Source organism: Ischnura elegans, chromosome 7 (genome assembly GCF_921293095.1).
Source record: "Ischnura elegans chromosome 7, ioIscEleg1.1, whole genome shotgun sequence".
Classification (NCBI taxonomy): domain Eukaryota; kingdom Metazoa; phylum Arthropoda; class Insecta; order Odonata; family Coenagrionidae; genus Ischnura; species Ischnura elegans.
In genome coordinates, this window is record NC_060252.1 from 81880643 (window position 1) to 82024821 (window position 144179).

A 144179-nucleotide genomic window follows, 5' to 3' on the forward strand; every position below is an offset into this window, starting at 1 on the left:
CTCCTCCCTTTGCCTTTAAATGGAATTGAGGTTGGTAGCACTCGTGCACATCCAACCAGATGATCGGGCGCTGCTCTTCCGCCAGGCGTCGCTTCCCCGGATCGGTAATGTTATCCTGACTGGTTACATTAAATCTCTCCACGATCGCCCCTGCTTCATTTCGGAAGCCGGAGAAAGTCACCTTCTGTCCAACCACTTCAATTTTCTTGTTCTGATGTCGGAATACACAACAGTACTCCGCGTTAAAAAGTACCGTGAGCACAAAATCTGTGCCCCGATGAGGGATGTAGATGATGTAAGTATCCGAATCTGACTGCCTCTCCACCACGAGCTCAGTACCCTCAAGGTAAGCCTCGGGATGTCTATGCAGAGCGGCTGTTCTGGTGTTCATGGTGACGACGAATGAGCTCGCATCCTCCTGTACTCGCTTATATATGGTAGGTTCCCCACACCACTTGAACCTTGATTGGTTCGTCGACTTCGTGGGGGTGGGTTGGGCGGAACCTCCCGTCCCACTTTAACCTTGACGAGTTCGTCGATTTTGTGGGGGTGGGTTGGGCGGAGAGTCTAGACGTTCAAGGTCACGGGGGAGTGGGATGAGTGGGGTCAATGACTCCCCCAGAATGCCCATTTCTCACCTACTGAAGGGTTTTTGAGCCTCGGGAAGCTTGTGAGCTAGCTGGGGCTAGACTCCCAACTGACCAAATGGCGAACGTTAAAATGCCAATCTTTCGCTGAGTTTCAACGACGTTTTGAGTGCATAGAGCATGGAGTTCACACTCCGCACGGAAAATATCATTGCTAGGAAAGACTTTTGCCAACAACATTAGCATCGGCTGCTCAGCAATTGCCGCCAAATCCTAATCACTACAACACGCTCTCTTTCGACTCCATTCTTTTTGAAAGTCTATCATTTTGGGCTTTTCACCGTAGTACGATGTAAATGCTTATCTCCTTTCAGGGAACTGGTACGCACCAAATAACTTATTCTTAGGATTTATTGATGCCTTTATTCGGGCGAGGTTGAGACTAAAAAGTCCTTTCTTCCGCTTAACACCTTACAGGGTAGTTTCATTTGTTTGATATTTTATGTGGTATAAGCGTAGCCTACGTTATTCATATATATTCATGTATATAACGTAGGCTACGGTATAAGATTCGGAGGGAAGAACCACCGAGGCCTCAGGACAGTAGACAGTAGGCTTACCTTAGGTAGATGCATAAAAATTAAAGCAAATGTAAAAAGGCAACAATAATATTTATTGGGAATTAGCACAGTCTCTTATAAGAATAACATAAATTAGCAAACAAATCAGTGCAGTATAAAATATTTCTTCAAAGAATTTCTTCATAGACTCCTGCATAAAAAGAGTGGAAAAACATGCAATTAGTTAACTTCATTTAAATTGTTTCAGATATGAAAGGAGAAGACAAATTTAGAAAATGCAAAAACGTTATGCGAAATGGTAAGACTTAACGAGTTTTAAACAACATAATCTTGGCATAAATATTTCTAATTAATATGTAACAGTATACATTGTAGCACCCTCAAGAGGGTGGCTGCTAGTATGAGTCACCTAGTGGGCTTCAAGATGATAAACTTATCTCAGATGATGACTTATCGCAGTTAATGTTGTACCTCAATAGATATACAAGATTTGTATATTTTTTTATAATATTTCTTGGAGTTTTACATTGACCTAAACTCCAAGAAATATTATAACATGTATTAAACAAGGTCAAGAATAGAAGAGGAAAAAAAAATAATAATTATACAAGATTTGAAAAAGAATTAGTCCAATTACGCATTTCTGACCATATTTAAAGACGTTAGACACAAAAATTTGAAGTCCGTCGCTTTCCGCAGCTTTAAGTTTTGAATTATTCCTAAAGTTGAAACTCTGAAGTAATGGAAGATGATACTGTATTTGGTAATGTTTTTCCTACAATTGGGTAACCAATGCATGATAGCTCTGCGTGGGAATTAAATCCTCATCACCTAATGAGTCTTCATAGTTACCATGGAAATCAAGAAAAAAAACGATGACAGCATTTTACTCATTCTTTACCTCAAGCACAGCGGATGTAATACGATTTTTACTTACGAGAAGTAAGCCTAAAACGAACGCAAACCCGATATTATCATAAAATTTTGATATTTGGCGGGTTTTTCAAGGTGCATAATGGGCACTACCTGCATTAAATATGAATTATTTTAACACAAAAATTGGATTTTCAGAGAATAATTAACCAATCCAAAGTAGTAAAAAGTGTTTGCGTTACATTACCCCACTCCGAGTAATTACATCTTACATTACCCAACTCCGAGTAATTGAGGAACGTCCGCAGTTTTTATTTTTTTTGCGGGAGAATCGATTTAACCAGTTTAACAATGTTTACATTTTCTGACGTCAAATGAAGTATTCTGCATAGATAATAATTCCTGTCGATATCTCAAAGGTACGTCGAGTAGAGCGGAAATTATGGAAAAAGTACCATTTTGTCGACAATTTTCGCAACAATGAACCTAAAAAGGAGTATTGGAGTAAAAACCAAACGTCCGTCCAGAAAAAGTACGAAATGTCCGCCTTTTCAATTTTCCCAGGAGGATCTATACAACCAGTTTGAAAAAGTATACGTTTTCTTACGTCAAATAAAATGCCTCATGTTCTTACAAAGTTTAAAGGAATTCGGTCAGCTCTAAGTGGATGTGTTAATAAAAAAAAATTAAATTTCGGTTACATTCAAGGATTTTATAATTTTTATCTCGGTAACCAGTCGTAGCACAAGCAGAAATCTTACCTAAATACAGTGGAGGACATTGAATGCATGTATAATAATTCTTTCCGTGGTCGATATCACAAAATTACGCTGAGGCCAGCAGAAATTACGGAAAAAAAATAAAAAAAATCCGTTAAATCTATATTCGGACTTTTTTTCTCGCAACAATGTACGTAAAAAAACACTAAAAATCATAGGAATTTGTGGTGTGAGTCACCCTTCCCACTGTATATGTAAGGGAGGACACTTAAAGGGTCCGAGAGAGATTATCAAACACATTGGCTTTATTCCTTCCAGCAGTCGTAGGTCCTCTGCATCTCAGGAATACAGTACGGCAGTTGTTCAGTAGTAGAAGGTGATTTTGATATGGCCATACGGAGTAAAAACCAAAGGAACAATGGCAGAAAATATGAATGCGGATAGAAATATAAAGAAGTTATCAAGCAAAAAGTATAAACCTAGAAGAGAAATTGAAAGTGATCAATGGCTTTGAAAATCAAGAGTGTCAAAGCGATATTGCACGTTAGTTTAACTTCATGACGTCGACAGTCAACGCACTACCTATTATTCTGATTCAGGGCCGGTTCTAGACATTTTTCTAGCGTAAACGAACAATATTCCGCCCCCCCTCAAAAATAACCCGTGAGTTAGCAGGAATTCTCTCTGAAAATTTTAAAATAAATACAAATACTTTAAGAGTAAGGGTCGTAACTTAAATATTAGCGTGAACTAATGAAGTGCTTAATCTTAAATACTGAATGTGATATTTTTTGGACCTGAATACCAGCGCTTAAGCGCCCTCCTTTGCTTGGCTCCCAACGTGCCGCGTCCTTTGCTTACCGCCTCAACCGGCCCTGATCTGAATAAAGACGAAGTTAAAACGTCAGTGACATCAGCTACACCAACTTCAGCCAAGCGATCACCACGTATGCGAAGTTCATTGCTGTGAAAAAATGAAGAGACTTCTAATTACATGGATTTATCATAAACGGTCAAATGATGTTCCTCTATCACAGGCAGTTATTTGTGCAAATTCTGCGGCTTCATTTGAATATATTAAATAAGATGGGAGTGGTGATTGCTCCGAGACATTTAGTGGAAGCTCCGGTTGGTTCCAGAATTTTAAACGGCCAGCTGTTTATTCAAAGCCTCATTAGTTGTTCTTATAAATGACATGAAAAGTAGATACAATTTACTCATCCAAATTTGTTAAAGGCTTACAATCAGTGTATGGGATAGGTGGACGCAGTTGATGAAGATATTGATAAATATTGAGATGAAAAGAAATAGTATTCCAGCCTACTGTTGTTCCGCTTTGAATTGGCGCAAAAAAATCTTGAAAATCGCATGAAATAAGAAAGATAAAGCAAGTGGATATCCTAGAATCTCGTCACAGTGAGGAATATCGCTATTTTAAAAAACTATGATATTCCGTCTAATCCTGGAAGGGAAGAAATATCATCTCAAAGGCACAACCATTCATCCTTGATTCATCCCATGACCTCATACTTTGTCACACGATAATCATTCCAAACTTGCTCCACCCAATGCAACTAAAATACCACTTGCTAATGCTATGGTGCACTTTTAAAATAATTTTCAACGCTCATCATGGATCTAAAAAAAGGAAAAAGTTCATTCAAAAGTAATCGTGATTTTCTAACATAGAAAAATAGTTTTTTGGTTTGAATCTCGTCCTAAGCAAATATTTTTAGAAAGGATTGTTGTATCATACAAGAATTCATACAATAAAAAGTGCATGATCGCCGAATTTTATATAGTTTAGTCTCCACTTCGGGACAAGGTCTTCATGACAAGAGTATGGTTCCACGGCCAAATTTTCTTCAAGGCAAGATAATATGAGTACTTGAGAGACAACTGGTTTCCTATGCGGTTGTTCTCCTCATTAGGAAATATACCCAGGGCCGGATCAAATGGGGGGCCTGATGGGCCTGGGCCCTTGGCCACCCTCCAAGAATAAGCCCTGCACCAGTATAGAGATAAATCTCACAAAAACGGAAAAAAGAAAAAAGCATCATGTATGAAGGGATTCGAAGAGAAGAGGGTTTTTTTGTTATATGTAATCGTCAACGTGGCATCATCTCTGAATTTGTCGCACGAAAATCAAGGAAAGTGCCTGGATTGTAATACATTAGTTACATTTGTATACAGTGATGGATCCAGGATAGGGTTAGGGAGGGGTGGGGGGTGGCTATTTAGGGGGCAACCTCCCAGCAGTAGTAGTGGTGCAAACAAAAAAAGTTATGCCTTGGACTCTTGACTGTCATTAGATGCATAATGAGCTGGCTTGCATAAGGGCCTGGCTGAGTGCTGTCAAGAGGTTAAATTGATCTATTAACTAATAATTGTTTAATTATCAAATCAGAGGATACAGAGACCGATGGGTTGCCTATATTCCGGCGTCCAGGAGCTTCCTCTACAGCCATAGCGTTGTCTTTCCAAAATCAAGGATGCTCACTGCCATTGATGCAGCAAGGGGGGTTTTGAGGGATAAAACCCCCCCAAAGCTCAGAGAAATATTTAAATTAAATCCATTTTACTTTATTACATTAAAATTATTTATAGAATAGTGTAAGGATATATATATAATATCCTTCAGAAAGCTGTAAAACTCACTATTCATCCTATAATTTTTCTTGGGAGGGCCCACGCACTTCCCGCTTATTCCATACCCCCAGACACCCCAGTATTAGTTTTGCCTTAAACCCAGTGGCGGCTCGTGAGTCAAATGCTGGGGGGGGGCACTCCACCGGCGGGTCATAATTTTTTAATATTTCGTGTATTTTATTAAGTTTTTACGGCAATCTAGGAATTAAATTTTGTGATGCCATATGTTCCGTTTTTTTCAACAAAAATACCTAGTTTTCCTAATAAAGCTTGATTAATAACTACTTAATGCAGAAGACTCTCGGTCATACGGATCGGCTTAGTCCGGACTCTAGATCATACTGATCAATGATCTTGAAGAATAAAAATATATTTGCTGCGATATTTTGCAAATACAAACGAAAATACGTAACTTTAGGTTTTAGCGCCTACATTCTTCGTGCGGATATGCCCGCATTGCACTTCTGTTGTTCGTTTTGCAATCATAATGCGTTATTTGTCAAATCTATACAATATTTGCAATGATTTAGGTAGCAATTTGTAACACCTGAGGAGGGGGGGGGGGTGTCACTGACTTCCACTAGGCAACAAACACTACGAGAATGCACGCGCTTTGCTATGGCAGATGTAGGCTTTGATTGCGGACGCCAGATTATACACCCGCCGCACAGTGGGCTGAAATCGAAAAAAGCTGGCCAAAAATCATATCTTCCATATTTTTATAATTAGCTCGACGAAATTTTTCCTACTATTCATATTTGGGTTATATAACATGAATATAAAGACTTTTTGCCGAAAAATTGTTCCTGGGAAATTTTTTAAACAAATTCGCGGAGACGAAAAAAAAGCAAAAATCGACTATTTGGACGGCCTCAGTTAAGAGGGAACTTTTAATTGAAATTAATAGTTAGGAATAAAAAAGTAAGTAGTTTACCATGAAATTTAATAATTTAAATAACAATGTTCATACAAAATACATAAATTATTTTTTTAAACATTATTAATGATTTAGTCAACTAATTTTGCGTTAACACTTTGAAAGGACACACATAAGAAATCACCTAGCAAAAAATTTATACCATAAACCAAAATGCCACATAAAATTATTTATGAACCATAATATATAAACATAAATATATAAAACATAAGAAAACATTAGGGATAAATTTACCAGCCCACTACCAGTTTTCATCGGATTCCCAGCCGTCACTGTCCTCATCAGAAGTTGGCTCCTCTAATACAAGTAAGTTTCGTATATCGATTGAAACATTTCTTTTAGCATATGTACCTACATACATAACTATTGGATATTAGATAATCCGAAGTAAGGAGGAGCCTTCGGAAAAGATCTCCCATTTCTTCTAAGCGCAAAATTTTTCGCGTGTGGTGCGCTCCGAATCTTTTGATATCTTTGTGGACAGATTCCAAAGCCCTCCTAAGAAAATTGGCCAATTGGAAGCACTGCTACCTTGGTAAGTGATGCTGCATGAAACTGCACTTTGTGCACCGTGGGAGGCATGTAGTATCACGGATACATATCCACAAAAAGGGATGCAGTTTCTGAGCAGTACTCGCTGAAATTGGCGTAATCTATCTCAAGTCCAAATGTCAGAGCTTTTAAAATAAAGGCAAACCTTGAGATGAGTTCCTCGCTAATGCCTATTTAAAAAGGAAAAAAAGTCCTCACCAAATCCTTCTTCCAAAAATTTTTAAATATTCATAACAAATTTTGGAATTAATAAATAAAAATCTATATAATATGATTTTTTGATGGTAAACATACCGGTAATTTCTGATGTTAGCTTAGGTTCAGAAAATACGTCGGGCTGTGTTCCCATCATTAGTCGTGCCTTGACCATGCTTTGACAAGGAGTCTCAAGAAGAGATTCATGCATATCTGTTGGGAGCGGTATATCCTTCTCTAAACAACATCGAAATTTTACTACAAACCTGACACTGGTTCTCTTGCATTCTTTCCATATCTGGATATACCCATTGAAAACGTATTTATCCATGACATTCTTCAACATTTCCTTTGTCTTCTCGTCTTTCAACAATTTTAACTTATCTGAAAGATATTGAAGGGCAATTCACGTTTTGAAGACAGCGAATTTCCACTTTCATTAACAATAACGTCATGTATTTCTTTGCAGGTTACTTTCATGCGCTCCATTTTCTCTCATCCGAAATATTAACAATCTAAATCACCGCGTAAGGAATGCGAAATTAGAACATATTTCCCTTAACAATACACACGATCACAGAGATATTTTACTTGGAAAACGTACCTTTTTATCGTTCCGAGATATCCTTCACTAGTGGTACTTAGTTCGGCCTCAACGCTGAAATGTCACGATATAGGGAAAAAAATCCTCGCTCTTCGCTTCCATAGCACAGGCACGCACATTCTTTCGCACTCACGAAGACAAAATGACTAATTTTCTCGGTAAAATTGTGGAAGAGAATAGTTTTCAACCAATTGGAGAGAAGCATTTGTGGAAAACCCCGTGCGAAGGGAAGCGATCCTCAACAGTGCAATAACTCTTTCATAGATCGAGGCAATAAAGCAATAAGCGGCATTTCTACAAAGGGACAGTTATGAAACGAGTACAGAACTTCTTTAACGCCAGATAAGAATCATAACACGGTGGTTGGGTTTTCGGGTACAATAGGGATTAACGTGGTCGGCAGGGTAGTGCCCGCCGCCACTGTGCGGGCGGCGCTCCGCCACACGTGTGCCCTTTCCAGTGTCTGAGCTGATGGGAGTTATAAAAGGTCTAGAAGAGTACGGATAGCAGAATATGCAAGTGTGTAGTGTTAAGAACTGGGCTTTCCAAGAATTAATACATAATTATTTGCAGCCGCCCGCTTCCCGGGACAAGAATCTGACTTGCCGGCGCAATCGTTGAGTCCAAAGACTTATGAAGGAAATCGTAATGTGCCCTTGGAAAAATTGGAACAATAAGACTAATATGGCATGCTAAATGTATACAGAGTATATAAGAGTAGAAGACAACTCTAATTTCGCCTCACTTTTGGCGAATTATCGTCGACTACAGCTAAGTCTGAACAAAGGTTAGCATCTAACCACCGCGTCGGGCGGTTGGACATTCATGCACGTAACTTGATGGGAGAGGCGGGGTGGCAGATTGGGGCAGGATTTTTCAATTGATAACTAAAGTTGACACTTCATTTTATAACGTGGTGCTAAACACTTTGTGAAGCAAAGTGAAAAACATCAAGTTTTTCTCTACATTATGCTAAGAATACGTGAAAAATAGGACATTTTAATTGTTTAAATAAAACTTATAAATATTATCGCTAGAATTAAAACTTTCACTACAATGGATTCTAAAAATGTCAATTTCTATTATGTAATGATTTAAATTTAGGCATTTTTAAACATAACGCAACAGTAGAAAAAAACTTCCGTCAATTTTTTCAAAAAATGGGGAAAAAATTTTGCGATCATTTTTCATTAAATTGACAGATGTCTCCTGCTTTAAAAAAATTAGTTATAAATAAAATTATTTCAGTAATGTGGTCACTGATCATTCTATAAGTTGAAAATATATTAGTTTATTCCAAATTAAAAAGTGAAAAAAATCATTTTTGGCCAGCTTTTTTCGATTTCAGCCCACTGTGCGCCGGGCGGCGCAGCGATGTCAACTCACTCGTCGCTCTGCGCATTCTCGGACGACGTCCCAAGACTTCCATGAGACAAAACGTTAGACGCGTCATAGCACCAGCGGCCCCCACCACTACAACTCTCCATATAACTGCAAGGGGATGGATTGGGACGTTCTGGCCTGCGCCCCACGGCTACAAATACGAACTTCTCGCGCAATTTATTTTCGTGAGTAGGGTGAAAAAAAGCGTCCTGCAGCACCTGCCATTTTTAATTACGCTCCGCCATCTTTAATTACGCTATCACGTGACTTTTTAATCGACCGTCACTTGTTTTATTGATCGTCATTTGTTTCCCTTTCATCTTCTTTATCGTTATTCACCTATTTCTATTTTCTCTGACATAATTTACTTTTACGCTTCTCATTTTGTTTTCTCTCGTCGTTTGTTTTACCAATAGCAAATGATTTTCGATCGTCATTTGTTTCCCTTTCATCTTCTTTATCGATATTCACCTATTTCTATTTTCTCTGACGTAATTTACTTTTACGCTTCTCATTTGTTTTCTCTCGTCGTTTGTTTTACCAATAGCAAATGATTTTCGATCGTCATTTGTTTCCCTTTCATCTTCTTTATCGATATTCACCTATTTCTATTTTCTCTGACGTAATTTACTTTTTACGCTTCTCATTTTGTTTTCTCTCGTCGTTTGTTTTACCAATAGCAAATGATTTTCGATCGTCATTTGTTTCCCTTTCGTTTTCTTTATCGTTATTCACCTATTTCTATTTTCTCTGACATAATTTACTTTTTACGCTTCTCATTTTGTTTTCTCTCGTCGTTTGTTTTTCCTAATATAAGATTTTCGATCGTCATCTTCTTTTCCCAAGCTGCTTCCCCCACTCCAACCCCGCCACCCTCTCCCTCCCCTTATCCGCTAGAGGTTCTGGGTTCGATAGGAAAGAGTTCGACAAATGAAAGGCAAAGAGGTGGTAGATATTTTTTATTTATTTCATGTATGCATGTTTACAAACATTTTATAAATTTCAATTATCGATAATATTATCCATTCGGGAAACTATAGTTTTCAAGTCATTTGCTATGCTCGATAAATCTGAAGGGTAATTCTTGGGACATGGGATACCAAAGAGATTGAGATCATTTCTTCCAGCCCTCACCATAGTGTTATTAAATTCACTGTATTCGTAAACATCTTTCTCTCTAAAAAAGTAGAGGATCCCATTAGTATGTCTAAATGCAGATTGTATACCTGTAGGTATCTGTGGCATTAATTTCTTGTGACGAGCTTGACTCTTCGGTCTAAAAGTGCACTCATCCATTTCAACAATGAATTCCCCACTATGAAATATTAGTGTGCGGGCAGAGTATGTATTAACAATTGCTTGAATTCTAGCGTTTCTAGGAAGGCCGGCGGATATAATATTCATAGGACGACCTTCAACTAGCTCCATTGTTGGATAATTAACCATGTATATCAGGCCCTTGATAAATATTACAATTTCTCCACTAGGCCTGCGATAAAGAGCATCAAAACCATTGAAATCTTGCTCAGGTAAAAATGGTAACCAATCTGTGATAAGCTGAGGGCCAACGATGTCTATTTTTTCAGTCACTTCCATATCCACATACCAAAACCATTTTTCATGAAATAAATACAGCAAATTATTGATTATGAGTAACTGGCGTACATTATCAAGTTCACACAAAGTCGGACGGTGAGTATTATTTTTTGCAACATTCGGTTCTGCTCTGAATCTATCCTCCGGATATTCAGGTGCTCCCTCAGCATCATCATCGTTCCCCTGAACTGGATCATCTTCCTTCTGAGGTTCCAAGGGTGGTCCATAGAGAAATTGAGCTGCTAGTATATCATCTTCATGTAGTGTCAGACGGTAATCATAATGGTTATAATACGCAAACATCAGAGAATTCTCATAATTCGAATGTGTAATTCCTAGAGTGTGACCAATTTCATGGAGAAGAACGGCGAGCAAACTGACTTGAAATTCAGGAAGTTCAGGATGATCCATTCCTAAGTACCACATTTCATCTTGATCGATGTGGATTTCTAGTGGAATATCTCGACTTGATGGTAATTGTGCATGAGCTAATTTTCCACCAATCCCATCCAAAGGCGAAGAACAAAAATGTCTATTTAAATATTGTTTATGATTGTACCGTGTATTCATTATGAAGATATCCGGATGTTTAGGATCATGCTCGAACTTTAAATTAGCTGCTTGACTCCAAATTTCAAACGCTTTCCGAGCTAACTCCATGTACGTCGAGTTCACAAATCCATAATGCCATTTTATTATACCTTTATTCCATTTGTAATGGTATACAGAAAACGCAGGATCATCAACAACTCCGCAGCGTGGTCTATTGGTTAAATTCAGAGTCATTTCATTCAATTCCCCATCTTTTGTAATGTTATAGTATTCTTGAAAAATTTCCAAAGCCTCTTTCAATTCCGTATGGTCAATGCTAGTAATTTCATTTTCGGTCACGTTCAAATATCCATACTGTCGAAGATATTCTGCTACGCAATACGTTTTATTGGTGTGGGTATTTTCACTGGATAACACCTTTTGTACAGCAAGCTCAGTTAAGAGCAAAAAGATATAGACTGCTCTCATTTCAGTGTGAAGCGTAGCACGTGAGGGAATGAAATGAGATTCACAATTTAATACGAACTGAATTTATACACTTTTCAACGATGAGGGAGGGGGAAGGCCTCATCATAAGTCCGTTTACGTGATTCTTCTCTTATCCTATAATCACCCCAGGCTAATGTCGTGATACCATCTCTACATATATAGCGTTTATCATCGTTTGCACTCAAGGCTACTTTATTTATTTTTAGAGTGTACATTTCATGTTTATTAGATCGTAAAATGTACATCTGTCGATACTCTACGGAATTATCGAGTAAACACTTTTCGTAATGTTCGAAATTAATAGATTTTCGAATGACGGGCTTGGCAATACCTTTAGCCTTCTTCACTTCTTTAGCATTTTCCATACGATAGGAGTAAAGTTTGCTTCTCAAGCCGACAAAATTCGTCATAATGTCACCATTACATTCATCCTTCATCTTACCAACCACTTTTTTATTAAAATTTGAGAAACACTTGTGATCACAGGGATATGCAGATGTATCGTACAGTTCTAAGTTTTCTTTCATGTCTTCGTATATGTCATTAGTCTCAACATCAATAATCATACCATCTGTATCCATTTGATTGAGCGATATCTTATTCCCATACTTCACTTTAAGATGACCGTAAAAAAAATCGTACATTAGGGTTTTGCTTAGATCCAAAACTGCTTGTCCTGCATAAATTGGCTTCACCATTTTAATCGTTGACATTCTACTGTGAACAGCCACCAAATTTTCAGAAAATATAGTTCTATCTAAAAATCTCGAACTGGAGATCAATTTATTCAGTCTTTTTTCGTTACACACCAATTCAAGGTTAATTCTTCTCCTTAAATTCTCCATCAGCTTACCAAATACACTATTTACCATAAGTTTGAAGAAATCCCTGTCAAAATCATTTTTTGCCAACTTCCGTTTTTCGGTATTAATGTTTATGTAAGGATCTAACCATCTCGATTGATCAAACTCGATCACTCGTCGAATTCTATTCAGCTTCAGACCATATCTAAGGGCTTGTTTTAAATTAACATAATGAATTACATATTTTTCTTTTGGCTCAAGTGTTGTCAATAATTTTCTGAATTTACCAGTAGGAGGTATTTTATTTTCTGGACAAAATGGAAGATCCGAGTGAGTTTCATGTATATTATCGGGATAATCTAAATCAACCTCGAGAAAATATCCTTTAGGATTGTCATCTGAAATATTCAAATTAAACTCTCGAATTTCCTCTTCACTAAGCCATTTAAAACTACCACGAGGAAGAGGTTGAGACATTGCCCACCCATAGAGATTGTTAGCATCCAAATACAAAAGGTATCTATTAGGAATTGACGCATCATATTCCCTCATATATTTATTATTTGCCTTACTGTACCTCTTACAGCATTGACTAATACCTCCTCGTATTCCATTTTCTGTCATCAGCAGCATATCGTAATCAGTCATCAACTCGAGAGTCACCCCTGTATGCTTTAACATAGCATCAAACGCTAACCCCGGTGATGTATAATACCATGCAGGGTCAAGCTTATACGTTTCCATGCAAACATCCCGAAAATTTTCAAAAATATCGGATAAAATCGTAACATCTGTTTTCAGGTATAAGTCGGAGTATTCACCGAGAGTCTGGCAATTGAATTCAAACCAAATTTTTTGAGCAAATTCATAATCGTCATCGCTTACTGTTTCTCCATTAATATGACTATAAAATTTCTCCTTCGGTGGTAAACATTTTTCCTCTAACTTTTCCCAACTGTCAACATATTCGTATGGAAAAATTCCTTTCCTCGTAACAAGGTTCAACTTATCTCCATAAACTCGTTTTGTATGAATAAATTTCTCTCGGGGGAGATTGTCAGCTAATTTTGATAGGGTCGAAGCCATAAATCGAAAGGTATCCACAAATCTAATGCTGAAATTGTTACCGATACTTTTGCTAAAAGATATATACTTTTCCTCAGAATTCGCTATGCAATTAATTTCTTTATTATCGTAACCTAAATTTGGTACAATAAAATGAGCATTTAACCGCTTAGGTTATGAAAAAATACAGGGAGAAATTTGGGCATTTTAAACTTTAAATTACATTGTGAATGTAAAGCTGCTCTAAACTTTCCAGTCAAGTGACAATGATCTTGAACGCGGTCAGCACCCAATTCTTCTCCACAAAGATGACAATACTTAGCGGATTCAAATGCCTGTTTTTCTTCTTGTGTTAACGCAATCATCTGTACCGTATTTTGATACATATTTTGTACTAGTTCGGCTACCTCTTTGATCCAATTCATAAAAACTTTCGCAGCATCTCTCCCTCGATAAGAAATTGGTTCAAATTTTAGATTATTTGTACAAATTAGTAAAAAACAAAAAGACATTATTTCATGTTTTTCTATTGCACACGAATAAGAATGCTCATCATTCGAGCAACAATGTTGAACCTTCGGAAGTATTGACTCAAAATCGGCTACAACTATGGCAGGGACACGCATTGCACGACCAACATTTTTAAATTTCAACAATTTTTCATCATCTCCCGGCATAATTATTTTAGAAGGAGCATTTTTCATACAATCTAAACGATGTATTTCGAGTTTTTCATGCGTATGAAAATGACAGAAGCAGCGTTTGCAAACGTATATATAATTATGATTTTTCGTAATTTGTGAATGAAGCAATTTATTAAACGATTTAATCCAACAATAATGTGATTTATTTTCTTTAACTAGATAAAGTAAATCTCTATGATCAGATAGTTCTTCATCCACAACTTTTAAAGGATACACGTTATTTTTCTCATCTATACCGAAAACATTAATAGAAATATTATTTTTTATTTCAAATTTACTAATATCTCTCAAAATAACCGGATATTTAATGCAATTCCAATCATACTTTGTTTCAAAATTTTTATCCTTAATATATTTTATAACTCTAGAGCATGAATATCTAGGTGCTGTTTCTGCCATGTATTTGGAATAAATCGCATATTTAAAGCAGTATATATCATTATTCTTAACATTTATTACTGATTTGGTATCATAAATTCTCTTTGGGAGTTCGATGAAAGTGGATCCGCCCAGAGGACGATATTTATTTATTCGTAATTCTAAACCTGAAATTTCACGTAAAGTCCACCCTGATCCCTTTGCTTGATGTTCGGATTTTTCTTTTAGTAATTTAGCAAACAGATGCTCTACAATTTCATCTACATTGTCAGTCTCAAATATTCTAACATTTTCCGTTTTAAACCATCTTTCATCCGTAAGTTCCTCTTTAGAAAAATTACACTTGACCAAAACATTGATTTTTACCGGAGAAGATTCCAATACATATTTAATTTTCTCAATGACCAGTAACCTGATATTATTCAGAAATGTGATTAAATCACTTCCCTCATCCAACCCACTAACCCAGTAAGTCTTTAATCTATTTTTCGCTGCCGATTGAAATTCAACCATTCCCTTTACATTTCCTGCTCCAACTTGTCGTAAAACATGTCTTCTATGAACCTCACTACTCTCATGAGAGACTTTGTTACGAAAATATGTGTAACAAATTTCACATAGTTTATCTTCTATTGTATTAGCTCCAACACTAACATGTCTTTGGTGTACTTCACTAGCTTCATGTGTAAGTCTATCTCTAAAATAAGTGTAACAAACTTCACAAAGTTTATCTTCTATCGCATTAGTTCCAACACTACCTTGTAAAACATGTCTTTGGTGTACCTCACTAGCTTCATGTGCAAGTCTATCTCTAAAATAAGTGTAACAAATTTCACAAAGTTTATATTCTTCCGGATTAACTCCAACACTATTCTGTAAAACATGTCTTTGATGAACGTCACTAGCTTCATGAGCAAGTCTATCTCTAAAATAAGTGAAACAAATGTCACAAAAAGTGTCCATGTTCTCAATGAATGTTATGTACACTGATGCTTCGCAATACCTAATCTTCTTATTCACTGCTAGATAATAAGCTACTTACCGTTATATATAAACCAGAGCTCCGACCAGCAGGACGTAACAAGCAGGAAACCGGGGAAAGTGTTTTCTATTTATAATATTCTCTCAAGAAAAACTTATTCCTTCTCCAAATTATTTCTTTTATTTTAAAAAGGTTTTTTTTACAACACAGTGATGTGAATAATCTGTAATTAAAGAAAGATCAAAATTTAAGTAAATATAATTAAACACAAAAACCTAATTTAAAAAACAAAATTAAATAATATTAAATCATAGATACCTTTTAATCTTCCAAGGACAAACGCTCTCCGTCCCAGGTGAGCGTGAGAGGCTCCCCCTCCCCCCGGTTCACAGCATCCACCGCTTCCCTGTTGAAAACCTTTAAGTATCTTTTAGGGAGGAAGAGCCTCCCTCGCTGACCAGCACCCTCAATCATTGCCGAAACCCCATCCCCATACCTAGTTTCAACCACCCATAGATATGTTATGGTATATCTAAAACCTACAACAAGGTTTTCTTTTTTTAGGAAGGGAGGGAGTTCCTTGTTCACCTTCTGAATTTTCCTTCTCAAGTTCTCCATCTAGAAAGAAAATACATGTTAAGTATTAGGGAAATAATCGTATATAACGTTAAATATATACATGTGAGGAAGAAAACTAAGCCCCACTTACTGCGTTCGGTTTTGGATACTATATATTGGATCGCCTCTGATGTACTCTACCGCCGATCGAATTGAAGTGGTGAATTTGGAGGAAGATGCGAGCTCTTATATACCTAAAAGAGGGGTAATACTTTCGAATCACTTAGGGGAAATAACTGGGAGTAGGTCGTAATCATCCAAGGAGAACTGCACTAAGTGAGAGGATGACCTTCCAGTACCGAAGCATGAAGCAAGAGGTCTGAAAATGTCCTTGAGAGCTGCACGTGGTATTTATCCTTTCATCATCACTGCGGTGAACCACTGAGGCGGATATGGTAATCACAAGATGAATCAGCATTCATCAAGAGTGTTGGAAATTCCCTCAAGGGACGCACGTGTGGGTAATCTTTACCAAAGCCGAAGCTTGAGAAATGTTTTTTTTCGAGTAACACGACCTCGGCACGTGCGTGTTAGATGGTCACGGGGACGTGGGTGGGGCAGCGTAGTTTCTAAGTAAGAGGCTGACCTCGGCACGTGCGTGTTAGATGGTCACGGGGACGTGGGTGGGGCAGCGTAGTTTCTAAGTAAGAGGCTGACCTCGGCACGTGCGTGTTAGATGGTCACGGGGACGTGGGTGGGGCAGCGTAGTTTCTAAGTAAGAGGCTGACCTCGGCACGTGTGCGCTTAATAGCGGAGGAATTAGGGGATGATGTAATACCACTTGATATTCCAGAATTCCTAAAATTTTCCCTATTTCCGGTACCAACAGGTTCACTGGGGAAAACCTAAAATGGCGCCCTCGATGGTCTTTGAACCCCTTTACCCACCCTACTTGCGACACTATCCATATATATATAAATCGGGCGAAAATTCATTACAAAAATCATGAACAGCCTTTTAGCACAGCCGGTGGGTTCTCTAACCCTTTGGAAAGAGATAGAGGAATTCATATTCAAATTAAAAGAAAAAGCAGACGAAGAATTTAAAAAAATCCTCCAAGAGGCGGAAATAAGTCCGGATCCGAGTGCTTTGCACAATGTCTGTGATCAATATGAAGCATTTTATGAGAGAGAAGTCTTTCAAAAATTAACTGAAGATTCGTTAAAGTCAACTATAATAGAAAGGCTGCGTTATTTAAACAAAGATGTTTATGATTATTACATGAGAATTTACAATTGGTGTGATTATTATTAAGCGATTAGTCACCATTATACACTCATATAGCGTCTCCCTGTTCACTCGCAGCACAAACGGCTTTGATAGATTAAAAGACGCATTCCCTATCCTAACTCACACGCCGAAATCCAGTATCCGCCGCTATATACCTTGTTGGATATCTCAGGCAGGAGACCGAGCACAACAAACGGCTGTTTAATTACCTATTAAGAAATATGAGTCAGCAAAGGAATTACAAACTTAAATATAAGAAACTTACAGAAAACGCGCGTGATTTATACAAGGGTTCTACTAATGCTGCTGGTTTTGACCTTCGAAGCGCATATGACTACACCATTTCACCAGGAAGTCGTCTGTTAGTAAAAACAGATCTCCAAATTGAGCTGCCATGGGGGTGCTATGGGAGGATTGCCCCGAGATCTGGTCTGGCCTTAAAATATGGAATAGATATTTCAGGGGGAGTACTGGATTTCGATTTTCGCGGAAATGTGTCAATTATAATTTGTAATAATAGTAGCGTCGTCTTTAAAATAAATGCTGGTGACAGAATCGCACAATTAATTTGTGAACAAATATTAAATCCTGATTTGGAAGAAGTGGATTATATGAATGAAACTGAGAGAGGATGTAAGGGATTCGGTTCGAGTGGAGAGAATTGAAAGAGTAGCCGCTAATTGTATGAAATTAAATTATTTGAATAATAATGTATAATATGATGTTTTTAAAAAATTAAAAAAATTATTTAAAAAAATTTATCTCTACTTTTTTTTTACCTAAAAAAATCTTTCAACCATAGAGAATACTAATTAAGAGAAATATTAAAGAAATTGTGAAATATCTAGAATTTCCCCGTCTTCATTGAAAATGAACACTGTCCCGAACCCAAACGCCTGAGGACTCCCTACGTACAATGCAATTGCACTCGGCATGTCCGTTACGAACCAAACCACTCCCCATGAACGCCCCGTCCCCGTGGGATCGAAATACGAGCCTGGGGGTAAACCGTATTGTTCAGCGGTAGCCGACAATTGTTCAGCGCTCAAAGGTGGTAGATTGTCCGCAACTGATAATAACAGTAAAACTGCATACGTACAATTATTTGTAGGAGTTCCATCATGTATCTGGATCTCAAACGGTGGCATATCCAATAAGGCGGGGTCTTCATTCAAAACATTGTCCAATTCCTCCATTAAAATTTCAAAATCGAGATGAAGCAAATAGGTTTGTAATTCATCCAGCGACTCCTCTCCCATCTCTTCACTCGGGAATCTGTTTTCGCTATTTTCCAAAGGAATTCTGGAATGATCTAGTGGGACCATTTTAATAAATTGGTTGAGGATGGGATGGGTTAGAAGCACACACACACAACTTCACTTAAGAGCGGTACACGGACTAACAAGGGTCGTTTTAAGCGCCGTTTTTATGAATTTATACACAAGAGGTATATATATCCACTAACAATAAACACCACTTCACTTGCCAGCGAGACACGTAATAATGAGGCTCGTATTGAGTGCAGTTACTTCTAAGACGGGAGTGTTGGAATTGGCCGCGACTGATCTTGACACAAATAGCGTATTGTGGGTCACCTTTCAAAGAAATGCAAAGCTAGCAGTTGGTGGTAAAAAACTCCAATTTAAAAACCCACTTGAATGCGAGTCAACTTCATTCGAAAATGGTATGATACCTCATGCAGAAATTCTTCCAATCTTGGAGGCTGTGGTTGACGGTGCTACAGCGTTGTACGCATTCAGCGAGGTCGAGTGTAATTTCTTCTCCGAATTAACAAAACGCACTTTCATATGTTTGGAAAAAGAACTTAATTGTCCGGCGCCGGAATTATGTTCTTTTGAGACAATAGGATGTTTAAATCCTTGCCATAAGTTACGTAATAGTACTTGTGCGTTAAGAAATGCTTACTCACTCGCAAAGTGGATGCGATACAATCTTCTGAGTAATGACGTCAACGCCTGTCACCATTCTGATGCATGCATTTCCAGCGCACTTCCTACATAATGGGTGGGGATGGAATATCAGCGAAAACAAGGTTAAGAAAGGATGGAAAGTTATGCACCTATAAATGGACTGAATCGTTCCTTCACAGCAATATACGATCATCATGTATTCTCTGCAGACGCTGTGTATCAGAACAGTCAGAGGTTGGAGTGGTACAGGCAGAGAGGCGGATCTAATAGAAATTGCCGAGTTATTAAGAAACTACTATCCGCATCTGTTTAAAGAGTTGATGCGGACAGATATTGATAAAGGTGTACAAGAAATGAACCCGTCAGCGCTGACACATTTCAGCTACTTGTTAGCCAGAGGAAAAACAGTTGCAAATATAATTTTCCGAAGAGATTTTACTCTCTCGGAATACTTTGGGATAAGAGATTTAAGATATTTTGATGGACAAATTGTGATAATGCTAAGGGGAAGAACACCGATACACATAAAGTTCAAGCATTTTGTTAAAAACAAAAGGAATGGCCGACGTGAATTACTCTGCCCTATGTGTTTTTATCCAGTGCTAGATAAATGCAAAGATATAACAAGTTTTGTTAAAAGTTATTCTGCAGATACTTTTAGTGTTGTTGAAAAAAGTATTTTAGTTAGAGATCCAGTCAAAATAGTATCGTGTTTAAGTAGTTGGTGTGAAAACTGCTGTATAAGATCGCTGTTTTCTGACATACATCCAGTCGATTATTGTATACCCAGTTGTGGAACAGAGGAGGTAACTGATTTTATGTATGTCAACGATGTCAAGATAATTGAATCGAGGTTAAAGAGATTCAATTATAAAAGTTATTTTAACGACCATTCAGTATTTAAAAGACTGAAAATGTTCCCGTACATGCTGACGGATAGTGAAGATAGTGATTGAGAAAACAGTAAAAATAATTGTGAAATCTTTTGAGATATAGTGAAGATCATTGTTAAATTTTTTTTTTAAAATCTATTGATCATCTCTGTTGTTGTAAAAAAAATATTTATAATTATTGTAATCTATTAATTGCTTTTTTGTATTGTTAAATTCTTTTAAATCTATTGATCATCTCTGTTGTACCAATATTTATAATTATTGTAATCTATTAATTGCTTTGATTTTTTGTAATATACTAATTGTTTTTTGTTTTTTTTTTCAAAAAATATATTTTTTATAACAGTAAATCTATTGGTTCTGTTTAATAACTAATGATACCATATTGTGAAAAAAAAACATTGATATATTTTCTAACAATATATATATTTATTATCCTCTATTAATGTTTTCATATCATAAAAATTAATAATAAATGAAAATAAATTTGATATAAGTGTTTTTTTAAATTCAAGCAATCCATTACAGCGGATAACATTTATAATTAAATGAATCTACTATAATAAAGCATTTAAGTAGGTCCCGTCAACGTGGTGAGAGTGTTTAGATGTCTTTGAAATGGAAACATCCATTCACGTGCATTTGTGCTGGTCCGTCTGGTTGTGGGAAAACAAATTTTGTTTTGCGATTCCTAAAAAATTTACCGCATTTAGTTGAAGGGAATATATCCAAGATAATATGGTGTTCTACACCAAATAGTCAACCATTAATTAAAGGCGTAAATTTTTTAAACGAACTCCCCGAAAGTTTCATCAACCCACAAAAGACACCAACTTTATATATAATTGATGATTTAATGCATGACTCTTTTAACAACAATAAGGTTAGCGAATTATTTACAAAGGGATCGCATCATTGCAATATTTCGATAATTTTAATAAGTCAAAATATTTTCTATCGTTCCCCATTTTCACGCACGATATCTCTTAACGCAAAATATATTGTTTGCTTCAGAAATATCCGAGATCGATCACAATTTAGATATTTAGCGAGTCAAGTCTATCCTCAAGATTCTAAAGCTCTCAGTGAGGTATATATGCAGGTTACCTCAAAACCTTACACTTATTTACTCTTAGACTTTGCTCAGGAAACTGACGATCGGTTGAGATTCAGAACTCATATCTTTCCTGAAGAGATCACTGAAGTTTACACCCCATTAAAGCTTATGGAAGAAAAAACTTTGTAAAACAAAAAAAATTCGTAAATATGAGAAAAAATAAATTGGAAAGATTAAAGCGAAATAAAGGTGTCTTGAAGGAATTAAGTCGAGCTAGTCCACAAAGAAGAAGGAAGATAATTGAAGCAGGAAATTCAGACCTCATTAAAACATTAAGCGAGTGTTGTAAAAATATTATTAATGGTAACGTTAATATAAGCCCGAAGTCTAAGAAGAAATTGACCAGATTTAAGAAGGCTATTAGAGAAATAGCTTGCTATAAAGTACCCCTGAAAAAAAGCGGAGATTATTGAGTCAAAAAGGGGGATTTTTACCAGTCTTATTGGGTTCTCTGCTTAGTGGTTTAATAGGTAGTTTCATTAAATAATTAATATGAGTTTTCAAAAGTTCCTGTTGGTGAATCCGGACGATATCGTGAAATCCGAAAATTTAACTGAGCAATTATCTAAATTAGACAAGGAAATGCATTCTGTTTTACTACGAAAGGACTTAGAGGATTCACAGAAATGGCATCACTATAGGAGAATTTTAGATGCGTACCTAGAAAATGTTTCAGAGAGTAAACGTGACGATTTTTTACCTCCACTTGATTTAGTAAACGTTCTTTCTCCTCCAAAAAGCAATGATTTTAATGGGAAATCGAAGGAAGGTAAGCAAAAAAAAAAAAAGCTGGAGTCTGTTAAAAGAGGAAAACGAGTGTTTAATATTCCTAGTGATGGGGTTATTAGTAAATTAGGCAATGGAAATAATAATACTCCGAATTTGGATAAAGAAATGCGGAGGATTTTAGACCGTAAAGACATCCCAGACTCTCTGAAATGGCAATACTATAAGAGATTACTTAATTCGTATTTAGAAAACAATTCGAAATCTAAGGATAGCATTCCTCTCGCGGATCTTAAGACGGTTAGAACTCCAGAGGAAAGAATTAATACACCCAAGGCTGAAAAAATCAACGATTTAAAGAATAAAGGAAGAAACATATTGAAAAATTATACAGAAATTGAAGACCGATGGGGAAAAAGCCAAGAAAGAGGGGAGGAGAAGATGGAGGAGATATTGAACGAACTGGAAGAAAAACTTCGGGACGAAGAGGTGGAAAAGAAAGACGTGGGAATAAAACACGAATTAGACGAATTATCACAAGAGGAACAAATGGACTTTACGGATCTAGAAGTATCACCAGCAGCTCCGAGGAGAGGAAGTCGAAAACGAGTAAAAAAGGTACCATATTCACCGTCAACTCCGAGGAAGAAGAAGAAAAGGGCTGTATCACTAGACAACAAAGAAGGAAAGAAAATAACAATGTCCCCGAAAACTCCAAGGAAGACATCAGACGACGAAGGAGATCGTCGAAAACAGGAGAGAAAAAAAAAACACCTCCATCAAACCCCAAGAAAAAAAGGAAGAAAGGAATTACGGAGAGAGAGATTCCATGGTTGAGTCATCCTTAAGCAAAATCTTTTTCGACCCTTCCAATCCAGCTAGTTTTTCGACTAGAGATGCTCTATGGGCTGCATCGGGAAAAAAATTCTCAAAGGAAAACGTACAAAAATGGTTAGAGTCACAAGATAGCTATACACTTCACAAACCGATTAGAAAAAGATTTCGTAGAAATCATTACGAAGTGTCATACATCGATGAAACTTGGCAGTGTGATCTAAATGATATGAGATCTCTGAAAAAATATAATAATGGCTATCAATATCTTCTTACGGTGATAGACCTCTTTTCAAAATATGCATGGGCTAAACCCTTAAAAAATAAGAAACCTGAAAGTGTGATACATGCTTTTCGCTCGATTTTTAACAAACGAAAACCATTGAAAATTCAAAGTGACAAAGGTGGTGAATTTGTTAACATTAAATTCAAAAAATTTCTCGACGAGCGAGGAGTTAAATTCTTTTCCACAAATAATCCCGACATAAAAGCCTCCATTGTGGAAAGGTTTAACAGAACGTTGAAAAGTAAAATGTATAAATATTTTACAAAAAATAACACTTATAATTACGTGAGTGTGCTCCCGAAGCTACTCAAAGGATACAATGATCGAAAGCATTCCAGTATTGGAATTGCTCCTTCTCAAGTAAACGAATCGAGTGCATTTTCAACGGCTGTGTATCAGTCGAGAAGACGACTTAAGCAAGATGATGGCGGTAGGAAATTTGAGATTGGTGACCATGTTCGTATTAGCAAGGAAAAGTTGCCATTCGCTAAAGGTTACACACCGAATTATTCTACAGAAATATTTAAAGTGAAATCCATTTCAAGGGATTTTCTCATACCCACATATAAATTGGAAGATTTAAATGGTGAAGAAATACGAGGTTCTTTTTACGGAAAAGAGTTAGTACGAAGTAGAATAACTGATAATACTGAATTCAAAATTGAAAGGGTTTTAAAACGGAGAGGAAAAGGTGCTAAGCTGGAATATTTCGTTAAATGGAAGGGTTACGACGACAGTTTCAACAGTTGGATATTAGCTTCCACTGTGAAAAGATTGCTTAACAATTAAGCTAATATGAATGATTTTTATATCACACTACTTAGCGACAGTTCGGCAAAATTTTACCCAGACAATTCGATCGCTCATTTTCGCACAAAACTTGCTCGGAGAATCACTCTCAGTGAAAGAGAAAAATGGGTTGTTGGGTTAGTGGAAATATCATTACCACGCGTTAGCGCACCAGTGAGCAATAAGGTGTCTATTCGAATGCTCAACAACGAGCATGAAATCACGTTAACGAAACCAAGATATACATTGTCTTCATTGTTCAGTGAACTTCGAGAATCCATACCTGAAGACAGGCTATTAGAATATGATATCGAAATAGCAAATTTGGATAAAGGTGATGGTATTTCTGAAGATGCGGTAATCCTTTCACCTAGTAAGGCATTGCCAACGTCTTTATCTGACTCGGTAGAGATCAAAAGGAAAGAACCACCAAAAATCAAGGAAGAGGAATACGTTGGAATCGTATTTGTTTATAACGATCTCGTGAAACCGCAATTTATAGGCGACACGATGAGTAGATGTTTAAGAGTCATTAACATTGGAAGGGGTAGACATCAAGTATTTCAACAACCGTATTATGTCCCTGTTGAACGGATGGAATTTGATAGTATTGAGATATTTCTGGGAGATAAAATGGGTCTATCATACCCTTTTGAATCGAGCATCGAACCTGCAAGATTGATTCTTCACTTTAAAAAAAAGGAATAATTTTCATAAAGTTCAGTTCCCATCAAGATGTCTACGGATGTAGATCGATACTTGAAATATTACATTTCAAGACAAAAAGGTGGTGAGATTGGTCCCATTTATCGAGCCAGTCAATATAGACAGAAAGGGAACGGATTAGGGAGTTTTTTTAGCGGGCTTTGGCGATCCGTGAGACCTCTTTTCACTAGCGGTTTGAAAGCAGTTGGGGAGGAGGCTGTGAAATCAGGAATTGGTGCCCTCACAGATATCGGTACAAAGCCTGGAAAGGAAATTTTAAAAACTCGTCTTAAGGAGGCGGGTAGTAATTTAAAAAGACGTGCCGAAGACAAAATGGAAAGAATGGTGGGGGCTGGTCTACGCACGGCAAAGAGACCACGTAAAAAAGCGGCTGTGAATGCAATTCCAATCGTTAAAAAGAAGAGAAAGGTTAAAAAGGTGAAGAGAATAAAACGAAATCCCATCTCAAAGAAGAAGAAGAAAATTAGAAGACCAGTAAGGAGAAGGAAAGGACGTGGGAAAAAACAGCGAGGTGCTGGCATAAGGGATATATTTTCATTATAATACAAATCCAATGAAATATTATATTAGTCTTTCGGCTGGGACGGTGGAAGGTACATCAACGAAAATGACGCAGGTTATCCCCTCGTCTTTGGATATATTTTCTCGTCGTCCCATCCAAGCTAGTATTCTAGGCCACCGAATAGTTGCATACAAACCAGTGACTGCCCTAGATACCTACTCAGAATTAAAATTTTCCATCAAAGGAAACGGTGATAGATATATAGACTTGAACGATATATCCCTGAATATTAAGCTCAAAATCTTGAATGGAAACAAATCGTTCGTGAGTGGTCAAGAGCAACCAGGAATTGTAAATAACATACTCCATTCTCTTTTTGAAAATTGCAATGTGTATCTGAATGGGCGAAGAGTGACAACGTCGGAACATTACGCCTACCGTAGTTATTTGGAAAATCTGCTTAATTATGGTACGGACGCCGCACGTACGCACTTGCAGTGTATCGGTTGGGTACTTGATAATGGAGAAGATTTAGATAGTCTTGAAACAAATACAGGATTAAAAACTAGGAAAGAAATGTTTGAAAATAGCAACCTTATAGAACTGGAAGGGAAACTACATGCAGACGTACTCCATCAATCCAGGCTACTTCTAAACAACGTTGACGTAGACATTGAACTGTCTTTTGCAAAACCTACATTCTTTCTAATGGATAAACCAGACGGAGAAGGAGTTCTGAAAATTGAAGATGCCACACTTTACGCAACTCATTATGACCTTGATCATTCCGTTCTAGTTGCACATGCAAAAATACTCTCAGACGGAATGTCTAGTATTTTACCTTATAAACGTGTTGAAATGAAATCATTCACGATTCCTGCGAATAGCAGCATGTTTAACAATGATAACTTAATTTTAGGCCGGATCCCGAATTTACTTCTAGCCGTTATGATAGAGGATAATGCATTCCTCGGAAAAAGAAATAAAAATCCATTCAATTTTCGTCACTTTAGCCTGTATAACTGTTCTGTTTTTGTCGATGATCAAGAATATCCGTGTGGAGGAATTGAAACAGACTTCGATACAGTACAAAAAAAGTTTTGCACACGTGCTTATAGACAGCTTTTCTCCGCACTGGGATTACACCATGCCGATGGCGGGAACCAAATTACGTTACAAATGTTTCAACATGGATACTTTGTGCTAGCATGGAATCTCACTCGTGATGCTTCCGTGAGTGAAAATCACGTTTCACTATCTCGCATGGGGAATTTACGATTACATGGTAAATTTAAAAAACCCCTCGAGCACGCAGTGACAGTTCTTACTTATGCCGAGTACGATTCTGAAATTTTAATAAATAAAAACAGGGAAGTCACCTTAAATTGGACATAAGCAATTAGGCACTGCGAGCATTATGGATACAAATGGAATTATAAGAGCTCTCACGAGTAATCGAAATACGCGAGCATTTTTTCGAGGAGTTTTCGCATCCGATATTATTAAGAAAATCAACATCAAACCTGGATTATATATAATCAATTTTGATCCTTCTACACGTCCTGGAATTCATTGGGTTGCTATTCATGTGATAAATCTCAGACGCGCGGAATATTTCGACTCATACGCGCTGCCTCCTTTCGTACCCGATATACTAGTTTTTCTTCGTCGCTTTTCCTCGGTAAAGAAAAATAGTAAGCGGTTGCAAAATTTCAAATCTGATTTATGCGGGGAGTACTGCTGTTTGTATGCGTACTTCAAGTCAATAAATCGTACGCTGACCCAATTCACCCGGCTATTTCCCCACCCCGAGCTTAATGATTGTAAAGTGACCTCGATCTTTTCTCGCGTGTTTGGACGTGGACGGATAAATCGCAAATGTAATCCAAGGTCTCAATCTTGCTGCGCATTAGTAGAGACAAGTACTTGGAGAAATAGGTTGCGTAAATTGTGAAAACGATTAGTCATGATGCAGTCTTCCAGGAAAGAAGTCACGCTCTCCTCGAACGGAGTGAAACTCGTGGATGGTCTTACGCTACCTAAAGATATTACCAAGGAAAAGTCTTGCAAGCCATCTTCGAGAAAGCGGAAGATGAGTAGAGAAACGGAAAAGGGAAGTAAACAAAATAATATGAATAAGGGAGAGAAAAAGAAGATATCACCCGATGAATCAGTCTGTATCCAGGTACCTACCGGATTGGACGTGCCGTCAACGTCACTCGTGTTAACCCGAGAAAAGGGAAAGAATCCTAGAAAAAATTATTCGAGGAAGATAGAAAAAAAAACCAGTCGTTTACAACACATAAAATCCTCGATAAAATTACCCTCACCCTTGGAGGATTATAAAGTATTATACTGCCTTGGTGCTTCACTTGGTGGTAAAAAAAATCTTCGCATCGGTTGGGGGCTAAGCGGTGGACGAGCATTTGCGAGAATATCGGATGACTCTGATGTAATTGATCTATTTAACAACGACCTCTACCTTCTTAAACATAACAAACATCACATCACGGAATATTTAAATTCTGGTGCAGTCATTCCAGAATTCCCTAACGGAGTAGCCAATCCTATTTTCTCCGTCTCATTTCAGAAATATTTTGAAATTAATTACGCTGTGTTTTCCATTCAAGGAAAAGAAACAGTTGCATTAAATAAAGAGGAATGGCATGTTCTCGCAAATATGCTAGACAATGTGATACTCGCTGTGGATTTAGTGGATCAAAATCAGATGGATTTGGAACAATACTTCCTACCTTTCGAGCATGCAGCTCGGAGATTGGGTATAGAGGATATGAAGATTATATTCGGAGTGGAGCAAACAATCATTGCCACAACATATTTTCCCCTAGACCCGATGTATGTGGAAGGATGGGCAAAGCTATTATCGACTTCCAAGCATGTGTTCAAGGACAAGAAAAACTGTTTGTGATACGTGAATTGGCAATAAAAGATTTAGATTCCGGTCGAGGAAAGTCGTGGGTTTTTAAACTTCCACCAATTTTTGATAACAGTCGAGAAAATTATTGGCTTGTTAATCACTACCATGGAATTGACCATGGGTTGGGAAATGTACCATATTATCTTTTAAATGATATTATCGAGAATGAAACAATGAAATATAATTTAATCTTTGCCAAAGGATTAGAAAAATCAGTTGCGATATCCACGCTCATTAATCGCCCCGTTATAGAGCTGGAAAGATTTATTAACGTGCCTAGCCTCAAAACGCTTCCAGAAGCAGAAGGGGTAATGTGTAGTCTCCGTGTTCATCAGACAAAAAAGTATGCGTGTGCAGTAAAAAATTGTGAAAAATTACAGAGATGGATTAACGAAAATATTGGTGTTAGAAAATTGGATAAATTGTTGCAGGAGATGAAAATCCATGTATCATCAGTATCACCCATGAATTGTAAAAGAAAATTAGTATTAGATGGTGATTGTTGTTAATTTATGTATAGTGTCACTGTTTGTAAACTTGCATGCATGAAATAAAAAACAAAAAAAATTATCTAACACCTCTATCTCTTTCATTTGACGAATTATTTCCTATCGGACCCAGAACCTCCATCGATTAAGGGGAGGGGGGACGATGATGGGGGGTGGAGGGGAAGCAACTTGGGGAAAGAAAATGACGGTCGAAAATCTTGTGATATTGGGAAAACAAACGAGAAGTGGAGGGGTAAATAATTGAATAGCGAAAATAGATAAAAGACAAAAGAGAAACAAGTTAAGATCAATAAAACAAGTGCCAGTCTATATATTAGGAAAATAAACGAAAGGAGAAATAGTAAATAACGTCAGAGAGAGCAAATGATAAGCGAAAATAGATGAATAACGATACGAATACGAAAGGGAAACAAATGACGATCAATAAAACAAGTGACGGTCGATTAAAAAGTCACGTGATAGCGTAATTAAAGATGGTGGAGCGTAATTAAAAATGGCAGGTGCTGCAGGACGCTTTTTTTCACCCTACTTTCGTGTTTTGCCTACACTTTCGATGTATGCGACTGAAAAAACACTGATTAATTAGATGTATAATTATAAATTAATGGATATTTTTTTTTTTTTACTTTTTCAAATATTTGGGAGGGGCGGCGTCCGAGAGTCCTTATGGGCAAGCCGCCACTGCTTAAACCTCTCCCAGCCTTAATTCCTAGCTGCACCCCTGCTGACCGCCCTCTTAAACCTTTGGTGATGAACCTTATAGTTTCATGTCTCATCCCCGCTCTCAAAACTTGAGTTGGCTACCATTGATTACTACTTGCAGTGCCACAATATTTGTCCATGTAGTATATTTTCTAATACTGTTTTTATTTTTGAAAACTCCTAAAATATAGTTTTACATTCTCCCAGGACAATATTTAAAGTTGACCTTAATCGATAAAATAAAACAAGTAGGGATCTTTACTCGCTCGCAAACCAATGCGGAAATTGGCGCAGTGGACAACAGGATATTTTTGTGCGGAAAGGAAAAGGTTATCAAAGAAAATACTTATTAATGATAACATTAAAATTTTGATACTTCTTTGTGAGAATTCAATCCAATGGAAATGCTTTCTTTTTCTCGAATATTCACTTTCTCGAATTAGTGGACACAAACATAGTGAATCAATACAATCGGAAGAACCACAAAAAATCCATGATTAATGGAAGGCGTCCAAAAAATAAATTCCTATGCAACGATTGCAGTCTAATTCATTATATTTTTTCAATATTATGGCATTTGCCTATTTTTTCTTTTGGAATTGATTCTTTACGTACCTACTATTTGTTTCATTGCATGCAATGCCATTACCTTGAGATTTTCCCCAGGCACTAAAAATTATTTATGCATATGAATTTAGCAACGAAGTATATGATTAAAATATTAATTAGCTATCCTTAATGTACAGGCATGGTGTTCTAGTTAACTCTTTAAGTTAAGTTAGTCTCAACTGGTCTCAACAGTGGGCAGGCATAGGGTACCCGACTGCCCATGGTGACGTAATTAGGGGGAGCGACCAAACGCCCTAATTTCCGTTTAATTGGGGGTCCCCCGGTAGGAGGGCGACACAACAGTAGTTTGTCCGGGTAAGTATTTTACCTTGAGCCAGCCCTGACAGTGGTCGTCAAAAAAGAAAGTGCTGTAGGTCAATGAAGTCATCCGGCAGTCTCTCACTTTAATCATAGAGATATCAAGCTACCTACGCTTCCCCGCCGGTAAACATAATGAACGTAAATACCACATGCTACAATGTTGCGGCATTATAGCGAGAAGAAAATCTCATTGAGTAAAGACATAAAAGATCTCCCCAGTGGATTTTCGAATTCGCGCTGTACTCAGTGCCGAGCCGCCACAGGCGCTGCTCGCGGCGACTGCCCTGACATCTTGAGGTATTCGCTAGCATCTTACTAGTGAGCGCAGCCGCGCCGCGCACTGGCTGCGCAAACACTTACTGCATTAATGTTAATTTCGCCACTTTAACATAAACAAGAATGAACCATGTGAGACTTGTGCACAAGACCGACGAGGATTAGCTGAGAAGCGGTGACCAGCTCGTCATGAACTCCGTCAACTTAACTGGTATAGCAGTTATAATGCCGTCGATTTTTCAACGGATCTAAAAAACGGAAAGATAATCTTTTTTAATTCTTTTTCAATTGACAAGAATATAACGTGGTGAACGATCCGATATCTTAGGAAGCTTGAAAATTGTAATCGTTGTAATCGTGCAGTTTGCATTCATCGTCTTTTTGTGTTCCGAGGGCCTACACCAAAACCTTCGGTTAGTTAAGAGGGTTGCATACCCTCAAGGCGCTTCTAAAGGAGCGTATTGCCCCTTCCACGAAATCGACATTAATCCTTCCTACACGCAGCTACCTTTACTGAAGAAGAAAGGTCAACAATGTGCACAGCACAACAATAAGTCTTGGCAGCGGCACACATTTACACTATACGCCCTTCCGAAGCTATATTTTTCGATAGGTAGTGGCGTAAAGCCCAGTTTTGTGGGAGCCGCCTTCTTTGGGGCTGGCGATTGTGGACTCTTCATTGCTACGTCATCGTGTTTGTTGACGTAACGCGCGTAATCGTGTTGCTATTACCACTAGCACAGTTTATTTTGGTTATACATTGGCAGTGAAATGGAAACATAATCGATGTTTCCGTTGCCATTTTGAAGGTTTTACGTGCCAGTATTATTCTCTAGTTGAAAAATGTCGTCGTCAGACAGTGAGAATTCCAACTCCGGCGTCTTTGATGTTGAAGTGACTCAAATGACTGAGAAGTGTGCTGAGAAGGGACCAAGGAACATATTTAAGAACGACGGAAGTTTTCTTAAAATATTTCAGCAACTCCAACGCGAAGAACAGTCAGATAGTCACCCCAAGGCTTCGGAGTTACCTATTCCTTCGGCAGAAACATCACCTACTACTCCAAAACTTCTGTCAAAACCTCCAGTTTCTGAAGACTGTGAAAGTGAAAAGGAGCTCGCCAAAAAGAAGCCTCTGGTGGGTTTAGTTGGTAAAAGACGAGGGGGTAGAGTATTGCCCACTGGTGTAGTCAAGAAGCAGCGTAAAAATAAACCTATTAAAGTGAATGAATCCTCGACGTCGCAGTGGTCGCAATATATGGATGAAGTCCGTAAATATAAGGAGTTCGCTTGTGAGGAAGAAGGAAAAAGGATACCGTTAGTGAAATGAGACAAAAAGATTGTGACTTTCATGTGTGACTAATCGGTTGCATGGCATTGCTATGAATGGAATAATCAGTACTTATCAGGGAAGGTATGGATAGAAATTAAGATCTTTCAATCAACCGAGAGGTAGCTAAGTCTTGATGTGAAACTTCTTTGCCCTAAAATTATGTGTTTCATAGCATTGTTTGGTTCACCCGTAAAGCCTTTGAGTTTTGAATCTGCTAAATATAATCAAACTTTCCAATATGTTTTTGCATAAAAATTGATATTTTTATAAAAACAAAATTACATAAATGTCCTTTCTTATTGAATTTGGGGTAATGTGGTGCTTTGTGGTAACTGAAAATTATTTTTAGAGATGTGGTTCACCATGTAAAAAGCACACATGTCATTAGTTCAAGGTGCTTGAAGATCTCAAGTTTTCCGGTACATAATGTTAGCCATGGGTTCTGATCAATGAGAAAATATCTGTGAATGTGTCTCATTTCCTTTATTTTAACAATATAAAAAAGCAACATGAGGAAAACTGTTTTGTTTCCAGTTTGCTGCATTGATCTTACATCCCAGCCTTTTTTTTTATAAATAGTTTTCTCAGTGGGTGAGCACCCTAACACAAATTCCTCAGTTGCTTATTTCTGCACTCACTAATTAAAAAGTTAAAAATGTAAAATTTTATTTGCTCTGCCATTCAACCAGTTTTGAATTTTAAGCCTAAGTTTCCAACTACACGAATAAAACTTTCATTCATATGCTAGTTTTTGGGTTGTATAATTCTCTAGTAATATTATAAGCATTTATGTTATAATTTTAAAAAATTTCTTAATTCAATTTATTATTCCTAGAAATTTTTCTATCAAGTGGAGTGGGTGGGGCACAAATGCCACCCGAGCACTGGCAAATGCTTTAGATATAAGCTCGTTATACTCATAGCTGCACTCCTCCAGCAGGCTTTTGGCACAATAATTGCCAACTTTATTTTATTTTTTATTTTATTCTCAAACCACCGGATACAGCTCTTATTGGCCATTTTACACCGGGGTGTTCAACAAATGTAACAAGTAAACGTGCACAAACGACCATGCCCTGGACCGGGGAAACCTACCCAGGCGGGACTCGAACCCGCGACCTCTTGTTTGGCAGGGGAGAACGTTACCCCACCACCACCGAGGCCGGCAAACTTATTTGTGAAACATTCTAAATGTTTCATTATGTGGGAATATCAGCATTTGAAAATTTATAATATGTCTGTGACTGTTTTTATGAGTTAGATCTAGAGGGACTTCATGATAGAGGCAAAAGTGACAAAATGGAAGTTAATTTGCAAGAAAGAGATGATGGCATGCCCCTCAGATATCTGTCCCATTGCCATCGTGAGATGGTTGTCCAAAGTTCTTCATTTCCAGAAAGCAAATATGGAATTAGCAGATGAGCCTTCTGCGGAATTATTTCAGTGTTGGAGCGAGAGTTTTATTTAAAAGGCGATTATTCCATTTGCAAATATTGTAAAATTTCCAATTGAAGCACTAAAATGTTAAATCGGGGATAACTGTTTAAATATTGATATAAAATAGACTTTATCTACTTACTGACTGTGAAACTACAGAGCTGGGGCTAAGACTTTAGCATATGTAAATCCTCGGGTTTTCCTGATCATGTAACCTTGTCCACAGAACGCATGAATTACACTCACTATATTATCCTGGCAAAAGTCTTACCAGACTACTACATTAGAATGCACTACCAATTTCCCATTAAAAATAACTGATTTGAATGGTGAATTTCAAACAATAAATGATCTATGGACAGGAAACAGCTGGCTCCCAGTGAAGAAAATCAATTAAAAAATTCACTTATTTGTCAGTTCAGAAATGGGGGTTCTTAATGCGTGAGGGTATGGGGTTTTGCGATGATAAAATTTTTAAGGATTGCACGAGTAATTATTTGCATAATTATCCAAATAATTAGTTTATGTCTTATTCTTATTCGTACTTCATGTGAAGCAGAATTTAAGAAAAGTAAGTCAAATGCATGCACCTATGTTTAGTATTCTCTTTTTATAAAAGCCTTTGCCCAACCTAAATGTTGTGTTTTCGAACACAACCTCACGGAAACTTACTCTTTGGGACTTAAATTCACCTTTTATCTGGCAAGGAATGCATTGTAAAGCTACATTAAAAATTTTTGTAGTATTTATTCAGTGATTCCCTACATAGAATCCTATAATGTATTGAGTCAATCTATGATAAGTTCACAATGGATGAAAGTAGGCTGCCCAAACATATTTTTGTGGATATCAGCAAGATGATTTTGCCTTACCTGTGCATCAAAGGAAGTGGCATCCTACAGACATCTCTTAACTCAAGCACTCTATTGAGAGATGATGTGCGTAATATTTTGGCTAGAATAATTTGGCTCCTTCTTTCCTTTGGAATGTAATTGAGTCGAATGATTTTTTATGGCAATCTTCTCTTGTTGTACATATCTATCTTAGCACATGCACTCTTACTACACCCATGGACATTTTTACGTGTAATGGAAGGTTTGGGAAGCAACTCTCAGATAATTTAAGGTAATAACCCAAAATCAAAATCTGATTAGATCAATCCATAGATGTGAAAAAGGATTTCAAGGCGATAAATATTCAACATGTAGCAACTAAGTCATAAATTAAAAGTAATGACTATTTAAAAGCTATGTCAAGTAGTAAAACGTGTGAAATTATACTATACTAGCAGGCCACCCGCCGTTGCTAAGGAAGGATAGTGCATAGAGAAGGGGCAAACATGGAATTAATGGTCACATTTATTTACTCCTGGAGTGTGTCAAGAGTGTGTGCCTACCCAGCAGGATGTCAAACAACAGAAACTATGCCGATATAAAAAACAGTGATGAGAAAACAATGCAAAGGACGTGCAGACCGCAACCAAAAGTAGCACTCCGGGGTTCATTAGCATGAGTTAGACCTATGTTCTTTGGTTGCAATAGGGGCAGCCATATGGAACTGCATAGTGGACAGACATGCTCTTTTATATACATAGATATAGATAGATTGTACATATAGATAGAGTGATGTAGCGTGGGGATGATTACGCACGTGGTAAATGAATTCCATCACCAATTATGCATAATAGGGTTTATTTTGCTTCGTTTGCATAGCACAGACAAGCTCTACAGTATCGACATCTAAACCCTTCTCGTCCAGACTGTCATGGCCTCGCTCCCCTTCCCTCTTGGCGTCCTCCTTACCCAACGCTCTCTTGTGGCCGTTGGTGGAAAAACAATTGCAACGCCTTCTGCTTGTCCGCCACAAGTGACGTAAGTATAGGGGATGGAGGGGCTTGGGAGGGGGACCCCCCCCCCAGGCAATGGGGGTTCCGGAAAATTATTTGAAAAATCTAAAGCCTGGAAATACATTTAATATAATTTTGGTGTTTAAACTTTAAGCAGATGCAGTTATTATATGCCAAATATAGACAATAGTTTTCAATAATTTGTCTGAGACTTTGGGAAGGATCTATCCCCTCATCCCCCCAACAGTTACGTAACTGTTAGATAGATAGATGCAGCATAGAAGTGTAATTTACAAAGATTGCAGCATTAACAAAGTAAGTATAGCTTGTAATAGGCAAGGAGATCTGAAAAATGGAGTTTCTGAAACTGAAAAAAAAAAAAAAATTGTTATCTACACAAAGCATATGGCTGTTTAATATAATAAAACTTCGAAAAAGAGGTTGGAGAACAAGCACTACTCACCACTTCTATTTTCTGCCACTGCTTACAGTAAATTGGTTTTTGTGGTATCTCAAATGTAGTCTTCTTATTTTAAAATCACTGATTCTAATTCACTGGTGACTTGCCTTAGGAATGAATATATGTATTCTGTTATTTCTTACCCTTTTGTTCATTTTAACTCCGTTGTCCTTTTGTTATTGTTGTGCTGTTCTGTTCAGAAAAAAACATTTGCTGTCTGATTTCTAGCTAGTCTTCAGTTCAGAAATGGTTTCTTTCATTATTCAGCATGAAGGAGCCTGCTGGTATCTTGTGCTTGCTAGTGACGTGAATATCTGTGTGTATGAAAATATGAGGCATGAAAATCATCAGAACCACTATATGCTGAGGGCTGAAACACTTCACTCACTGCTCAGGGTCTACGACTTAGCTGCACTCCAGAGAAAAAAAAGAGGATAATAATTCTGACCAAATAAATCCCAAAAGAGCTCAAAGCAAGCAATTGAAGAGAGTCCTTAGGTAGCCATTTCAAGCTGACATACTCGTATAATGAGTACATCCTGCAGATTTACGATGAAAAATTTACTGGTAGTCCAAGGAGGAAGTACCTCAATGCTTTGTGCATGCTGTTTAGGAAGAACTCAATGGCTATGAAGTAATTACTAAGCATAGGTTCACAATACATTCCTAACCAGATAAATGGGCATAATATCTTACTCATGCATCAGTACACAAGAAAAATACTAAATTATCCCATATTTGACAATTTCCATGAGAAAAACTTCCCTTGGACTGGGAATCGAACCATGGACCTTTGGCTTTCTGGGCCTCTGCGCAGACCATGCTTTCCAGAATCTTTAATTACAAAGGCATTTTTACAGAGGCTCATGGTACTAGATGTAAGGGATGCTAGGGAGAAATTACTTCGTTGAAGTCCTTTCTCCCTTGCATTGCCATCCTTGATAGACCGCGGGATCTTAACATCTAGATCATGAGCCTCAGTAAAATTGCAATGGGAAATAAAGAACCTGGGAAGTGTAGTGGTCTGCACATAGCCCCAGAAAGACAGAGGTCCATGCATTTTCTGGTTTCTTCATTTTCTTAGATCAAAGTGCAAGATACAGCCTTATCACCAGTGAATGACACTCAAATTCCAAAAGACGTTGGTAGGGTGATCAGAAGAAACAAAATTGGCGAACAATTTATCAATTAAGGTTAGAGTTCAGAAGGAATAAGAGCAGTAAAACAGTCGTCATAAAATATACTGCTGCTGTTGAGGTTATCTTGTTCAAAGATAAGAGTCTCAAAATCAAGAACTATAAAAGGCACTGAAAAATTAGCAAAAGATCAGTAAAACAGTCATCATAAAATATATTGCTGCCATTGAGGTAATCTTGTTCAAAGATCAAGAACTATAAAAGGCACTGGAAATTTTCCAGCTAATATTTCTCTCAGTCACCATTACATCAGGAAAGGCAAATATGTCAAAAAATTTCCCTCCATCACTTTTAATGCCATGGTTAGCATCCTGCAGATGTTCGATAAAATAGCTACTGGTAGTCCACAGACGAGTAACGAGTACCTCACTGCCCTGCGTTGGAAGTCCTCAATAAATACAAAATAATTACGGAGCGTAAGTTCACAAGGCATTCCTAATCATATACAAGGTTATAATATCTAATTCATGCATCATTCCACAGGATAAATACTGCACTATCCCACCTTTGTGTGATACTAGAACAGCTACGTTCATTTTTTCACAACAAATAGGCATTTTCCGGTTTCTTCATTTTCATTGGTCAAAGTGCAACATACATATCACCAGGATATGACACACATCTTCCAAAGACATTGATAGGGTGATCAGAATAAACAAAATTGGCAAACAATTTATCAATAAATAGGTTAGAGATCAGAAGGACTAAGATCAGTGAAACTGTCATCATAAAATACACTGCTGCTATTGAGTTTAACTTGCTCCAAGATAGTGTCTTAATATCAAAAGCTATAAAAGGAATTGGAAAATTCCCAGTAAATATTCCTCTTGAGTCGCCGTTCAATCCGAAAAGGCAAACATGTCAAAAACATTCCTTCCATCATTTTTAATGCCATGGTTAGCATTCCTCATCACATTTCAAGATGCATCTGGTGTGGACTACAACAAAACCATTTCCCTGGTGGTATCAAGTAGACAGAACCAAACAGGCCACTCCATTGCACAAGCGGTGGTGAATACTGAGGGAGGTAGTGCCCCAAAGCACTGGAGGATGAACATGCATCAATCAAACTCCGAGCATCAAGGAATTCAGTCATTCCAGTTGGTGACCACATTAGTAGGTAAGTTGCTTAATTTTGATTTTCTCTCAGTATCACGTGCTACCCTGCCAAAAATATCCAAGGACACCCATCAAAATCTATCCATGACAATAGGTATAACTGCCAGTGACAATCAACTTTTTACCGAATGGATAACCATTAACTTGATGGATGGATGAAATGGATAACCATATGATAAGTGGAGGTTTAACTTGATAAAGAGGTTCACTATATAAAGGTTTGCCTATAAATTTACCTGTAAACCTGACGGGACCGTAGGAGTGGTATGAAGTATGGAGGTTTATGATGTAAAGAGGTATACTACATAGAGGTTTTACTGTACTTTCGTATTCCATGATTGTTCCTGTGATTGATAACTTTTAAAGTTAAACCGATACAAAATAAAATGGATAAATACCATGAATAAAAAAACAACCTATTGCATTGAATTTACTTGAAAATATCCTCTACCAAAAAATAAAATTCGTTCCTGTGAGTAAATGGGAAAAACGAGCAAAAATTTGCACTTCATAATGGAAGCATGTATTTTTTTACAAGTATCACTAGAGGCATTAATACATCAAAGTCAGATTCAAATAAAGAGAAACGACTGAAATACGAGAACAAAGTGTACGTAATTTCTCACAATTAAAAAAAAAACAACTTTCTTATTCTTAGGCAATATCTTCAGCTACTTAAGAAGATTGATCAGCCTCCCAATTAACTTATAAAGAAGTTTCAACTTCAAATCCCAAAGATTTAACTTAAGGGTGGTAATGGATTCGCACCAGTTTTCCATTTTCCCCCCGACTTCTTCCTGTTTTCCAGTCTGAATTTTTACAATTTCCCTGGCTATATGTACGAAAAGAAAGTCATAGAAAGTGATTTTCCCGAAAAAATTTGTAAAATAAAATCTTAAGTAGAATTGTAGTCATCCAGTGTCAATTTGGCAGTACAGTAGGTACCTTATACTTTGGGACATATTTTATGGTCTAACATAAATAGAAGCATTTTAGGTAATAACCACAAACTCAAAATGTTAACCAAAACTATGAAGAGCACTTGGACTTTAAAAAATATGGAATTGTTAACTCACCGTTCTTTTAAAATTATGTATTATTATTTTTTTTTGCTCTCCCAAGTTAGGGATACCTTATTTGGGATCAGGGATGCTGACTTACAAAAAATATTGGGGGGACCCAAACCGGGGATCTTGCCCCTGGAAATTTTATAAGAAGTGAGTTTTAATTTTTTTAAGTATTTTAGAAGAGTCATATGATCAACATCAGAATATTGATATCTCAACATCTGTACACTGGGGAACATCGACAAGCCTGACACATTTTTTCCTCACACCCATAATGGATTTTTGAGGGGGCTCAGGCCCCATGGAGTCGGCGCCGCTGTTTGGGATACCCTTTACTCGGGACACCATTGTTTTCTAATGCCTGTACCTTATTAAGACTAAAATACTCTAACTTGGGACACTGTATGTAGTTAGTTTTTTATTTACATTTAACAGTAACAAAATTTATCTTCAGAAACACACGAACTTGAGAAAAAGTGTGATGTGTAAATCAATACTACTCTTTGAAGACAGTTTGATTACGCAATAATAGATACCACTCTGAGCACTCACACTGTTTGGTAGCTGATCTGAAAAAGTACCCTTTTTTCCCAAGTTAGATCCCTGTCGTTAAACTCCTGCCTTAGGTTCATTTTTGACCTTTGCAGGGACGTCCATAGTACACCATATTACATGCATCTAGGATGGCTCAATGTCAAACACCATAGAGAATACCTTCTGGGATCCTTTTTGTTTGTCCTATATAAAAACAAATCACCGAGGTATCTGTATGATTTATTCCTTGATTGTCCCTCTGTCTCTACAATGTATGTAATGAAAGAATGCAATAAATCAATATGTACTACTTTTTGAAGACAGTATGATTATGCAACGATAGAGTACTCTGAGCACTAATACTGTTTACATTATGGTAGCCGACCTGACAAAGTAAAAAGTCCTATTTTGTCCAAAGAATGGGCTACTGGTTTCACTGCATGTCACCATGCCTGGACGACAACAAAATGAATGCAGCAACACTTCGGACATTCAACCATGATTTTCATCCTTTTTTCCATGTTTAGAGTTTTTTTCTTTGCCATAAAATAATTTCCCTCACATTACCATTGTTTCCAGTCACAATTTTTATTTCCCTGACTCGTAGGTATGAATTCTCTAAGTATGTAATCATTTGACAAATATTGAAGAATTACATTGTCTGTGCGGTTGAAATCCCTGAATCTGAGACTGCTTCTTAAGCTAAAAATCAACTACATACATATTTCCTGTTTAATATTTTTCCATTTCAGCACCACCACCGCTCCCATCTGACTACGAGCTATTCCCAGGAGTTGGATATTACAAATTCCACACAGCTACTGCCAATGGTTTTGAAGATGCATCTTCGAAGTGCGCTATGGAAGGAGGTCATTTAGCCATTGTCAACTCAGAAGCTGAGCATCAAGTATTACAAACTATGTTCGCAAGGTATCCAGAGAGGGAATTGAAAACCGCTTGGGCTTTTGTAGGCTTTCATGATAGAGAGAAAGAAGGAGAATATGTGACAATTTTTGGTGAGTACATTTGAGACTGGTATCTAACACTTTGAGTGCCGGTCACTAATTTTAAAGCCCTCATGAAAAATCCAGTCATTTTTACATACATACAGTCATACATTAAAAAAAAATTATATCCACACTATATTTAAACGATGTGCACTTCAATGAAAATGAACTTTGCACTTACTTATGAATGAGTTGAATAAAAATTATTGCTAACTTTTAAATGTATCATTTAACAATGAAAACCTACTGTTTTTGAAAAATAAAAAGTTCAACGAATGAAGTACAGCCATAAAATGCATTATAATTTGACTTTTCGTCCTCAAGACATTAAGAGAATGCTTTTTCCATTGAGCAGTTGCTTTTTGAAATAATAGAACCATTAAGCAGGAAACTGGAGCAATAGCATGTGCGAAATATTACGGTTTCATGCACACAAAGCCAATAAATTAGAAAGATGTAATACAGGGTTTGTATAAAAAGTAACCAGACTGAGCTATTGACGCCCAGGTAAAGCGTGCGCAAACTGGTTGTTGGTGCTATAATGGTGGTGGAGGATCAAGGGAAGGGTAGCGTGCCCGAGTCAGTTGCCTGCAGATGCTTCGAGGGTTAGCATCATGCGAGAGTGCAGTGCGTGTTCAGTTACCTCGCCAGAGTGAAAATGGAGGGTACCATCGAGCAACGAGTTAACATAAAATTTTGTGTCAAACTCAAGAAAACGCCTACGGAAACTCTTCAAATGATCAATGAGGTTTACGGTGAGGACGCTGTATTCAGAAATGAAGTCTTCCACTAGCGAAAGAATTTCCACAGCGAGGGCCGCGATGATGTCCACGATGGACAGTGTACCGGACATCCATCAACTAGTCACACAGACCCAAATTCTCAAAAAGTGCGTGATGTGTTGAACGCCGACCCTCGTCTGAGCTTCCGAACAATCGCAGAACAAGTCAGAATTGATAAGATGACCGTTCACGATATTGTTAAGAACGATCTGGGCATGAGGAAGATCTGCGAAGCTGCAACAATGCACCATCACACACCTGCCTGCTTGTCACCGAGGAATTGGCCAAATCTTTGAGGGTGACGTTGCCTCAGTCTCCCTACAGCCCGGAAACGGCACAACTGGACTTCTTCCAATCCCCTAAGATCAAGAAAGTACTGAAGGGGACGCAGTTTGGGACTCTGGAAGCCGTTCACCTCCCTACAATGAGGTCTCTAGACGCCTTACAGGTTGTCGACTTCCAGGGGGCTTACGAGCACTGGAAAATCCGGTACTAAAGGTTTATTGACTCCGATGGGGACTACTTTGAAGATTTCCATAGGAAAACTGTAAAAATTTTGCCAATAAAAATGTGTTTTGTGAGCTCAGTCTGGTTAGTTTTTATACAAACCCTGTATTACATCCATGGCAATCTTCAGTAAGATTTACAGGATGTAATATTATGTCCACGGCACGCAAAGCATTATCATCGCAGAGCATTAATACACTTAGAGAATATAAAATGAATGAAGGGTGAGACTGAGACTGACCTGTCACAGACCCTGGGGAATAAGGTTGTAGCATCCATCATAATTCATATCATGAACTGAAGCACCACTTTTTGCCCAAGTGACCCTACAGGGAAATAATTTTTTTTCAAAATCCGCTTCCTACTATTTTTATAAATAGGTAGTCTCACTTTATCACTATGATGGCCTAATTAGAATATTTAGCTCTTGAATCGGTGCTGTCTTCCGTTAAATTCTAACTGGATTCCTCTATACTTAAAAACTCGTCTTAAATGCCAGAACATACAGTATTCCTTTTGGATATTGATTATTAAATTGAACTCTAAATTATATATATCTATCATTTGATTTTAAGAGTTCATTTTTTGAGTCGCTAATCCAAAGTAAAATACGTCCATTTTTTTCCCTTTCCATAGGCCAACCTCTGCAATCTACGGGATTCACAAGATGGTCACATCCTAATCAGCCTGATGACTATAAAGGTGCTGAAAACTGTGGTAGTGTTCATCGTAATGGAGGCCTTAATGACATAGCATGCGGAGGGCATTATCCATTTTTCTGTGAATATGACCTTTCTTGGGCAGAGCACTTATAGCTTTTCCCCCAGTGTTAAAACAAAAGAAATATATTCAGTTATGGAAAGTCAAGATATTTAATCTAACTCTTATTCTTAAAAAATACAACAAAAGCTGGTTCAAAATGATAATTATAATACATAATGGACATTTTCTTAGTCGTCAGTGTGTTTGTAAAAAACTGTAACTTTCTATTCTCATTAAATATGACATTACTACAAAAATTCCAATTAAATTACTTACTAGTTTCCACATGAAATTTATATCATAATACAGGAATAAAATGTATTTACGTTCATGTAATATGTAATGAAAGACAGATGCTTCCACCCAAATTTAAGTTATAGTATTGGGAAAAAAAACTAGCTGCAGTGAAACCATGATAGGTTAAGTACATAATCAAATTTGAATTGACACTGGGATTTTAATTTTGACATGGATATAAGCAAAATCCACAAATTCAGATAAATAAGGGATAATCAAAGCACTGAAGGAACAAGTGACTTTGTACGCAGTCACGCGCACGGGTGCAAAGTTAAATACACCAAAGGATGAAGTTCGCCATGAAAAAATATTTGACTTAGCCGGGATTCGAACCCGGATCTCCCGATTGCCGGTCAGGCGTGCTACCAGTTACACCACCAAGCCATCTTCTCAGAGCGAACTTCGGGATGGGTTTTACCGAACAAGATGTTGACGTCACAAGTCCACACTGTGGCACATGTGGCGAGGGTCGTGCTTACTAAGCCACTGTCGGGGAGAAAAACCCTTATTTTCCGCTGGTCTGCGGCGACGATTTTCAAAGCACTGAAGGAACAAGTGACTTTGTACGTAGTCACGCGCACGGGTGCAAAGTTAAATACACCAAAGGATGAAGTTCACCATGAAAAAATATTTGACTTAGCCGGGATTCGAACCCGGATCTCCCGATTGCCGGTCAGGCGTGCTACCAGTTACACCACCAAGCCATCTTCTCAAAGCGAACTTCGGGATGGGTTTTACCGAACAAGATGTTGACGTCACAAGTCCACACTGTGGCACATGTGGCGAGGGTCGTGCTTACTAAGCCACTGTCGGGGAGAAAAACCCTTATTTTCCGCTGGTCTGCGGCGACGATTTTCAAAGCACTGAAGGAACAAGTGACTTTGTACGTAGTCACGCGCACGGGTGCAAAGTTAAATACACCAAAGGATGAAGTTCACCATGAAAAAATATTTGACTTAGCCGGGATTCGAACCCGGATCTCCCGATTGCCGGTCAGGCGTGCTACCAGTTACACCACCAAGCCATCTTCTCAGAGCGAACTTCGGGATGGGTTTTACCGAACAAGATGTTGACGTCACAAGTCCACACTGTGGCACATGTGGCGAGGGTCGTGCTTACTAAGCCACTGTCGGGGAGAAAAACCCTTATTTTCCGCTGGTCTGCGGCGACGATTTTCAAAGCACTGAAGGAACAAGTGACTTTGTACGCAGTCACGCGCACGGGTGCAAAGTTAAATACACCAAAGGATGAAGTTCGCCATGAAAAAATATTTGACTTAGCTGGGATTTGAACCCGGATCTCCCGATTGCCGGTCAGGCGTGCTACCAGTTACACCACCAAGCCATCTTCTCAGAGCAAACTTCGGGATGGGTTTTACCGAACAAGATGTTGACGTCACAAGTCCACACTGTGGCACATGTGGCGAGGGTCGTGCTTACTAAGCCACTGTCGGGGAGAAAAACCCTTATTTTCCGCTGGTCTGCGGCGACGATTTTCAAAGCACTGAAGGAACAAGTGACTTTGTACGCAGTCACGCGCACGGGTGCAAAGTTAAATACACCAAAGGATGAAGTTCGCCATGAAAAAATATTTGACTTAGCCGGGATTCGAACCCGGATCTCCCGATTGCCGGTCAGGCGTGCTACCAGTTACACCACCAAGCCATCTTCTCAGAGCGAACTTCGGGATGGGTTTTACCGAACCGGCCTGACCGGCAATCGGGAGATCCGGGTTCGAATCCCGGCTAAGTCAAATATTTTTTCATGGCGAACTTCATCCTTTGGTGTAAATAAGGGATACATTAAGCCATTATTTTGCTTATTCTTATCTCTTATAATTTGTGGATTTTACTCTCAGGAGTGTAAAATCCACAAATTCATGGTAAAGGCCAATCTATCTCACTCCATGGGGATTCATCTCAAAGGATTCCAAACTACCCCTAAGATTTAAAAACGAAATCCTTCACTCACTACTTAAACAGAGTCTGTGACACAACTGCACTCTGGAGAAATGATAAGGATAAATAATTCTGGCCAAATGTATCATGCAAGAGCTCACAGCAAACAACTGAAGTGAGTCCTTAGGTAGCCATTTCAAGCTGACATACTGACATACTGAGTGCATCGGGCAAATGTTCCATGAAATACATATTGGCAGCCCATAGACAAGTAACGAGTCTGTATCTCACTGCCTTTTCCATGCTGCATGGGGTGAACTCAATGAATACAACATAATTACTGAGTGTGGTGGAGCTCTTAGTATCGAGCGCCGTCACCAAGGCCAGCCACCCAGCTGATGTTGTTGCCTTGGGACCCTGAGGTCCCTGCCACTACCACTAGAGTACGCGGAACCTAGCGCCAGGAAGGTGCCGCGAGAGAGAGATGCTCACGGAAAGGCAATGGAGGACTTCTGTGCGTGAGAGACATAGAGCATCTGTATCACTTACCATTGTCATAAGAGTGGTCGAATTTACTTTTGTGCAATTTATTGAAGTGATGTTAATTATGTACTGACTTTTCCCAATCCCCTACAAGAGGTGACCCCCGACACGTGTTATTTTCACCAAAAAACGATTTTTTCGAACCATGTGCACAACCACGCTGAGTTACTGTTAGCCATGCCGCCGACATCGTGTTAATCCTTCGCCATCGCATCTCGAAGTTAATTTTTTATTGTGATCCCGTGTTATATATGTGTGCGTAAATAGTTTTCCTTAGTTTCTGTGAATTATATTATGTTTCTGAAGATGTCTGATCCACCAGCATCGCACCCCGGGGCGGACTCCATCACTGTTCTAGCACCACTATTTTGGCCAGAGGAGCCTTCTCTCTGGTTTTCTCAGCCAGAAGGACAATTTTATCTTGCTGGTGTCAAGGAGGACGACACAAAATTTTGGTTTGTGGTTTCGCAGATAGATCACCGCTATGCACAGGAGGTAAAAGGCATTATATTGTGCCCTCCTGCCTCAGATAAGTACAACACATTCAAGGGTGAATTAATTAAAAGACTCTTTGAATCACAGGAGCATAAACAAAAACTCCTTTTGGAACATAAAGAGATGGGGGATAGGAAACCATGCCAGTTTTTACGACATTTATGAGATTTGGCGGGTAATTCTGTCACGGATGAGTTTTTTTAAGATCGCTGTGGCTTTCAAGACTCCCAAGACATTTGCACGCTATATTAGTGGCACACGATGTAAGAATCCCTCCACCAACTCCCACACCGGCAGCTCCAGGGGCAGAACATACGCAGCCCAGCGGCCGCCCCAAGTGATGCGTCCATATCCCTCGGCAGTTGTTGCACTACCAACTTCTAACCTTTTCCAATTTTTTTCCTCAAAACATTTGCCAATTTTATGCCGTCTTCCTTCCTTTCCCTCTTTTTTTTCCATTTCTTCTCCATGCTAGAGTAACTCACTGCCAGGGGTGTGATGTGGCGGAGCTCTTAGTTTTGAGTGCCGTCACCAAGGCCAGCCACCTGGCTGAGGTTGTTGCCCTGGCACCCTGAGGTCCCTGCTGCTACCACTAGGGTACACGGAACGAAGTGCCAGGAAGGCACTGCGAGAGAGAGACGCTCATGGAAAGGCAACGGAGAAGGACATCCACGCCTGACAGATCAGTGAATAGATATCGTCATTTAAAAATCTAAAAGCGTGAAATACATACTCCAGGAGTAATAATCTTTCGATTTAGGCAATAAAAAAATAATAGGAAACCACCTTATTCTGTAAGTATAAAATCATTTACCAAATAGAACATGTGTATCGCAAACCAATGTATTAAAACGTGGTCGAATTTACTTTCATGTAATTCATTGAAGTGAGATTAATTACTGACTTATCCCCTTCACTGAGCATAGGTTCACAAGTCATTCCTAACCTGACACAAGCATATAATATCTAACTCATGCAACAGTCCACAGGAAAAATACTGTACTATCCCATCTTTGAGTGATACTGGAACAGTCACATTCATATTTTCACAACAAGTGGGCATTTACTGGTTTCTTCATTTTCATTGGTCAAAGTGCAACATAAATATAACCACGAAATGACACACATCTTCCAAAGACATTGGTAGGGCGAACAGAAGAAACAAAATTGGCCAACAATTTATCAATAAAGGTTAGAGTTCAGAAGGGCTAAGATCAGTGAAACTGTCATGATAAATTATACTGCTGCTATTGAGGTTAACTTGCTCCAAGATAGTGTCTTAATATCAAGAGCTATAAAAGGAATTGGAAAATTCCCAGCAAATATTCCTCTTGAGTCGCCGTTCAATCCGAAAAGGAAAACATGTCAAAAACATTCCTTCCATCATTTTTAATGCCATGGTTAGCATTCCTCATCACATTTCAAGATGTATCTGGTGTGGACTACAACAAAACCCTTTCCCTGGTGGTATCAAGTAGACAGAACCAAACAGGCCACTCCATTGCACAAGCGGTGGTGAATACTGAGGGAGATAATGTCCCAAAGCACTGGAGGATGAACATGCATCAATCAAACTCCGAGCATCAAGGAATTCAGTCCTTCCAGTTGGTGACCACATTAGTTGGTAAGTTGCCTAATTTTAATTTTCTCTTGGTAATCACAAGCAACCCTCTCAAAAATATCCAAGGACACCCATTAAAATGTATCCATAAAAATAGATAACTGCCTGTGAAAATCAAATTTTTACTAATGCGACGTTAACTTTCCATAGCCAATGCCATTTCCATTTTTCTTGCAGTTAAAATTAGCCAATTATGAGCATTTTTATAGTCCATGATTGGTTCCTTGCAGAGGCGGATCCAGGGAGGGGGGGGGGCACGTGCACCCCCCAGACCCTTAAAAATATGCTAGATTTTTAATAAGGTCCCATTATCATTTCGTTCGTTTTGTATAACGAGGTATCCTTGTGCCCCCCCCTGAACAAAATCATGGATACGGCCTTGCTTGTGCCCCTCCCAGAAAGAAATCCTGGATCCGCCCCTGGTTCCTTGTACTAATTGATAATTTATAAAGATAACTGATAAAAAAATGAAATAGGTAGGGGAACATGGGGTACGGGGCAGAATGGAGTTTGGGTTTTTTGTGACAAGGAGGTGCTGTCAACTATCAGAGAAAATTTGAAATAGTTTAACCTCTTATTGCCCACTTTCTACAGCTATATTAGTTTAGTTAATTGATTTTTTACAAGTGAGTTGTGTGAATTTTTTTCGTCTTTTTCTAACTTCGGAAGATTTTGTATCAATGGTAAGTCATATTCAAGTATTTAAATAACAGTACATAATTCTTCGTATGTTTTTGAAGTGCGTAGGTATAATTATTGTTAGTTTCATATAATTGAACATCTGAATAAACATTATATTTGAGCATCAGTTCCTAGGTAAGCATAAGTGTTCTTGGGGCAGAACGGGTGGGGTGGAAGGGGGAAGTAAGAAAAATGGGAAAAAGAATGGGATGGGATGAGACAACTATATTTATACTGCAGTGATTTTCATAAAAAAATCAGCTGAAGGCTGGGTTACTTGTTACATTTGTAAGAAATTGGCTTACAACTTGCGTGCAGGAGTGGATAGCAAAGCAGATTATTCTGTACTTGTGAGTGAATGTTATGATTAGGCTCCAAAAAAGACTAATGTAAGTAAAAGTGTGCTGCACCTAAAAATGAAAGACATAATGATTATGCGACCATTGATACCACTCTGAGCACTCACACTGTTTGGTAGCTGACCTGAAAAAGTAAAAAGCACCCTTTTGTCATAAGTACGGCCTACTGACTTTACTCCATCTCACATGCCTGGATGGCAACAAAATGCCCTCCTTACAAGTTGAACTCAGCACATTCATCCATGATTTTCATATTTTTGCTGTGCCTCTAGAGTTTTTACATGACCATAAAATAATTTCCCTCACATTACCATGACTTCCAGTCGAAATTTTTATTTCCTGACTGGTATGAATAGGGTAGTTTCCTTCATCAAAGAAAACAAAAGGCATTGATTGCGATGCGTTACCCACCATTAGTGTACTCATAATATACAAATTATTTGGTTTTAGAAATACCGGTTCAGACGAATGGCAATGGTCCATTTAATCCTCATTTGAAAAGGGCCAGATTGGCGCCCATGCGATGCCACTCCACGTGACGTCACAGGGACCTAGTTTCTATAGGAGAAGATAGGAGTTTTACATCGTCTGAGATTACCAATGCATGCATGAGGCACAGAGCTTAGGGAAACATGTCTTAATAATCACCTATTAAAACTGGCTAAGGTCGGAAAGTTTTCTTCGTTTGATAAAGTATTAATAACCATTATTTAAGCCAAGTGCTACCAGCCAGCAGGGTACTCTGCTACCTGCTAGCATACTGCGTCGTATCAGCTCTCAAAGCCTCGCCCCAAGGTCACCTCACTTGCAGCAGCAGGAACCAGAACGACGTCACACAGAGTTTTCCCAGCATTCATACTTAGCCGATGCGTTTTCGCGCGCTTGAAAATATTTACTTTTCATTTAATCGCGAAAAATAGATATCGTCATTTAAAAATCTAAAAGCGTGAAATACATACTCCAGGAGTAATAATCTTTCGATTTAGGCAATAAAAAAATAATAGGAAACCACCTCATCCTGTAAGTATAAAATCATTTACCAAATATTGAGGAATAACTCGAAGAGCTGAGTAATCTTTGCCCGTCACCCATGAAAAATTGTAACTTTTCCTATAAACTGGAAAAATTGTAAACACTCCTATATCTCATTTATGCAACTATTATTATTTATTTTTTTGACATCTTCCAATGTCACCTGTACATGTGATCTCTTGGAGCAATGCAAAATCATTATTATTGTTACCAGGGCTGGGCAAAATACAGGCCGAGGAGTATTTGAAATACAAAATACAAAATACTGCACAAAATGTATTTGAAATGCAAAATACCAAATACCTTGGACTTCGGTATTTGAAATACAAAATACAAAATAGTATTTTAAATACTTTTTAAAATACAAAATACACTTGTAAGGAAACTAAGACATCTTTAAAAAAGTTCTAACACATAAATAAACATAAAAGTTCTAACATACACATATACATTTGAGATTTTTCAATGTAAAAATTATCAAATGTTGCTCTCTATGAATGAATTATTCCCCTTGAGGAATACAAGTTTTTCAAAAAGTTTGTCTGACAGAGATGCCCTCACAAGGGAATGGATAAACCAGCAAGTGAAAATAGTCTTTCCACTGGTGAAGATGAGCATAGGCTTGTATTAAATCTGATGAACATTTTATTAATATTCAGATAATTTTGTAAACTCGACAGCGATTTGTTCTTGTCATTGAAATAGCTGATCACTTCCAACTCAATGTGGGACTGTTGCTTTTTCTCACTAGTATTTGATAGCACAAAGAAGTCGAATGTAAGACTAAAGAATTTATACATGGATTTTGAATGCGCTTTCGTTCATAGTTTGAAATATGGTCAGGAAGCCACCGCAACTTGAAACTAGGATGAAAGCAAGCAGCTAAAATAGCCTCATTCACTAGAGGAGACAAACTGAAAAATAATTCAAATCTATCATGCAAGCTTTTCACCAATGCTGTTACTATTCCAGCTGTGTGACGCAAATTATTTTCCATCAAATATTGCAACCTGATACGCAGAGACATCAGTGTGGGTAGTAATTGTCCATAGTAACAGGCTTTCTGGCCCTGAAGGTAATCTAAGGCAGTGGCGATTGGCTTCATCATGACGATGAATTCCTCTAAATATTCAATTTCTACTTCTTTGGATGAATTGCTTAAATTGAGTTTCTCAAACACTTTATTCAACCTGTCTTTGTGCTTCATTAACTGACTAATTGAGTCGTACAGTGAATTCCACCTCGTGGGGCAAGGATATAATAACTGATATCCTATAATATACCCTGAATGACTTCTGAAGATTTTGGTCGACACGATACATTCCATAATGTGGAGCACTTTGCAAGAGCTGGATAATGTATTCTATTGACAGACGAACCCTTAAGAGCATTTTGTAAATCAGTTGTCACCAGTAAATTTAAGGTATGACTCGCACACCTCATATGGTGGGGTAGAATTATGCCAGCGTTCCTATAGTCCATTTCTGAACCCTCTCCGTCTTTCTCACAATCTATTGCTCGAGGCTCCAAGCAATGGAAATCTACATTTTCAGCTTCAAAATCATTTGCAGGATATAAATTTTAAAGAGATGATCATTATTACATTCTTGTGTATACTCTTAAGATAATAGAATAAGCTCATAATTACCGTCGAAATTCAATGGAGTGGAAAGAGAACAGCCAAATTCTTTGCATGCTTCAGTAAATGTTTTAATGCATAGTGTTACAAAGCTACTTCAAAAGTATTTTACAAATGTATTTTGTATTTTAGAATAGTAAAATACCAAAAATTTGTATTTGAAATACAAAATACAAGATACATTCAGGCCGTGTATTTGAAATACCAAGCACAAAATACAAATGTATTTCAAATACGTATTTTAAAATACTTGTATTTGAAATACTGCCCAGCCCTGATTGTTACACTGTCTGTGAGGTTGAAATCTCTGAATCTGAGACTCAGCTTCTTATGCTAAAAATCAACTGTACATTTTTTTCCTTTTATCTTTAAAACTTCATAATACATATTACCTATTCAATTTTTGTTAATTTCAGCACCACCACCGCTTCCATCTGATTACGAGTTATTCCCAGGAGTTGGATATTACAAGTTCCATACAGCCAGTGCCAAAGGTTTTGAAGATGCATCTTCAAAGTGCGCTATGGAAGGGGGTCATTTAGCCATTGTCAACTCAGAAGCTGAGCATCAAGTATTACAAACTATGTTCGCAAGGTATCCAGAGAGTGAATTGAAAACCGTTTGGGCTTTTGTAGGCTTTCATGATAGAAAGAAAGAAGGAGAATATGTGACCATTTTTGGTGAGTAAATCTATGTTAGGTATTCAATATCAGAGACCGATAATATGCAGAGAGAATATAAAATAAATTAAGGGTCAAAGCGAGACTGACCTGTCACAGACCCTGGGGAAAAAGGTTGTGGCAACCATCATAATTGATATCATGAACTAAAGCGACACTTTGTGCCCAAGTGCCCCAACAGAGAGATAATTTTTTTTCAAAATAAGATTTCTGCTATTTGTATAAATGCTATATAAACTAAAACAAAAGGGAGTCTATGGGAATACAAATTATAAATAAAAAAGTCTCATTTTATCACCATGATGGCCTAATTGGAATGTTTAGCTCTTGAATCAGTGCTTTCTCCCATTAAAATTTAACTGGATTCCTCTATGATCAAAAATTCATTTTAAAGGCCGGAATATATGCTAATACTTTTGGATGTTGGTTATTAAATTGAATACTAATTTATATTTCCATTGATTGAATTTTAAGAGTCCATTTTTTGAATCGTAATTCAAAGTTAAATACACACGTTTTTTTTCCCTTTCCATAGGCCAGCCTCTTCAATCTACCGGTTTCACAAGATGGTCATCTCCTGGTCAGCCTGATGACTATAAAGGTGGTGAAGACTGTGGTAGTGTTCATCGTAATGGAGGTCTTAATGACGCAGGTTGTGGAGGGCATATTCCATTTTTCTGTGAATATGACCTTTCTTGGGCAGAGCACCTATAGATTTTCCCCCAGCACTAAAAAAAACAAGTATAGGAAGATGGGTTAATAATCTACCTGATGTTCTTAACAAAAAGCAACAAAAGCTGGTTCAAAATGATTAATACAATACCTAATGGACGTTTTCTTATTCAGCAGTTTATTTGAAAAAAAACTGTAACTTTCTATTCTCATTAAATGTGACATTTCTCCAACAAATCCAATTAAATTGCTCTCCTGTTTTCTCAAAAGTTTCTTTATGAAAATCATGTTGTAAAACAGGATTAAAGTGTACATTCATGTAAACATTAAAGACAAATGCTCTCCAACCAAATATAAGTTATGGTATTATGAAAGTCTTGGGAATAAAAACTGGCTGCTGTGAAATCATGATGAATTAAGGAATCAAATTTGTGTTGATACTGGGTTTTTAATTTTGACATGGATGTAAGCAAAGTCAACAAATTAGATAAGTAAGGGATACATTATGCCATTATTTTGCTTCCTCCTATTAAGTCACAGGAATGTAATTCCACAAATTCTGGGTGAAGGCAAATCCAACTCTATCCATTGGGATTCATCTGAAGGGATTCCAAGCAGGAGCATACCTAGGATATAAACTAAGGGGGGTGGAAAGGGTGGAAAGCAATGGTCGTTCAAGCTTTAACAATATCAATTTTACATTGAAAAAGTGAATGGAACCAACATTTTAAGACAATTATAACAGCGATTTATTAGATTTTAAAATTAATTGTTTAAAAAAAACATTTTAATTAATAAAAATAAATAAATAAATAAATAAATAAATAAATAAATGTCTAAAACTAATATTAAAGAAAAAATGCTGAAAATTTTCAATTCAATCCAGTCTCATTTTCCTTAACACATTCAGCGTGGAGCACTACAATTGACGTGGTCCCGTCCAAGCCAAGATATGGAGCATGTCAATTAATGTGCTCTGCCAGTCGCGCCGGGAGCAGTGGTGTAGCCAGGAATTTCGTTCGGGGGGGGGTCCAAAACCAGGGTGGGAAATTTTTGAAAAATAGGGTACTAAGTAATCGGTTTTAAAACTAATTTTAACACTTTACACAATCAAAAAAAACTTCATTTGTTAAAAGAATACTTTGAAAATACATGATTTTTCAATAATTTGTTTTCTTTTATTAAGGAAAAATATTGTGCTTTAATATATTGGGGGGGTCCGGACCCCCTCAGACTCCCACCCTGGCTATGCCACTGGCCGGTAGCACTTTCTTCACGTCCATACGTGACTAATATCCACTTCCGAGACTTCCGATCGTGTGCATGACCTTCAGCTGCTTCCCTCTTTTGAACCGTGTGCGCAGTTTGTGAAAAGCGGTTTTTTAATGGAAGTTATTTAGCGGAAACCTCCGTGTATCTATCTTACTTATTTTAATGGCCATTTCTGACTGCTTTCATGAAAATCGGGACCGCATTGAATGTGTTAAAGACATAAGTGATTTCTGCTTCTGTGGGGTGGGAGGGGGTCAGCTGCCCCCTCCCGCACCTCGCTGGGTACGCCCATGATCCCAATCCTTCACCTAGGATTTAAATATGAAATCCTTCACTCACTGCTCAAACAGAGTCTATGACTCAGCCGCACTCCGGAGAAAAGAAGATATTATACTGATGTATATACTCAGTACATCCTGCAAATTTTCCATGAAATACATATTGGTAGTCCACATATGAGTAACGAGTACCTCACTCCTTTTCCATGCTGTGTCGGAAGAACTCAATGAATACAACATAATTACTGAGCATTGGTTCACAAGGCATTACTAACCAGATAACTTGGCATAATATCTAAATCATATATTAGTCCACAGGAAAATACTGAACAATCCCATCTTTGAGTGATACTGGAACAGTTACATTCATATTTTCACAACAAGTAGGCATTTTCTGGTTTCTTCATTTTCTTTGGTCAAAGTGCAACATAAATATCACCACGAAATGACACACATATTCCAAAGACATTGGTAGGGCGATCAGAAGAAACAAAATTGGCAAACGATTTATCAATAAAGGTTAGAGATCAGAAGGACTAAGATCAGTGAAACTGTCATCATAAAATATACTGCTGCTATTGAGGTTAAGCTACTCTAAGATAGTGTCTTAATATCAAAAGCTATAAAAGGAATTGGAAAATTCCGAGTACATATTTCTCTTGAGTCACCGTTCAATCCGAAAAGGCAAACATGTCAAAAACATTCCTTCCATCATTTTTAATGCCATTGTTAGCATTCCTCATCACATTTCAAGATGCATCTGGTGTGGACTACAACAAAACCCTTTCCCTGGTGGTGTCAAGTAGACAGAACCAAACAGGCCACTCCATTGCACAAGCGGTGGTGAATACTGAGGGAGGTAGTGTCCCAAAGCACTGGAGGATGAACATGCATCAATCAAACTCCGAGCATCAAGGAATTCAGTCCTTCCAGTTGGTGACCACATTAGTGGGTAAGTTACCAAATTTTAATTTTCTCTCAGAATTACGTGCTACCCTGCCAAAAATATCCAATGACACCCATTAAAATGTACCCATAAAAATAGATAACTGCCTGTGAAAATCAAATTTTTACTAATGCGACGTTTACTTTCCATAGCCAATGCCATTTCCATTTTTCTTGCAGTTAAAATTAGACGATTATAAGCATTTTATAGGCCATGATTGGTTCCTGGTACTAATTGATAATTTATAAAGTTAAACTGATTAAAAATAAAATAGGCAGGGGAACAAGGGGTACTGGGCAGAATGGGGTAGGCTTTTAGGGTTAGACTAGGAGTTGTTGTCAACTATCAGAGAGAATTTGCAATAGATTAACCTGTTATTGCTCACTTTCTGCAGCCATGTTGGTTTAGTTTATTGATTTTTAACAATTAAACTGTGAGTTGTGTGCATTTTTTTTGTCGTTTTCTAACTTCGGAAGATTTTTATGAATGGTAAGTCATACTCAAGTATTTAAATAACAATAACTCTTGGTATGTGTTTGAAGTCCGTATGTCTAGTCATTGTTAATTTCAGATAATTTCACATCGGTATAAACATTTTTTTTGGGCATCAGTTCCTAGGTAAGCATAAGTCTTCTTGGGGCAGAACAGGTGGAGCGGAAGGGGGAAAAGTAAGCGGAAGTAAGAAAATAATGGGAAAAAGAATGGGATGGGATGATACAACTTTGTTTATACTTCAGCGATTTTCCTAAAAATCAGCTGAAGGCTGGGTCGCTTGTGAATTTTATAAGGAATAGGCTCAGAGGCGGATCTAGTATTTCTTTCTGTGGGGGCACACCCAAGGCCGTGTCCAGGATATTGTTCTGGGGGCAGTGGTGGCGCGTGCATATACGCATGTTTGCAAGTGCACACGCAAGGATGAATGAATTTTAAAAGAAAACTATTCCTTTGTAACGAGAAGGATAATAATCCTGTCTACAAATGTAAGAAACATGAGCCTCCGAATGCTATAGCTATCTCCTTTTTGAATTCAATGCTCTACAAGTGTGCGATCCCGTGGCATCGCGCCGGTCGCATATTCGGTTCATGTGATCGCTTATGGGTGCTCGGGCGGGATGAAGTAAGCTGCTCATGTGTGCTGTTGAAATGGGTGATGGGAGCAGACTCAAAACGATGCGAGTGCGCACGCGCATGTTGTTGGTGAGTAACTCGCAGGTAGTGTAGCCACCACCTACACTACCTGTTCCCAGGATCCTAGTCAAGGTCGGTAAAATCCTAGTCTGTGTGACACAGAGTCATCTGTATGGCCATTTTCTACACTACTTCCTCAAAGGGTGTAACTCATTTTGAAACTTGAAATAATTTACATGCGCCAGGACTTCCGGAAAGTCTCTAGTGTCGTTGCTCTAATAGGATTCATTGTTGACTATAAAATTCAAAACACATTCAGTGAAACAAACTACTGAAAATTCTGGTGACAATTCCGATGAATCCAGTGAAGCATAGAGGTGTTTTTACCCTTAAGCGTGTTAAATATTTTTACGTAGCACGATGAACGAGGACAGGCTCACTGCTTTGGCGATGTTGTCAACTGAAAAAAAGTTTCTGGTTGGTATCGAAGGTTCCAACGACAAGGTGATAGACAAGTTTGCTCAGAAGAAGGAAAGGAGAATGAATTTCATCTTCTACCACTTGTAAAGGTGTGTTTAGAATAATTATTTCCATTAGTGTGCTAATATTATTTCTATTAATGCAATTTTAAGGGTAGAATGTACTAGTGAAATGTTTTGCTTGCTTTGCATTCTATTACTACGAAATATGATGCTCATGGATTAGGATTAACATAAAAATTAAATCATCCCATATCTGCTCTAATACACACCCTAGATAAATTACCACCAGCCGCTAATGTTGGGGGGCACACAGTTACCTCGTAATACAAAACGAATGCAATGATAATGGGACTTTATTAAAATCTACCATATTTTTAAGGTTCTGGGGGGGGCACGTGCCCCGGTGCTCCCCCTAAGATACGCCTATGAATTGGCTTAAAACCTGTGTGCAGGAGTGGATAGCAAAGCAGATTATTCTGTACTTGTGAGTGAATGTTGTGATTAGGCTTCAAAAAAGACTAATGTAAGTAAAAGTGTGCTGCACCTAAAAATGAAAGACAGAATGATTATGCGATGATAAATACCACTCTGAGCACTCTCACTGTTTGGTAGCTGACCTGAAAAAGTAAAAAGCACCCTTTTGCCATAAGTATGGCCTACTGACTTCACTCCATGTCACATGCCTGGACGGGAACAAAATTCCCTCCTTACAAGCTTAACTCAGCACATTCAGCCATGATTTTCTGTTTTTTCCTGTGCCTCTAGAATTTTAAATGACCAAAAAATAATTTTCCTCACATTACCATGACTTGCAGACGAAATTTTTATTTTCTTACTGGTATTAATTCTGTAAGTATAAAATCATTTACCAAATATTGAAGAATTACTCAGAGAGCTGAGTAATCTTTGCCCATCAGCCATGAAAAATTGTAATTTTTCTTCTAAACTGTAAAAATTATAAATGTTCCTTTCCTCTTTTAATGCAACTATTACGACTTCCAATGTCACCTGTACATGTGATCTCTAGGAGCAATACAAAATTATTATTATTATTATGAGATTGTCTGTGTGGTTGAAATCCTTGAATCTGAGACTCAGCTTCTTATGCTAAAAATCTACTGTATATTTTTTTCCTTTTATCTTTAAAACTTCATAACACATATTACCTATTCAATTTTTGTTAATTACAGCACCACCACCGCTTCCATCTGATTACGAGTTATTCCCAGGAGTTGGATATTACAAATTCCATACATCCAGTGCCAAAGGTTTTGAAGACGCATCTTCGAAGTGCACTATGGAAGGAGGTCATTTAGCCATTGTCAACTCAGAAGCTGAGCATCAAGTATTACAAACTATGTTCGCAAGGTATCCAGAGAGTGAATTGAAAACCAATTGGGCTTTTGTAGGCTTTCATGACAGAAAGAAAGAAGGAGAATATGTGACCATTTTTGGTGAGTAAACCTATGATGGGTATTCAATATCAGAGACCGATGATATGTAGAGAGAATATAGCATAAATTAAGGGTCAAAGTGAGACTGACCTGTCGCAGACCCTTGGGAAGATGTTTTGGCAACCATCATAATTGATATCATGAACTAAAGTGACACTAAGTGCCCAAGTGTCCCAATAGAGAGATAATTTTCCTCAAATTCAGCTTTCTGCCATTTTTATAAATTACATATAAACTGAAAACAAAAGGGAGTCTATGGGAATACAAATTATAAATAAAAGAGTCTCATTTTATCACCATGATGGCCGAATTGGAATATTTAGCTCTTGATCCAGTGCGCTCTCCTATTAAAAGTTTAACTGAATTCCTCTATGATGAAAAGTTCATTTTAAAGGCCAGAATACATGCTAATCCTTTTGGATGTTAATTATTAAATTGAATATTAAATTATATTTCCATTGATTGAATTTTAAGTTCATTTTTGGAATCACTAATCCAAAGTTAAATAGGCACCTTTTTTTTTTTCTTTCCTCAGGCCAACCTCTCCAATCTACAGGATTCACAAGATGGTCATCTCCTGCTCAGCCTGATGACGCTGGAGGTGCTGAAGACTGTGGTAGTGTTCATCGTAATGGAGGACTTAATGACATTGGGTGTGGAGGGCAATTTCCATTTTTCTGTGAATATGACCTTTCTTGGGCAGAGCACTTATAGATTTTCACCCAGCGCTAAAAAAATCAGGTACGGGAAGACGGGTTACTTAACCTACCTGATATTCTTAAAAAAAAAAAAACAACAAAAGTTGGTTAAAAATGATCAATACAAACCATAATGGACATTTTGTTAGTCAAAAGTGTGTTTGCAAAAACCTGTAACTTTCCATTCTCATAATTTGATATTTGTCCAACATATCCAATTAAATTGCTCTCCTGTTTTCTTAAAAGTTTCTTTATGAATATAATGTCGTAACACAGGATTAAAGTGTATATTCATGTCAACATTAAAGACAAATGCTCTCCACCCAAATTTAAGTTATGGTATTATGAAAGTCTTGGGAACAAAAACTGGCCGCCGTAAACGTTGATAGGTTAAATAAACAAATTTGTGTTGATACTGGGTCTTTAATTTTGACATGGATGTAAACTAAGTCAACAGATTAGAAAAGAAAGGGATACATTATGCCATCATTTTGCTTCCTCTTATTAAGTCACAGGAGTGTAATTCCACAAATTCAGGGTGAAGGCCAATCCAACTCTATCCATTGGGATTCATCTGAAGGGATTCCAAATAGGAGCATACCTAGGATACTAGGGGGGGTGGAAAGGGAGGCAAGCTATGGTCGTTCAAGCTTTAACATTTTAAATTTTACATTGAAAAAGTGATGGAACCAACATTTTAAGACAATTATAACGGCGATTTATTAGATTTTAAAATTAATTGCTTAAAAAAAACATTTTAGTTATATGTCTAAAACTGACATTAAAGAAAAAATATTGAAAAATTTCAATTCAATTCAATTTCATTTTCCTTAACACATTCAGCGTGGAGCACTACAATTGACGTGGTCACGTCCAAGCCAAATATGGAGCATGTCAATTAATGTGTTCTGCCAGTCGCGCCGGGAACAGTGGCGTATGGGGAATTTCGTTCGGGGGGTGGGGTCAAAAACCAAGTGGAGGAATATTTGAAAAATAGGGTACTAAGTAATCGGTTTTAAAACTAATTTTAACACTTTACACAATCAAAAAAACTTCATTTGTTAAAAGAATACTTTGAAAATTCATGATTTTTCAATAATTTGTTTTCTTTTATTAAGGAAAAATATTGTGCTCATATATTTTGGGGGGGTCTGGACCCCCTCAGACTCCCACCCTGGCTATGCCACTGGCCGGTAGCTCTTTCTACGCGTCCATACGTGACTAATATCCACTTCCGAGACTTCCGATCGTGTGCATGACCTTCAGCTGCTTCCCTCTTTTGAACTGTGTGCGCTGTTTGTGAAAAGCGGTTTTTTAATGGAAGTTATTTCGGGGAAACCTCCATCTATCTTTCTTTCTTATTTTAAAGACCATTTCTGACGGCTTTCATGAAAATCGGGACCCCATTGAATGTGTTAAAGACTTAAGCGATTTTTGCTTCTGTGGTGTGGGAGGGGGTCAGCTGCCCTCTACTGCACCTCGCTGGGTACGCCCATGATCCCAAGCCTTCACCTAGGATTTAAATATGAAATCCTTCACTCACTGCTCAAACAGCGTCTATGACTCACAATCAGCCGCACTCCGGAGAAAAGAAGAGATTAATAATTCTGGTCAAATATATCCTGAAAGAGCACTCAGCCAGCAACTGAAGTGAGTCATTAGGTAGCCATTTCAAGCTGACATACTGATGTATATACTCAGTACATCCAGCAAATGTTCCATCAAATACATAGGTAGTCCATAGACGAGTAACAAGTACCTTACTGCCATTTCCAAGCTATGTGGGAAGAACTCAATGAATACAACATAATTGCTGAGAATTGGTTCACAAGGCATTCCTAACCAGATAAATGGGCATAATATCTAACTCATGCAACAGTCCACAGGAAAAATACTGAACTATTCCATCATTGAGTGATACTCGAACAGCTACGTTCATTTTTTCACAACAAGTAGGCATATTCTGGTTTCTTCATTTTCTTTGGTCAAAGTGCAACATAAATTTCACCACGAAATGACACACATCTTCCAAAGACATTGGTAGGGCGATCAGAAGAAACGAAATTGGCCAACAATTTATCAATAAAGGTTAGAGTTCAGAAGGGCTAAGATCAGTGAAACTGTCACCATAAAATATACTGCTGCTATTGAGGTTAACTTGCTCCAAGATAGTGTCTTAATATCAAGAGCTATAAAAGGAATTGGAAAATTCCCAGCAAATATTTCTCTTGAGTCACCGTTCAATCCGAAAAGGCAAACATGTCAAAAACATTCCTTCCATCATTTTTAATGCCATGGTTAGCATTCCTCATCTCATTGCAAGATGCATCTGGTGTGGACTACAACAAAACCCTTTCCCTGGTGGTATCAAGTAGACAGAACCAAACAGGCCACTCCATTGCACAAGCCATGGTGAATACTGAGGGAGGTAATGTCCCAAAGCACTGGAGGATGAACATGCATCAATCAAACTCCGAGCATCAAGGAATTCAGTCATTCCAGTTGGTGACCACATTAGTGGGTAAGTCACCAAATTTTAATTTTCTCTCAGAATCACGTGCTACCCTGCCAAAAATACCCAAGGACACCCATTAAAATGCATCCATAAAAATAGATAGCTGCCAGTGAAAATCAAATTTTTACTAATACGACATTAGCTTTCCGTAGCCAAAGACATTTCCATTTTTCTTGCAGTTAAAATTAGACAATCATAAGCATTTTAATAGTCCATGATTGGTTCCTTGTACCAATTGCTAATTTATAAAGTTAAACTGATAAAAAATAAAATAGGTAGGGGAACACGGGAGAATGGGGTTTGGGTTTTTTGCGACTAGCACGTGCTGTAAACTATGAGACAGTATTCGAAATAGATTAATCTGTTATGGTCCACCTTCTGCAGCTATCTTGGTTTAGTTAATTGATTTTTAACTAGTGAACTGTGAGTTGTGTGAATTTTTTTCGTCGTTTTCTAACTTCGGAAGATTTTGTATCAATGGTAAGTCATATTCAAGTATTTAAATAACAGTAATTCTTGGTATGTGTTTGAAGTGCATATGTCTAATTATTGTTAGTTTCATACAATTGAACATCTGAATAAACATTATATTTGGGCGTCAGTTCCTAGGTGTTCTTGGGGCAGAATGGGAGGGGTGGAAGGGGGAAGTAAGAATAATGGGAAAAAGAATGGGATGGGATAATAATAATAATTTTTATTGTTCCTAGAGATCACATGTTCCGGTGACATTGGAAGTCGTCAAAATAAAGTAAATAATTAAAGTAATAGTTACAAATAAATGAAGTGATATAACATTTACAATTTTTACAGATAAAAGAAAAAAAGTTACAATTATAGTGGTTGATGGGCAAAGATTACTCCGAGCCCAACATAAAATCCTTCAGGCTATAATAGTTACTTTCCATTAAATATTTCTTCAAAGCATTCTTGAATGGTGTAGGTGGAAGACATTTAATATCATACGGTAGCTTGTTGTATATTTTTGATAGGGAGAAAAGGGGTCCTTTTTGGCAGAAAGTGCTATGGTAGTCTTTGAGGTGAATGTCATTGGTGGTTCTGGTAGCGTGATTATGAAGAGAACTATTTTTTGGAAAGTATTCAGGGTTATTCTTAACAAAAGAGGCACAGTTGAGTATGTACAGTGATGGGAATGTTAGTATTTTCAGATCATTGTAAAGAGGTAAGCCAGGTGCTCGCATAGAAACTCTGGCCATGGCTTTCACTGCAAATTTCTGCATAGAGAAAACTTTGTGGCAGCAGCTAACATTTCCCCAAAAGATGATGCCATAAGTTAGGTGGATAAGACAACTATGTTCATACTGCAGCGATTTTCATAAAAAATCAGCTGAAGGCTGGGTAGCTTGTTACATTTGTAAGGAATTGGCTTACAACTTGTGTGCAGGGGTGGATAGCAAAGCAGATTATTCTGTACTAGTGAGTGAATGTTGTGATTAGGCTCCAAAAAAGACTAATGTAAGTAAGAGTGTGCTGCTCCTAAATATGAAAGACAGAATGATTATGCGGCCATTGATACCACTCTGAGCACTCACACTGCTTGGTAGCTGACCTGAAAAAGTAAAAAGCACCCTTTTGCCATAAGTATGGCTGATGACTTTACTCCATGTCACATGCCTGGACGGCAACAAAATGCCCTCCTTATAAGTTAAACTCAGCACATTCAGCCATGATTTTCATATTTTTGCTGTGCCTCTAGAGTTTTTATATGACTATGAAATAATTTCCCTCACATTACCATGACTTCCAGTCAAAATTTTTCTTTCCTGACTGGTATGAATAGGGTACAGTTTCCTTCATCAAAGAATACAAAAGACATTGATTGCGATTCCTTACCCACCATTAGTGTATTCATACTATACAAATTATTTGGTTTTAGAAATACCGATTCAGACAAATGGCAATGGTCAATTTTATCCTCATTTGAAAAAGGCCAGATTGGCACCCATACGATGCTACTCCACGTGATGTCACGTGGAGCAAGCATGGAATACATACTCCAGGAGTAATAATCTTTCGATTTAGGCAATAAAAAAAATAGGAAACGACCTTATTCTGTAAGTATAAAATCATTAACCAAATATTGAGGAACAACTTGGAGAGCTGAGTAATCTTTGGCAATCAGCCATGAAAAATTGTAATTTTTCATCTAAACTGTAAACATTGTGAATTTTCCTATACCTCTTTCATTGCAGCTATTATCTTTTATTTTTTGGATGACTTCCAATGTCACCTGTACATGTGATCTCTAGGAGCAATACAAAATTATTATTATTATTACACTGTCTGTGAGGTTGAAATCCCTGAATCTGAGACTCAGCTTCTTATGCTAAAAATCAACTGTATATTTTTTCCTTTTATTTAAAACTTCATACCACATATTACCTATTCAATTTTTGTTAATTTCAGCACCACCACCGCTTCCATCTGATTACGAGTTATTCCCAGGAGTTGGATATTACAAGTTCCATACAGCCAGTGCCAAAGGTTTTGAAGATGCGTCTTCGAAGTGCACCATGGAAGGAGGTCATTTAGCCATTGTCAACTCAGAAGCTGAGCATCAAGTATTACAAACTATGTTCGCAAGGTATCCAGAGAGTGAATTGAAAACCGTTTGGGCTTTTGTAGGCTTTCATGATAGAAAGAAAGAAGGAGAATATGTGACCATTTTTGGTGAGTAAACCTATGATGGGTATTCAACATCAGAGACTGATGATATGCAGAGAACATATATTATAAATTAACCCTTTCATTGTGTAACATTTTCTCAGATTTGTTTCACATTGGCGGAGAATTTTTTTTCACTGCATTCACTTTGTTTTTCGAAAATATGAAAACAATTTTAGTAAAAAAAGGATTTGTATGTTTATTTGACTATTTATTAAACAATTTGTTGATGGCATCATAGTGATGCCATCCGCACTCGTGTGATAAATGCTCCGGATAATTATGCAACCCGTTACAAAACAAAATTTTTTAATAATGGCAAAATATCTTACAAATTAAAAAGTACTCCATAGATGTAAAAAAAGCACTCTAAATATATAAACTAATTTTCAAAAACTGAAGGCATATCAAGGTAGCGTAATCCAGTGCGTTTGCGGGAAACCATCATGAGAGTAGATAGAACAGAGCGGAGGAGCGTATGGAGCGATTGAAGATTATAGGCCGGTGTGGCATCAATGTGATGCCATCCGCACTCAAAGGGTTAAGCGTCAAAGTGAGACTGACCTGTCACAGACCCTGGGGAAGAAGCTTGTGGCAACCATCATAATTAATATCATGAAGTGAAGCAACACTTTGTGCCCAAGTGCCCCAACAGAGAGAGATTTTTTTTTCAAAATCAGCTTTCTGCTATTTTTATAAACTATATAAACTATACACAAAAGGGAGTCTATGGGAATACAAATTATAAATAAAAAAGTCTCATTTTATCACCATGATGGCCTAATTGGAATATTTAGCTCTTGATCCAGTGCGCTCTCCTATTAAAAGTTTAACTGAATTCCTCTATGATGAAAAGTTCATTTTAAAGGCCAGAATACATGCTAATCCTTTTGGATGTTAATTATTATATTGAATACTAAATCAAATTTCCATTGATTGAATTTTGAGAGTCCATTTTTTTAATCGTAATTCAAAGTTAAATACACACGTTTTTTTTCCCTTTCCATAGGCCAACCTCTCCAATCTACCGGTTTCACAAGATGGTCATCTTCTGCTCAGCCTGATGACTATAAAGGTGCTGAAGACTGCGGTAGTGTTCATCGTAATGGAGGCCTTAATGACATAGGTTGTGGAGGGCATATTCCATTTTTCTGTGAATATGACCTTTCTTGGGCAGAGCACTTATAGATTTTCCCCCAGCGCTAAAAAAAAAATCAGGTATGGGAAGATGGGTTATTTAATCTACCTGATATTCTTAAAAAACGCAACAAAAGTGGTTCAAAATGATTAATACAATACATAATGGACATTTTGTTAGTCATTAGTGTGTTTGCAAAAAACTGTAACTTTCTATTCTCATTAAATGTGACATTTGTCCAACAAATCCAATTAAATTGCTCTCCTGTTTTCTTAAAAGTTTCTTTATGAATATCATGTAATAACACAGGAATAAAGTGCACATTCATGTCAACATTAAAGACAAATGCTCTCCACCCAAATTTAAGTTATGGTATTATGAAAGTCTTGGGAACAAAAACTGGCTGCTGTGAAACCATGATAGGTTAAGTAATCAAATTTGTGTTGATTCTGGGTTTTTAATTTTGACATGCATGTAAGCAAAGTCAACAGATTAGATAAGTAAGGAATACATGATGCCATCATTTTGCTTACTCTTATTAAGTGACGGGAGTGCAAATTCCAAAAATTCAGGGCAAAGGACAAGCCAACTCACTCAAGGATTCATCTCAAGGGATCCCAAGCAAAAGTGTACCTAGGATCAAAATTAGGAAGGGGGTCAGGGGGGCAAGCCATGGTCGTTCAAGCCGTAATATTTTACATTTTGCATGGAAAAGGTGAATGAAACCAACATTTTAAGACAATTCTAACAGCGCTTTATTAATTTTTAAATTTATTTGCCTAAAAAAACATTTTAGTTACATGTATAAAACTGATATTAAAGAAAAAATGTTGAAAACTTTCAGTTCAATCCAGTCTCGTTTTCCTTAACACATTCAGCACGGAGCACGTCAATTGACGTGGTCCCGTCCAGGGGTGGATCCAGGATTTCTTTCTGGAGGGGGCACACGCAATGCCCTGTCCAGGATTTTGTTCTGGGGGGGCACAAGGTTTTCTCGTAATACAATACGAATGCCTTGATAACAGGACTTTATTAAAATCTTCCATATTTTTTAAGATTCTGGGGGGGCACGGTCCCCCATACCCGCCCCTAGATCCGCCTATGGTCCCGTCCAAGCCAAGATACGGAGCATGTCAATTAACGTCCTCTGCCGGTCGGGGCTGGGAACTCTTTCTACGCATCCATACGTGACTAATCTTCTAATAATCCACTTCCGAGTCTTCTGATTGCGTGCATGGCCTTGAGTATGCTTCCCTCTTTTCAACTGTGTGCGCTGTTTGTGAAAAGCAGTATTTGCATGGAAGTTATGGCGTGGAAACATCCCTCAATCTTATTTTAACGGCCAATTCTGACGACTTTCATGAAAATTGGGACCGCATTGAATGTGTTAAATGCTCGAGTGACTTTTGCTTCTGGGGGGGCTGGCCCCTCCTGCCCCTCGCTGGGCACGCCCATGATCCCAAGCCTTCACCTAGGATTTAAATGTGAAATCCTTCACTCACTGCTCAAACAGAGTCTATGACTTAGCCGCACTCCGGAGAAAAGAAGAGATTAATAATTCTGGCCAAATATATCCTGAAAGAGCACACAGCAAGCAACTAAAGTGAGTCATTAGGAAGCCATTTCAAGCTGACATACTGATGTATATACCTAGTACATCCTGCAAATGTTCCATGAAATACATATTGGTAGTCCACATATGAGTAACGAGTACCTCACTGCCTTTCCATGCTGAGTTGGAAGAACTCAATGAATACAACATAATTACTGAGCATTGGTTCACAAGGCATTCCTAACCTGACACAAGGATAAAATATCTAACTCATGCAACAGTCCACAGGAAACATACAGAACTATGACATTTTTGAGTGATACCAGAACATATTGCAACAATTTTTTCACAAGAAGTTTTCACATTTTCTGGTTTCTTCATTTTCTTTGGTCAAAGTGCAACATAAATTTCACCACGAAATGACACACATCTTCCAAAGACATTGGTAGGGTGATCAGAGGAAACGAAATTGGCCAACAATTTATCAATAAAGGTTAGAGTTCAGAAGGGCTAAGATCAGTGAAACTGTCACCATAAAATATACTGCTGCTATTGAGGTTAACTTGCTCCAAGATAGTGTCTTAATATCAAGAGCTATAAAAGGAATTGGAAAATTCCCAGCAAATATTTCTCTTGAGTCACCGTTCAATCCGAAAAGGCAAACATGTCAAAAACATTCCTTCCATCATTTTTAATGCCATGGTTAGCATTCCTCATCTCATTGCAAGATGCATCTGGTGTGGACTACAACAAAACCCTTTCCCTGGTGGTATCAAGTAGACAGAACCAAACAGGCCACTCCATTGCACAAGCGGTGGTGAATACTGAGGGAGGTAATGTCCCAAAGCACTGGAGGATGAACATGCATCAATCAAACTCCGAGCATCAAGGAATTCAGTCATTCCAATTGGTGACCACATTAGTGGGTAAGTTACCAAATTTTAATTTTCTTTCAGAATCACGTGCTACCCTGCCAAAAATATCCAAGGACACCCATTAAAATGAATCCATAAAAATAGATAACTGCCTGTGAAAATCAAATTTTTACTAATGTGACGTTAACTTTCCATAGCCAATGCCATTTCCATTTTTCTTGCAGTTAAAATTAGACAATAGGGAAGTGCACTAATTTTTTTTTATTGCTGAATTTGAAAGATTAGCCTAAAAAAGAAACATTAGTATAGTCACTTTTATTTTCTGCATCTGGGGTATGCACTTTAAAACGTTTTGAAAGTCGGAAAATTTCATGTTGCGCTGAAACACAGTGCCTCCATCTTGATTGAGATGTGACGTCACAATACAGTAGTCACCAGTGGAGTATCGCTGTATTCCGTCGCCTTCTTTAGCGCGGCGAGAGTTTCCGGGAATCGGTGGAGTTTGCTTCCTAAAAATGTCGTCTAGTACCGAAAACATGAATTCAAAATAGAATTATAAATGATTTTTTATTCCAAATTTTATCTCGACGTCGAAACAAAAGCCTGGAGAAGATATTCATTCCCGTGCCTTAAGCACAAGCTATACGGAATAAATGGTTCAAGGCTGCTCCTGACTCTTACCTATCGATGATATTCTGTTTTGAAGATCATTTGAAGTTATTGTAAGATGAAATTGATATTTATATTATAATAATTTACTTAATAGGTACCTCAGTCACATCAGAAAGTGAGTTGAGTCAAAATATAGCATCTTCCGCGTTGACCTACGTAATTTATAAACTGAAAGTAGTTTGGTTAAAGAATTATGGCGCGACTGTTATTTTACACGACCGGGCAAAATGTGTACTTTGCCCATGATATGCGCATATATGATAACAAACGATTTTTGTTAAAGTTAATCTTTATTTGTTGAAATTAGTACATTTATTGGTGATAGAGATATAAAGGTACATGGCAGGTCGCGCGGCGTAATTTGTACTCCCCTGGTGACAGGTTCATCTTGCTGTTCTAAAAAATTAGCTACAATACCTCGAACTTTGAAAACTCGCAATATAGGCAGTCAAAGTACATTGTAGGAATACACGAGACCACTCTAGCCCAAAATGTACGTACAATGTTGAAATCCTTGGTTTTCAAATGTTATACGCCAGCTCGCCCGGTCCAGGGTTATCAACTTTTATTTCATCATATTTGTTATTTGAAATTATATTTCGGAATGGTTCTTTTAGCACTGCTACTGAGGTAAACTGGTAGGTACTGAGTACAAGGTACTGAGGTAGGTACTGAGTAAGTAAACTCCCTTTGGAGTAATGTGAATTACAAGTGTTCGAGATATATGGCATTTTATATTCGCTTTGTGTTCTTATTAATTATGCCTGTACGCATATTATTGCTTGCCGCGAGCCTTTAATGGTATGTGCTCTTGCAAGAGTGGTTTTCATTTTTAATGTGGAAGTTGGTCAGTATAAGCAAAGAAAAAAATTAACATTTTTGCGCACACCAACCCTCGTAGTCATCGTATCTCTGCGTTTGTAATGACACTGTTAAAATATCTTAACGCCATTATGATGATAAAAAAATTGTCTCATGTCAATTATTGCTACAATTATAATTAATGATAAACTTGACTCCGTATGATCACAATGAAGACAACAAAAAATAATGCCATGACGAAATCTTGAGCACTGGTACCTAGGGTGGGATTCTTTCGTTGACACTGTACAGTGTACACGCTACCACTACCCCAACCGACCCAGTGAATAACGGTGGATATTTTAAATTTATATATATGACTTGTGAAAAGTAACGCATGAAAATTAATTAATTACAGCCTAACTAAGGCCCTAATTGAAAAAGATGGAGCAAGGTACGTGGTCTCCCCTTGTTAGCCTTAACGTCTCGCATTTCTATGGAGCGTTGAACCTGTCCTCCTTTTTCAAAAATTCAGTGACCATAAATACATCAAAGTTTGGTATACCGTTTATAAATCGTTGGAATTTTCCTTCTCCCAGCCAAGATTAGCTTTTCTTGAACCCATCCTGGACAGCGAACCATTGCAACAACCAGCCAGCACGGAAATAAGGCTAACATCCCATGATTCTAGTTGCGAAGGGCGAACGTTCCGGCCGGCGTGAATACATACGCAGCGAATAAGTCTTGCAGAAAACGTCTGAAATAGGTTTATTAGTTTGACTCATTGTCAGTTCTAAAAAAAAAGTTTTGGCATGATAAACGGCATTGTGCCAAAATATACCCAGCAAAAAATAAATACCATCATCTATTTATTAAAGATTCAATGTGCTAATCGTACTACTCTTTCCAAACTTGAAGTTGACACGTAAATGAATATTAATATATTACGCAACGATGAAGTCATTTACTCAAAAGAGAAGCAGCCACATATATATTCTGAAGATAATATATGACAGCAAAAAACGGATACCCTCAAATTCTGTAATTTTTCTATGCAATAATAGTGGTAGAACTAAACGGCGTAGAAGCTGCCTTCTGCTACTGCCTTGTGACGTCACGGCCAATATTCAACATGGACACCCGTTTTAGCGGCCTTTGATTTTTTCCATATTTCGGACGGTCATCTCGAATCAAGTATTCACTATTAGGATTTAAACTGTGGTTTTACGACATTATGTTATTCTGAACTCTAATTTAAAAAATGTGTTTGGTGCATTTGAAACACTAGTGTACTTCCCTATTATGAGCATTTTTAAAGTCCATGATTGGTTCCTTGCATAGGCGGATCCAGGGGGGAGGGGGGGCACGTCACCCCCCCAGACCCTTAAAAATATGCTAGATTTTTAATACGGTCTCATTATCCATGAAACTCTATCCATGACAATATATAACTACCATTTAAAATAAATTTTTTATTGAAAGGATTACCATTAACTTTCCATAGCCAATAACATTTCCATTTTTTTCAGTAAAAATTAGACAATTACAATAAGCATTTGTATAGCCCAATATTGGTTAAATGTACTAATTGATAAGTTAAAAAGTTAAACTGACACAAAATAAAATAGGTTCATATCATGAATAATTCCTACCCTGAATAAAACAACAACCTATAGCGCTATATCTACTTCAAATCTTCATCAAAATTTCCTGTACCAAAAATGCAATTCATTTCTGAGAACAAATGGAATAATGAGCAAACATTAGTAATTCATAATGGAAGCGTAGAAAAATTATTTCATCATGTAGACAGGAATATTTATTTATGTTTGCCTTTTCTGATGGAATCATTACTCAGAGGAATATTTGCTATGAAATTACCAATTCCTTTTATGGCATTAGTATAAGGTAGTCAGATTCAAATTAAGAGAAAATGCATGCTGAAATTTGAAAAAAAAGCTCTGTTATTTGTCACAATTTTTAATTAAACAAATAATTCTAAGTCTGAGGCAACATCTTCAGCTACTTAAGGAGATTCATCATCCTCACAATTAGCTTTTAAAGTAGTCCCAATTTCACATCCCAAAGATTAAACTCCAGGGTATAGTAATGATTCGTACAAGTTTTCCATTTTCTCTCCCAGACTTTTTCCTTATTTCCAGTCTGAATTTTTAAAATTTCGCCGACTATATCGATACATCCACTACACAAACGCTCAACAATCGCCCATCAAATCAAATCCGCTCATCTAGGAGCCCAACGATACGAATCGGCTCGGCTAGCAGTCGCCAGAACACAAACACTCACTTCCGAAGCTTGGAGATTTGGAGGTGAGCGTTTTTGCTCCAGCTACTGCCAGGTGAGCGCATTAGTATTTTTAGGTAACTAGATGAGCGGATTTGATTCGGTGGGCGATTGTTGAGTGTTTGTGCAGTGGATGTATCAATATGTCACCAGAAAAAGTAGTCATACATTAGGATTTTTTTGATAAAACTTGTGAAATAAAATCTTAAGCAGTAGAAATGATGATTTAAGGCGTGACTACGTGAAATTGCTTGATGTAAATAAAAAAGCTTTGTAAATTTCACAAGTGATTTTGTGACAACCGGTTTCGTCACTGTGCAACATCGTCAAGTTCAATACCGGATACAAGGTGAGTTTGACCTTATATTCATTGAGTCAATTGCAGGGGTGTCATGATGCCGGAATGCTGTTCCGGGCAATGGTTAAAACAAGACATAATAGTCAAATAACACATTCATCAATTTTGTTGCCTAAATTTCTAATATTCGTAACAAAAAACTTATGTCATAAAAAAATAATAATTAATAATAAAAACCACATAGAGTAATATTTCACTCATAACAAAAAAGAGGGAAAGTGAGGTCCAGCACTGCTAATTTTGCCATGACGTCACTGGTCAGTTTAACCCAAACAATATAGAAATATTATTTCGACTAAGTTCAGTTTTTGACCGTTAGATGCCGGGAGGTAGCACATTCGTGCATCCTCCCGGCATCTCTCTACGTGCGGCGGTATCTCTCTTCCGCATCCCCTCGGCAGCGGTTCGGCATATGGATGGCATTTTTATGAAAGGATGCACTCATACTCTTTGCATCTGGATGACATCCATCTGCCAACAAGAAATTTGATGGTTTGTGCCGGCTGGGGAAGCTTGGGAAGGAGGCATGTAATTTTGTAACTTTTGTTCCTCCTCTTTCGCAACTTTGATTGACTTGAGGACCACCAAACCCTCATTCCTAACTTCCCAACCTTGGCCAGCCTTTCAACCCTACTGACTCTATGAATGTAAGGCCATACTCTCCCTGTATCCTGTATTTGAACCTGACAACGTCACACAGCGACGAAACTGGTTGTAATTAAAATCATACCTGAAATTTGCAAAGTTTTTTATTTAATGTTAAACATTAGAATTTGACTCACGTAGAGCCCAGGGCCGGATTTAACCAAAGTTATGCTATAGGCATCTGTCCATTGAGCAATTTCCATCAATTCTCGATGGAGCGATCTACATCTCGATTTTTATGATAAGGCATAGCCACTCGCATGAGGTAGGGTTCGGAAAAAAGGAATAAAAAAATATATGGCTGACAGCATAAGTTTATGCTTGAATTTTTACGTGGGGAAAACAAAGCCGGCCGGCCTCGGTGGCGGCGGGGTAAAGTCCTCGACTGCCAAACCGAAGGTCGCGGGTTCGAGTCCCGCCTGGGTAAGTTACCCTTATCCAGGGCATGGGCGTGTGTGAATGTCGTTAATTGTTAATTCCCCATTGTAAAGGCCGTAAATGTGCTGTTTATGGGGTAATGGAAATAAATAAATAAAAGAAAATACAATTAAAAAAAAAGCTTGGAGTAAAACTACACTGTTTAACTTTTATGCAACTAAAACACTCTGTGGATACCCTTACCAAAAATAATGTCTAGCCTTAATTCATGCAACAAAAAGAAGAGTAAATTCAAAAATAAAAACATTATGTAGTGCTTTACATGATTCAACTATATTAGCACGAAATATGGTAAAAAAAATAGTAGAACACACACTAATTTTAAAACGCATGAAGAGCAGTGGTACGAACGACATTTGAAATTGAACAAAGCCTCTAAAATACAAATACGGCCAACTGCATATCTTCATAAATATCTTCTAGAGAAATTCAATTACAGATTAATAACATGAATGAAGACATAACAGGGCCTGCCTCAAGCTCAACAAGAACTACTTCAAAAGTTTCCTTCTTGTCTTCTTTTCGGCAAATTAAATTAATTATGGCATCGCAGTTCAAATAATAACTTAGCACATTCAAAGAGGCCACCTCCAGGCAGACGGATCCCACATAATAAGCCTAGTGATGGCGGTGCCCTTTGAGGCACCTCCAGTACAGATCATTGCTGGTTGCTTAACAGAAGGCGCCCCTTGGACTGCCCCTAGGCACGTGCCCACTTTCCCTTACGGTGAATCCGGCCCTGGTAGAGCCAAATCTATGGTACTCCATGCCACCATGGCAACAAAATGCACAGCTCACCATCAAGCATTACAAACCATGTACGCAAGGGATCCACAGAGTGAATTGAAACAAGTTAGGGCATTTGTATGCTTTCATTATAAAAAGTAAAAAGGACAATATGTGACAATTTTTGGTGTGTACATCTAAAATGGGTAGTGATTTTCATCTTTTTTCTATGCCACTGGAGTTTTTCTCGACCATAAAATGATTTCTCTCACATTACCATGACTTTCAGTCACAATTTTTATTACCCTGAATGGTATGAATTCTGTACGTATGTAAACATTTCACAAATATTGAAGAATAACATTATCTGTCTGTTTGAAATCCTTGAATATGAGACTATGCTTCTTTTGCTAAAAATCAACTGCATGTTATTTCCTTACATCTGTAAAATTTCATGCCACATATTTCATATTTGCCCATTTCAGCACCACCACCGCTCCCATCTGACTATGAGTTATTCCCAGGAGTTGGATATTACAAATTCCACACAGCTACTGCCAAAAGTTTTGAAGATGCATCTTCGAAGTGCACTATGGAAGGAGGTCATTTAGCCATTGTCAACTCAGAAGCTGAGCATCAGGCATTACAAACCATGTACGCAAGGCATCCTGAGAGTGAACTGAAACAAATTTGGGCTTTTGTAGGCTTTCATGATAGAAAGAAAGAAGGAGAATATGTGACCATTTTTGGTGAGTAAACCTATGATGGGTATTCAACATCAGAGACCAATGATATGCAGAGAGAATAAAAAATGAATTAAAAGTCAGATCGAGACTGACCTGTAATAGATACACCCTGGGGAATACAGTAGCAGCAACCATATTAGTGCCACTTTGTGCCCAAGTGCACTAACACTGAGATAGTTTATTTTTCAAAATCGGCTTTTAAAATTTCAAAATTTTTATAAATAGGGAAAGTAAAACTTTATCACCATAATGGCCTGATTTGACCAATTTAACACATAAATTGGTGACTCAGTGTCATATTCATTTACCGTATTTCTCCGAATATAGTCCCCCCTCCTAATTTTGAGGCTTCAGTTTCGAGAAAAGTAAAAAAAAAATGCGTTTGAATATAGTCCCTCCCTTTACTTTTACCACAGGCATTTTTGGAAAAAAAGGGGGGACTATATTCAGACATATACGGTATGCTCTCAGTTCCCAAGGCAACCTCACAAGGTTCAGTTTATTCAACTTAACAATGTCTGATATGCACTGAATAGTAGAGGCCTTCACGTTGTAGAAATCCATCTTACTGATTTGTAAATGAAAAACTTTGCTATTTCTACAATTTGGAACTTTATTTTCCTGACTAGTTTCGATACACTGTATCATATTCATAGGACTAGCACAAGGACAAGTTCACTATTTATCGTAAACCCACGTGCACCGATCAGGTCATCCACTCATCCTCAAAACATTCCATTAATCAAAAATTAGCAGCCTTTCACTGCATGCTGCACAGAGCATTAGCCGTACCATTAGAGCCAACAGCTTTCATGTCAGAAATAATCACAATTAAAAAAATTGCAGTCGCTAACGGTTACGCTGAAAAATTAATCGACGATTTACTGGCAGGCAAAAGGAAAAAAATGTTAATCAAGGATTTTTACTCCTCAACCACAAATGACAAAGGATCGTGGCGACGCCTGAAGTATGTAGGACAACCCTCTATTAAAATAGGAAAGTTTCTCAAAGAAATGAACATTCATCCGGCTTACTACAATAACAGGAATCTAAAAAGCTTGCTTCCACCCATCAAAGACTCCATAAACCCAGCCCTCCATAGTGGGGTTTACCAACTAAAATGCAGTGATTGTGGCGCCAAATACGTGGGACAAACGGGGAGGAACCTAGCCATTAGAGGCGAAGAACACAGACGAGACTACATCAAGAAAACGGGACTGTCCCAATTTGCCTCCCACCTCCTTGAAGAAGGACATCAGGCGGATTTCACCCCGGAGTTGCTGCACCGTGTGAAGAAAGGGTCACAAATGGACATCAGGGAGCAACTGGAAATTTTAAGAATAGTTAAAAAGAAAGAGCCCATCACTAATGACCACCTTTTCCCATTCCACTCCCCCCTCCTGAACATCCCAATTTTGCACCCGAAAAATAATCCCCATGACGCTAACCCACGCCGCCTCCCCTAAGTACGTTCCCTTTCCTCCCCCCACCTCCTACGCGAAGTGCAACAATGTAGCGCTCTACAGACATCTCCTCTCCACCCCTTTCCCCTCCCCTCCCCTTCCACTCTTTGCCCCCCCCTTTTTTGGTATATAACCCACGGCAACGCTACTTGTACTGCTAGTCCTATGAATATGATACAGTGTATCGAAACTAGTCAGGAAAATAAAGTTCCAAATTGTAGAAATAGCAAAGTTTTTCATTTACAAATCAATGTCTGATATATCAAAATACAGCCTCAATGTTATAAACCAAATTTCATCAAATAGCACCAACTTGGGTTTTCCGCGATCATTTGAAGAATAATTTTCTTGATTGCAAGTTTCAAATTACCATAAACTCCAGCTGTATTAAAACGATCCGTTCAAATCTAGATTTTGGGCTATGCTCACGATACCACTTTTAAATTATTATTACTTGAGCAGTACTGCCTTTGCTGCTTTCATGTGGTCACTGCACATGGAGGACATATAGATAAAGCAGTTTTTGAGCTCCTTCCACTAAATGCAGAGATCATAGATTCTGTAGTCCAGCAAGAAAGTTTGAAAACTGCCACTATGACCATGGGCTTAACCAGCGAGGGGCAGTTGCCTCCCTTAGAAGCAAAAATCACAGAAGTCTTTAAGCAACATCAGAACTGAATTGAAACGAAAGTATTCAACAAATTTTAACTCACTTAAATTTTAACTTTTAACATTTTTTAAATTTAAACCCATGAAAAATGATATGTATTAGTATAAGATATGTAACTAAAATAAAACTATTTTTTCAAGGAAATGAACTCATAAACCAATAAAGCGCTGCTATAATTTTCTTAAAATGTTGCTTTCATTCACCTTCTCCATGCTAAAATGTCACGACTTGGCTTGCCCCCCTAGACCATGGCTTGCCCCCCCCCCCTTCAGTTATGATCCTGGGTACGCCCTTTACTATGACATCCGACCCCGAGTATAAGATGCACTCAGACTGATTTAAGTATATCTGGACTAGCCATGGCGAAGTAACAGTATAGCCCTCAAATTTCCACAGAGGAGAATGAAGCCTCAGTAGCTTAACTGGCTAAAACACTCGATCAGAATCCAGGAGATCTACATCTGAATCCCAGTCAAGGCAAATGATTTTTTCTCTGTGTATTTTTCGCACAATTTGGACCCTGACTGTTGAGATGATTTTCATGGAATAAAAACTCATCTTAAATACCAGAAGACACAGTTATCCTTTTAGATGTTAATAATTAAATGTAACAGTAAAGTATATTTCTATTGATTTACTTAAAGAGTCCATTTTTTAAATCACTAATCCAAAGTAATACACGTACATTTTTTCTCTTACCATAGGCCAGCCTCTGCAATCTACTGGATTCACAAGATGGTCATCTCAAGGTCAGCCTGATAACTATAACGGTGCTGAAAACTGTGGCAGTATCCATCGTAACGGAGGCCTTAATGACATAGGATGCGGACGGCAGATTCCATTTTTCTGTGAATATGACCTTTCTTGGGCAGAACACTTATAGATTTTTCCCGTAGGTTTCAAAATAAAAAAGAAAAAATATTTTCAGTGGTGGAAAGTAAAGGAGTTTCATCTAACTGAAATCCTCAAAAAGCAGAAAATTTCCATAATAGTTGTGTCAAAATGATAATTGCAATACATGGACATTTTTAGTCACGAGTGTCAAAGTAATACTGTAGCTTCCTATCCTCATTAAATATGACATTTTTACTTAAATTCTATTCTATTTAAATTACCCACTAGTTTTTTTGCCATCCTTTAAAAGTTCCTTAAGAAATTTTATATCATAACACAGCAATGAAATATGTTACATTCATGTCAAAATCAATGTTGATGTAACCTATTTATTTGATTGTATGTGATTTCCCTTGTATATTTTTGTATGTACTACTTTTTCCTGACGAGGTCTCAATATTTCTGAATACTATTGACCAATAAAAATTATTATTATTAATGACAAATGGTCTTTCCCAAATTTAAATTATATTATGAAGGTCTTGGGGATGGCAACACTAGGTGCTGTGAAATATTGTTAGGTTAAGTAATCAAATTTGTGTGCATTCTAGGTTTTTAATTTTGACAAGGACATAAGCAAAGTCCACCAAGTCGGATATAGTTTATATACAACGTAAATACATATATAAATGAGCTTTGGTTATTTGATTGAGACATCAAATAAAAATGGGCTATACATATAAAACTGAAAGCATATCTATACATTCAATAACGGATGTGGGTACTGGACTTTCCTTATAAATGGTTCCAATTTCTTCATTTGGTCCAGGTCTAAAGTAATTCTGAAATCAAGCCTATAAAAGACTGCATAAAATGTAAAAAAGGAGCTGACTGAAGAATACAGTCATGGACAGGACCTAGTCAAGAGAGTTTCTATAATATATATAACATAGATTAAGCAAAAACACACTGGAATTAAGAACCACATCCATTGACCCAGTCCACGAGTTGAAATAGCCATAAACTGCATCACTTGAAGAGGTCAACACTAAAGATTTATCAGTATATTTGAGGGAGATTTAAAATTTATTCATTAGAATATCCAAAACTGTTTTTTAACCAATACTTCACCAGCAAATAGAGGACCAGAATCAATAATTCCAATTTAATTAAAACTGCTTATATCAATTGCCATATGATAATAACATTTCTTCATTACGTAAATAACAGCACAGCAGCGACCATATGGGATTTAGTGCAGGAAGAATTAAAATCTGAACTCAATAAAATACTAAGTTAAGTTGCAGGATTCATCAAAAATACTACATATGAGCAAACAGAGTCTGGGAGCCACTAGAAACTTGGATGCTACATGACAGGCTTTGCTTGAGCTACTAAGAACAGATATCGTTCAGAGTGACATGGAGAGAACCGCCTTCTATTTCTAGGTCCGACTAAAACGATAAAGTAAGAGAGATATTATGCCAAACAGATAGGTATAGGAATTCATTTTTCACCCACACAATAAGGGAGTTTAAGAAATTTTAGGAGTGACTCAGTACTCATTGCTCTCTCCATTTCTTTATTTAGTCCTTCTATTTTTTTTGCTAAAGGCTGTTGTCCTAACACCCCCTGCCATAAAGCCTGTTTCGGTGGCTTATGGGAGAGTATGCAGAAGTTGGAGAAAATGAGAGTTAAAGTTGTGCGAGCATTTTTAGTCACCTCAGAGCAAAAACAAGATGATAACCTTGGTATCTTTAATCCGTTCACAGATAAAAGAACAATGCAACACTAAGGCCTATAATTTTACTGGTATATTTCAATTTCATTTTTAGTAAAAACGGTACAATACTATTCACTAATTTTAACTTGGCATTTTATCATTGACATTAGAAATATACTGATAAGAAACATGACAAAAGTTGAAGCAATTACTAACATGCTAAAAAAATTTATTACAGGTTCAATATAAGTCAGGATATTCTAAGAAAATAACTATCATGAATAAAAAACCAGTATTAATGATACACCTACCTTCATTAAGACTATTCCTTCCACATACAGAGTTCACCGTAGAGATGTCACTGAAGTGAATAATTCTCAGCTGTTAATTCTCATCTATCACAGCTCCTGGTGAACAACATTTCTTAAGAACTGAATTTTTGAACAAGACAACAGTACCAGTGGAAAATTAAGGTAAAAATACCATGAAAATAAAATTAACAGATGAAAGCATTAGTTTGAGGAAATTCTAAACATTAAGCATGGTAAATGAAACAACTTTCAACTTTCCACATAGCTTTATAAGTTCAAAGTTGTTTCATTTTCCTAGTTTAACACGTTCACTGTTGCTTCAGTCATAATGACCGAAACACATACTTCATCTTCAAGCCGTTTCTGTCATTATGACTGAAGAATGAGTCACTTTGTTTGGCCTTTCGTAGCATGCCAATGGTCATAGCTGCTTCAGCACCGTGTAGGCGGATCCAGGGGGGGGCACGGGGGCACGTGCCCCCCCCAGACCCTTACAAATATGCTAGATTTTTAATACGGTCCTATTCTCATTGCGTTCGTTTTGTATAACAAGGTATCCTTGTGCCCCCCCCCTGAACAAAATCCTGGATACGGCCGTGCTTGTGCCCCTCCCAGAAAGAAATCCTGGATCCGCCCATGATGTGACCAACACGGTGCACGCAGCCGAATGCACACGAAAACTCAAATGGAAAGTATCAAATTATTAAAACGAAAGAAAAAAGAAAAACAAGTCAGCGCAATGGGTGGATTCGTCTAAAAATCTGCGGCAGGGAACATGTTAACCATGAAAGTGAGTAATAATCGAAGCATCCTTGATATGGTATTTGTGGAAGACTACCGACAGGTAAGGCCATTTGTGCCATGAGGGAAGGGTTGAGAGAAATCTGAGGTCGGCATTTGCCTGCTCTTAATGAAAGGTGCCAAGGGGACCATGGCGTAACGTTCAATCCGATGGACTGAGTACTGCACTTGAAGTGTCCTCCATGAAATGCTCAAGCACGGATCAGGTAGCCCCAGAAAAATCTCTGCCACTGCCGGGATTTGAACCTGGACCGACTGGGTAGGAAGCCACTTTGGCCACTACACCAGCCTGATATCCCCGAAGCATTCTTCTAACAGTTCTACTTAGTTCCTGCAGGGCTATTCTACTAAACGGGGCCATACGTATGGCCGGCCGTAAGTTTCTTATGGTCTGACCCGAAATTACGGCCTAAACCGATTCCACTCTCGAGGGGCCATATCGTATGGCCCGGTCAAAAGTCTTAACGCCCTTTCTGCAGGCGAGTATGAGAATTATAATTGGTACTATAAGTTTGGTTCACTTTTTTATACACTAGTCATTTTTTTGAGAAGGAAGTTTGTTCCAACGTGAATAAAAAATTAATTATATGTTCCTTAACCGAAATGGACTCTTATTAAAGGATAAATTTTAATTTTCTTTAAACTAATCTAGCGGCAGACGCTGAAGATCTTTAAAACAAGTGAAGAACGTAAATCATGGGCGAGAAGAAGCAGAAGAAATTTGTGCCGTGCAGTATTATGATATTCGTGAATTGTGCATGTAATGGATAGAGTTAGAACATGACATCCTATTGTAGTTCTAACCCCCTTCCTCTCCTTCCAATGGTCTAACTATTGTCTCATGGCTGCAATCATTTGCCCCCAAAAGCCTTATAAATCCACCCAATGCACGAAATCTAAAGATGAAATTGAAACTTTAAGTTTCATCAATTTTATTATCAGAGGCTTATGTTTCGGTAGCTGTATAAAGTTAAAACATCAATATGAGACTATCATTCTTTCCTTGATTTGTGGACGACATTTGTCCTTTACGCATCGACTTACTGAAGATTGCCTTACTGCCAAAAAAAAATTCTTGCCCTATGTTTCTTAGATTTCCTCCCTCATGAACCGTTATGCTACGAGAATCTTAAAATATAAAACATTTAATAGCGGATATTTCAAACTACCTACAGCTTTTCGAAACAAGTAAGGAATCTGCTAGCAAATGTAGCACAGAAAGCAAATAAAAGCCGGCTCCGGGAAGAGGAACGGGCCCGTTCCTCCGTTCACTTTAGCAGAGCATCCGTTAAAAGTATTCCTAACTTTTTAACTACAAGCAAACTTTTAGTTCATCCGCTATATCTACTTAAAAATTAAGTAACAACTTTTGACGTACGGAAATAGTTAATGAAAACATCATCATCGTACGCGAACGGATTACCTACACGTATCCCGTATCCTCCTTATGAAATCGACGTCTTTTTGAAATATATCTAGCCAATGCCCGTTGAATCCGTATGTGCTCACCCACAATATTCATATATTTCTTGAAACAATCGCTATGTAATCGATGACACTTCGTAAGTTTCTTTTATAACACCTTAGGCGAGCAATGTTATTTCGTATGGCCCATGTTATGACCGCCTCCTAGGCAGGCCATAATATTACGGCCTTTAGGCCATAGCTACCGCCCGACTTATGGCCTTTCGCTCAGAGTAGAATCGCTCGAAGCCATACGTATGTCTCAAGGCCGTAGTTATGGTCGATTTCGACTTATGGCCCGGCCATACGATTAGTGGAATAACCCTGCTGGTCCCAAATTTGCTTCTAAATGAACAAAAAAGTGTTATCCAGGGGAGTTTCAAGGAAGGTAAAGTCAGGATCAACACACTAAAATGCACAGTCCTAATGCTGCCAATTTCAAAGGTGTTTCAGGTCACTTGCTTACTCCCAGGGATGGCTCACAATCAGAGGTAGGCCCTGAGGTTGTGTCCTAACTTTGGCATGATATGCTATGGAGTGTGTGATACCAACTTCTGCGTCTGCAATGATAAAAAGCACGCAAAAATTAAAATGTTTCATTTCGACCCGAAGCGAAACGAAAATACGAGGCCTGGGTTTGGTTTCTTTCCCGCACAAAATTAAAATCACCAAGGAGTTCAGTTTCGACCCCGGATGAAACTTTACTCCCGGGAACGAAACTAAATTAATCGAAACTCCACTAAGCACAGTTCATTTTTGATCCCAGAAGTTGAGCGGAGGGGGATAAGAGGGAATATTTTGGAAACATTACGTTTGACATGCGTGTAAAAAGGTTAAATCATTGAGCTTAACACGTTGCATACCGGGGTATTTAAATTCCTAGGAACACCCATTCTGGGTAATATGTGCCTATTAGGGCGTAATGCCTTTGGTTTAAACATGGTTAAAAAGCTAATGCATAGAATATAACTATACCCAATCAAACGTTATGATGCATCAATTCATTATGAATACCGAACAACAACTGAAAATATACTGACGAATACCTATTGTATGCTTTAAAATTGTTTAGGTTGACGCACCTAAATGATGAGAATCTTCGTCATCCATCTGGAACATACGGAAAAAAAATGACGAGAATTCTTGCTATCTGTACGCAAAGTGTTAAAAATCGAATGGCCAGTTTACATTCACCATTCTCCTGTGAGAGGTAAAAATATGAGTGCCCCATGCATCTAATGGCGGTAGGCCAAACCTCTACTTCATTCAACCATACTTAGTACTCGGTATGTGGGTCGAATCAAACTGTTCGAAGGTGAAGCACGTGGTCCCTCTGGTGAGAAAAATTTTCTGTTTTGTTTTGTCCCAGAGTTTTAGTTAAGTTTCGACCCCAAGTAGTTTTGACTCGGATTCAATTTTTTCCCTGAGTTTAGCTCAAATCCATTTAGTTTCGTTTCAACATTTCGCTTCCGGGAACGAAACTATTGAAATTTTACTGGTTTTGACTTTCGTTTCATTTCACTTGCCGTCCCTGGTAAAAAGTTCATTCGTAATTGCTGATGCCGAAGTCTGGTATCACTAATCACAAATCATTAGATGCCTATATAATGAATTAACCCCCTGGGATGTCCGATACTGATTATATATATGGTTTACCTAATGGTTGTGATGCTAAATTATAATATAAATTAAAATTATAGGCAACTACATATTTGATGTAAATTCAAAATATCTCCACTGAAACTTTTTTTTTCAAAAAACAAAAAAAAGATCGAAAATTCTAGATAACAATTTACTAGAAAATTATAACATTAAATATTAGCTAATAAGTAACAATGAAATTTTTAAGGCCACTCTGGGAAGTTGAATGAGCTCCTATGAAAATAACCTCCAAAATAAATTGTGATTGCCAGTGAATGAAATTACAAAAGAATTTTCCCACTGGCTACTTTAACTGTCCAATAAAATATACTTCTCAGTAAATTACCAGAAAATGCCAATGATGTGCTATGGAATGCATAGAAAAGATGAGAATTGAAAGATCTGAAAATCCTCTGGTGCTAGTTGCTAATGGAAATTATAGGAAGACAATTTGTTGAAGATTCCCTAATTCACTGAGAGATGAATGAGAATCTTACTCTTAATAATGAATGAATTAATAAATGGAGGTATGTTTTAATACAACATGATTAATTAACATTAAAACTACTAATATTTTCAAATACTTATATTTTCAACCAAAGAGCTGAAATTTAATGTTCAATGGAAAGTAATGCTTTGGTTCAAGGTACATACAGATACTGATATTCAAATATCCAAAAAATATATTAAAAAATCACAATTAGCATGTTTTTCTTTTCCATATCAATACTTTTTTCTGATAGGAAATAAATAACATTTCAGGCAGTTATTTTTAAAGGATAGAATGCTGTGAACATGATCCAAAGGGTAAGTATGCAGATGGATACAAATGAAAAAAAAAATGGCTATATAAAGATTCACACACTTTCATGCAGATTTTCGATTTCATTATATGTGATGTACTAACATTTTTGACCTAACTTCTTTACAAAAATATCCAGTAAATTTGGGAGTAAATTCAACGCAATTCACTGAAAACAAAAACATATTGGACGTATCACACAAATACTCATCAAATACAAATGTTTATTGCTAGTTCACAAAAAATATATCACTCTAGGACAAGGATCTATTCCTTTAAAAAATAAGTGAACATATTTTTAGTACTATGGGTGTTGATAGGATTCTTTTCAGATGATTAATGTTTCACTGACATAAAACATCTAGGTAGCAACTCCACAAAGATTGCGAAAAGATGAAAAACACCAACTCAAGTATAGATAATGAGCAGATAAATTAATGAGTCCGTACCCTTTAGCAAACTTCTATTGATGCTATATTTAATGAGGTGGGCTTTGTTTAGAGAAGTCTTAAAGTCTTCTTTAAACCCTGAATTATTTGTGCAACGATTCCTTTGCAATAAATTACAATTCCAAATCACACCTGGATCACTACGACTTTTTTCCAGTTGACTTTTTCTTCTTCCCCCCAGATGATGACTCTCCCACCTCTCCGAATGAGTATTTGTTCTTCAATGATTCTCGAATGAGCAGGCCCCTAACCAGCCGCACCCAATTCCCATACACCCTCTTCTCCCGTTTCTCTCTCTGTCTCTTTTCCTGTTCCTCTTGTTCCTAAACGAAAAGAAAAATTCCATGCAATAATAATAATGCTATATTTGCCATGTTAAGGCCATTTTATACAGGGCTGTCATGGTGTAATTTGGCATATGTACAATGGCACAGTCAAAATTGAGCGGTGTAAAGCGGAGAATTGCTAGAACGCATACAAGAATGCATGGATGCGAGATGGCAAAATAGCCCCTGCTCTAAATCCAAGCTCGCAATCTTGCAATTTCAAAAATGTTTTCTGAGCTAACCTACACAATGAATTGCGCTGTGTAGATATATGGCATTTCAAAAAAAAAGAGAGGGCAGGAAAACAAAACAAGATCATGAAAAAAAGTTTATCAATAAAGATGGAATAATCAATTGAATGCACAAAGCAATCTATATATATAAAAGAAAGTCGAAAATCGTGTTAGTTAGAACACTTATAACTCGAAAACGGCTGCACCGATTTCAATGAGATTTGGTTCTTTGGATTCGTCTCAGGCGGGGTTAACATATAGGCCATTAAAAAAAGGATAATTTCACCAAAAAAATTCATCTCTTTCCTATGGACATGCTTTTAGGAGTTATAGTAACACAACAATTGATAAGTCGGTCAAAACTTCAAATTAAATAATTTGCTTTGTTTTTACCACTTTAATAACTGAATTTAGTAACAATATAACATTTTAATTACAAAATATATTCAAAATATTAATTAAATTGAAATTACATTTTAAAAATTTAATTCGAGCTGATTGTAAGCCCAGCCGTGGCCCAGCTCGAGTTGACACTTCACTACCGTGTTTGTAAACAAATCTCCAAGCAATTGTTGACAAACGGTAATGTCCGTGTTCCGAATCAAAGATGGTTGATTTAGCGAGCAAGAACGAAGATGTGGATGACTAAAACGAGGTAAATTCAAATAGTTCGTACTCTGCATGGATTCGAATCTTTTAAATGTGTAACAAACGAAGACGAAATCACCAACTATCTATCTGTATATTTTAAGTCCTTGGACATACCTGGCTTACCAAGGCACGATTTACAGAAAAATGTAGTTTCTGTGCTCATGATCTTTCGAAGCCTAAACCAACCATAACTATCCAACGGAACGTGTGTGATCATGAAAAAATTGGTGATGAATGTGATTCACGCAACTTTACTCAAAGGAAAATTCAAAGGTTAGGAAGTCCTCATTCCGTAGATTCCATGATCTCAACTCATATGCCCTTTTGAGCTTAAACGTATCCAATTTCAAATTCGTTATGCATTCGTGATAACGATAAAAAATCGCATGGTCATTCTTTCAGTTTTTGTGTTGTTTGTGATCATGTGCTAATGAAAACCCATGATTTTCTCATGGTCAATTTAGCGTGCTATGTTCAAGAGTCGATAAACCATCCTCTGTATTTCTTCCTTCGCTTCAAGTGCGTAGCTAGGATAGGGAGTTTTGGGCGCAGCTAATACCACGGGTCTGTAGGGTATAGAAAACTCGCTAAGGTAAGCGGGAAGTGTGGGGGCACTTCCCTCAGACATTTTTTAAGATAAATGGTTCAAAATAGTGGGTTTTGTGGCTGTGTGAATAGTTAAATATGTTTTGTTTGTTAGTCATCCGTCCCCCTAATATTAATAACAAAATCTTTCATAAAAAAATTCTCTAAGCTCTTGGGGGGGGGGGGTTTATCCCCCAAAGCCTCCCCTCGCTGCGTCACTGCTTTGCTTCGCTATATTTATTTAGCTTCATCCGCTTCATCTTGCGCCTGATACAAAACAAAAACTGTTGTTTATCAGAAGGTGGTTGACGCAAGACATTAAACCCGAATGTGTAGGGCTCACCGTGGTGCGTTTACGCATGCAGTACGTTTGCGCAGTGCATTTTTTCCAAATAGAGATACTAAAACTGGCGCGCCTTAAGTCATTTAATGCGAATGCTGCTTCATAGGGGCTTTTCTTGCACGATTTTGAGCATCAGTCAAGCGTCGGTCTGGGGTTGTGTCAACCTGCCCTCTGAAAGGGCCAAGTGTATGCAACAGACTTGGACCTAAAAACATTTTTTTACAGCTAATAACGCAAATAGCCAACAACTGAATGCGTATAATTTTTATTCCATAAACTGCTTTATTAAACCACAATGCCCAAAATTTCTTAAGCCAAAACGTAAGAAAATTTGTTGAAAAAAATCCGCGTAAACGTGCTCCGATCCACCCCATGTAGATTCAATAAAGAAAATGTCTTTCTGACAAGCAATTTTGGTACTCATTTACATATTTTTATTGAATTTGTATCCTTATTTTATTATAATAAATTAAACATGGTTAAAAACGATACAGCCGCTCTTGATTTATAAATGGTGTAAGTAAACTGTAAGTTCATTTATTGTTAGGCGGTACGAAGTTCGCCGGGTCAGCTAGTATCTTTAATAAATTGATAAAACATTGTCAATGTCAATTTAAGAGGTAAATAATAAACTCACTATCAAATCACAGAAAAATTTACATAAGTGATAAAAACTTTCATGAAAAGAAGGTAATTGTTTATAAGTATGACTATGAGTACGGAAAATTGTGAGAGACAAGAAATTTTGATGAAGTATGTTTTATTGCGATGATTCCTAAAAGAAATGTTCATACGAACTTTGTTATTATGAACCTCCAGTTTTTCAGTCCGGTGAATTTCGTAATAATACTGCCTACTGCATATATTGGATGATAAAAATAATGAATTACATATTAATTGATGTATAAAATTTAATTCATGCATAAATGAAAGGGAATGCCCCTAAACGTGAATAAAAGAGAGCAGTTCAAGGCAGAAGAGCAGACAGATCTGGATGATTTGAAAATGCTTCTTTCAAACCTATCTTACATAGAGAATACTTTAAAAAGAGTAATGGTAAGAAAGGAAGCACATGCTGACAATTCTGAGATCTATAAAAAAATTAATGAAATTAGGAAGAATAAATCAGTTGGGTCAGATGGCATATCAATTGATTTACTCAAATGGGAGCCCGTGAAATTTCAAAATACAGCTGAGGTCCTCAAATCTGCATTCCAGAAACCCGGTGTAGAATAGGCACTTTTTTAGACGTCATGGAGGTGATAGTATACACGCAGAAACGATTTAATATATTTTTATTGCTCAGTATTGCCGATACACAGAGACAAGCATTCAGGTGCAGCAGTGAGGGGCGTAGCAGGTGGTGTGTCGACGCCTGGGCACACAACTCCTTGACGAGTGACTCCCCTGGGACCTGCGCGTATCAGTTTGTCACTGTTTTTCCAAAAAGTTCTTTAATTGGCTGCAGAGGGCGCATGATGTGCCATTGTGAGACGGAATACCTCCAACCATTATAGCGTGCGATGCAATACTGCCACACCGGAAACCAGAAATCCGGAATTTTTGAAAATTCCTCTGTGTAGTGTTTTGACTTGCCACCTCTTGGGACCACTCTCCTAGCACTTGTATAAGACACTAATCCCACCGATTTTAGAATATGCATCACTAGAGAGGGAACCGTATGAAAAGGGACAAACAGAATCGATTGAGAAGGTGCAAAGAAAGGCAGCAAAGTACATACTTAGTGGGGAAGCATAAAAAGACCGAAAGTGTCCCTAAAATGCTGCAAGTACTGGGATGGGACTCACTAGGACGGAGAAGAAAAATAAATAGGCTTTGCTCACTCTCCTGCATACTTACAGGGGAAAAGGCATAGGGGGAACTATGAGATAAGATTAAAAACCCCAGATATATAGATAAGAAAGATCACCAATAAAAGATGAAATCGTGGCCTCAAAGGACTAACGTAAAAACGTTTTCATATCTCAACAGGACTATTAATGAATGCAATACACTCCCTGCAGAGCTGTTTCACCCCTATCCTAGCAACATAAAGATTTTCGAGAAGAAGTGTAAAAAATTTATCTTGGAAAATTAATTTCATTACTTACTTCAAATGTTTGATTTCACTGATATAGTTTCATTTTGGTGATGAATTTTCATTTATTCATTTTCATTACATATTAACTGTTACCACCTGGCAAATAGCCAACTTGTAACTTGCATAATATAATATTAATAAAATAATAATAATACCTGATTCCATGCATCAATCACAATTTCCTTGAACTCCTCACAAACAATGAAGCCATCGAAGGTAGGGTGACTTCCCCCACTGTGGAAGTCAAACCCAACCACAGCTGGAGCACAATCTATCTGTAGCTTTTTGGCGACTCTGTTCAGCCCAGGCACTTCAAAAGAAGCAGAAAAGAATAACTTTTTTAAAATTTGGTTGATATTGTTATACCATGCTTATGATATCAGGCAATGGAGGTTCCAGGATAGGGACAAGGGGGGGGGGGGCTCAGTGGGGATCTACCAGCAGTAGTGGGGGTTCGAACAAAATTACAATTCTATCTAGTGTAAATTGGATGCCCAAGGGGGGGGCTATAGCCCCCTAAGCCCCCCCCTCCTATAGATCCGCCACTGATATCAGGCAATAAGAAACAGTATGCTACAGTACCAAAAATTTCCCTCAAGCTATCATTTATGTTGAATTGATTACTGACATGATCCATCATCAATATAGTCTAAAGATGTGCTAACATTATCTTTCAACTCACATCCAGTTGAGCTAAAACAATAAGTTACAATACTATATTTTCTGTTCTTAGCAAAAATAACATTGTAGAGTTTAATAAACCTTTCTCTGCCATGGGAGAAGATAATTTTGAGCCTATGTTGTAGTGTGGGAACAACTTGCACCATGTGTCAGCAGTTGGCTGCTTGTTGACGCAGTGGCATAACAAATGTATGGGTTTTTGTGTTACTTGTAAATAAAGGATTATAAGTTCACGTTTAGCTCTAATTAAATTTTAAACCAAGATCTACCATTATGTTTGGCATAGTTTATGAAGAGGGGAGTAAGGAAAAATTTAAATACCTTCAATAAAAGTCCTAGAAATGAGAGCTACTTCTAAAAAATGACTGCAAAATAATTGACCTCAAACACACACCTTCATGGTCAACCCAAGGGGAAGTGGGCCTAGATAATTTAAACCATCACAGCAAGTAAAAAAGGTAAGGCACTCAACTGGGTACAAGACCAAGTTGAGGAAAAATGCACTGGAGGGGATCCAAGCCCAGAGAAAGCTCCATATTAGGAAAGCAAAAAGAAAAAGTTTAAAGGACATTAGTGCCACAAGTAGCATTTCTGACGCCTGGCCCCATTGCAAAATGTTACCAGCTAAAGGTAAATGGCTCAACTTATACCTTTTTCCTTGACCTATACTCACATCGTAAGTGAACAGTCCCAGCAGGTAGCATGCAAGTCTTATATAAATCAACATTCCCATACTCATTTCGAGGCACTTTGCCATCAACAGCTGGGGGAGGTATATAGTCATCCACTTGCCAGGGCCCAAACAATTCAAGAGGTAGATCTGTTATAACTTTCCCTGACATCTATGAAAAGGATAAAATTAGGAATCAGTTTACTAGATATTTAGATAAAATCATTCATCATCATTTTAAAAGCAGTTGAAAAAACAAGCATAAATATGAGTGAAAATCAGACCCAGTTCATTCACTATTGAACAGGTAAGTGGTTGAAATTATATGGTGTGCAAATAGATACGTACATGGAATGAAGATACATGGATATTTGCAAAATTAAATTTATATGTAATAGATTATCTTGACACAAAGGAGGACACAATATTAATATGTATAATACTGTAAAAGAGGAAATATTACTCATATGAGTACTGTAATCTCTTAATTATCTGTCAGATTAAATCTTACTGAATTATCTCCACATGATTTTTGTATATTAATGGTTATGCACAAGGTTTTTTAATGTCCCTCAAATTTCTCTCTTCAAAAATAGCCACTTTCCAATCTTGATGACAACAAATGTATCATGTTTTCTTTACATGCTTTAACACTAGAACCGCTGAACTTTCCAACCCCACCAAAACCGCGGCATGGGACTTTCTTGTCCCATTGACAAAATACGTTGATCCTGTCATGTTCAAGAATAATTGATGGTTTTTTTGTGGTTTGTGTGAACAAAACACGTGTTTAGGTAATGTTTAAAACGCTTTATTAAGTATAACTAGGAATACAGTAAACTTTTCAAGGAGCGACACAGTACTGCTGCAAGGCGAAGAGTGTTGGTTGCAAGCTCAGACCTGCCGGCGCTGCGTGAGTAGGCGGCCGGCGCAGTGCACAGATTATTCCCTTCTGCGCTTCTAACTGGCAGAATAACGGTATCTGTGCATCGATCCCCTTCGTAATAAACTGTTATTATGTTAAATACAAAATAAGTGCACAAAAAACACTGAAATTGTATGTTTTCCCCATATGGGACAAAAAAGTCCCATCCCGCGGTTCTAGGTAAATCGTTGTTTTTCTCGTGAACCAAACATCGTACAATATAATCAATATGACCATTCGAAAGAGCATAAAAAATGAGTAAAAGTCAGTACATTTCAAAGGGATCAAACCACTAGTACATGAATGGCAAACATTTGCAAAGGGCGATGGGACAAAAAAGTCCCGTCCGCGGTTCTAGTGTTAATCCACTTTGTTTTGCAACATCATACTCACTCTATCATATTTAGGCCTGGCTTTCACTATTTTATATGGCTTTTCTCCTAGTCGAACCAGCTTTGCCTCTTTTATCCATGTCTCCCTGGAGTGCAGCTGATGAACACAATCACGAGAATACACAGGCTCACCGCGAATGAATCCCAAAGTTGGGGCATCCGGGGGATATATTGCTTCAAACTTGAGCAAGTGACGTTTCAGGGCATACAATGGGTGATTTTTGTACCTAAAGACAGAAAAAAATCATCATTGAGCATTGATAGAAAAACAATTCCAATCTCTGAAAAAAAAACCAACCTACAATACAACTATTCTCTAAGGAGCCAAGCATCCACAAAATTCTTAAAAGTACGTAATCTCCCTCAAACTCTTGTCTTAAAATTAAGGTAAAGTATTTAATATCTTTTATGGATTACTAAAGAAATTAGTTAGACGTGACAACATGGAACCACTCAATAGTGGAAATTAAGAGTTATTTAGTTCATAATGCTACAATACCAATATTTATTTGTTGAGATCAGAGTTGCTAAACATTTTCAATTAAGAGTTCATCTGTAACTATGAATTAAATTGGAGCACAAAACACAATGTAATACATACAGACATGTAAACTTTATTCAGTAAATATTGAGAAAGTTGAATACTATCCCAGATTCAATATTTTCTGATGATGATGTGATAATGGTTGAGCCCAGGAGGTACATATGTAATACATTCATTTTTTAAATAGAGAAAAATTGCTTTTTATGAGTGCAATGTACGTACTGCATGCATTCATGCGTGGGAATAATCGCTGTGGCCACCTCTCCCTATACTCTCTCAATTCCCATACCACATAGCACAGGAAGTAGACCTTTCCTCGAGTAGGCTTTCCCATGTCCATTCCGGCAGTGATTTTGACATGACACCATCACCTGGACTACCTTCAGTCTGGCTCCTACCCTTCAACCTATCAGGCATGGGAGCCCCCACCAGAAATGATTAAGAGAATATTTGAAGAACTTGCTAAAGAACTTATTTAGACTTGCGTACATGGAACCTGTACAGTGGAAATTAAGAATTATTCACTTCATTATGCTCCAATACCTAGATTTATTTTTTTCACATTAAATTTTATGTGAGCATGGGTTTATCACATAGTGACATTTTCAAATGGTAAAGATGAGTCTGCAATAGACAGAAAATATCATAGCATAGGTCTTTATGCCAGCTAAACATTTTCAATTTTCAAGATGCCAGGGAGTATGCTGGTGTTGAAATGCACACGACGGGAGATTATGCCATGAGAGGTGAAACGCCGCAAGTGACAGGAGACAGCAAGGGGAGGTGGAAGGGGGAAAGGTCGGGGAACAGGGGACTGTCCTCAGGGAGTCTCAAGGATGCTGTGTAGCTGTATGGACTTGTGTTATGGAGATGAGTTTACGGAATAAACTGATTGAAACCAAGTATGACTTACCGTATATCTCCGAATATAGTCCCCCCTTTTTTTCCAAAAATGGCCGCGGAAAAGTAAGGGGGGGGGACTATAATCGAGTGTAATCCAATTTAGCATACTAAAGGTGACCATAAAGTAATAAATAACGGCATAATGGCTAATGTTCTCGTAGTCTTTCTATTTGAGTATATTTATGAGGATTATAATCGGAGATATTAGTAAATACTGCCACGTTTTACCGGAAATTAAGACAATTTTTACCACAAATGTTGTACAGATACGATTATTCCGATTCAAATAGCATATCGAATATGCGTTTTCACGGAATCCATCGGGTAGCCGCTAATTTTTCTTGGAAAAGTATTGTTAGAATAATTCAATCGACACTATGATCACTTAATGACGCAAAACAGTAAATAATTAAAATGAAAACTAAACACACACTATCATTACATTAATCGAACACTAGAATTGAATCAAAAGTATATGTACCCGTCGCTTATTTAATAACTACACGATTTAAATAATTGCGAAAAATAAACAGATAAAGTGAACCTTTCGTGACGATTTAGCATTTCATTGCGTCCGTAGCTACTATACGTCCGTGCGGTTCGTGTTTACAACCACTGCCTTTACCGCCTTCACAGAACAAGAATGCGCAATAGGTGATGCATTTGTTTCTGAAAAGGCGCAATAATCGACGACTTTAAACCAGAAGCGCCGGCATTACTGCATTTGATCGAAATACAGCGACTCAGCATCGAAAGTGTAATCAATTTATTGAGGAATATCTTCAATTCGTCAGGGTAAATAGGATCGATAAATTACGTCGCATAACGTTTCGCAATTATTTCCGCGATATTTCCTTTATTAAAAATAATTTTACGTTCAACAGTGAGGTGATGGATCAAGTAGAAAGATGAGGATCAATCCTGCCGCAGATTAGAGGCCTTCAAAGACGGAGTTTCGATGCCAATTTAAAAATAGCCGTTGCAGAATACGCCGTAAATCATAGTATTTACAGCGCTAGCAAAGCGCTAATACACCGCGGAAGTCATTTCGGGGGTCTCGATGCGGCAGATTCAAAGAATTAGAGGAAAATATCGTCGAATTTGTGCGCAAATGCAGAGCAGAAGCTCTTTGTGTAACTTATGCAATGATTCGCGACGAGGCATTGAAAATTGATATAATTTTTTTTCAGTTTTAATGTTTGTTGGAAAAAGTTTATTTCTTAATTTTATTACTTTGATATTTGTAAGTCCTGTAGTTTAATTGTTTTGCTTAGCAGGCATTTGATAGCAATATTTTTATAATATTTATAATTTATTTAACACAATTTTATTTAGATTTCCTAAATTCTTCAGGTCACTTGGATTTGTGATGACTTGATGGGTGTGTTGCACTGGATCTAAGGAAGTTTCAGGGCCAAATGCAATAATGTTTATGGGCTTTAAGTTAAAGCTTATATATTGACATTGTCTGTAGTCATTTGGAAATCAAAAATATTAATAATTTGTGAAGGTTTAAAAAATACAATAGCCTTACTTACTATAATAGGATATTTAAAAAAAATTTCTCATTTCTTCATTACATCTGGTTAAGGAACTATAAATTACTGATACATGCAATGGATCACAACATGTTTTAGGTATAGTTATTTTGTTGTGATGGAAAATATGTGAACAGATTTGTTCTTAATCTTCACAGAAAATAATAGTTTTTATCGAATCTAGAATCTTAACTTGCTAACCACAGAAAAATTGCCTTCCTTTACATTTTAAAATTTTTCCCAAAACTGAGGTCTCAAAATTGGGGGGGGGGACTATATTCGGGGGGGGACTATATTCGGAGATATACGGTAATCTTTACTGACTTTCCCAAACCCCATCCGGCCGAATATACAGGGTGTTTCAGGAAGAATCAGCAATACTTCAGGAGGTCTTTGAGCTTAATCAAACGAGAGATTTGAGCGAGTATCAAAAATATGATTGTGCAATCTCACCCATTTTGACATTAATTGTTTCAGGCAATTATAATCACACATTTTTAATGGCGACCGTTATCAATGCATTTTGTATTATCGTCTCGTCTTCACCTTAAGATAATACAAAATACATATTTAAAAATTGGTAAGTATTAGTAGAAAATTGTCAATGGCTTTTAGTTTATTAATAACCCATCCTGGCACGGAACAATTTTTCGTCCACTCATCGTAATATTCAACAGCAACATCAGAATGAAACAACAATGGCCATGTTATCAAGTAGAAAACGAATTATATGACAAGTGAATAGCCATACGAAAAAAATACTAATTTCATTCAGAAAGAGACTTGAGCTCCTGCTATTTAGTTTTCTACATATAAAGCAAAAGTAATGTAAAAATTGGAAATTCCTTACGCATGAATTTGGGGGAGGAGAGGGATTCTACATGATGTTTCCCGATTTATTTTCCATATTCAGTGTCATGCAGTTACTTTCCAGAAAAATACTTACAGTGAAATAGCTCCTTAAGTTAACAGCCAGTTAGCCAGCCAGCAACTTATTTGAGACAATAACCCAAAATTTAAATATTAGGGAGTATTTGCAAAGTAGGGAGTAAAGAGGGGGGGAGGTAGAAAATGGATTAGAGAGTTTGATGCAAGCACATTATAGGCCATTTTAACCCATTCCTCTCTCTTGTGTGCAAAAATAAGCATATGCGGAATCCCTAAATTTATCTCAATTGTTAGGGGTATTACTTCAGGAGTTGGTAACACTGCCACAGCAGTTAAGTAACTAAAAATTACTAATTGAATTGTTTGTTTTATATTTTACCATTTAAAGACTGAGCTTTGTAACAATATAACATTTAAATAGCTAAACATACGTATTACAATTATTGAAATTATATTTTAAAAATTTAATTCGAGCTAATTATATGGCCATCTTGAGTAGACACTTCACTACCGCGTTTTTAAACTAATCTCCAAGCAATAGGGTAGTTTCCTTAATCAAAGAAAACGAAAGGCATTGATTGCAATTCGTTACCCACCATTAGTGTATTCATAATATACAAATTATTTCGTTTTAGAAATACCGGTTTAGACGAATGGCAATGGTCCATTTTTATCCTCATTTGAAAAGGGACAGATTGGCGCCCATGCGATGCCACTCCACGTGACATCACAGGGACCTAGTTTCTATAGGAGAAGATAGGAGTTATACATCGTCTGAGGTTACCAATGCATGCATGAGGCGCAGAGCTCAGGGAAACATGTCTTAATAATCACTTATTAAAACTGGCTAAGGTCGGAAAGTTTTTCTCGTTTGATAAGGTATTAATAATCCTTATTTAAGCCAAGCGCTACCAGCCAGCAGGGTACTCAGCTACCCGCCAGTAGCCTGCGTCATATCAGCGCTAAGCCTGGCCTCAAGGTCACCTCACAGGGCGGCAGCTGGAACCAGAAATACGTCGTACGGAGAGATTTCCCGGCATTCATACTTATGCAACGCGTTTTCGCGCGCTTGAAAATTTTCGCTTTTCATTTAATCGTGAAAAATAGATATCGTCATTTAAAAATCTAAAAGCGTAAAATACGTACTCCAGGAGTAATAGTCTTTCGATTTAGACAGTAAAAAATAATAGAAAACCACCCTATTGTTGACTATTGGTAATGTCTGTGTTCCTGTCGATTAATGAAGCAGTTTGATTTCATTTCCTCAGAATTTTCGAAAATTCGTTTCATCGGAAGGCGGCCTCAACAACAAAGTGTTCCCGAAGATGATTGATCGCCATAGAAATCACATATGGTTGATTGAGCGAGCAATTTTGACAGTCTATAATGAAGATGTGGATGACTCAAACAAAGTAAATCAGGATAAAATAGTTGGTACTCTACATTCATTCAAATCTATTGACTGTGTAACAATCAAAGACGATGTCTTGAACTATCCCCCTCAAATTTTTGAGGTACAGCACACTCCCGATTATCTGGGCTAATGATGGGGAGAGACGGCACGAATAATTCGAAAACACAGATAACCAAAACTTTCAGTTTAATGCCTTGTAATGTTCATAATTTATGTAAAACAAACAATATATTATTATTTTTGCTGTTATTCTGTTATCATAGAGTGCTTACCAGACTCATTGAGAGCTTTCTCCGCTATCTTTTTAGAGGCGATAATGTGGATGAACTCGTATTATTAATGCTCCATGTAAGGCCTGGTTTCAAAAACCACAGATTCGAGGCTGTGTGATCACCGAATCAGAAAAGTGTTTTGCACGAATGCTTCAAAACCACTGCTCGATGTCGAAAGCTACACTGTCAGGCAACACGCCATGTAGTCACGCCTCGCACAAGTTGCCCGGGTTGCAACTGTTTTGGGACGTGTATCCATGATCATGGAGCACGGTTGCGCACTGTGAGGCTTGGAAAACAGGTACACGCTGCTCCCGTGAATTCAGCCAGCGGAAGGGGATTCTAATGAAAATAATAAGCCCAGTGTGTCCTAGCATTAATGGAGTAATTCCATTTTGAGCATCAGTCAAGCATCGGTCTAGCCTTGCGCTAACTTGCCCCGCAAACGGTCCAAGTTTACTCAACAGATGTAGACCTAAACACATTTTTTTTACAGTTCATAACACAAATAGCCAACAACTGAATTTATATAATTTTGATATTATTAACTGTTTTATAAAACAACAATGTCCAACATTTCTTAAGTTAAAACATCAAAATTAGAAAGTTCATTAAAAAAATTTGCGTAAACATGCTCCGATCCACCCTATGTAGATTCAATAAAGAAAATGTCTTTCTGACAAGCAATTTTGATACTTATTACGTAGCTGTATTGGATTTGTTTCCTTATTTTATTATAATTAGTCAAATATGATTAAAAATGGTACAGCCGCTCTTGATTTATAAATGGTGTAACTAAACTGTTCATTGATTGCTAGGCAGTACGAAGTTCGCCAGGTCAGCTAGTATTACATACAAAACTAAATATTTTAAACTACTTAAGTACCGCACAACAATTATTATTTACTACCAATTTATACAATGCTGTGTATTATCTAGACATTTGGTACCTCTTCAATATGCTCTAACAAACCACACCTCTTTTCTTTGCTATTTGCATCTTTCTGTCTAAAATAAGCAATACCATGACATCCACTCTCCTACTTTTCAGAAAAAATGAACAAAAGCCTGGCTACTCCTTCTCCAGGGGTGCTTATTTGATTCTTGAACATCCCTGTACTTACTCATTGATACTGGATGGAAGGGGCCTGGACTCCAATTCTTCATCCATTTCTTCCTCCTCACGGCGATCAAATGCATTTCTTGGCGGCTTGAATGGAGCAATGGCACGATTCCACCATCTCTCGTCCACACGCTTCTTCTGGGTCACAGAGAGCCACTGGGGGCAATATCTACGGGTGACATCCTTCAAGCACAAGTCATTTCCAAAAGCCAAAATGTACAATACGGGTGATGTTGCCTTGGCCTGAAAAAGAGCAAATAAACTGCACCTAGAACCACATGAAACTCACCACCAAAGATGGTTCCTTACTTTTATGCAAAGCTCTCATACCAATGATGATGAAAATGTTAATGTGTGATCCAGAAAATCCAGCCAATGGAGGACAATGTGTAAATTATACCACCTGCAGTGCACATATCACCGAACACAATACATACATACATATTAGCTTCACATGACAATTTATAGGGACATATCTTAAGTGTTAAGCCAGGAATACCTATACATCTGTTCTAATAAAAAATGAGACAATAGAGGACATATTCCCTGATTTATGTGCATTTATCTTCCTACAAGAGGCGTCTCTAGAGGCCTGTTTACACGGTACATTAACACGTACGGGTTAATGTCTAAATGTATGAACGCGAGAATGAACGCCAAAATGCACCGTGTCACCACCCAACTTGTGCAAATGCATGCACAGAAAATAGAACCTGTTCTAATTTGGTTCATGCATTCGTACATGTTCCGTTCTGGTCCACAAAAATCATTCACGCAAACGTACATTAACTCGTACGTGTTAATGTATCGTGTAAACAGGCCTTAGGACTTTCTGCATGAACAGAAATTTTAGCAATAATAGTAATATACACTTGCTTCAGCAGCTCAGATTTTTCTTTTGAATTGATGCTGTGACATCAATTCTTGTTCTGATTGTGGTTGGGGATAAATAGATATTATATACTACTTCAAGTAGTACTGATGCCAAATAGTTCAAAGCGTGAGCGGCAGATAAAGGGGACAACATGATGGAATCAGATTAATAATTTATTGGATTGTACGTGGGAAGCCTTACTATGACAAAAATGAGTAAATACTGAGAGGCTTTTCAAAGTTTCTATTTCAAAGAAGTTTGAAGAATATCAATTAAACCCTCCATGGAAGATTTCTTGAGAACAAATTATAACTCAAAGAGGTATTCTAGAAAATTTCCAGAGAATTTGAAGAGGTTCCCCAAGCTAATGCTATCTGATGCTAGACAGATGTTAACAACAGCAATTTGTAAAGGTCTCAAAAGTCAAATTGGAGAGAATTTGAAAGAGGGTCTAGAATACCTCTGTTGAGGTTTGCAAGAGACTCACTAGAGGTTATCTGCAACACCTAATCAGAAGGTATTGGCTAGGATTTGTAAATGCTATGAAGAGGTTTTGCAACAGTCAAATAAGAGAGGTTTTTGCAAGAAGTGTCTCTAAAACCTAAAAAAAAGAAATTTCTTTTGCCAATCCCAGAGATTTTCAAAGGAAGCACTACAAAATGATTTACCAAATATTGCACAAAAACTTAATAGGCAACTTCAATGAGTTTTCCAGGGGATTTTGATGAACAATCCTCCTGAAAACCTGAACAAATTGACTCACGATTTCCATCATTGTATCCTAGGCCTCTATTTAATTACTAAAGAAAAATGAGAATTGAACTTACATGAAGCTCCACAACGCAGTGGACTTTCCCATTCGGGACATCCACACTGATCCACTTCTCCTCCATTTCCAGGAACACTTCGGCCCAAACATCAACACCATCTCTCTTTCTTGATTTGACAGCTCCACTTTTTCCTTCGTTCTCTGACGACGAGGAGAGTACCTTCCTGTCCTTCTCCTTCACTGTTATCCCCTTCGTCTTCTTCACGGTCAAAACCTCAGGCTCAAAATCGCTATCGCCCTCGGAGGGATTCTTTCTTCCTTTTCCTGATTTAGCCGCCGTATCGGATCCCTTAACGGACTTCCCTTTGGATGGTCTATTTTTTTGCCCCCTCTTCGTTTTGGACTCAACCTCTTCTTCAGACTCGGATGAGTCCGAATATCGGTTGACTTTCTTATTTTTGCAGCTTCGAGATTTAGTGGATGCCCCAGCCTTCTCTCCCGGTCTCGATGACGACGATTTCCCCTTCTCTGAGTTCTTGTCCGATGGTGCAGCCTTCGGGAGAGGTTTATCGCTCGTGATACGCTTCTTCTCGTCTGATTTTCGCCCGGGAACGTTACCTTTTCCTTCAGATTTGGGTGTCTTCTTAGAAACGGTCTTTGAGGTAGATGGGCCTTCTTCCGCAACGGTGGTCCCAGTGCCGCTAGAGGACTTCGCAGAGGGCCCGGTTTTTCCGTCAGTGGACTTCCTTGGAGCTATGCTACACAGTTCGTGGCTAGGGGGTTTGAGGGGCGCAGGTTGGAGGGAAAGAACAAGCCTAGCTTTAATGCCTAACGACCTCATCGCACACACGAACATGAGGACTTGATCTTTCACAGAACGAGCCTTCCTCTCGTGGAACTGGACCTCGAGAGATGTCTCCAATGGGATATTTGGCGGCGACTCCTTGGGGACAACAACGGGCACAGCCTTTCGAAACCAATTAACCACCTTCTCCAAGTAATCTAAGTCTGTCCTGCTTGGTGGATAACAATGGTTCGAAGGAAGGAGGGAAAGTGCTACACCCATTAAGTTCTGGGAGTTCAAGATAGAATTGAGCCACCGGCCGTGGGCGATCCAGCACAAAAGGTGAACCTTGTGAATGAGTACCTGAATACCGCGCTTCGTGCGGTTCAATCGCCGCTTGAGGCACGCCTCCAAGTCTATACCTTTCTTCTTCCTGCGATAAAACAATTCCGGCGCGTCGAGAGTGATTTGGACTCCTTCTTTGGGAATAACGTGAGGTTTTTCATCTTTCTTGACATCCGCGTCTCCGGTGACTTCTTCCCAGTCTCCTTCCTCGTCACTTTCGCTCTCTGTTGACGCCTCCATTTCATCCATGTCAACTACCGATGGCCCCTTACAACTTTCAGCAAACCTCTCACCCAAGGCTAGCAGTTGGGTCACATCCATTTTCGTGACGTCCACCGTGGGCTTTTCGGTGCTCTCGGATTTTTCCGTAGCCTTAGCCCGTGAAGAACTTCTACCGCCGGATTTCTTCTTAGTAACATCCTTGGCGGTTCTCGGCCTCTTCCCTTCTTTCGTCGTAAGTTTCTGTCCACGTCTTCTTTTACCATCATTATCCACTTCAGCTTTCACAGGGGTCTCCAATTTAACTTTCGATTCCGCAGGCTCAACGTTAATCTCCGAATCTCGTTCTTTCGATTGCAATGCGGCAGGTAGAACGTCTTCGAAGTCTGAGTCCTCAGACTCGCTCAGGCGACCAACATCGGCTAATATGTTGTCCTCAATGGCAGCAAAGTCATACTCTTCCTTGATTTTTAATTCTTCCATTTCAATGCGTGACAGATCAGGCTTTTCAAACTCATTGGATGAACTATCTGAGGATTCATAACCATCCATCACACCCAGTGGAGGTTTGTCTGCTTCCTCATCACCCATATTCTCTCTTGATTGAGATTCTTCGGAAACCAAAGACGCTTTAGTTATGTTTTTTGCAGACAGCCTTTTCCTTTTACTAACAATTTCAGATGCTGAGGTCTCTGCACAACTACTAACCTCGCGTTTAGTGGACAATCCATTTTCTATGACACGTTTACTCCTCCTCATTTTTGCAGTAGTGACACTCAATACACTCGTAAATGAATCTAATTAATTCTTACTCCTGTTTTCCTAGGTAAAATATGCTTACCATGAGAGGATCTCAGCTTAGTTCTCAAACAAAAACACAAACCGGAACCGAACAACTTACATTCGCCCATTATGGCTCACATAGATTGCTGCATCGCACTACTCCGCGGCAATGCACGCGAGATAAATTTCTGTCTTAGGTATCACATCTACTTGCATTACCGAGGAATAACAAAGTCACCGAAATAAGCACGCTGTATTATTGACAAACATTACCCACGATCTGTTACGTAATTCCGATTTCCCCTTCCCTCCCTCCCTATCGGAATTCATGTTTTTCGATTGTCATTTGTTCAGTCGTAATGGCGCGCCCATTGAATTTCAAAAGCTTTGGCACGAGCACATTCCAGCCGTTTATTTCTTTATAAGAAGGAAAAAAGTGGCTAAATTAATGAAATTTTCCAACTGTAAGAGCCCAATTTAATGAATCAAAAAGATTAGTTACAAAATCAAGCCTTGAAACAAATCTAGCGTTAATACCAGCACTATTCTCACTCCCTGAATCATATTATCCTATCATAAGATAATAAAATAAGAAGATTTAGCCATAAAGTAAAGGTATCTGATTCAAATATTCGAAGAAAACTGATTCAGCAATCCTAATAAAGTCCTCATCATTATCTATCTCTCAAGATGATTGGGGGCATCCATCTTCTATACATATAAAAGAGGATGTCTGTTTGTGTGTCCGCCATGAATTTCCATACGTCTGCACGGATTGCAACAAAAGTTTGTGCTTATGTGCATCTCATGCTGCTAAAGCCCGTAATGCTACTTCTGGTTGACTTCAATGCGTCGTTTACTCATTACCATTTGTTACGTCATGTCAAAAAACTTGGTGGCTGTGGTTGGACATCCTGCCGGGTAGGCATACCTATTTACACGCTTAAAGGGAAAACATAACTCAAAAGGATTCTACAATTAATTATTAATCCTCTTGTTACAAACTTTTTTGCTGGGGCATGCGTCCACACTATTTTTAGGTATGCACACATATGGACAAATATAATGATCAATTATGTTGTGGAGCAGGGTATAAGCTGATCCTGTGTGCAGTATACAGAAACCATTTTTTCCATTGTTTTTTGTTACATATGCAAACCATCATCATACCTGCTTCATTCCTTTACCTAAAAATCCTGCCTTATGACCATGAATTCCAAGTTTCAAGTTTCCCACTTCTCCGGGTCAGTAGGTAGCGGGCACAGAAAAAACTCAAGGGGGTGGCACAAAAGATATTTTGAGCTACCTATATAGTTTTATCGTAATGAAAAATAATCAAGTTAGATGCAAAATTCAAGATAGTTTTATTTTAACTGATTATACGCATATACAACACAGTGCTTCTAGTGATATAAAAAAGTTAAAATTATGGTTCTGCAATGTTTGGCAATGCAGGCAGTCCCGAAAGGGCCCCCTGCACCCCCCAAATGTATCCTTCCCAAGCAATGCCGGGTAGCCTACTAGTAAGGATATTAACATGTACTACACATTGAGAACTTTATATTCACTGATCAAGAACAGATAGTTGGGAGCAGAACAGGAATCGTGATTGGCTTTTTGAGTTTACATAGAGGTGACAGAAAACCAATTGCAGCCTTAATTTTTTAATACCAATAAAATTATTACGAGGTGACGGAATAAAATTTTTATTCAAATGCTTCACCTTGTAAAAATCCACCCATGCACACACCACACACAGGAATATTGAGCATATGCAGAGAATCCACAACAATTTTCCATGTGACTAAAAAATAAAGGAAAAAATGTATTTGTATGTCTCACTAAGGGATGGCCGAATACATCATGTATAGGAATCATGGCACTCTGACTTCATTTTAAGTGACATTAATTGACTCATAGACAAACTTTTAACAAATCTTCCTTCTTGAGAAATACCTTGTGATTTTAAGGGCAGAGGTTTGTTTAGATGGTATGATATTTGGAGGAGGCAACTACAGCTGAGATCATTTGTATCATTGGGGAAGGAAGGAAAGGAGCCCTACTTCAACCTCTCCCAAACCCTATGTGTATACCTTTTTAGCCAACCCTTTCTTGGACTCCATCCCCGATGTTATAGATGAAAGCAAATGTAATTCATTTAAGCATCATCATTATTTGAGGCAGTGACCACGCTCCCCAAATGAACTACCCCAAAATGAACCCCTCCATCAATGGGGAAATTTGATCATGAACAAATCATCTACACCCACGCACAAAACAGCATACAAAGTCATTCAGTTATGTGTTCATAGCAGTCATGCATACATGCAGTTCTTTTTTGCTGGGATATATGTCTACACTATTTTTTAGGTCTGCACACATATGGACAGATGTAATAATCAATGTTGTGGAACAGGGTATAAGCTGATCCCGTGTGCAGTATAAAGAAATCATTTTTTCCATTGTTTGTTGTTACATATGTAAACCATATTCATACCTGCTTCATTCCTTTACCCAAAAATACCAAACAATTATCCCCAACTAATATTTGGTCACAGCCTCCCTTGGATTCTCCATTTATATTTGTCATAGAGGCTTTAGTATCCATTATGACCATTCTGGCTACCATGTAGGCCTCCATTCACCACTCGATTGTATCCTCCAGTGCCTGTATCCTCATAACGAATTTCGGGTTGGTATCCTTGCTGATCGGCTGTGTACGACACAATTTGTCTCCTGCCATCTGGAAGCAAGACTCTGTACTCGCCCTGAGCCTCATGTCCCTCTCTTGATTCTTGATGTCCAAACTCTGTACCCTCACCATCATTGACTGCATAATGGAAGCTGTAGCTGGCAGGATGCTGTGATTGGGAAAAAGTATAAGTTCAAACATCTTTTGCAATGGGCTTTATAGGATAGAATTTTGTGAGTGTTTCTGATGAATCAAACACCAGTGTACATAGTAAAGAAAAACTGAAAACCTGTAAAATATAGAATATAGGTACAATTCACAACTGTACTCGAGAATGATGCCTCAGAGTTGAAACGAGTCTTACCATTAATAAAGAAAATTTCTGTGAACAATACAAAGGTTGTTTTTATTCATTCAGCATGAATTTTCACAAAGTGAAAGCCAAATCAATCAATTTCTCCTCGCAGGAATTTGAAGATATTTGACTTATGATTGATATTAAATTAATTTAATTATTGACTTACTGATATATCATTTCCTCCACCATAGCCATCATAGCCACCAGCTAATCCTTTGGCACCTCCATGATGACCCAAGGCTGCAGTGTTATATCCTCCATTATTGCTGTTAGGTAACCCGTAAGCCACAGATGGCCTCTCCACGTATGATCCTCCGGCAGCTCCCTGGTGATTGAAGTGATGTCCATTTCCATCAAAACCATTCCCATGCAGTTGACCGAGCGTGCTTGAGAGATGGGCACTATTGCTCCCTTGACTGTGTGGGGCACCATGTGCACTGAAAGGCCGAGAACCACTGATTGCACCAAAACCATTATTATTGTGAGGAGTGCCATAAGCACTGGAAGGGCCACCTCCATTGCCGCTGTGTCCATTGGTTGGACCGTGGGCACCAGATGTGTGACCGTTACCAATGAAACCATTGCCGCCTAGTGAATTATGGATAGTTCCTCCCAAGTGCTCATTCCTATGTTTGCTGTGAGCACTATACGAACCGAAACCACTTCCATGGCTGCTACCTTGACCAAAATGGCTGGAAGCAGGTCCAGTAAAATCATTAAAATTGTGTCCTCCATCGGTGCTAGGATGGATACCCCGATGGTGTCCAGTGGTTGCACTGAAAGAGCTTGACAGATGGTGTGTGAAGCCACTATGTGCTCCATGAGAGCCGGGAGGAGGTCGTCTATCCCCAAAGTTGCCAGAATGGGCACCATCAGTATGACCATTATGTCCAAAGCTGTGTGTTCCGTGGGCAAATCCTGGCCCATCAAAGCCGTTGGGATGTCCATAGGAATTTGATGTCTGGCCACCAAAACCAACATTGTTGGGCTCTCCAAAAGGACTGGCTATTGCACCGGTTATGCCATTGTTGCTGTGCCCGCTGTGTCCTGAGTCTCCGTGAGGTGGGAGGTACCCATTGATGCCACCAGATGGTGGTTCAGGGGCTGCCAAGGCAACCACCAGAGTGCTTAGGGTGATGAAAAACTGAAATATAAGATGAGAAATAGGTAACACTTCATATGTTTTTGAATATATTGTTTAATTATTTTAAAATTATATATTCTAGCCAATAAGAGCCAAATTTCTGTGAACTTTCTGTTCCTACTAATTGTGGTTATTAATTATTGTTTATATCGCTTCTTAGGTTTCTGCAGAGTAACAGATGAACATTCTCCATCTTTCAGGTATCCACCATGTTGGAGTTTTTGGTGATGCTACTGGTGATCCTACTAGGGTAACTGTCATCAACAAAAAACTGGCAGATACCCAAAGGGTGGAGAACATTCAATTATTTTTGCTTATATTCACGTTTGATGTACAAAAATGCTTGACTTTATTTCAAACTCTCACATATTCTAACTTGGCAAATAGATATTCATAATTCATTATTTTCATTGGAGGGATGATATGAAATAAGAGACAGGGTGCAGGCACTCCTTAATGATGATGGAATTTCCTCACAAAACTAGTTATTCTAACATTACCTCCCCTCCAATACTTTCCCTTACCCTAACTTTGATAGAGTGTCCATCCGGGAATTCGGATCACAACACTACAATAATCTATAACACTCATTTATCAATGAAACCTTCTGGCACCTACATAAATGACTGTAAATCGGCAAAAAATAATTGATTTAATGCATATTTATGTATTGAATTTTTTAAATCTCCGCAAAACTTCTGTTTCCACTAAAATTATATAGCCATATACCATCAACCTTCAGAATTTATGCTACTTTCCATACATTCTATCTATTTCCCATATACATCCTGAAATTACACTGCCTGCAATGCATACTATTTGACTCCCAGAACTTAAACTGACCAACTCAGCATTTTTCGATAAATGTAATTTATTTTCTAAAAAATTGCATTAAAACTATCCATTCCTATCAATTATTTGGTTAACTGAGATAAATTATGGTAACGCAGAAAATCGAATGTATAAAAACGAATTGTGAAATAACTACTGGGAATGAATGAAAATTTACTCCGGCAAACCGGAAAAAGAACTTCGATTCTCCTAATATCAAAGTTTTACGATGTGGCCATAGTTTAGGCCTCCTGATGGCATATTGTTTGGTGTATCAGGCACCCACACCATTTACGCCTGCATGATCCGCAAAACTTTCAAGTTGCAAAACCTTCGAGCTGGATTAGAGCAAATAATGCCTAAGACGGAGAACTTATCAAAGTTGTTCACTCTGACGCTCTCAGTCATATGAGTTCGTCATGGATGAGTGTACGTAAACACTGCCACGAGAGAAAGACGAAAACAGTAATGAAGCCAACAGAAAATGTGGGAGGAACAGGGATGCTGACTTAAAAAAAATATTGGGGGGGTCCGAACCGGGGATCTTGCCCCGGGAAATTTTATAAGTAGTGAGTTTTAAGTTTATAAGCATTTTAGAAGAGTTATATGATCAACATTAGAACCCTGTTGACTCGAATCTCGATATCTGGACACTCCGTGGAAAATCGACAAGCCTGACACATTTTTCCTCACACCCATAACGAATTTTTGAGGGGGCTCGTGCCCCCTCAGTCCCCATGGAGTCGGCGCCACTGGGGAGGAAAGACAGAATTACGATTATCAATGCGGAGTGCTTCGGAGTCAACTAAATGGATGAGTTAGTTTCAAGCATTGGACTACGGAATATAAATTTACGTCAAACACATACATTTAGGAGGTATATTGTTTCTGCGAGGCTTTCGCAAATAATTCTACCAAAGGGAGAATACATGAATACATCGCACGCATGCGAAATCCATTTTATTTTAATGTTAAAGGCAGTTCAGAGAATTTTTCTTTTCTCCATCAAGATGCAATCAAAGCGCATCATTCAATTGCGGGCAGCCATTTGCGAATATCAGCATAAATACCTTCGATATACCATTCCATACTGTATGTACTGTATAGAACAAAACGCAAGAGCATTCCATCCGTTTTAAGGGTAACTAATAAATTCCCTTAAAACAAGGAAACCCTAAATTTTTTCTTTATGTTGCAACGAAACGGTGGCGGTGGGGTAAAGTCTTCGCCTGCCAAACCGTAGGTCGTGGGTTCGAATCCCGCCTGGGTAGGTGATCCTAATACAGGGCATGGATGTTTGTGTTGTATTTTGTTAATATTGGAAACCCTAGTTGTAAAAGGCCGTTACGTGCTGTTTACGGGGGATGTGATAAATAAATAAATAAATAAATAAAGCTATTTACCATCAGCCTGAATTTATGCTATCTTCTATGCATACTCATACACACCCTGAAATTACACCATCTGTAATGGATATTATTTGACATCCCGAGCTTAAAATGTCTCATTGAACATTTTTCAATTTATTTTCCAAAAACATGCATTAAAACTATGCATTCAATCAATTATTTGGATTACTGAGAATAACTATTGCATAATTTCAAAGTGCACCAACAAGTATAAAAACGCATTGCGAAATCGGAAAAAATGAAAATTTTCTTAGGAAAACCGGAAATAAATTTAAGAATGTTATTTCTGTTATTGCGCGGCTACACCGTATGAGAGCGAATCCATTGTGAGCGCGAGGGTGGATGTGTCTAAAGCTCCGAAATGCTTGGGTGATACGGTCTTAGGTGTTCCCACAAAAATGTTGCGGGGAGAGGGGTTTCACGTGGAGAGGGGGTACATTTCGGGGGGTGCTCAGCTTGAGGGGATAAGCTGACGACTGTATATTCCAAATGTATTTAACTATTCTTTGATTGCTTGTGCGATCCTTTCTAATGTACTTGAGGCTTTCTTTGAACGTTTTTCTAAAGCTATCACCGACTATCACACTTTTCCTTCAAACAAGGGTACACAATTTAAGTAAAATAATTAACTTTTTTGACTGCGCTGTGGTCAAGTGTAAGCAGAGTTACTAAGAGGAATTATTAAGAGCTGAAGAGGATTTTTGAGTTAATGCTGAATGGTATTTCGAGGCAAAGTAAGGGTCCGAGTGACGGACTAGGAAAGACGCTGAAAATGTTATACTCCGTTCATTTTATCTCTGCGGGTGAGTAGATGTGGCCAAAGCAAGTGGAGATGAGGGGAGGGAAAGTTTCTCGACATGTGACTTTGCCTTTGCCAATTAGCAAACAGTAGGCGTGGCCTCAGTGAGTCGCTCTCCGATCTCCGCCGAGTGAACATCGTGAATCTGCTCATGGAGCAGTGTTGCCAAACCTCACGTGTTCTCCTTGTATGTGAGTATACCTTCCACCAACGGTGCCTCATTCTGCGCGGTAGATGACAATGTCATGGCTTCTGTGAAAGGATTATCCCCAATGCCTTCCAAATTAGTAGATATATTGTCTCGGAGACGGGGCCAAAATAAAGTAGGGCGGTTATGTACATTTGGCAACGTTATGTTCGTTCCTCTCTCTCTCGGTACTACCCCTCCCCTAACAGCGAAGCCATCCGAAAGTGTCCGGGCTCTCACGAAAGCTCACCCGCAGACATAAAGTGAATGGGCTATAGCAACACGCGTCAATGTGCATCGCCCCCGCGGTTGGCAAATTCAGACTCTTGATGAGTGTCAAAATGGGGAAAAATCGTGGGTGAAAGGGATGGGATTTGAGTTTGAGCATGTGAACAAGGAAAAGATGAAGCTGGTGAGAAGATTCCCGGAGGCGTCTCTTTAAAGACCGTTTTACATGGGGCGCGTAATTGCACAATCTGACGTGAGTACGAAGGCGCAGTCAAAATTGCGTTGCGTAAAGCAGTGAATTGCAAGAACACATGCGAGAATGCATGGGCGTGAGAAAGCAAAATGTCCCCTGTTCTAATTTCGTTCACGCAAAATTGCACGCCATAATGTGAAAGTTATGCAGTTCTGACCAGTGGCGTTGCGAGGGGATGGTCCGGGGGGTCCAGAACCCCCCGAATTATAAAAACGCAATTACTTTCCTACATACGAGAAAACAAAATACTGAAAAATCAAGAATTTACTAAAAAATTTCTTTGACAAATGAAGTTTTTTCGATTATGAAAAGTGTTAAAATTAGTTTAAAACCCACTACTAAGTACCCTGTTTTTCAAAAATTTCCCTCCATGGTTTTGGACCCCCTCAAACGAAATTCCTGGCTACGGCACTGATTCTGACATGCGCAATGACTTTCCCCGCGTAAAACAGCCTTAACAGTTTGCTGAGGAGGATATCAGTTCTTTCCGTGCAGACATTTCACATTCATGAAATATTTATTTTTGAATATTCTCAGCTGAAGGAATTACCTACTTGTCACTTCTATTGCGCCGATTTGATGAGTTATGAGAAAATGCAGCTGTAATTCAAGGATCTGAGAGAATGTGAGTTAATTATAGGTACCCGCGAATGGCAAGGGCAATATGAAATCCACGCCAAAATTAAACATTCGTCTTTTAAACCTGCAGCAAAGAGAAAACCACCCCACAAAATATAAAAAGACAGCACCAGCAATGTATAATCAAAAGAAAAGTAAAATCAAACATGAGTTGAAAACCAACAAAGTACTTAAGGCTTAATTATTATTGTAATTGTTTACTTACAAGTAGTGCAGTTTTACTTAGAAAGAGTATAAAGCAAAAATAATTCAAGGAAATGAATACGAGCTAAAAATTCTATCACAAATAACTAAGATTATTTTTGATTTCTATTCGAATAGAATGAATTCCAAGGAAAAGCCAGCACCTTAGGCAGTGGGGATGATAAGTATAACTTGAATAAGTTGTTCGGCAGATAAGATAAATTTTTGGTATGTTTTATTTTATAAGATTTATTGTAACACAGAAAACTGTTTACTTGAAAAATGCAAACTATCATGCCAAAAAAAAACAATGGTAGCTGGAAATTTCGGAGATACTCGTTTGGTCCCACTCATACGAGAAAACGCAAGGCAATAATGATGTGATTGGAGTTAACACTTTGAGACCGAGCGTTATTTATAGATGACGCGCCGGACTCCGCCCAGATTCGAACGACATCAATAGATGACGGCCGACTACGCTACTAAAAAAGTTTCGGATCTGGGCAAAGTTAAAATTTTTACCTTCGGGCTGAAAGTGGTGGAGCCTGAATGAGGGGATAAGATGGTGTTTAATGAGGGAAATAAATACCAGAAAGAAAATAGTTTGATAAAGGAATCAAAGTTTCCATTGTACAGCATACGCATTCATGGCCCTACACATTTATCGTTGCTTTTTCACGAGGGTTTGAGAAATTAATGTGTGAGCGTAAGCGGCGGCTATAGGACTCAGTGCATGTTAAGATGTCTCTCCAAACACAAGGGCAACTTCATTTACACCTATCCAATACTATCCTAAATATCTACCACTACCACCTATCCTAAATCCAATATAATCATTCTTAATCAAAGATATTTAAAATTGGCCATTGAATATCTTTCTATCTTCCTTATTTTCGGAGATACGACGTTTAATGCGAAGACGATTTTGTAAAATTTCACTCATCCAACATTCCAATATGATGCGATGCATGAATTACAAAATGACTTTAGGTCTTTCGTTTTCTAATCGAATGAAGACGATATACTAAATTCGGTCGGAATCGGTCTCCCCACTGGCAATCACCTCGTCGAATTAGGGTGGCATGGCTCAAATGGTGGCCCACTCAAGGGCGAATATTAGGTAGGTCACCAAAGGGAGCCGGCTCCGCCCCGAAAAGAGGGTCTACAATCTACATACGACATTGGGATGCAGGCCCGGAACTACTAGTTGGGCAGGGCAGAGGGTTCACGTGCCCCGGGCGGCAGATTTCAGGGGGAACAAAATTTGAAAAGTTTACTTTAAAAAGTTATTTAATTTTTCTTATTGAATTATTTAACAAAAATTATTGATTTATAAATTATCGAAAGATAATATTCTTAATAGAAAACATTTGTAATTTCAACCACCGTATCTCAAAAAAATTGCTGACGGATGCATTAGGAGGAGGGTGGCAAACTAAATTTTGCCTCCTGACAAAACTCCTAGTTCCCGCCTTGCTTCAATGAATCAAAGACCCAAGCAAACTTACCGATCTCATGGTTGTGCACCGGCTTTGAATCCTTGAAGACGCCAATGGTGCCCTTGGGGAATCGTTGGGTGAAATAATGAAGCTCCGAAGGATGAAAAGGCGTACTCCTCCACTTGGTTTCCGGGAATATCCACTTCTTCTCGGAGAGAATTTTGAGACTGAGGTCGATGTTACGATTACCTTTCCCTTTTATACGACTGAATCCGGAGAGAAATGAAGAACAATGACAGTCCCATGGGACATGAGCGCGGGACTGGGGTCGTCCGCCGACCTGGAGGATGAGGGCGACTCCGTCGCGAGGCTGTGTGAGATAGGGAAAACAGGTGAATAGATGTGCCGCGTGAACTTCGATGGGAAGAGCAGCCATGAGACTCTCTATTGTTTTTACCAATTCGACTGTTGCATCACTTTGGAGCATCTTCCTCCATGTACCAAACTCTCGTTTCGGGTTCAGGAGGTCGCGATTGCCATGCACTTAGCCAAGGGGGCTGTGGCGGATATACGGAGGGTCACAGGGATTATGACCCCCCAAAAACTACGTGCAACAATCGCTATACGAAATATACTCTTAATTTTAATATGAAAGTTATCTATACGCAAATGTTTATAACTTTTATATTAATTTATATAAAATTAAATGATATTTGTATTAAAATTCCCGTCTATTTTTTAAGCGTATGGGGTGAGGGGAACGTGCCCCCTCTACCCCCCACCAAATCTGCCTATGGCGTAGTTCTTTAAAAAAATTACTCGGGAAAACGCCCCTCACTCCCGGAGGGTGGTCTATACTCCCCGGATCGAGGTCCCCTTACCCCTGGACCCCCCCCCAAATTTTATGCAGAATCTTCCCCTACAGTGAACTTTAAATGTGCCAGAATTTTTTTTGTGGTGACTAACCGCGATACTACTACTGAGCAGACCACATTCCGAGAGGCAGCTATTCTTTGACACTCCATTTTTCTACATAGTTACATTCGTAGGCGGATCTAGGGGGGGGGGGGCACGGGGGCAAGTGCTCCCCCAGACCCTTAAAAATATGCATGATTTTAAATACGGTACGATTATGACTGCATTCATTTTGTATTATGAGGTATCCTTGTGCCCCACACCCCCAGAATAAAATCCTGGATACAGCCTTGCTTGTGCCCCCCCAGGAAGAAATCCTGGATCCGCCCCTGGTTACAGTTCATAACGTCTGCCAATAACCAGCGATGAATTTAACTTCCGGCGCCACGCAAACGACATATAAGACTTATTTAATGAAATGCATGGTTCTCCGATTGGTTCAAATTGACAGAAAAATATCAGTATAGGCAACCCGCATGCAACCTAGACCCCTCAAAACACCAAAAGCAAATTTTTGTCCACCTGCCTGGTGTCTGAACGATTCGAAAGGTATCTATAATTTTCACATATGTATACTATATAAAAAGTAAAAATATACTTTATATTTTTAGGTTAACACTTATATTATGGAGCTCACCGCGGCGCCATTCTTAAGTAAACTACGTGATTTAAATTCAATGATATCATTCACTTGATAATGACAGGAAAAGTAGTCCGGTAATCATGCTATGTTTTAATTTAACATAATTCTGATAGTAAAACGTACATTATATACCAGTTTTTGTGGTAATGACATGCATGTTTTGGAAGTAATCAACGTTTTTCCTAATATTAGACAAGTCCTATCAGTGACGCAGCGAGGAAGGAGGTCCGGGGGGTCCGGACCCCCCAACCCCGAAACATAAAAACACAATTTCTTTGCTTCGGAAGAGATTACAAATTTTTGAAAAATCACGAATTTACATAATATTTCTTTCACAAATGAAGTTGTGTTGATTATGAAAAGTCTTAAAATTGGCCAAAAAATCCCTCTTCTTAGTACATACCCTGTTTCTCAAAAAATTTCCACCCTGGCTTTGGACCCCTCCCGAACGAAATTCCTGGCTACCCTACCATAATTTTATCGTAATTAAAGTCATCATTAAATGAATAAATTTGAGAGATCAGAAGTAAATAAATAAACAAATGGTCTTATAGAATGAGGAAGCGATTAAAATGGATGTAAACTCATCCCTCTTCGTTCCACGATAAAGCGTTTGATACCTTATTTTTTATTGATGTCTTCCCGCTATAATTTAGTTGTCTAGTGATATGAATATCTCCGCCGCCGTTCACACGTTAAGGTTTACATCGATGTATGCTGTTTTCTATATTTTAAACTTCTTATTTATATCCATTATTATCATGTGACTGCTGCACTTTAAATTGGAAATGCTTTGCGTGAAATTTTTAAATAAAAAATAATTAAATAAAAAACTAAATAGATTTAAAAAAATTTTAATCCCACCTTGGTAAACCGTCTTAGATGGACCGCGAGGGTCTAACACTTAGCACTGTGAAGCTCGGAAAAAATGCCATAAAGAACTTGGGGGAGGAGCAGAGAACGTGGTGTACTTGACAACGATCGGAATATGCATTACAATATGTTGGTACCGAATGGTTGACATGAAATGACGTTTTAATGCCGGAGAGCCGCTTTCACCGTTATTACTGGAAAAATTGAATAGAAAAATATTTTTAAGGTGGCTCTCCAATGTAAGGGTGCGTTCCAAGGAGGTTATAAATATCTGGAGGCGCTTTTTCCGAGTTTTTAGCGAGGTCAAAGTTCCGCCATCTTGGTTTCACAATTTTTGGACTGAGTCTCCCACTGAAATTTGAATGTGGCTAAGTTGTGTTCTGAAAATGCAATACAATGAGTGAAAAATGCTTCTGCAATCACTAGTATTTCGCCCGTGATTTTTATTGGATTTTTTCCATCATTCGCGATACTTCTATTGATGTATAAACACTTTGTCTGTTAGCCACTCCATTAGTGAGAATATCCTTCAAAATACACTTTATTACTGTAATTGTTAGATTTCCGTTGGCTATATTAAAATTAAATACCAGAATAAGTGCAGGTAAAAGAATAGTTTACTCTCGTAAAATTTTATTTTCAGCTGAGCTGGTTGAAGAACGTAACCGTGGTGATTGATAATATTATTTCCCTGGGAAAAGATATTTGAGTCATAACTTCGCGAAGCCTACCAATTAAGTAAGAAAAAAAGGTTTACACTGTGCCTTCCATGGGTTATTTTAATGTATCAACGAGTTATGACCAAATATTTCACCAAATAGAAAGCATTGACCCTTATGGGATTGTCAATGCTTTGGTCAAAGTGGGCGTGGCTTGTCCTACCCAAGCACCCCTATTCCGGGCACACTTCGCTCCACGTTCGAAACCAGTGGTGCCCCATCCAGATATTTACAACCTCCTTGCTGACATGGAATGACGGAGAGCCGTAGCGTAGCGAGAGCCGCCTTCACCGTAATTACTGGAAAAATTATAAAGAAAAATATTTGAAAGCTGGCTCTCCAATGTAAAGGTGCGTTCACGTTGAACGCCGGTTGCTGGAGCCGGCAGCTCGGCTTAGGCGAGTAAAAGCGCGAATTTAAGTTTGCGTTGTTTCATAAGTGTCGGTTCACAGACAAAGCTTGTTCGTATTTCTCGGCGCCGTCTGTAAGCACCTACCGGCGAACCAGAGTGTTTGAAACATTATTTCCAGCGCCTACAACGCCGGCAGACCCCAACTGTGTATTGGCTGCTGTGTATATTGACTACTTGTTCCAATTTCCTCAGTTTTGTTGCGTTAACTGTTTCTAGAATATAGCAATATTTCTCTAATTCCATTCTCATATAAAAACAATCTAGATTTGGCATGCTTCAACTGAGGAGGGAGATGATGGTACTCGCCAAAATTCTTTCGTTCGATATTAATATCATGCACCCCTACTATCTTGCTATCTAGCTTAACTCGACGTTTTCTAATAAAAAAACTTCATCATAACTTGACGAAGGCATCTAGACAACAGAGGACTAGTTTCCAGCTTTGTGCATGAAAGGCTACAATAATTGCCCGCGCTAGTAATCGCTGGAAACAAGCTGCTGGTTTTCAGGCGCTTGTAACCAGCGCTTTACGTGAACGAACCCTAAGTTTTTATTTCGACCGCTTAACAACCGATTTTTAAAAAGGACGGATAAATGTCTAAAACGCACTTGTCTACGCAATTTGATGACATTAAATAATAATTAAAATACTTGATTACGCCAATTTAGATGTAAATAAATATATTCTACCAAATAAATGTAGGTACACATGAGGTTAATGTAGCTGGTACTGCCTCTCGAACAGCGTGGGTGAAATTTAAATTCTCCCCTATGATAGCTAAAATGTAACGATTGCTCGCTTTGGAGTAGATTATAAGTAATAATAAAAAAGTATCGATTACAATAGCTGTAATCGTTAGCAGTAGTTCGATTACTTATACCTACTTCGTTTCATCACATCACTGGTTCCATATGTTTTTCATTAGCAACGATGCAACCTTATTGTGCCACCAGACTAGAGTCAATTCGCTCTTACCTCATTAAATAACTAATAAAGTATATCAACACATTTTGGACACACTTAAAAATGATATGAATGCTTTGATACGTGTCGTATAGTGTAGCGAATAAAGTTTTAAAGTGGAACATACGATATCTCGTTTGAGTTTCTTCACCTTACTGAACAAAAAGGCAAAGGTAAAAAGCGTTGAAAAAGATACGTGGAATAGGTACCGGTATTAACAACCTCGAGGCGAGAAAGCTTAACAATAATGGGAACAGGCGTGAAAATTCACTCATCACTAGCTCGCCTTGAATGGGATCCTAGATGAAGAGACGAAATGGAAAGGAGATCATTCTTACGCACGACACGAGAGATGCTCATCTGTTTCCCACACCCGCCACCGAAGAGGGGGCTGAAATCGAAAAAAACCTTTCCGAAACCTCAAAATCCACATTTTTTTTTACCATCCAGAAAGTCGTAACTTCGCAAATATACGCCACATTTCTCTATAGGTTCACCATTTTCATTTTAGAATAGCGTGATATGCAGTAGTGGCTCCAGCATGTGTCTAATGGGTGGGTCAGATTATAATTTATTTATTTCCATTACCCCATAAACAGCACATTTACGGCCTTTACAATGGGGAATTAACAATTAACAATGAAGGACATTCACATATAAAATGAGTGGGTATGACCTCGAGTTGAAGTGGATAAATACGTCATAATATCAACTTCGAGTGTATTTGAAGAAGAAATAAACTATAAGATGGTAGAACTTTTTTTCAGAAGTTAAGCGAGGAAGTGGAGCTAGAGGTTATTTTATGTAATTTACGGAGAAAACCGAAGGTGGGAATTTTCTGCGAAATTCATTCCGCCTTATCCTATATTAATTTTAAATATTAAATTCATCGGAAAAAATATAAGCGATACACCCTGAGCAAAGTGTTTGAGAATGTGAATGCGAAGGTTCAACTTCTTGGGTGAAAAAATAACTATCCTTGAGTTATTGTGCTCATTTCCGATTTTATTTTTGTGTGCGCTATCGCGACTACCGAAAGTATAGTGGGATAACCGCAGAGTATAAATAAGCAACCTGATTGACTGAGAGACAATCGCCGTGGTACGATAGCGTTTGTTTTCGCTGTTTAATTCCACAGGAGATTTTAATTGCTTTACATTTAATACTCAAGATAACGAAATACGAAGAAGATGTATGAGGATTTTAGTAAAATCTACTCATAAGGATTTCATTGGCTTTTTCCATTCCCCATAATAAAAATGATGTTGGGGATTCAATTTTTCCCCACGTTTAGGTCGCTAAGCAGTCGCCTGGAAAGTTGTCGTTTAAACCAGTTTAAACATTTGATATTTGTATATTGTTAAGTGCAGCTTGGCATGCGGATTGTCCTACGATGATTCATCTTCGTGAGACAGTTTCGCCGGCGTTGCAGAGGGCGTCTTCAGGCGCGGAGGACAACCCGGAAGCCAACCTGCTCCTATTGCACGACTCCGCGGAAACCTCCATGCATTGATGTTGTTTGGGAGTTGTTGATGTGAGGAGAGGGGGGATTGTTGAGGAGAGAGGAAAAGGGAAAGTTGCTCGGAGTAATGCGTCAAAAAGAAACTGCTATGTTTAAGAAAATAAACAGGATTTGGAGCAAAATAAAACGTCTGTCGTCAGGGCCAGACACCGACGTGGTGGTAGACCTATATGCTGACTGTAGAATTCGGTTGCTGCGTCCCGTTGTCCGGAAGTAATTTTCGGGGTGACGGCGGCGCGCCGGTTTCCCCACTGATGGCCTCTACGATGCGAATTATCAAGGCCGTTTTACACGTGGCACGGAATTTCGCAGGTTAGAACTGCATTAATCTCTAAAATGGCGTGTAATTGCGCGAATGCATGAATAGAATTAGAACAGGGGCTTTTTTGCCAGCTCACGTCCACGCATTCTCGCATGTGTTCTAGCAATTCACCGCTTTACACGCCGCAATTTTGACTGCGCTTTCGTACACTCGTCAGATTGTGCAAATAGATGCCCCGTGTAAAACTGCCTTCATTGATGACTGAAAATAAGGTTTAGGAGCACTGTGCATAGATTCATCGTTTCGGAATTTCAAAGTAAAGATTGATTAATGAGTGCATCTGCATCCTTGATTTGAGTATATTTTTATTTTTGAGAGATTTACGGTCTTATTTTGAGTGAACTCAGTGTCATGGCCTGGAGTGTTATCGATGTCGGCAGCATGCAGATATACGCGGTGGTTCCTGCACAAGAGAATTCAATGGGAACGAGGAAAAAAATTGAAAAACGAAAGTAGAAGCGCGGAAAATGGCAGACACGAGATTCTATCGCGGTGGTGGCGTGAGAAAGGAGTGCGGTTGGGTCGAGAGGAAGTAGGCAAGGGAGAAGGAGGGTGGGTTGGAATAGAATCAGTGTGACGGCTGCCCCAATTTAAAATTACATATTTTATTTGAATACGTTGCATGGAAAATAATACGAAACTGGAAGCTATTAATGGATGGAGATTTTTTTTATAAACGAGGAGGTGAAAGAGAAAAACGAGAGGTTATGAATTTAGAGGAAACCCTAATGTACACACACCAAAACCTAAAAATGAACTGTTTAGACAGAGTTATCTCTATCTAGGAGCCTAAAATCCTTTCCTCTCTGCCTAAAGAAATCGTTAAAGTGAAAAATGGAAATGAGTTTGCTCTACATTTGAGGTAATGGTTATTTGGAATTAAAGATATATCAAGCACTTACTTACGAAAGTTATCTAAGAATTGTAATTTTAAAAGTATACGTGTAAAAACAGAAAATATTTCTACTATTTTGTCTGTTAACATTTATTCTATTTTCGAAAGTCGTCTATATACATAAAAATAAATTATAATAAAATGGTACAAAATACGTTCATAGGTGTTTTTATAAAACAATTGTATACTTTTTTGCATTTAGTTCAAAACGAACGTATGTACCAGCATAATAACTACTGCAGCTTAGAGACAAATATGTTTAGGCTAAAAATGCTTCAAATTCTATGCTAGCACAAACAAAAGTCCTAAAAAATGTATCTTATAGCTTTGATGTATTAATTATTTAAACCATCGATTAACAACTATTATATACAGCACCAACGATAACATCTATGTGATTGTAGTAGAAACACACCCATTCAACTTTTTAATTATTTATTTTACTTTTTTATTTATTTATATATGTATTTTCCCCATGATGGTGGAGTTATTGACCCCAAAACAGAGATACTGTCCACAGGGGCACCTATAATTCTGAAAAATCATTGTTAAATGATAATTGTGCTTATCTAATCCAGAATGAAAAATATTATTATAAAAAATTACGTAAAATTCCATAGTTAAAGATAAATTTTTATCCAAGTTAATACATTCATACAAAATTCACATAAAATTTACAAAATGAATGAAGCTAACATTTATTGTTGATGTAACTGCATATCAATGCGTGTAAATGCACAAAATTCAAGCACACTTGACAGAGATTATTTCACATTTACAATCTTAAATTACTTACGGCACTCACTGCCCTGTCAATTCTGATGATTCTCAATATCCGTTTAAAAAGCTTTTTGATCCAATGCCAGGTCTGAATGATTTCTTCTTTCGCAATAAATGTGAAAAGCCAGAATTCAATTTTAGCCAGGATGACAGGTTTACCCACGTGGACACAGATGTAGTCCAAAAACATTTTATCCGCGTATCTTCCAACCAATTTTAGAGTTCTCTTTCATTTATTATTTACATTATTATTTTAATCATTCCTTTTAACCCGAGGTTGTATGCAGCGTTACAAATACGAATAATGAATTTATGGCAATAATAACTAAATTATGAATACTTTACTGCATACTTAATATACTAATGAATACTACCAAAGTACTAACAATAGAATGCTTTTAAATAGTGCTCATATGGTATACATTTGGCAGGTGCAGTTCATGAATAAAGACTTCAAGAATATTATATAATATTTGATTTTCTTCGTTGGAATAAAAATTTAAAAAAATCGAAAATTATTAAGCACAAAAGTTGGGATTGGGATTCGGAAAATGGTAATTTTTGCTTACACGGGGAAACACGGAGTAAAAATGGCCAGAAACATACTTGCGTATTACTTGAACGCTTCGATTAGGCTACACAAATATTCAGTGAGTATTAGGGTATTCATGAAAATATTCACTGTGTTTGACCAATAATTTATATTTGAATAAAATTTGGAATAAAATTTTAAAAAGACATATTTTAGAGTGCATATCAAGCCTTACGATTTTGACCTTTTGATCTCATAATCTTGGTCCAAACTCAAAATCAAATTGTGTCTAATGCGGTTTCAATGCTAAAAAAATCAAGTTAGCATAAAGTCTGATTTTCACTGTGAAATTTTGAAGTCTTGAGTTTCTGGGGAAGGTTTTTAGTTTCAAAAATTCAATCGTGCATTCTGGTAGGCCACATAAATGGCAAAAAGAGAAGTATAGCTGCAGATTTGTTAAAAAAAAGGCTTTCAAGCGGTGTCCATGTCAATGTCTCTGTCCACATACTCGTATCTCAAATTTTTTATCTCCAAGCTGGACCCGCTATTTTATTCTCCAAGCAATTTTTGACCCTCTGGGGAATGCGCAGGAAAGATTTAATCTGTAAACTAAATGAAATACAAAGGAAAACGGCGCGATTCGCTAAAAATCGAAAGGAGATGAAGAGCATTTCGGAGCTTTTGCTCGAATAGGGTACTTTCCTTCATCAAAGAAAACGAAAGGCATTGATTGCGATTCGTTACCCACCATTAGTGTATTCATAATACACAAATTATTTGGTTTTTGAAATACCGGTTTAGACGAATGGCAAGGGTCAAATTTTATCCTCATTTGAAAAAGGCCAGATTGGCGCCCATGCGATTCCACTCCGCATGACGTCACAGGGACCTAGTTTCTACACGAGAGGATAGGAGTTATACATCTTCTGAGGTTACCAATGCATGAATGAGGCACAGAGCTCAGGGAAACATGTCTTAATAATCACCTATTAAAACTGGCTAAGGTCGGAAAGTTTTCTTCGTTTGATAAGGTATTAATAAACCTTTTTTAAGCCAAGCGCTACCATTCAGCAAGGTACTCAGCTATCCGCTAGCATCCTGCGACGTATCAGCGCTAAGCCTCGCCTCAAGGTCACCTCACCGGGCGGGAGGGGGAACCAGAAATACGACGTACGGAGATATTTCCCGGCATTCATACTTAAGCGTCGCGTTTTCGCGCGCTTGAAAATTTTCACTTTTCATTTAATCGCGAAAAATAGATGTTGTCATTTAAAAAACTCCAGGAGTAATAAACTTTCGATTAAGGCAATAAAAAATAATAGGAAACCACCCTATTCGGCTGGGAACCGCGAGACTCCGAGGATACGTTCTAGCCAGCGGCGTAGACAGGGGGGAGGGTCCGGACCCCCCGAAATATAAAAACACAATTTTTTTCCTTTCTAAGAGAAATCAAAACATTGAAAAATCATCAATTTACAACATATTTATTTAACAAATAAAGTTTTTTCGACTATGAAAAGTGTTAAAATTAGTTTAAAACCCAGTTTTACTCAGTACCCTGTTTTTCAAGAAACTTCCCCCTGGTTTCCGACCCCCCGAACGAAATTCCTGGCTACCCCACTGGTTATAGCCTAGGATAGCTCGAGCAATTAATTTGTGATCTTTTAAGATATCTTAATTAATATAGGATATCTTTTAGAGGGAAATAGAGAAAATCAATTTAGAGCCATACTATATAACCAAGTCTGAGGGAAACGATAAAATAAGATATATACTTGTCGAATTGGACGCCGAACGGATAGATACAGGAATTCGTTTTACCCTCGAGTAATGAAGTATTTGAACAAATGCTAGGATGAACACAGGATACTTTAATAGCTCACATCTCTCTGTACCTTATTCTCCCAAATCTTAATGACGGGTGTCCTAACTGTAAACACAATACCTAAAAGTGGTCTTTTAATTCTTCGTTTCAAACATTTGATCTTCGAGGGAAACGCTGGGGCCAAAGGCTATGAGGGGAATGCGTTGAAATCGAAGCTATGATTACGTCACAAAGTGTCGGATTAAGGGGGTTGATCATGGCGGTCATGTATTATCCCCCAAATTTTATAAAAAAATTGGCTATTTATTTATTCCCCATTGTAAAAGTTCTTAAATGTCAAAAATTGTTCAATTTAATCTGTTGATAAGAATAAAAATGAAATTTTAGGCTCCAAGATTCATAAAAAATAGGTATTTAAAAAACTTTACACGGGAAAATGCCCCTCTTCCATACTCCCCTTACCCAGGTCATGACCCCCCTAAAAATTGATGCTAAATCCGCCCCTATTGTCACATAATTGCTTTTGATTTTACGGTTCGGCCTGGACAGGGATACCGACTTACAAAAAATATTGGGGGGTCCAAACCGGGGATCTTGCTCTGGGAAATTTTATAAGTAGCGAGTTTTAAGTTTTTAAACATTTTAGAAGAGTCATATGATCAACATTAGAACCCTGATAGCTCGAAACTCGATATCTAGACACTACGGGGAAAATCGAATAGCCTGACAAGTTTTTTCCTCACACCCATAACGAATTTTTTGTGGGGGCTTGGGCCCCCTCAGGCGGCCCCATGGACTTGGCGCCACAGGGCCTGGATAAATATTTTAAATGATTATATTCCCGGGTTGACGAACTGCCTAGCAATTGCATGCCGATAAATCTTACCTTGAAAATACCTAAAAACCTATAAGTAGATAAACCGTTGCCTCCGAATCTTCCCTGCCCTCTAGGAGACACTGTAACCCGTTCTTAATATTCTCGGTCAATGACGGGATGCGCAATAATTTCAATGGCAATTCAACTTTCCAAGAGACACGGCTACTCTTTCCACTTAGCGTGTGAATTGTGAGAGCACAACCAGTTTCCTTTTACGTCGTGATAAGGTTATTTGGTGAGCTAGGTGAAGACAATTAGGTATGGATAACTTAACCGTTTATAAAACCTCCTTTCGTTGTTTCCTCTACTCGAGGTTATTTTGTTTCAAGCACTTTTCCTATTGAGATACAGTATCAGCCAGCGAATAATATCTAGGAATGGGTTCCCGCTACCTTGATTGAATGCGATTGAAAAATAATTATGCAAGGAAATCTGAAATCACTCTCAGAGATTCTCACCAGGGATGAACATGCACGCCAGGAGGATAAAACATGCACATCTCAGGGAAAGATAAAAACTCCTTTCTCTCGTGCCAGTACTGAATTTTTCGGATACCATGGATTTCGATACATTATCTACACCGCATCTCATCCATATAGCGGAAATGTTTGAGCTTCATGAAGCTCTTTTATTTCACGGTTCAATGAATTTTCACTGCTTGTATTCAGTCATTCTTTCAGGCGGTGGTTTGGGTATGACTGTTGGGGTAGCAGTTGATTAAAACATCCTTTGTCACGACTTTTAATCTCTGAAAGCGGCTCAGGAAATTCTGCACGTTTTACGCGAAGGAGTTTGCATTATGCATCTCCCTATGAAGGATAGCTGCGATATGTTTCGCTAAATTATACGTCGAGTCAGGGACGGCGCTAGCAGGTGCGGGGCTAGGGGCGAACCTTAAGTGCGGGGCCCTTCACTTAAAATATTAAACTCTATACACCATCTACAAACTCGAGCATTTTGAATCCCTACCACTCTCTGGCTAAGTATGTGTTCCCATCCCAAATGCAGACTTCGTAATTAAGCCGTTATGATACCATCACGCAGTTGAGTTCAAAATAGTATAATACAAATAAAATGTATAATTATATATATTCATAAAATTATAACGTAAATTGAACATAAAAACCTCGCTTTTTACATTAAATTACTGCATTATTATTCCTTTTTCATAATATTATTTTTTGTCTAGCACGGACTTGGCAATACAGTAATAGTTGAAATTGCGTTTTCAAACTATCGTATATTTTTATTTTTTTCACGAACGCGGGGCCCCCCAAAGCGCGGGGCCCGGGGCAGTCGCCCCGGTCGCCCCGCCCTAAGGCCGGCTCTGCGTCGAGTCAATGACATATCTTATAGGTGGCGCAGTGGCGTATGATGTGGGAAGACGAGGTCAATATTCTGGGGAGCGAAGACATACGTAAATCAAGGGGACTGCATAGAAGAGGCACAATTCCATCCCATAGAAGGGTGATTTCTGTTGCCACTTCGGTCGCTTTTTAATCAGTTTAATAAAATGTCCGCGGCACGGTGATAAGTGCAATGCGATCCACTTTTTCTCAATATTTTTTCAGTATTATTCATAATGTTTGTCATTGCGAGGAATAGCATTGAATAGTAATTAATTTGATAGATCACATCATAATGTGCATACATTTCGGATAATAACGTTAATTACATCTTATTTCCCCGGGGACTTCAGATCAATTTGTCCGTCAGCTACGCGAGTGGCGACTTTTGTAAGCCCATTTAAATGAGCGGTGGGTGACGGCACATTCAGAGGCCGACTTGAGGATCCTCTTTTGTAATATTCGTGATATTTATCATTGATGTTCCTCATAATCGCGGATTCCACAGTGCGGAAGGGCATTCGACTATCTCATACATCGGTTACGCTGCGCTGTGCCAACAATTCCCATAGTTGCGATCGCTTTACGTCACCGAAGTTATACCCTGCGTTGGGACTAAACCTGATTGGAGTAGGAGTTGCTAACAGTAGTATCATGAGGGGCGAATGAATATTGAGGAAATAACCCCCCACCCAAAATGAGGATCTATGTGCGCCCCTGGTCGCCTCCTTAGGCATTCGCCTCTCTACTCACTTTCCTCTCAACCGTTCCGTATTCCCCCACGACAGATTTACTAATAATTTTATTTTATCTTCGTATTTTTCACACCACCGCTACTGAACAGTATATTTATTTTGGAAACGATCACTATATCGATATTCATCAAGACTCGCAAGTTGTCCCTAGAACAAGGTGCTTGATTGGACTATCGAATAGGGTAGTTTCCTTCATCAAAGAAAACGAAAGGCATTGATTGCGATTCGTTACCCACCATTAGTGTTTTCATAATACACAAATTATTTGGTTTTTGAAATACCGGTTTTGACGAATGGCAAGGGTCAAATTTTATCCTCATTTGAAAAAGGCCAGATTGGCGCCCATGTGATTCCACTCCACGTGACGTCACAGGGACCTAGTTTCTACACGAGAGGATAGGAGTTACACATCGTCTGAGGTTACCAACGCATGCATGAGGCACAGAGCTCAGGGAAACATGTCTTAATAATCACCTATTAAAACTGGCTAAGGTCGGAAAGTTTTCTTCGTTTGATAAGGTATTAATAAACCTTTTTTAAGCCAAGCGCTACCAGCCAGCAAGGTACTCAGCTACCCGCTAGCATCCTGCGTCCTATCAGCGCTCAGAGCCTCGATCAAGGTCACCTCACAAGGCGGGAGGCGGAACCAGAAATGCGTCGCACGGACTTTTTCCCATCATTCCTACTTACGCGTCGCGTTTTCGCGCGCTTGAAAATTTTCACTTTTCATTTAATCGCGAAAAATAGATATCGTCATTTAAAAATCTAAAAGCGTGAAATACGTACTCCAGGAGTAATAATCTTTCGATTTAGGCAATAAAAAAATAATAGGAAACCGAAACCCCCCTGTTATGCTATCTGGCATGTTTATGGTGAAGTGAATTTTACAGTATTTTCTCGGGATTCTATTTTTATTCTTTTGTGAATAAATTTTGTCCCTGTTCCTTGTACTTTGATGCTTTCACACGCATTCACAATGCTTTTCGACATATCTTTTCACATGTGAAAGGAAGTTCACAGCTTCCACGGTGTGATGAACGATTGTGACACGAGGCGATTTCATGGTTTTATTAGTTAAATGAGACATTGAAATATTTCCACTGGATTTATTTTAAACTCGACTCGTTTCGTTGTTGCAAAGAACATTATCAAGTGCACCTCCCCTTAAGCACTAATTGTAAGACGTATATGAGAAAGAACTCTAAGGCATATGATGCACTTGATAATGTTCTTAAGGCCGTTTTACACGGAACACAGAATTGCACAGGTTAGAATTGTATTAATTTCTAAAATGGGGTGGAATTGCGTGAACGCATGAACGAATTTAGAACAGGGGCTATTTTGCCATCTCACGTCCGCGCAATCTCGCATGTGTTCTAGCAATTCATCGCTTTACACGCAATTTTGACTTCGCCTTCGTACACACGTAAGATTGTGCAAGTACGTGACCAGTGTAAAACGGCCTTTAGTAGCAACGAAACACGTCATGTTAAAATATATCCAGTTGAACTATTGCCATGTTTCATTTAACTAATATAAAGAATTTCCACCACTTCGAACCTCATGTCATACAAGATATTCATGGCTTTAGCCCACAAAAATTCAAATCCTCCTTTTTAGTGTATTTACCTTGTTTTAACTCAACTACTTACTTGAAATTGGGCACTTTCCCGTAGTTATTTATTATTAATTCCTCCAAGTGCGACATAAGCGCGTTCCCTCCTTACTCGCCCACCACTCTTCCCACGCGAGTCAACACTTCCGTCTACGATATCTTTTGTATAGCGTCTCGAGCAGAAAAAAAACATGACATAAGTCTCATCTCGTCTTACTGTATTTCAAAAACACGGAAACTTTTTAAATTCCTTTCTTTCACTGACATTAGCTTTTAGATTCCGTTTCTCCTCTCACTTTCTCCCAAAATTCACCTCAGCGGTTCATGGCCGGAGTTTTTTTTTTTTTGGGGGGGAGGAAAGAGGTAGAGGGAGGAAAGGATCCTGGCCTCCTAACTTAAATGGTAATATGCCCGATAATAGTACAAAACTTATACATTCAAGTACAATGACGACAAAAACATCAAAATTTAAATAAATTTCAGTCTAATCAGTGGGGTAGCCAGACATTTTGTTCCGACGGGTCCAAAACCGGGGGTGATAAAAAAAGGATTCAAAGTAGGTTTTTAACTAATTTGAACACTTTCCATAACGGAAAAAACTTCATTTTTCAAAGAAATCTTTTTTAAATTCACGATTTTTCATTATTATTTTTTTTAATGAGGTAAAGTAATTATGATTTTATATTTCGGGGTGGTCCGGACCCCATCCTTCACTACGCCACTGAATCTTATGTGGTAGACATTTAAAATGCTGTTTTTAGAGGCTAATTTTAAAAAAATTCCACGAACACGTAGGGGTTATGGAATACCCTCCATTTCGCTGGGGGATGTTCTATAGCAACTAAACCCCCGGCAGGATTGCTGGCTCCCAAGCATAAAACTAAACTTCGCCCATGCTGCAGTCACAGCTGTAGGTGAAAGATCTTGGGTAAAGGCGTTTATCAATTATATCTTCGGGGCGGCCAAGACCAATTTTAATAAAGGTTAATTAATTTCAGCTGAGGATAACCCATGATATTTGATATTTCAAATAATATCTAATTACTACAGTATTCTACTGGTTACAGTTTTAATTGTGTACAACCCATGATATTTCCCAATCTCCGACCCCTCTCACCCATCCCGCCATACCTGCAGTTCAAATCTTAAACAGCAGTCCTTAGTCTTAAGTCCGCAGACTAAGATGCCCGCTGAGGATGAATTTCCAAGGGAAAATTTCTGAGTGGGGATAACAAAAAAATGCCGCAAATTTGATATTTAAAATAATAATTATTGCAGTACTCTACTTGTTGCAGTACGTTTACAGCGAGAAATTTTCGCATTATGCTAGCCTGTTCTTCTATATTGGACTTCCATTTTCAATTCGAAGTAAGACCTACTTCCTCCTTCCATTCCATCTATGAATCTTAGAGAGAGGTCCTTCATATCGGATGATGACATTATCTCAGGCCGGTAGTGACGGTGATGAGGTCAAACGAAATGGTCAAGGTCGGAGTTGAAAAAGCTTGGATCGAAACTCAAAGATCATGACTAGAGATGCGTGAAAATCGCACTTTCATTTTTATTTTATCGCGCTTTCAATAACAGTTCATTACATTTTGTAGCGTCTATTTTTTTATTTTCATAATGAGGTAGACGACGATAAAATGTAGTGAAACTCAGTTATAGGACAAAATACAGAATATTTAAAATAATTGTGTTGTAGAACAATAATAAAGTAAGGAATAAGACATATAGTGGCGGAGGTGTAGTTTGCCCGCGCCCACTTGTAGTTCGCGGCCACGCAGAGTCCCAGCCAACTAGCAGCTGGCTAGTCGCGCGGTGAGTGTAGGCGGAGCATTTCAACTGCGCTCGGCACAAAATGTACGAAGTTTGCCGTCGAAAAGGCAAATTTGCGTAAAAATATCATAAAATTCCAGTCATCGCATCTATATCGCATTTGCGATTTTCACGCATCTAATCATGACTCGATCTCAACTTAGATCGTAGGTATAGAATGAATAGCTGAGGCGGTAAGGGTATTATGCAAAAATAAGGATTTTTGAAGCGACGTTATATCAATGTTCATTTAGAAGTTTCACGAAGGAAACCGCGAGAAAAGATGACATTCCGTTGCATGAGTTAAGACTGCTCCATCTTCATCGCAAAGTTTTAAAAAACGATCTGCTCATGATCGAGACCCCATTTCCTATGTGGTCTTTCTGTCAGACCCAATTTTACAATTCTATCAGGTAATTCTGTAAGTGGATGGAAAAGTTAAGTAATGACAAAAAGTTATTTCTCATTCAGCCATTTTCTCATAACTTTAAAGTGAAAAAATCCAAAATTTACCACTTTTCATGAGTTAGTGATGTTGTTAGGTTCTGGTTCATTAATTCATTTAGATAAAGAAGTAGATTTAAACTGTTCATTTTCATCCTGTTCAGTAAAAAGAGCAATTCTTGATGAACCTTCCCAGCATATTAGCTGAGGACCTCAAATCCGGAATCCAGAAACCCAGAACGTTTGAAAATTCCTCTGCGTAGTGTTTTGACTTGCCACTCCAATCGGCTTCACTTTACGACCATCAAATGATTCTAATATTAATGACGTGGGTTTCAATTCCACCTTCATCAAATTATCACTTTTATATTGTGTCAGTATTCTGTAAGGCAGAACATTCACTTGAGCACCGGTATCTAGTTTAAATTTGACGTTTACACCATTTAAATTAATAATCTCAGACCAGACATTCGAATCATCTGTATACTTAAACTGCCCACAACACTTTCAATTACAAAATCATTAAGATCGCGCTCAACACTTACGTCTTGGGCAGATAAGTCAACTGATTTTACTTTAGTATTATTATACAATTTTCTATATTTACATGCAATTGCAAAATGATTTTGCTTTCCATAATTATTGCAAATTTTACCAAATGCTAGACATTCTCCTTTTTTATGCTTATAATTGCACTTTTTACACAAATAGACATCATTTACTACTGTCTTAGGTAAGTACTTATCAGTATGCCTCACTGAATCCTTCAATGCTTTAGCTCTCGTCCCTTTCCTGCTGACTGCATCCACGGGTTTGGTTCCTTGCAGGGTCTCAGCCTGATGTTTCCCTATCTCAGCTGCCTCGCAGATCTCGATGCTCTTATCCAGAGATAATTCCGGTATCCGCAGAAGTCTCTCCTGAAGAGCCAAATCATATATTCCGAGAACAATTCGGTCTCTCAGAACAATGTCAGTCTGATTGCCGTACTCACAGATTTTGACTAACCTTTTCAAGTCAGTGACAAAGAAGTCGAAGGGCTCACCTTCCTGCTGTTTTGCGCGTGTTAAACAGAAATCATCCAACTACCACGTTCTTTCTAGGATTCGCGTATTTTTTAAAATCATGTAGTACTTTATCGTAATCTGACTTATCTTCTTCTTCCAGATTTAACGTATTTAAGAGCTCAACTCCGTCCTCACCAATTACATTCAGTAAAATGGCAGTCTTAACTTCCTTCGATTTCGTTTTCAGTCCAGAAGCTAACATATACATCTCCACGTTCTGCTTAAACTTCCGGAAATTATCACTACATTGCCCGTTAAGACTAACGGATTAGGAGGCCTCACTTGCTGCATCCTCGAAACTTTCTTATTCCCTTAACTTTGAACACGCCGTCTGACTACGTACTGTCGAGCACATACCCTAATCGAGCACTACCGGCTATGCCATGTCATGTTCTTACGAACTTTTATTCAACTGTGAGCATATGCATACAGGGAGCTGTAGACATCACTTAAAACAACTGATACACACAAAGCACAATGTCATGACATCTACTCAGCATTTTCCTGAGACTAAAAAGTAAAAAAAATAATCAAAGAAAACGGTTAAAGAGTGAAGTGATCAAGTTGGAGATACAGGAAAAGTGTTGTCTATGGTCGCTTTTATGCACTCTGAAAATTCCAAGTTGGTACATGAGTTTTAAGCTAGTAATCCGTCACAATAAAGACCGATTGAGCTCGAGGTATGCGTCCTCTTAAAAACTAACACAAAATATCAGCGCTGATGTTGGGCCACTACTTGATAGTTTTTGAATGGGCACATTATTTTCGCATAATAAATAGAAGCGGTTAACTAGGGCTGGCAACTGATAAGCAACGGAGCTGTGGCAAGGCGACGTCACTGAAAATGAGTTCTAAGAGGTGTGTAAGGAGTTGTAGAAGACCGATAGCTGCTTTGCAAAAGTTAGGCAAGGAAAACAAACCTGTCTAGAGACAAAAGAAAAACCAAAGCTTAAAATATGGGAGTATTCGAAGATAAGATCCTAGCTTAGGCCGAGAAGTTCATTCCTTTTCCTGGTTGGTTTGTGCAGGCCGAAGCAAGGACAAAAGGTGGGAGCTTAAAAAATGTTAGTCTTATAGTTTACTAGGCTAATAAAAATATTCACGCACATGGCAGAAAATAATCATCAAGATGGACAGAGAATTTTGAATGGTTTTTGGGATTTTATGTGATTTGGCACGGAAAATGGAGTAATTCGACACTTGAATAAACAATTGAAGAGGCATCGCACTGGTGTTAGCCATGTGTGAGAGTGTTACTTTATTACCTTTACCGTTATTCAAATCAAGGCTGCAGTCGTAACGTAGTGGAATATAGAACCACCCACGTAATTTCTGGGAAAATTGAAAATATTGCAATTGCTTTTAGGTGGCTTACCAATGAAAATTTTCGTTTAAGCAGATTAATAAACAATGTTTAAAAATAATTTATGAAAACCACAAAGTCACTCGTCAACGTATATCTGGCTTCATATGTAATATCACTGACAAGTATTGCACACCACCAAGTCGCTATGGAAGTTAATGAACCCCCTAAACAACGATGTACAACGACTGCTCCTGCCATACACATAAATGTCCGGATAGGAGGGGTTCATTATGAGGGATTTCGCATATGATCATTCTCTCTTGAATTTCGATAGGAAGAGGAATTGAGACCGCCCTGACTTTCCCACCGCTACCACGCCAATGATCTCAAGCTATTACCATTATTTCATTGAAATAACATTACGAAAACACATGCTCGCAAATGCGGATGAGTTGACCTTTACCATTAAGTTCTTAATGTACTATGTGGAACTACCGAAACCGTAAATACATCGTAAGTGATAAGCAACACAAAAACAGCAATCCGATTGAATCTTAACGTACAACTCAACCACCCACTTAAAAGTGCAGCAAATTATCTCATTTTAATAATAATAATTTTGATGCTTTCAACACTGTCATGGAGATCAGTTAGCGACCGATTTTTGCGTCCTTTAATTGCACTGCTATTTTGATGAAAAAATCATATCTCAAATATCTAGATTTTACAAATGCCTATTACTTTCTTTCGATTCTTCCCATCATACTGATACAACCAGTAAAAAATTACGAAAATTATCATGAAATAGCCCGTTTATCCTATGAATTGTTCTACCGCTAGTAAAATATTTTCGTACTCACGTAAATGGCCATCCGAAGAGTTTTCATGTTTCTTTCGTAGTCTCCTTCGCACTGTCTTCTTACACCGTAACTGCTGAGGTGATCCTGACGAAGAGGGTTGGTTTGTGTATCAGCTGTCTAATCAAGAAATAAGTTGCTTGAAATGACACCAAGGTTCGTGACGATTAGACTAGAGGGGGGTAAGACTTGATGGGAGGCGAGGTAGGGCAGTTACTGAGGCCGTCGAATTAAGGCAGGCGCGACGTCAAATAGCCATGACTACTGCCCAATTTTACGTCGTGGAGCAGACTGTTACGAGAGGCAATGGAATAATGCAATACTTGCGTGAAATGATGATAATCTTGCGGATGACGTCTTTAAATGACCTTTGAAGCAGATTTCCCCCCTCCCAAATTGGGATGATTTTTCTAGAAGGTCTATGCGCGGAAAAGGTTGGAAAAATTGCATCGTGACCCTCGCGTAAGGATACTGTTTTCCGCTAAAGTTATTCCGCGAAGACTTAAAATTAAATTCGTTCTTCCGCGTAACGAATCAATTTTCTAATCGCACCTAAACGTATTATTAAATTAATAAGCAACATCAAATATTAAAATAAATTGATTTAAATATTTTAAAAGTTATTTATGTTATGCTGTCCCTTGCTTTTTACTGTTTTTTTTTTTAATTTATCGGAACTATTTATTGTGGTGGCTAGTTGTCACGTGACACTCGAAGAGGCCCACAATGCTTCTCCTGAAAATCTTTCATCAGTCTGGCGGCAACTCGCATTGAGTTAAGAGGTGAGTACGGGAGTGTTCCCAAAAAGTTAACAGCTTGCATATTCTACATTCCTCTCCGGTGTTAATGGTGTGTGATTTCGACTTTAGGCATGTGAATATAATTGTTGTAGCGAGTGACTATGGAACCCGTAAAGTAAATTAATTTAGCGGAAAATCGTGTTCAACGAAGTGCTGAGAACCAGTGACCCCGTATAGTCTTCAAGATTATCAAGTAATTCTCATATTTTATTCGATGTTTGAGACTACGTAATGTGATTGTTATCGATGTGATGATCGTGAATATATTTTTCGGAGGTAAGTTTCCATCGTCCGTTTACATGAACCGTTCTCGTTTGCTCAAGTTTTGGGACTTGCAAAATATTTGCAACGTATGAAATATCCATTTTTGTGTGTGGTGAATTCCTCTCGCCTCTCAAATTTTAAATTCATTATTTCTCGGCTAGCGTGAACCAAGGTCGTAAGGTGTGCTCCAGAAATTTTTTGACCGGGGTTGCAATGTAAGCTTTTGAATTGGCGATTCTCGGGACTGTACATTGCTCTATACCGTCATAATCAGTTGGTACTGACGTTGTCTTTTTAAGTTTTCACCGGTGTATTATATTGGTTGCGTCAAAAATTGCTAATCAAAATATTCCATAACTATGCAGTGATGTGAATCACTAACTGTAACATATCTTTTGTCAATCTTCATTGGTATATTCCACCTTGCAGCCACCTATTCCACGGATTGGTCTAGGAAATGAGTACATTAATACATAATATGAAACGCTTCTTTGTAACCGAGGTTGGGCCATAATTCTGAGGGAGTTGGAAATTATAATTAGAAATTAGACAAAAAGAAGTTAGAAATTCTTTCCCTGTAAGATTGGTTCCACCTGAACGGTTAAATTTACCGGAGCTGTAACGACGTCATCAAATCGTGAAATGTGGGCGTTACTTTCGCGTGTTTTTTATTTTAAACGGAGAATGGCTGAGTTATGAAGATTATTTTTCCTCGTAACTTAATTATCTTCGGACTTTCCTCGTAACTAATACAATGTCCCCACTTCCATCTACCGAATACGTATAATGAATTGCGGTTTCGGGTCTGAAAAATCTACCCTACTGTGGCATTTTGCCTCCTAAACACTGCAGCGAAATACATAGTAGATTGGGTGACTACTAGTAGCGCTTGGTTCACTATTAGGCACGAAATTTTTGAAAATTTTCAGTCGGGAGGGATCGAATTCCAATAACTTTCTTTAATTCCGTTTATTTCTATTTGAAAAATTTATCAATATGGCTCACTCAGATATTCTCGCATATTTTAATCCTCTTTCTAGTGATAATATTTATAGTGTGACTAGAGGTTTACAAAGGATAGTAATCGTTTTAATCGATTACTAAGTCGAGGCGAAATTTAATTAGTTATTTTTCTTTCTTTACAGCAATGCAAATCCGTTGTCGCTATCGATTGCGTGAAGTGAAATCAGATTTTGCGGGAAATCCTTACAAGGTCACATGAGGGAGGTGTGCTGATAAAGATATGGTAAGTCACTCAAATTTTCCTTCATTTTAAATTTATATATCCTTGATGGTTCATTCGCTTCCTTTAGCCTTTGCTTCATTTATATTTTGCTTTTACTTCACATTGTCTCAATGCACTCGCAAAGTAGAAATATTTAATGACGTAGTGACCATTCATTTGGTGATTCACGGGCATTGTAAACTTTTTCTCGACGTAGATTTCTCTGTCTGCTTTGTTCCTCCGTGAGGGAGACTCCCAGGAAAAAATATCCAAAATATACTAAAAAATTTTATGCAATGAGGTGGCATTAGGTAGGGTCATGAATCATGAGAACATTCAAGAAACCTTTTTAGAATCATGTTTCAATCACCAACGAATGAAACGCATGTTTCAGCTTCACAGTGATAAGTTAATAGTCGTCATGTTAATCCATTGCGAGACTTTACAGTTTTGTTCACCTTCATTCAGATAAATAGGTTTACTTATAACAATGAATAATCATCATTATAGCTTAATTTGAATGACTTGCGTATTGCGATTTACTCAGCTTACTTGTCCCCTTTGCCTCCTATGCATCATTCTTACTCCGGTCTATTTCTCAGCTCCATTGATACGTTTTTATTTGAGCTCATACTTGTTTTTGACACAATAGTTCAGAGACACCAGTTCAGGACTTTCTTTTATCGTCGATTTTGACTATACCAGTGACACATTTTTCCGTTTACAACCCGTCGTCCACTTATCGAGCAATTCTCGGTGAAAAATCGAAGGTGTCGAGACTTCGGCAGAAAATTTGATATCTCTCGCGTTCGAAGCGAAAGCGAAGCGAAGTTCGTTGCCGCTTATTTTATTTATTTGTTCCGACGATAACACTTTTATTACTAGAATGAAAACAGTAGAAATATAGTAAAATGCGGATCAGCAGTGGCGGATCCAGAATGGCTAATGGGGGTTGGCCGACCAGCAGTAGTGGGGGTCCGAAAAAAATTACTATTCTATCTAGTGTGAATTGGACACCCAAGGGGGTGTCCTCTGGTATAGACCCCTAAACCCCCCCATAGATTCGCCACTGTGCGTACAATTAAAAAATAACTGCTTACAAAGTAAACACAACAATTATTAGTCTAGGAAGGTTAGGCTATTGTTATAAGAGAGCAACTAGACCGTTATTTATTTAGAAATGCTTTCCGTCTCTGATCGGTTCTGATTTATCAGAGATGTAATGACATCACCAACTCATGATATGTGGGCGGTACCTTCTCGTATCTTTTCATTTTAAACTGAGAATGGCTGAATGAAGAAGATCATTTTTCCTCGTAACTTATCTTCCCACTTCATCAACCGAATTCTCATAATGAATTGCGGTTTCTTGTCTGAGTAATCGACCCTATTTTGAAATTTTGCCTTCTAAGGGCTGCAGCGGAATACTTAGCGGCGTGGGTCTCTAGTGTTTGGTTCACTGTTGGGCAGTCCAGGCCCTCCTTTCACTTCGTGATAAAATTTTCAATTTCTCAGTCGGTAAGCATTAAAGTCAAATAACTGTCTTAAGAGTCGTTTATTTTTACTTGCCCAATGCATGATTTTAGCTTGCTTCGACTGACTTGCGCACTACGACCCGGCCTGTTCTCGTATTTCTCATCATGGCTTAAACTAACTTCCTTGTTATCATACGCATGAGTAGGGTTCCTTTCCCCCAAATTAGATGTGAAAATGCTTAAGACCTCATATCTCTGCTGCCTAAGGGAATAGGAGGCAATCTATAAGGATATCTGTAAGAAAAAGAAATTCTTGATACTGATATAAATTCATTGATCTAGGACACATCACAAAATACCAAGTACACTTCTTCCACACTTATGCTAGGATGCACTATAGTTTCCACTCATTATTAGCATGTTTCAATCAATTACAGGTTAACATTGACTAATGATAATGACTCGTCATTTTCATTTGTTACAAAATATGATTTATTTTAATTTTTGATTTCTTTTCTCTCGAATATCTGAAATAGGGTAGTTTCCTTCATCAAAGAAAACAAAAGGCAATAATTGCGATTCGTTACCCACCAATAGTGTATTCATAATATACAAATTATTTCGTTTTATAAATGCCGGTTTAGGCGAATGGCAATGGTCCATTTTTATCCTCATTTGAAAAGGGCCAGATTGGCGCCCATGCGATGCCACTCCACGTGACGTCACAGGGACCTAGTTTCTATAGGAGAAGATAGGAGTTATACATCGTCTGAGGTTACCAATGCATGCATGAGTCACAGATCTCAGGGAAACATGTCTTAAAAATCACTTATTAAAACTGGCTAAGGTCGGAAAGTTTTCCTCGTTTGATAAGGTATTAATAATCCTTATTTAAGCCAAGCGCTACCAGGCGGCAGGGCACTAGGCTACCCGCTGGCAGCCTGCGACGTATCAGCGCTAAGCCTCGCCTCAAGGTCACCTCACCGGGCGGAGGGGGAACCAGAAATACGACGTACGGAGAGATTTCCCATCATTCCTACTTACGCGTCGCGTTTTCGCGCGCTTGTAAATTTTCACTTTTCATTTAATCGCGAAAAATAGACATTGTCATTTAAAAATCTAAAAGCGTGAAATACGTACTCCAGGAGTAATAACCTTTCGATTTAGGCAATAAAAAAATAATAGGAAACCACCCTATTATAGCTATGCCATACCAACCGCAACTAAAATTTCGTTCTTTCAATAAGTGCTCGCATAACTTTAGTTTTGAAAGACATATCATATGAATGTCGTTTCAAAATCTTAAAGGGGAAGTTCCATGACTTAAGAGATGTTATATGGAATGTTAGCTGAGGTTTGGTGGTGTGATGAAAGGGGAGACCTTAGAGGTCTGGATTTGGTCCTGTGAAACCAATCAGGAGTTTTCCTGCGGAAACATTTGTGGTGGTAGATCGGTTACTTTGCGAATTTTTTCCATTGACCTCCCACATAGGGTCTAGACTACGAGCAGACTTTTATGCACAATATGTTAGACGCAGCTTCCCCCTTTTACTTCTTCTCAGTAACTACTCTTCTACATCTGTATACTACGCAGCAAGCCGCGTCAATAAGCGTGTGGCAGGGGGTGTTAGGACACCAGCCGTTAACGAATAAAAAGGAAAGGCTGTAACGAAGTTCTACCCAGAATTTTTCTAATTCTTTTATCGTGCGGGAGGAAAAAATTCAATTATTCATCCATTCGAAAAAATATCTTTTATTATCGTTTCTGAGGGACCTGGAAATATAGTGTTGTTCTAATATGACTTTTCTCCGAGTCTTCCTCTTCTTGTCGTAACTGTTTTCCAAAGCGGAAAAATGTCAAGCGAATTATGCCTGCTATCTGTGGCCTGTCGCAACTAGACATTTAATTTAATTTTGAAGCCCATTGTACAATAGTGAGTCGATTATTCAGTCATCTTTTTCTCCTAGGGTTTTATTCATACCTGTCGCTATATTAATGCAAGCGTATAAAACCCAAATTTAATAAAACGTGTTTATCGTTTTAAGTTTCCCGTTGATTTTAACCACTGGCTTTGACTTGCAATGGTGAAATGCCTACCTTTTATTTTTATCATCAGTCTTTCATAATAGTTACATGTATTTCTCCTTAAACAATTTATAAAGTTAAATATCATACATGAATAAATAATTTTGGAGCTATTGTTGACCTCGGAGTCTATTGTCTGTTGGAGGGAACACTTTCAAAAATACAATCGTAATTATGTGCATACTGCTGCGAAACAATAAATGCCTTCCAGATGAACTTTTGATGCATTACACAATATATATGAACTAAAAATGGAATTAACAATAAAAAAGGAATATGATTTGAAAATACTTCTATTAGATATCCCCTATAATATTTTTTAGTATACAGCCAGGTTCACTTGCTTAAGGATGGTCAGGGGCGGATCCAGATTTTCTTTCTGGGAGGGGCACAAGCAAGGCCGTTTCCAGGATTTTGTTCAGGGGGGGGGGCACAAGGATACCTCATCATACAAAACGAACGAAATGATAATGGGACCGTATTAAAAATCTGGCATATTTTTAAGGGTCTGGGGGGGGAGGGGCACGTGCCCCCGTGCCCTCCCCTGGATCTGCCTATGAGGATGGTATATATGTTGTTACTCTCGTTGTCGTATACATGTTGTTACTCTTTGATTGTTTTTCGCAAACTAATGCAAATTTTTGGTCCCAAGAAAAGAAAGCTGCCTGTAAAAAAATAATATTTGGTTTGGGCTATACATATGAAGTATTTGTTCGTAGATAGTATTATTGGGGCTTATCCAAGACTTTTTGACTACCTCCACCACCACGAAGGTAGAAAACCTTAGCACCTAATAGATTTATCAGTGTCTCAGGGTTAGTAGGTACCTGCAGTTAAACAATTATAGGAAAAGAGAGTGAAAGGCTATCTGCTCCGACTGCAGGAGCAAGTGTGATTGCTCTTAGAGCTAGCTGTATGTGTACGTTTGAGCGAATTTTTAAATAAGCTAGCCCAGCTCAACATACCATAATTTACCCTAGAATATACGACAGCACAATAAATATTGTAAATTACAGTTAAGGAACACTTATTACGAATCAAGTAGTGTTTCATTCAACAAATTTTCAAACTATTTGCAATATTATTTGTATAATGCTTCCATTTTAAATGCTCAACAATTGCTAAACCATAGTATTTGTATTCCTCAACTCGAACTAGTGTGAAACTGTCAGCATGTCATTTTAGTATGCTCGGAAGAACGGTACACAACATTAGTCAATGGAGAAGCTGTTGTATAAATTTAAACTCAATTTGTGTTTTCTCGCTTAATTTAAGTTTGTTCGATGCAAACCGTTGGTTGATATCGCTTATATCACATTTTATGTATTGCTGTACATCAATCCAGTTCACATTTTTGTAAGACAGGACTAGGTTATCCGCAAAGGCGGTTAAGTACCACTGAAATTTAGATTACACAGATGATTGATTTTTAATAAAAGTCATATTGGACCTAACGCTGATCCTTGAGCCACTCCAGAACAAATATTTTCGGAAGATTCTATGGCTATTGTAGTACCTTAAAAACTTTAAGCACGCAGTCAGGAAACTTTCGAAATACTTTCTAGAAATGCTACGAATTTCTGCTAGATGTGGTTTATCCAAAAATATCTTGTATTTTATTGTATCAAAGGCTTTTTTATAATTTTATCATACCAGCATTTAGTTGATCTGGACAGGCAGCTTTTTTAAAGATTGGCTATTGGCAATTTTTAATACATAAGGCGTGGTGACTGGTTCCAAAAAGGAGTTTAGGCTTAGATGATTTTTACTATTTGATGAATTATCAATCATTGAATTATTTTTTACAACCGGATACAATTTAGGAGACTCAAATGTGCTTATGAACTCCTTCTTGTAGTCAATATCAATAATAACTGGGTCATTTAAGGTCCGATTTCCTTGTATTAGTTCATGCATCCGAAGTTTGTTTCGCTCCCGTTAATTCCTTGAAGATACTCCGCTGTTTCTTTTTATTTCGATTTACTTTGTCCAATTTTTCCATGTAATAGGAGTTAGCCGCATCAGGGACACATATACACAGTTTATTTCTTATCTTTACATACTCTTTTCTCAAGCCGTTATTGTGCGGATGATGACGTAGTTTTTGAAAAAGATTTTTTTACGCGAAACTTTACTAATCGAGGAGCTAGTGATCCAGGGCTTTAATTTTATGGCACGTTCATTCCTGGCCATAATTAAGACTCATTTACACATGTTAACAGTATGTTTGAAAATGTAGTAAAAGTTTAGGGAATTTCATGTTCTTCATGCAATACTTCCCAAGAATACTGTCGAACATTTTTATTTAATGATTTACGGCAGCAATACTATAGCAAAGTGACATTAGATGGTGTACTTTAGTTTTCTTCGCGAGCAGAAAGATTGGAGATTGGGTTGGACTAGAGTGATGCGTTATACCTAAATGCATAACCTTGGCTTGGAGGTTTACATTAAATGTGTTGAAGAACCAAGTGATTACATAATCTGAACAGGTAGCTCAGTATAGTAATTCTGGTTGCTTCATTGGCTAAGGTAGTTAAGCCACATGAACTCATGAGATTTGTAAACTGCTTGGAATCGCAGCTGTGCATTAGTAACTGAACATTCATATCACCGACCATTACTAATTTTTGAGATATGCCCCTTGATTAGGGTTCAAAATCTAAAACAAATTGATCAATAGAAATTTTTTGTCCCTGTGGACGACAAAGAGATCAAATATACAAAACTTGCATGAAACATTGATCAATAAGCAACCAGTAGGGCTTATATGACAAGGCCTCAGTACGGTTGTTATGTCATGTCTTACAAACGCTAACACACCTCTTGCTCTTTCAGATGTATTACAATTTCCATAAGAATAGTACCTACTCACTCACTGTATATACATTAATTTAATCAGATTGTATTTATATTTCATTCAAAGCTATAATATCGGTAATTGTGACATGCTATTTAGATGTGAAAGTAGTAAATTAAAATTGCGTCTAGCACTTCGGATATTTTGATGGACGATCAATAGGGAATTCATTCCATTAAACGCATTTACAGTAATATTTATATCCATAAAATTGGCTTATAGTCAAGGTGTACCTTCTATACCATTGAAGTATGAATCACAAAAGCAATGATCAAAGATGTTTTACATCATCCATGATGCTAACTACTATTGCTGGCTCCTTTTCTACTTTTCTCAAATAAATTTTACCTCCACGAATCCAAAGATACTTACAGTGCTTATCATTCTGCGCCACCCCACCTTTCTACCAGCACAAAGGATCTCATTAATGTAAACAATTATTATCGTTTTCAATAATATGCAGACGTCCACCAGTCCCATTTTTTCGATGGGGCCGTGTCGGTGACCACTTACAGGGTTGGCACTCAATGCAAGCTGCCTCTTTTGCCTTTACGTCGCCGACGAGGTCGGACGCGGATGCAGCCTGGCTAGCGAAATGGGAGTCGAACTCCCGGGGCAAAAGCCGTAGCGGATGCAATGCACTGTTGGGACGATTCTCACGCACATGTTGGGACGTCGGAGTGTTTTATTTCGGGCTCAGCGGCAAGTACAAACTATGATGTGACTCACTTGAGGGGGTGTATATCGGCCACACTGGGAGGAACTTCTTTACTCGTGTGTCCGAACGCAAAAGGTGCTTGGAGAACCGTGACCCAACTTTTCAAAGCGCCGAATGGCACACAAACATGCACCAAATTTTCGGTATTAAAATTATTCGGTTCCAAGAAAAAGGGCTTATTTTAGTTGCGGCCGAAAAGTGGGAAATAGTGAAAAAGAAAAGGAAGAAATCTGACTTACTGGACGGAAATGAGTTTTTTAGTCACTACCCCATCTTATATGTACTCCCCTGACTGCTGCCTAACCCCACTTCCTTCCCCAAAACCTGTTTTACCTTGTGACATGATGCAAATCCGGAATTTAGGTTGTCTGTATGATGAACTCTTATTGACTTACCGTCTGTGCCTCCTCCTACAACTCCACCTACTTCCTTCTGATCATTCCCCCTCACTACTTTTTAGTATCGGATATAGAAAAAACTCAAGGGGGAGCGCAAAAGATATTTAAAGCTACCTATACTTTAATCGCAATGAAGAATAATCAAGTCACATGCAAAGTTTAAGATAGTTTTCTTCAAAATGATTACACGCATATGCAAGACAATGCTATCTTATGATATAAAAAAGTTACAATTTAGGTTCTGAAATATTCGGCGATGCGGGCGGTCCCGCAATATGTACTTATTCGTCACTGCTACTTTTGAAGATATGCATTTCTGTCCGAAATAGTAATCTTTTTGTACCCGATTATGACTGTAGAGGAATCGAAACACGTGCTGTGAGGAGTGGAATGAAATTAGTGGGCAGTACGATATCTTTGCATCAATTTGTTCCGCGATATCTCCCCGGAAAAAGGTTGACTTTGCGGCATGGCATATCCCTTTTCATATTCATACGTGACTCACCGTTTCTGATTTACGAAGTTGTGGCTCCATAGCTTAATAGGTTCATTACATGTGCGGTTGTTGCGGTGAAATATGGGAGGGTTTAAATTCGAATTATTCTCTTTTTCATTTTATAAAATAATAGAGTATGCAAGAGTCAATACTACATTTATAAAAATAATGGCTCTATCTACCTTTACACATTTCTTTCTAAACAAATTAAATCATCGAGGGGAAATAAGTAGGGGAAGTGGCAGTGGTTATATCTTAATTTCCTTGCGACTAATTACTGTCAAATATCCGTTGAGTAAAATCCCAACTCATAATATCGACAATACTCAATAACTAACCAGATACATTCGTAGTTGAAATCATTTTATAGCCCTAGGGTATGGAAATTATTCTTACTCACTAAAATGGACACGTGAATTTCTACATATCATTGAAAACCATTGTACTATGGGGGAAAAAGTATCCCAACAGAGTTTGTGCCGCCACCATCGCTTCGCAGGAGAATGGATTCCCATTCTAACAGTATATAATCCTTGGAATGAGACGAGGGAAATTCAAATACGGTCTTATTTCAGCCACCAAGGTCGTGACGGTGAATTTGCCTGCCTCGCACCGAGGCTCGAACGTATTTCGTACTTCTCTCTAGAATGTTGGCGCATTCGATATCCTTAGGAATTGTGCCTTCGATTTACCCGCTATCTCCCTCTAACCCTCGTTTCCGTTCCTTCTTCGCACCTACTCCGGCACGCGTAATAAAATTCACTGAAAGCCCATCTCCACTTGATTTACAGCAGAAATTTACGGGATAAATATTCGCTAGACGTAATCTGCAAGGCAGCAATGGCGAGGAGCGATTTTGAGCATCAGGAATTACTCTAAATACACTGGTCAACAAAAAACCTTTTTCTATCCTAGAGATGTTGTTGGGTGATCCTTGACGAGCTTTTCGTCCTGATTCCAAATCTAGGCTCAAATATTTTCCATCGCGTCTACTTTCTTTAGGACAACCGAACTAAATAAGGGTTCAAGGATATTTAAGCAAATAAATCGTGATTGTAAAAATGTGAAAAAATAGGTACTTTCATAGGATTTTCTCGTATATTAAGCATCTGGTAAGTCCCTATTCAGTGTCAATCAGTAATCTGCTAACATGTAGCTGAAATTTTCTTGGTTCAATTTTTACAAATGTAAAATATCTTGGTCGAAACGCTCACTGTGTTCATCTCTAACAGGACTGAGGTTTGGTGGAAAATGGCAGGGTTTGAGTCGAGAAAATAGATTTTTAAATTCATATTGCAGCCCATATTTTGGTACGATTTGATTACATTGATATAGCCACCAGATCATGATAATTTTAGC

The 144179-nt window shown here is 38.1% G+C and overlaps 7 protein-coding genes across 9 annotated transcripts; 5 read left to right on the top strand and 2 right to left on the bottom strand.

The window, feature by feature from the left end:
• Window positions 1–30709: 30709 nt before the first annotated feature.
• On the top strand, window positions 30710–32735 carry LOC124162620 (telomerase RNA component interacting RNase-like). The gene has a single exon (XM_046539207.1). The coding sequence runs from the start codon at window positions 31500–31502 to the stop codon at window positions 31983–31985; it is 486 nt and encodes a 161-aa protein (XP_046395163.1). The 5' UTR covers window positions 30710–31499; the 3' UTR covers window positions 31986–32735.
• A 4418-nt stretch (window positions 32736–37153) lies between these two features.
• On the top strand, window positions 37154–42955 carry LOC124163087 (hemolymph lipopolysaccharide-binding protein-like). The gene is made up of 4 exons (XM_046539882.1): window positions 37154–37343; window positions 37411–38047; window positions 40400–40663; window positions 42580–42955. The coding sequence occupies exons 2-4, from the start codon at window positions 37786–37788 to the stop codon at window positions 42756–42758; spliced, it is 705 nt and encodes a 234-aa protein (XP_046395838.1). The 5' UTR covers window positions 37154–37343; window positions 37411–37785; the 3' UTR covers window positions 42759–42955.
• A 4162-nt stretch (window positions 42956–47117) lies between these two features.
• LOC124163089 (hemolymph lipopolysaccharide-binding protein-like) lies at window positions 47118–52885 on the top strand. Its single transcript, XM_046539884.1, has 3 exons — window positions 47118–47561; window positions 51686–51949; window positions 52485–52885. Exons 1-3 carry the CDS (start codon window positions 47300–47302, stop codon window positions 52661–52663), a joined length of 705 nt encoding a protein of 234 aa, XP_046395840.1. The 5' UTR covers window positions 47118–47299; the 3' UTR covers window positions 52664–52885.
• A 1424-nt stretch (window positions 52886–54309) lies between these two features.
• Window positions 54310–59360, top strand: LOC124163088 (hemolymph lipopolysaccharide-binding protein-like). Its single transcript, XM_046539883.1, has 3 exons — window positions 54310–55123; window positions 57918–58181; window positions 58717–59360. The coding sequence occupies exons 1-3, from the start codon at window positions 54862–54864 to the stop codon at window positions 58893–58895; spliced, it is 705 nt and encodes a 234-aa protein (XP_046395839.1). The 5' UTR covers window positions 54310–54861; the 3' UTR covers window positions 58896–59360.
• A 991-nt stretch (window positions 59361–60351) lies between these two features.
• LOC124163091 (hemolymph lipopolysaccharide-binding protein-like) lies at window positions 60352–77804 on the top strand. Of its 3 annotated transcripts, none has more exons than XM_046539887.1 (3): window positions 60352–61400; window positions 74071–74334; window positions 77169–77804. In XM_046539887.1, exons 1-3 carry the CDS (start codon window positions 61139–61141, stop codon window positions 77345–77347), a joined length of 705 nt encoding a protein of 234 aa, XP_046395843.1. In that variant the 5' UTR covers window positions 60352–61138; the 3' UTR covers window positions 77348–77804. The 3 variants fall into 3 exon arrangements, with proteins under 3 accessions (XP_046395843.1, XP_046395841.1, XP_046395842.1); XM_046539885.1 differs by lacking the exons at window positions 74071–74334; window positions 77169–77804 and adding exons at window positions 63819–64082; window positions 65086–65549 and having other exon boundaries at window positions 60399–61400; XM_046539886.1 differs by lacking the exon at window positions 60352–61400 and adding an exon at window positions 67081–67692.
• Window positions 77805–83809: 6005 nt separating this feature from the next.
• Window positions 83810–102148, bottom strand: LOC124162159 (DNA repair protein complementing XP-C cells homolog). The gene is made up of 6 exons (XM_046538579.1): window positions 99780–102148; window positions 98080–98321; window positions 91398–91623; window positions 90083–90251; window positions 88884–89038; window positions 83810–84812 (listed from the first exon to the last, which is right to left on the bottom strand). The coding sequence occupies exons 1-6, from the start codon at window positions 101826–101828 to the stop codon at window positions 84630–84632; spliced, it is 3024 nt and encodes a 1007-aa protein (XP_046394535.1). The 5' UTR covers window positions 101829–102148; the 3' UTR covers window positions 83810–84629.
• A 1242-nt stretch (window positions 102149–103390) lies between these two features.
• Window positions 103391–112380, bottom strand: LOC124162160 (pro-resilin-like). Its single transcript, XM_046538580.1, has 3 exons — window positions 112084–112380; window positions 105069–106046; window positions 103391–104713 (listed from the first exon to the last, which is right to left on the bottom strand). Exons 1-3 carry the CDS (start codon window positions 112090–112092, stop codon window positions 104450–104452), a joined length of 1251 nt encoding a protein of 416 aa, XP_046394536.1. The 5' UTR covers window positions 112093–112380; the 3' UTR covers window positions 103391–104449.
• Window positions 112381–144179: the final 31799 nt, after the last annotated feature.

What these genes read in the sequence shown, in the direction of transcription:
- LOC124162160 (XM_046538580.1), bottom strand. An exon ending in GTGGAGGAAATGATATATCA is followed by an intron (nt 104,714 to 105,068) that starts GTAAGTCAATAA and finishes TCCCAATCACAG; the next exon opens with CATCCTGCCAGCTACAGCTT.
- LOC124162620 (XM_046539207.1), top strand. Translation starts at nt 31,500, where the DNA reads ATGTCGTCGTCAGACAGTGAGAATTCCAACTCCGGCGTCTTTGATGTT.
- LOC124162159 (XM_046538579.1), bottom strand. Translation starts at nt 101,828, where the DNA reads ATGAGGAGGAGTAAACGTGTCATAGAAAATGGATTGTCCACTAAACGC. An exon ending in ACTGCGTTGTGGAGCTTCAT is followed by an intron (nt 98,322 to 99,779) that starts GTAAGTTCAATT and finishes GCTCTTTTTCAG; the next exon opens with GCCAAGGCAACATCACCCGT. An exon ending in CCAGGCCTAAATATGATAGA is followed by an intron (nt 90,252 to 91,397) that starts GTGAGTATGATG and finishes TCCTTTTCATAG; the next exon opens with ATGTCAGGGAAAGTTATAAC.
- LOC124163088 (XM_046539883.1), top strand. Translation starts at nt 54,862, where the DNA reads ATGTCAAAAACATTCCTTCCATCATTTTTAATGCCATTGTTAGCATTC. An exon ending in GTTGGTGACCACATTAGTGG is followed by an intron (nt 55,124 to 57,917) that starts GTAAGTTACCAA and finishes TGTTAATTACAG; the next exon opens with CACCACCACCGCTTCCATCT. An exon ending in AGAATATGTGACCATTTTTG is followed by an intron (nt 58,182 to 58,716) that starts GTGAGTAAACCT and finishes TTCTTTCCTCAG; the next exon opens with GCCAACCTCTCCAATCTACA.
- LOC124163087 (XM_046539882.1), top strand. Translation starts at nt 37,786, where the DNA reads ATGTCAAAAACATTCCTTCCATCATTTTTAATGCCATGGTTAGCATTC. An exon ending in GTTGGTGACCACATTAGTAG is followed by an intron (nt 38,048 to 40,399) that starts GTAAGTTGCTTA and finishes TTTCCATTTCAG; the next exon opens with CACCACCACCGCTCCCATCT. An exon ending in AGAATATGTGACAATTTTTG is followed by an intron (nt 40,664 to 42,579) that starts GTGAGTACATTT and finishes CCCTTTCCATAG; the next exon opens with GCCAACCTCTGCAATCTACG.
- LOC124163089 (XM_046539884.1), top strand. Translation starts at nt 47,300, where the DNA reads ATGTCAAAAACATTCCTTCCATCATTTTTAATGCCATGGTTAGCATTC. An exon ending in GTTGGTGACCACATTAGTTG is followed by an intron (nt 47,562 to 51,685) that starts GTAAGTTGCCTA and finishes TGTTAATTTCAG; the next exon opens with CACCACCACCGCTTCCATCT. An exon ending in AGAATATGTGACCATTTTTG is followed by an intron (nt 51,950 to 52,484) that starts GTGAGTAAATCT and finishes CCCTTTCCATAG; the next exon opens with GCCAGCCTCTTCAATCTACC.
- LOC124163091 (XM_046539887.1), top strand. Translation starts at nt 61,139, where the DNA reads ATGTCAAAAACATTCCTTCCATCATTTTTAATGCCATGGTTAGCATTC. An exon ending in GTTGGTGACCACATTAGTGG is followed by an intron (nt 61,401 to 74,070) that starts GTAAGTCACCAA and finishes TGCCCATTTCAG; the next exon opens with CACCACCACCGCTCCCATCT. An exon ending in AGAATATGTGACCATTTTTG is followed by an intron (nt 74,335 to 77,168) that starts GTGAGTAAACCT and finishes CTCTTACCATAG; the next exon opens with GCCAGCCTCTGCAATCTACT.